Below are 121896 nucleotides of genomic sequence, written 5' to 3' on the forward strand. Positions count from 1 at the left end.
GTCTGGGAAACTGTAACACAATGTCTCAACAGTGGAGCAGCTCCCAGGAGAGCCAAGGAGGCCTTAACATCCTCCCCACCCCCACTGAGAGGGAGGGAACACAGCCACCAGGCCTTGCCCTCCCGACCCTTCCTTGGCTAGGAATCCCAGACTTGCTGCTCCAGCAGATTTCCAGGGATGGGAGGAATCGATGATGCTCAGAGCATTTACAGCCAGTGGGAAAAGCCGTCTGGGCCTCCCTGACACCAGAAATAAATGATTCTGCCAGCAGAAAACCACTCAGACGCAGCCAGAATGACCCGCTGGAGAGAGCGTTCACCTTGAGGAATGGCAGGTGCTGGCAACAGACACGGTCTGTGCAGTCTGGAGTCGTATCCCAGCCCCAAGGCCCCCACAGCCTGAACCACAGCCACCAACAGCTCTGCCAGGCAACCTCTCATCTTTAAAGCACATGAGGCAGGGATCTAGAAGCCCAGCCCTTTCCAACAAGCAGCTGTTTGAACAGATGTGGCTACAAGCAAAGGGGAAGTTTCATTTTCTTCTACAGAAAACCTGGTTTCTTCTTGACCCCACCTCCACCCCTCACCCCGCCAGCCTGCTGACAAGCTCTATAGCGGGAGAAGGCAGTGGGCACGAGTTCTCCAGCTCAGGAAATGCCCCACTGCCACATATCTGTTCATGTGTTTCTGAGAGTCCCTGGAGGGATCCCATGTGTGGTCACAAGGCGAGGCTGGTCACTCGTCTATGACAGTTGCAGGTGTGTTCCCCTTTGGTTAGGAAGCAGTGTTTACCTGACACTGCTGCCCATGACAAGTCCACTGAGCCCAACTCCAGGGCCACCCTCCCAAAGACAAAGCCTCTCACACGGGTTTACAAAATGAAGGAGATCATTTTGTAATCACAGAGCCAAAGGCTCCTTAGAGACCTGCTCCCTGCCTCGTGACTCAAAAACCAAAGCTCTCAAAGGAAATGAGAGATAGTTTATTCTGGAGCCATTTTGAGTGACAGATGTGGGAACACAGATTTAGGGTACTCCCGAATTCCATATTCCAGTGTGGAAGCAGTTTCATGAAGTTTTTTACAGAACCAAGAGAGTGATAAATCAAGGCAAGTTTAAAATACATTGGTGGGTGCACAAGAGAGGCGGGTACAGGGAGATGGGGGAACTTCTCTACAGGCTCGAGATGCTCTCGGACGACATTGGTGGCTCTTGGACCTATGGAAGCTAGTGGTCTGCTAAGTTAACAAATTCCTAAAGGTTTTACCTCTCAGTCACAAAATATCAGTTCTGACCCAGAGCTAAGAAAGGAAGGAATGAAGGAAGGGAGGGAGGGAGGGAGGGAGGGAGGAAGGAAGGAAGGAAGGAAGGAAGGAAGGAAGGAAGGAAGGAAGGAAGGAAGGAAGGAAGCTCAGGAGGGCTGGAACTAGCTCTAGAGGAGACAATTCGCTTCTGGACCTACAGGTTCCAATCACGCCACAGTGCTGCAATTCCCGTCAGCCAATCAGTCTCTGCAGAAAGCTTTCTTCCAGTTTTCACTCACAAGGGAAGAGACTTTCACAGTAGCAACCATCTGTATTAGTTCACTGGTTGTTACAGTAATGACATACCTAAGTCTGGGTACTTTATGAAGAAAAGAGGTTTATTCAGCCACAGTTCTGGCATCACGTGGCTTTTTCTGTAAGGGGACTTTCCTGTAAGGAATGTCCTGTTTTCAGGAAAAGTCAGTCTGGTGGGGGATCTTTCTTCACAATTCAGCTTGCTTATGGGGTGCTTAACATAAGTGACTCCATTTTGGGCTAGTCTGGTCTGGCAATACCCCACCACCGCAGGGGTTTAGTTCCAAAAGGGAAAGTCCAAAAGAGGGGAGCCAGGAAGGAGGGGGGTCATCGAGGGCAGTGATAGCAGGACCCACACAAACACAGCAGGAAGAAAATAACCAGGCTGTGGACTTGAGGGTATTTGTGTGTGAAGATGGACACTGGATGGTAGCAGCAGACCAGGATGTCTTAGGACCTGAGGGGCAGCCATCTCTAATTCAGAGGGGAAGGCACGCAGGGTTCTGTTCACCAGCTCCACACTCCCTTCGTGCCTGCAGACGTGGATGAAGAAGGTGCCTGCCTCTGTGCGTCTGTGTGCCTGCAGCCCTGAAGTCACGAACGCTGACAAATCACTGCAGCGGCTTCGGCTGACAACCCGCTTCTCTTTGCATCCACCACAGAGAAAGATGTCTGACACCTTTCTCCATATAACTAGAGGAAAGAGATTAGAGACGAGTGTGTATGCATAAGTGTGTGTGTGTGTGTGTGTTCGAATCCGTATTATTTTAAAATCTGACTGCAGCTGAGGTGGTTGTTCTCAGAGGATGGCAGAATCCTCTGAGGAAGAGAAACTGCTCTTTTGTTTGGGAAAACACCTTAATGGATCTTTTAATTATGCAAAGAGAAGCCCCAGGGCTGCTCCAGGCTGGAGGAGGAGAAATCAGAAAGCTAAATTGCACTGCTTAATACACACAGGAAATTTTGGAGCTATCCCAGGAGGTAACCTTGGAAAGGGGGGGCGGGGCTCTACCAAGGAAAACAGCCAGAGACCCAAGAAAAATGATTGCTAATGAGGAGAACAGGCTTCCTTCCCCCTCCCAGTGCCTTCTGCTGAGGGACAGCTTGGGTTTTCCCACTGCATGTGGGAGTCACTTTCCCCAGGGCTCCCCCTAGGGGGCTAGAACGCCAAGTTAGAAGTATGACAACTTGCAACTAGTCCACTGCCTCGGTCTGTGAATTTTTATTATAACACAGTCAACAAGCACTCTGTGGGCTCCTCCCAGCTCTGTGGACATGACAAATGGCCACGGAGGAGATTCAGGACCAAGGAGTTCACTCTGCTCGGTTTGCAAGGTTACCTCCTCTCCCATCTTGGCACCCAAATCATCAGTAAAATCTGCATCATTTGCTATAACTTGTGGGGTCCTAGCTGTCTGTCGGGAGATGGGACCAAATGCCAGTGTGCATGCAAGAGATCACACTTAGTAACCTCCGGGCTCCACCTAAAACTAAGTGTGTTCTTTATCTTAGGCTATGCCCTTCTTGTGTGTGTATGTGTGGGTGTGTGCTATTTTGAATTGGGGGTGTGTGTACAAGTGCTGCCTTCAGAGTCCAGAAGCTTCAGATCCCATAGAGCTAGAGCTGGAGGCTGTGAGCCACCTGTTGTGGACGCTGGGAACCAGACTTTGGTCACCTGCAGAAACACATCTCTCCTGCTCTGTGCCTTTCTTTTATAAAAAGGTTCCCCCCTCCCCCGCTTTGTGTTCTTAACTGACAAAAATAGAAATGCTCAACCTATAGTCACCTTCCTTCACATTAGAAACATTTTTAACAGGTTTTTGACAATATAAGTCTGACAGCAAGCCACTCCCCTGAAGGCCAGGGCAGTCAAGAGCATAGGGTGTTTTTTTGCAGGGACTCTGCCTGTCACCAAGTTCCCTGTGGTTCACATCAGCATGTGTGACTGAATAACAAAGTGGTTCTGAACATGCCCACAGCCATGTTAGCATTTTATTTTGTTTTTTTTTAAGATTTATTTATTTATTATGTATACAACGTTCTGTCTCCATGTATGCCCGCACACCAGAAGAGGGCACCAGATCTCATTACAGATGGTTGTGAGCCACCATGTGGTTGCTGGGAATTGAACTTAGGACCTTTGGAAGAGCAGCCAGTGTTCTTAAGTACTGAGCCATCTCTCCAGTCCCCATGTTAGCATTCTAAAGGAGCCTCGTGAAGACCACCAGGCTCCTTTCCAGATATTCCTACCCCTCTCAGTCTACACCCCAACCGTTTGGTTTTCAGACCTAATCCCTTCGCATAGGATTCTTTTCATTTTTTTCTTTGCATGCTTGGTCCAATTTTCCAGGCTGTTGAGCTCTTTGTGGGTTTAATTCTGCTATCCATGATCCTGGCTATTTTTCCTATCTTGATGACATGCAAGACTAAGGCCCTGTGACAGCTATGTCCTCCTAATGGCTTCTCTCAATCCTCAACCTGCGTACAATAAGTCCCCAGTCTCAGCCAAGACCTGCACAAGGTAAAGGGAAGACGAAACTGCAGAGGGGTCTCCTGTTGTTAAGGAGCTCACAGTCTGAGAAAAGAGACCCACAGCAACCCAAGGTGTGATATAGCTGCACTGTTCCTGAAAGCAATGGGGAGCACGGGGCAGCAGGAGGGGGCTCATCTGGGAAACCTGGGCAGGAACTGGAGCCGAAACCATGGAAGAACATGATTTGCTGACTCACTCCTAGACTCACGCTTAACTCACTTCCTTAAACAGCCCAGGACCACCTGCCCAGGGATCGGAGCTACCCACAGTGGGCCGGGCCCTCCCATGTCAATAAATAATTAAAGTGGTCTCCACAGACAAGCCCCCAGGACAGTCTGGCCTAGGTAATTTCTCAGAGGACTCTGGATGACTTCAGACTGAAAACAAAGCTGGCTAGGACAGGCATGGATGCTGGATTTGATTCTATGAGAATGGAGCATTCTAGACCTGTAGGTAGCTCTCACGTCATTCCACAAAGAGAACCAGTAGAGAAAACGCTGAGAGACAGCTTTCCAAAGCCCTTGGATTTAGGCATTCCTGAAACCACACCAGAACTGAATATCTGCTTGCACAAACCTGTAAGTTTCCTTGGTGGCCCACAATTCCCTGCTTGGGGACATACAGTGCAGGGGAGCGAGCAGGCTCAGAGAGAGAAGGAGGAGGGGAGGAGAGGGCAGTGATGCATCCAGTTTGGGGTATGCTTAATGTGAGGTGCCCACAAGACCTGCAACAAAACATCAGACATCAACAGTCTTGCCTGGATCTCTTCGATGAACCGAAGACTACTGGTGTAGACACAGAATCAGACAAGACTGTCTAAGGGAAGTGAAAGCTAAGTTGAGAAACAAGAATGATAGGAAGGAGGCGGCCACCAAAAACAGAAAGGGAGAGTGCTTTAGAAGGACATTAGGTACACAAAGATATCAATGCCTAGAAGGCCGGCCCTTGCTCTGATATTCTGGCTACTCTTTTGAAGCCAAAAAGGAGAAGGGACCCCACTCCTGTGTGTATCTCTTATGAATCTCCAGAAAGCTATACAAAGAAGCAGCCATGGGGTGGGGGGCACAACACATTTTCTTGTTAACTTTGAACATCACAAGTGAAAAGCAGAAGTCTCTTAGCCCCAGATGGTCCTGAGGGAAGATAAGGCACTCTCTACAACGACCCCTAAACAAACAAAACCGTAGTTAGGATTATTAAATGAACAGATCAGAATTCCATAGAGAAAATATTTATTCAAGCAAACCCTCCTCGATTCAATAGCTCTTTCAATTAATTTTTTTCTAAAATTTTGAATTTGCACTGACTAATCCGCTGTATTTAGAAGGATTTGTAAACCACTTGCCAAGCAGTTAAAAATGTGTGAAATGTCTTTGCCAGCAAGACCTAAGGGACCTGTGCAAGAACATACAAAGAGAGACCGTAATGAGGTGTCCAAACCAACTACCCTGCCACAACGGGACACCATTTTCTCAGCCACTGGTTCGTCAACCACTGGTGTGAGTGTACGCTATGAGCCAGCCCTCGCTTCGGGGAATCGACCAGTTATCACGGCAGTTTCTGAAACACATGTGGGGCGCTGCTCAACTATTGTCCCGCAGACAATCCCTCTGAGGCAGCTTAGGGATTCTAGGAGCTGATAAGAACCACACAATGAAATGAGCTCTGATACCCTGAACAGCAGTATCAGGGCTGCACCCCTCGGAGCACGGAAGTCGGAGTTACTGTAAGGGTGCTTTGAGGCGCTCTACACCTGGGGAAGCCTCTGACGTAGAAGGAAAGGTAAAGCTCTAACCTACTATGCAGAAAAAAGCTCCTATTCTCCTCCCTTCTGCATCTAAAACCCCTACACTACCATCCTTGCATGTGTGAGCTGAGGCTGCTTCCCGGCTTCAAAGAGCTGGCAACCTCCCCGCGACATGTCTGTTTCCACAGGATGGGCCTGGAGGTTGCTGGCTCTGAGAACCGAGCCGAGTTCTTCGGACTGTTCTTGCCTCAGAGAAAGTTACCACTCTCCGTGGAGGAAGTTGGGAAGCCATATCAAATGCGATCGGGCCCTCACAGAAACCATGCTAGCAGTGAACAGTGAATCCTTACAAAAAGAGAAGAAAGAAAGAAAGAGAGAGAGAGAGAGAGAGAGAGAGAGAGAGAGAGAGAGAGAGAGAGAGAAAGAAGGAAAGAAAGGAGAGAGGGGAGGGAGGGAGGGAGGGAGGGAGGGAGGGAGGGAGGGAGGGGAGGGACGGAAGGAGGAAGGGAGGAAGGAAGGAAGGAAAGAAAGAAAGAAAGAAAGAAACGAAACGAAGAAAGAAAGAAAGAAAGAAAGAAAGAAAGAAAGAAAGAAAGAAAGAAAGAAAGAAAGAAAGAAAGAAAGAAAGACACCCTTCTGTCTTGGAACTGAAATCTAAGTCTATGGTTGACTCCCCTACAAACACACACTTTTAATCAACCAGCCAACCAACCAGCCCAGGGCCTATACCCCCATTCGCCTTCCTTTTACCAATCCTCAGCTAATCTCCCCCACTTTTAATCACACCAGGACTAGGTTGGGAGAGCTGTAGCCCCTAGGAAAGAGAGAGGGAAGACAGGGGTCTGAACACTGGTGGGAGTGGCTAAGTTTGTGCTCTTCCAGTAGAGGGCAGCAATGAGCAATAAACAAGACTTTCAAGTCTTATCTCAGGAACACTGAGGAGGAAAACCTTCCTTCCATTCACATTTGTGACTGTCCAGCGCCAGGAAGAACATTTTATACGGGAAGATGTTTACCAGCAGAATCCACCCACTTGGGGTCTCACATACTTGCTTGAAACATCCAACACGTAACCGACTGTACTTTTCCAAGATGGTAACAGCTTTATCATTGGCCTTTTGGCAACTTGACTTTGCCGCCCTCTCCACAGATGTGGAATTTACTTTCCTCTTGTGCCCTAGTAGTCCAGGTTTTATCACCAGAACACAGCAGTCACCGTGTCAGTTCCAGGCAGGACCCCCAACTACCCAGGTACCCTCCCTCTGCTTTCACCCTCACATTGTTCACTCTTAGGGTTCTCTCTCCAAACCCTGCCATTGAACTGACTGTATTCAGAATCCTGGATGCTGTAGCACTGGGGACCTTGATCCTAGAGAGACTGTTCTTTCCATGGCTACCTGATGCCTAGGGGTAGAAAATGATGCCCCGGTGCACATGCCTTTGATTAACCAACCAGGCTATCCAGGGCACACACTACCCGCAGCCACTTCCATTAGCAAGCTCACACACACACACACACACACACACACACTTAAATTAAATTATTAATTAATTAAATTAAAACACCTAAATTAAAGCAGGCCAGGCCAGGTTCTGGAAACCTAGATACATCTTATATACAACCCGAAATCCCTCCAAATTATTCAAATAATCCAGTTGTAAACATACTCAGTATACCTACCCTGCTTCACACAGTTCTTCCCAGGAAAGGGTCCTGCTCTCCTGTCTCCCTGTCTCCACCTGCCTTGATGCTTCCCACCACGACCCTGCACAATGAATTCTCCTTCTACAGCAAGTTCCACACCTGTGCATCCTACCACATCTGATTATAATCAATCCTGGCTGCTTCAGAACAGCTAGCAAACTAAGTAAGAAGCCCTAACTGCGGGAAGCAGATGCACGAAAGCATGGCAGTCAGCAGCTCCCCGCCCCCCAACAGCTTGTGTCGGGTCCAGCGATGGGAAAGAAACTCTTGGATATCCTTGCAGATATCCAGGGCCAATAACGGCAGCTCAATGCGATTATACTAGAGAGTGCTAAATTAGACTGAGGAGTTCTAAACTGATCACAGTCGACCACAGAAGCATGAATTTCTATGTGAACCTTTATGGCCTGGGAGCAGGCACACAGCAGATGAATGACCAAAGCGAGCACGATGGTGCTTCACTGTCGCGTGCGCTCCCATAAGAAAAGGTCGCCACAAATTGTCCTGTGGTACCCCAAATGCAGTGTAAAGTCCAAAGCATGGGCGGCATCAGGGACCATGTTAGAAATACAAGATTTGGCAGCTAGAGGACAGTGTGGTCAGCAGTGCGCTTGCAGTGTGAGCAGAAGAGCGTGAGTTCAATCCGCAACAGCCGCAGTTGAATTTAGTGGTGCGCGCTTGTGATCCCCGCACTGGGGAGGTAGAGTCGGGTGGATTCCTGGGGCTCACAGTTCAGCCAGCCTAATTAGCAGTCTCCAAATCCATGACAGGTGCTGTCTAACATGATAGGGAGCTGAAGAGTTGGTTCAGCAGTTAAGAGCCCTTGTTGCTCTTCCAGTGACCGTGTGTTTGTGCCCCAGTACCCACAAGGTGGCTCACAAACATTTGCAACTCAAGTTCCAAGGGGTCTAACACCCTCTTCTGGCAAACATGGACACCAGGCACGCACACAGTGCATAGACATACACACAGGCAGAATTCCTGTCTTAGTTCTTTATTGCTGCACAGAAACACTATAACCAAGAAAACACAGACACACAGACACACACAGACACACACACACACACACACACACACACACACACGGCAGGGAAAGAACTGTTGGTTCATTTGGCTGGCTTACATTTCCAGATCATAGTCCATCATTGGAAGAAGTCAGAACAGGAACTCAAACAGGGTAAGACTCTGGAGGGAGGCAGGAGCTGATGCAGAGGTCATGGAGGAAGATGACCTCTTCCTCCTTACTTACTGCTTACTGTCTTCCTTACCCTGGCTTGCTCAGTCCGCTTTCTTATAAAACCTAGGACAAGCAGCCCAAGGATGGCACCACCTACCATGGCCTGGGCCCTCCCCCATTGATCACTAATTGAGAAAATGCCTTACAGCTGGATCTCATGAGGCTCCTTCACATCTGATGACTCTAGATTTTGTTAAGGTGACACACAAAACCAGCCAGTGCAATACCCATATATAAAATAAAAATAAATAAACAAAAACCCTTTTTAACTAAAAATCCTAAGATGGGGGCTGGCATGATGGCCCTGGGTGTGAACTGCTTGCTTTTGAGATTGATCCCTGGAACCCATGAAAAGATGGAAGAGAGGAATTATTCCAAAGAATTGTCCTCTGACTGTCCATACAGTGTGACACACATATTCACACACACTTGTCTCTCACACACAAAATAATAAATAAATACAACCAAGGTGAATGGTTTCTGAGGAACACACACTTGAACTCACCACTGGCCTTCACGTGCATGCACAGACGTGTATGCACAACTCTAAACACGCATACACGAACCTGCACACACGTGAACACACACACGCACTCACACATACACATAAGGCCCAGACCTCATCATACTAGGTGAGAGTCTTCATTTGAATGAGAGCCCCTAAAGAACATTAGCACACGACAGGATAAGAAGCACTGGCAAAGCGAGCCTGGCCACATCTGCCCAAGTGTCCTTGGCTTCTGTCCTGGATGATGAGTTCATCCCCCAGCCTCTGTGTGTATGCCTCTTTTCTGAGCTGCTTGTGTGTTATGGAGACACATCTAGGAATTGACTTACATTCATTGCCGTGACCAGCACAGTATCTAGCTGGGGAGCCTGTTCATTGGTGTGGAGCTGGAGCAAGCCCGAAGATGTGATGTTCACCAGAGCATCAGGATCCATCTGAGACTTAGACTTCCTCTAAAACTCCCCGACTTGGTCTCCTCTCTTCTTCAGCCTGCTCCTCAGTTCCTTCCCGTGTCTCTTGGGGGCACTTTCTTGGCAAGTCATTTACATAGGAACCCTCCTAAGACATGCAGGGTGCATCTAAAAGAAATAAAGGGAAATTCTCTACTGACACTTGTAGCTAAGCCAGATGACCTAAATTCAATCCCTGGGACTCACATGGTGGAGGGAGGAACCCAATCCCTGCAAGCTGTCCTCTGATCTCTGTATGTATGTGTGTTTATACACACACACACACACACACACACACACATATGCTGTGGTATACATACACCCACACACTCACGACAGATAAATGTAATTTTTTAAAAAAAAAACTTCTTGAAGCCATGCATTCCTGTAATGTGAGCATTGAGGGGAAAAGAACAGAATGATCACTGGGGCATGCTGGCCAGCAGCCTAGGTGGAAAGACTTCAAGTTCCGGGTTCATTAAGAGACTGTCTCAAGAGAATAAGATGGAAAATTACAAAGGAAGACACCTGATGCACACATATGTAAAACACAAGTGTGTGTGCTCATATACACACATACACACATTTTTTTAAAGGTGGAAGTATAAATAAATCTACAGTTGCCATGTACATTGCAAAATATATCCATGAGGAGGAATGATAAAAGCATCTCTCCCTCTCTCTCTCTCTCTCTCTCTCTCTCTCTCACACACACACACACACACACACACACACACACACACACAAATGCCATGGGTGACCAAAAAAAAATTATGTAGGTGGTTTTAGGGACGTCTATGTGGGTAGAACCCTGGCCAGGTAAGAATGGTGAGAAAGCCCAAGGCATTCTGAGAACCCATCCCTCTTCCCTGTCCACTGACCTTACGGAGGTGGCGGCTCCTTTTTAGCTATGCGTGGCTTTCTGCAGCCAACTGCCCGTTTGGAGCTGACTGTGGACTTTCTGACCAGATCTAGATAAACTGGCCAAACTCAACCGTCTGCTGCTCCCTGGGGCACACAGAGTCATTTTCCCAGTCCCCTCACACAGACGACAACGGGACAGGTCAGCCCTAGACTCCAGGTCAGCCGTCAAGAGTGAGGATGATCAGCAGCGTCACTCTTCACTTTGGGAAAACATCTGCCCTCTGCAGATGACCAGAAAGGTGGCCTCCTCCAGCAGCTTGAGACCCAAGAAGCCTCATAAGCTGCCCTGCCACATCTCTGGGAATTCCTCGCAGAAGCAAGAAAAGTCCCATCCAGGGACCAGAGCAGTGTTCCCATGTGTATGGCCTGTGCCAGTCAGTTCCCACACTGTTCCCAGTTCTTTGGAAGTGGAGGAGGTACGACAGGGTCTTGCTGGATAGCCCAGGTTGACCTTAAACTCATTGTATAGCTCAGGTTGCCCTGAAACCGGATCCTCCTGCCCGCTTCAACTTTCTGAGTTTTGGGATTACAGGTGTGTGACACCCTACCCACTCCACTGGCAGCCTTCAGTGAGGACATACAGAAACTGAGATAATTGTTTCTCTACTTTTCCTTCTTGAGTCTGGTTTGGGGCTGAGGAGGCAGCTCTATGGGTAAGCGATGCTCATACTTGTACGTGAGGATCTGAGTTCAAGTTCCCATACCAAAAAATACAGGTGTAGCCACATATACCTATAGGCCCAGTGCTGCTAAGGGCAGAGACAGGAGGACTGCTGAGGTTTTATGTCTGCCAACATAGCTCCAATTTCAGTAAGAGACTCTGTTTTCAGAGACTAAGGTAGACATTGACAGACCCAGATACCCAGTGTCCTCTGGCCTTCACATAGAAACTGCCCACATCTACAACCTCCCATACACACGCATATTAGGAGTTTATATTTTGTATGATTTTAAGTTTATAAAAAAACATTTAAGTTTATATAAAAGACATTACAATGCATGCAGATGAAAGCATACATAGAGTGAGATTGGTGGAAGGAGCAACCCTGGCTGGGAGCACCATCCTCCAGGCACCTTTGGGCTCACAAACTCACCAACACTTCCTTAGTGTTTGAATAAAGGTTCCACTGCACAGATGCAAATGATTGCGTCATTGGCCACTGCAAACCAACTAACAGTCTTCAAGCCCCTCTCCACTCCCCAGGGAACCATCCCTCTAACCCAGCGGTTCTCAGCCTTCTGATGCTGCGACCCTTTACTACAGTTCCTCATGTTGTGGTGATCCCCAACTATAAAATTATTTTCGTTGCTACTTCATAATTATACTTTTGCTACTGTAATGAATCGTGATGTAAATGTCTGATATGCAGGACATCTGTTATGCAACCCCTGTGAAAGGGTCACTCAACCCTCACAAAGGGGTTGCAACCCACAGGTTGAGAAGTGCTGCTCTATCCTACCTCAGAGTTTCTGGTGACCAGCCCCCACATTGAAGCAACCAGCTATGCTCAATATACTGCATACAAAGAAAAAAAATACTACCAGTTTGGAGAATCTGAGGATTTTAGTGTTAAGTATTTTCTTTCTTAGATGAACCTCTCTGCCAGTGCAAATAATCCCAATCAAACCAAATCAGATGGAATTAAAAGACGCCCATGTTTAATAGATGACCTTACTCCCGGTTGGCCCCGGGAAAACATGGAAAGGGGAAGACCACACAAAATTCAGAGACCACATGTTCATTCTCTGGGTGGCAGTTTAAATAGCCTGTGGGAGTGGTCTTGGCCCTCCCTGGGGAGGGATCACCATTTGGCGGGCTTTCTCAGAGGTGGAGTTTGGACTGAGGCAACTCCTGAGGGGGGAGCTTTTGTCAGGAGCTAGGGTGAAGCTTCCGACCAAACATTCCAGACTTTTTGGATAAAGGGGTATTAGGGAGCTGAGGTGATGCTTTCAACCAAACATTTTAGACTCCTTGGGTAAAGGGGCACCAGCTCAAGTCTGGCTGCTTCCTGTGGGCATGGGGCCATGTGGGAGAGGGGAAAGCTGGGAGTTGGTGGGCTCACGCTCTGTGAGAGGTGTAACTGGAGCAGCATCTGGTTTACTGTCATCCTGGAGACCTCAGGCAGCTGTTTCTTGAGGGAAATGAGAAGGCAGGTGGCTAGAAGAAAAAATATATTGTTATTATTGGCCCTATGAATGGGGTTAGTCATGGGAAGAGTCATTAACTGCCAGAAAGAATAGGACAGAGAAGTGTCCTGGTTGTACAGATGAGGCTCAGGTGTATAAGTGGGACACAGTAGCAAATAAAACCAGATTTTAGATGGCAGGTGTCTTTGATCCAGGAGAGTTGGTATCAATGGTAAAGTTCCAGGGGCTGGTGCAGGTGGTGGCATTGTCTGGAGAGTGCTTTGTAAGTTGGTCTTGGCCCAGACAGCAGGAGTGACCTGTAAAATATGCTTGAAAATGAGTGGAGTTAAAATAGACTTTGGAGACTGTTAGTTTTTACCAGTCCTGATTTTTGATACAGCAGCAGAACTTTTTCCCAGGAACCTATAGGTATCTGTAAAACAACTGGAACAGATTTACAACTTGGTGTCATAGCAAAAGGCTATGGTTAAAAGGTATGCCCATTTTAGAAGACAATTAAAGAGAATTGGAAATATTGAACCTCTGAAGATACATCTGAAACCTGTTAGCCCTGGACTATGAAGCCTGTTAAAGAGGCACACCTGTCTGTATTTTAGCAGGAAACTTAACAGAGTAAGAGCTACTAGTACCTCAAGTCATCAAATGCCATTAGGCAGATCTAAGGGGGATAAATGAGCAGAAATGAGACCGTTTCTTTTAGCTATGCAGGGAATCCCGAGTCTCTCCTTAGTCCTTGGAGAACACCAGCCTAGAAGCAGTGCTTGCTGTTAGTTACTAAGTACAAGAGGCCTGAAGATTTTCCAGTAGAGGGAAGATTTAGTCTATCTGTCTTGGCAGGATGAGAAGATCGATTCCCTGGGTGATATCTAGGAAGCTGAAGAGGTAGAAGGCAGCTTTTTGCTGTGCGGGTGGCTTTGCCAAACCCAAAGGCAAGCCTCAGGGTGGAAGGTCTTTAGTAATCACAAATCTTCTTGGAGGAGCAATAGGATGATGCAGGAGCTGGCATGACTCTGTGTTCGAGGCTCTTTTGTTAAATGCCATACTCTCAGATCTGTAAAGGCACTTGAGAATTAGGTATCATTACCTGTTAGTTAAATTTAGACATATATTTTACCCAGTAGTTACAATTTGCCAATGCTAGTAAATGTAAGAAGATTATAAGTCAAAGAATAATAGCATATGTCAGTACTCCTCTTACCCAAGATGGTGGTGGGGTCAAAACGGAGGTTACCCACCTGTCTGTATTTTCCAGAACTGTTGTAATCTGGAGTTATAAGTTTTACAGATCTTTAAACACACACACATACACATATAGAACTAAAACAAGAATACTGTGAAATCAAACATACATACTCACAGAGACATAAAGCAAGCATACTGTGGCCACATTATTTTAACGAACAGAAGAATAAAACTCTTTTTAGGAAACTGTGTCAGTTGACCAACTTAGGAAACCTGATGCAAAAAATTAAATAAAATAAAACAAATCCTGATGCAAGCAAGCGGCAGAAGCCTGGGAAGCACAGATGCGGTCCCATTGAGGACCGGATTATCAGATGCTGCAAGAAGTAACTAAGAAGGACACCTGTAGAGCTTTAGAGCGAAAGGACCGGAAGGTGGATCTGGATCTGGATCTGGATCCATTGTAGAGAACCAACAGTGAGAGACAGAGAGCTAGAGAAGTGGGGGGGGGGGGCGGGGGGAATGGGAGCGGGGCGGGGGTGGGAGCGTACATCTAGAAACCACGGGCATTTGGAGCCTTGTTTGTTTTTACATTAGATCTTAGTCCCAATTTAAAAGAATTTTTGTAAAAGGCAGCCCACGGGCGGTTGAGGATCTGGCTTCAAATTGCAAGAGCCTGTTTAGAAGTCTACGGCAAATCCTGAGACTCAAGTCTGTCACAGTGCAGCCACTGGGACAACTCTTGAGTCAAAAGCAGGGAGACTTATGAAAAACAAGTGGCAGACGTCTCTGTCCCCTCATCCCACCTCAGCGAGGCCTGGTTTGCCGCTTGAATCAGGCATCTGGTACGAACGTGACTCCCACAGAAAAGCCCAAAAATCGACAAAAATAAACGCGAATGGGTCCCAAGAACATGCATGAAGGGCGTTTTCCAACATGTGGCCCTGGGCCAGTGGGAAAACAGCCCCCCCCCCCGCCCGTGGAACCTCCAAATGTTAAGCATTTTCTTTCTTAGATGAACCTCTCCACTGGCTCAAATAATCCCAGTCAAACCAAATCAGATCGAATTAAGACAGCCATGTTTAATAGATGACCTTACTCCTGGGTGGCCCCCGGGAAAACATGGAGAGGGGAAGACCACACAAAACCCAGAGACCACATGTTCATTCTCTGGAGAGGGGCAGTTTAAGTAGCCTGTCTGAGTGGTCTTGACCTTCCCTGGGGAGGGGTTGCCATTTGGCGGGCTTTCTCGGAGGTGGAGTTTGGACCAAGGCAACTCCCAGGGGAGAGAACTTATGCCAGAAACTGGGGCGAAGCGTCCAACCAAACATTTAGGAGTCTTTTGCCAGAACACCGCAAAACCAAATAAATACTTCACAGTATTTCAGAACCCTTACATCAGAAGGCTGTACAATCCAAAAGGTACAAGAACACGGCTAGAATCCCACTTGGTATTAATAACCAGTCCAGTCCATCATGTATGAATATGCCTCCCAGGCAAGGTCACTGAGAGCCATAGTCTTCTCTTTGATCTTATCAGCCCCCAAAGGCAGGGTTGGTCTCCACAGACGCATCACTTCTCTCCCTCAGACACCTGGTGGAACTGAGCTAAGCGACAACGTCCTTGCTGGCTCTCAGCCCCTTTACAGATTAATGTGGTATTGTGTTTCCACTCATAATCCCCATATTGACTCCTTTACACGGAGCGACTGTGCTTCCTTCTCCTCGGCTGTCTCCTAATGTCTACCTTTAGAAGTGACGCTCAGTGTTAGGTTTGAAGAAAGATGGGTGGTTTGATGTGAGAGTTGAGTTACCCTGGAAGGTTGTGAACACTGCAGACATCACAGCAGAAAGGAACACACATTCAGAGAAAGACCTCTTGGTTTCTGAGTGAGGGGGAGAATCCACACCATGAAGCAGCAAGGATGGTTAATAAGTAGCCCACAGACTGCAGAGTCACAGCAGCTTGCTTCTAGGGACCATCTCCCAGCAGGTGTGAGGGTAGAGTGCTGCAGGGGGTGTGGCTTGATTTGTTTAAAGCAGCAGTATCTGAAAGGTCTGAGGTCAGCCTTCAGCCCACCATGCTTGCCTGCAGTACCCAGTACCCAGGAGTCCATTCCCATTAGGAGAGGACAAGGTAACACAGCACAGAACTGTGGCCCGGTTTCATTACAAAACAGTATACCCACATTAATGGTTACCTGAAGTCTGCCTGATGGAGGAGAGAAGGAATGACCCCACCTCTGAGGGCCCTGGAAATTCCTAAACCAAGCAACAGTTCCCTCCTTGGAAATTATTCTTGCTTCCAGCACATCAAGCTGTGACACCCAATCCTGTGACTGTCACTGGAATTCTAAGGTCTGACTTTAGGGAGTTCCCCAAAACCAGGTCCAACCATTTTCCCCAGAAAGCAAATGGAAAGATAGTAGTGAAACGGGAAAGAAATCTACTCAGTAGTGTAGGACCCAGCCATGGTAGTAAGCTTAATAGGAACAGACCATCCAAAGGAAGTTCTTAAAGTTAAACCATTATCACCTGCCAGTGTAGGGTTTAGCCATGCTAAGCTTAATGGAAGCCAGAGTCTCAGTAGTTTACCCTGAAGCAATACCTGGTTGCAGGAAGGACCACAGACTGAGATTACCCAGGCACCACCCAGAAACGGACCATCCAAAGGAAATACCTAACGTTCCAACTATTGTAGATCCAACCTTTGTAGAAAGGATCACCTGCCAGCACACACTCACCAGGACACCCCTAAACAAATGTCAGTCAATCAGGGGTACCCCTAGACAAATGTCAGCCAATCAGGGGTCCTGAACCTTAGAAATGCCTCACCCCCATCTTTACTACTATAAAAACCCAACTCTAACAGAGCTCGGGGCTCTCTGATCACTCCAGTATGTTGGACACACGGAGAGTCCGAGTTTGCAAACTTGGGTAGAATAAAGGCTCTTTGCTTTTACATATGGGACTTGGTGTCCTTCTTGATTTTTTGAAGTACTTCGCAGATCTAGTTATAACAAGTAGAACCATGCTGGAAAGACAAGGGGGCTTGAAAGACCCCCGGAGTTGGGAGATTCTCACTCAAGTTTCGGGATAACACGACCCCCCCAAGTACACACAAGAGACCATCCTTGCTGTAATCACATGAGGTTTATTGACAGGAACCAGCACGCTGGGGCCGAGACTCATATCCCACGCAGGGGTAGAGGAGTTCGACCCCAAATAGCTGGAAGAAGGGGTATTTAAGGGAAGAAACCACAACACAAAGGGGGTAGGGAGGGCGTCATTGGAAGATTCCGAATATAGCAGCTGTAATCACAAGGGGGTAACTCCCCGTTTCTCAAGATTGTTCTTCAAGATTATAATCTAACTTTGTGGTCAGCCAGTTCCTGGAACAAAGTCACTGAACCAGCCAACCTAGATTTTTGGCTCTACTCTTCCTGCTAGGGGAGGGGGTCTGAATTTATCCTGGTCTTTCAGGCTAAATGCCCTCAGCCCTGGCTTTGACCCCCAGAACAGTATCGGGAAAGAACTGGAGCAAAGAAGTGAGGTGTGTGCACAGTCAAGAAATCTTGGGTCGGGAGGTGGTGGTACTGCACACCTTTAATCCCGGCACTCAGAAGGCAGAGGCAGGTCGAGCTCTGAATTCGAGGCCAGCCTGGTCTAAAAACGAGTTCCAGGACAGACAGGGTTACACAGAGAACACCTCTGTCTCAAAAAGAGAAAAAACAAACCAAAAAAAAAAAAAACCAACAAAAAAAAAGGTGATAGAAAAAGAAAAAGATAAAGGGCTAAATAAATGTTTGTTTAAAAAAAAAGAAATCTCAGTCAAACTGGGATGTGCTCTACCGTTTCAGTCTGAGTCTGTGAGTTCCTGTGGATTTCTACAAATTGTGTGTGTGTGTGTGTGTGTGTGTGTGTGTGTGTGTGTGTGGTGTGTGTGTGTTTGTGTGTGTTCTGGTGTATATGGGGAACACACATTTGGAGGCAAGAAGACAACCTTTGCTGTCATTCCTCAGGCACTGTCCAACTTGACTTCTGAGATCCAGTCTCTCATTGCCTGGAACTCACTAAGTAAAGCTGACGGCCAGGGAACCCCAGGGATCTGCTTGCCTCCAGCTTCTCAGCTCTAGGATTATAAGCAGGACCAGACTCAGCCCCTCAGGCTTGCAAACACTTTACTGACTGAACTATCACCCAGCCCAAGATGTTTTACAGTTTGAAGGACAGTTCAGTTCCCCGCTTAGGTGCAGCCCCTTTGAGGGAGGTCTTCCTGCAGATGCCTGTGTCTAAAAGCTTGTTGCCTTCAATCATAGTGAGCTAGGATTACTAGATTTACACGAACATTCTTTTATAAGAAGATTTCTTGTAGGGGCTGGAGAGATGGCTTAGAGGTTTAGAGCACTGGCTGCTTTTCCAGAGAAACTGGGTTCAATTTCCAGCACCCTCATGGTGGCTCACAACTGTCTGAAACTCCAGTTCCAGGGCATCTGACACCTTTACACTAATGCACATAAAATAAATTTAAAGAAATTACTTTTAAAAAAGATTATTTTTTAGCTATGTGTATGTGCATTTGTCTACAGGTGCTCTTGGAGGCCAGAAGGGAGCTTCGTGTCTGGGGTTGGAGTTACAGGCAGCTATAAGCCACCCAAAATGGGTTCTGGGAATCAAACTCAGGTCCCCTGCAAGAGCAGTAGGAGCCCTTAACCCCTGAGCCATCTTCCAGTCCCCACACCAACACTCTTTAAATGATTGACACATCTATGCTCGGAGTTGAGCAGAAATCTGGACAAAAGTTTAAGATGACAAAGGAGACACGCATGGGGCATCTTCAGGCCCAAACAGAGAGTTAGCACTTTTTTTGTTTTTGTTTTTGTTTTTTGCTTTTTAAGCAAAGATGGCCTCTAAGCCTTGTTACATGACTATTAGATCCGGTAGGAAGGAAATTTGAAGTGATATGAGAGAGAAATAAAAAAGTACCATCATTTGTAAAGATTTCTTTTTTTTTCTTGTTCTTTCTTTTTTCTTCTTTTTTTTTCTTTTCTAGTGCCTTTAAAAAAAAACAAACAAACAAACAAAACCCAGAAGAATGGCTCTACTAGATTGGGAAATTAAAACCAAGTCTTACAGAACGTAAAGTTCAAGAAGCCTCACTTGAGAAGGGCTCACATGTCACAAATACACAGCATCTGTGTTTAACACCAGCGTCTTAACAGACAACACCTAAAACGTCAGCTCTGGTGACAACATTGTTCAGGCCCCAGGGAAGCATGACTCTGCAAACTTTTGCCCTGTGTCCCCCGGTGCAGAAGACAGCTGCATCTGGATGTCATGGAGGTTCCTGCCACCCCTCTGCCAGCACCAGAGACAGAAACCACTTCAGATGTCAGGAAGCATTTGAATGGCAGAAGCACTTAGGTAAGAAAACGGCAAATTAATTAGCCTGTCAAATCCTTTCGCTCCGATTGCAGGCCTGCAGTGGTTTCTCACATAGGGCAGGCAATCCCGTTTCCCTCTAGGGCCACACACCCATCCCACGTGGCTCTTTGTGCTCCGGCTCTCGGTGCAGAAGGGACTCCCACACAGTGTGGTATTGGCAGCTGCTCATGCTGGCCAAGGAGTGTGTCAGCCACAGCACCACTTCAGCTCACCTTCGGATTTGCTTCTCACGAGGCCAGCCCTTCTTATTGCTACTCGGTTCTCCACATTATCCAATATACAACTGTGATTAAGAAGGCAGAAATTTCTACCGTGAAATTAAACAATGTGTAATGCTTTTTATAGTGGAGATGCTTTGTTTGAAGACCTTTACTGTATGTCTGTACGTGCCATGTGAGTACAGGTGCCTACGGAGGCCAGAAGAAGGCATCAGATCCCCTGGGGTTAGAGTTACAAGCAGTTTGTAACTCTGGAAAAGTTGGACCCTCTGGAAAAGCAAGGAACACTCTTAGCTCCCGAGCCATCTTTCTAGCCCCTCGGTGAGTTTTTTTTTTCCCTAAACAATGCCACTAAAATATTTAAATAAGTTAAGTAAAACTTAAAATTCAAGTCCCAAATTTAAAAATTATTTTACAATTTATCATTCTCTATGTCAAGAAAACTAATAAGAAAGGTTGGAGGTTCAGCCAGCACAAGAACTCCAATACATCAAATCAAACCAAATCAAAATTCCCATCGTTTTATTAAATAAGATGCTCTTGGGTGGCCGAGCACATAGCAGGGAGACAGAAAAGCAGAGAGCCCATGCAAGACTAGAACCATGTGTTTCTCCTCTGGGAGCCCACTTAAATACCCTGTGGGAGTGGGTGGAGTCAGGACCTGGCATGCTGGGATTTGGAGTCCAGACCAAGGCCTGGGGCCTAGGATGGATGCCAGGGACTGGGGGCTATGCTCGAGACTTAACAGTCTAGATCAAAAATAATTTTTAAAAATCTCAGAATTATGGTGACTCAGAAGAGATGGACAAACTTCACATCTCTGTCAAGAGAATATAAATGATGTGAAAATCTTGATTGTAACAACATAATTAGTAATTTTACAATAAGGAAAGCAGGAAAGCTAAATTCAATAAAAAACATATGTTACAGAGTGTGTCGTTGTTGCTGCTGTTAATTCAGCCTAGGACACACTAGGCAAGCACTCTATCAGTGAACTATATCCCAGCCACTACATGTATAACTACATGTATCTTGTGGTGCCACATGCCTGTAATTCTAGCAATTAGGAGGCAAAGGCCAGAAGATTGCAAACCCAATGCCATCCTCAGCCATTCTTGGGCTACAAGGAACAGCTTATCTCAGTGGAAGAGTATATTCTTAGAATGCAGAAGGACCCGGCTCAATCCCTAGAACCACAGAAATAAGAAAGAAATAAAAGATCTAATTTTTCATCCTATGAACATGTATTTTTCGGTGTCGGAGAACAGAACCTTTTAATGTAGTTTATCAACTTGTTCTACAATTTCCAGCGTTTCTACATGTGTCATGTTGTCCTCTGCGGCAGAAGCCCTGGAGGGCTTCCTTCCTAACAGAAGAGAGACGGAGATTTTTGGAAATCACTGTTTGCTGTTGATTCTATGTCTCATCATAAAGATGCAGGCCTGCCTTTGCCTGGGAAAGCCAGTCTAGGTGGGACAGCAGATGCCCACAGCAGCCACCTTTGGAACCTCTTTGATTGCTCTTCTTTCTGATCATGGAGCAACAGAACCTGAGTCCCACAGAGAGGGTTCTACCCTAGAAAACCACTCCTCTGTGCCCTGTTCTGGTGGCAATGTTGTGGCTAAATCAAGCATGGGAGGCTCCTACCCGCTGTCCACATCTGCCCCAGGGAAAGAGGGCTCTTGTGGGCTAAGAAGATGCAAGAACCCCAAGCCTTTTGCCTTGAACTCTACAGGAGAGCCCGCCGCCTTTCCCACTTCTCTGCTGGCCTTTGTTTTGTCTCCACTGTGTGCATACACAGGGGCACAGGCGTGCACAGACACACCAACAACCTGGACTACGACACCTCCACTCATAGGTCCTTAGGTGCTTTTGTTTCCCAGGAATGGAATTGCTAGGTCAAAGGGCATATGTATTTTTAATTTTGATGGATTTTTCCAGATTGAGTTCCAAAAATGCTATAATAATTTACATCTCCACCAGCAATGACTGGGAGTGGGGGTTTCCCCCTCAATGTGTAATCGCCGTAGAAGCTCTTTTTAATTTTGTCAGCCTGAAGGGTGTAAATGAGTATCTTTTATTACTTTAATTTGCATTCCCCTGCATTCTAATGAACGTGAGCATCTTTCCATACAGTTTGATTTTTTTCCCCCTCTGAACAACCAATTCGTTGCCTGTTTTCTCCTTTGGATTTTTGTCTTTTTTCTTTAATCAGTTTATAAGAGCTCTTTGCATATTGTAGTGATTAACCTTTGTCTATCATCTGCATTGCAAATACATTTTCCAAATCTGTTTGTCTTTTGACTTTGCTTACAACATCTTGCCACAAAATGCATTAAAAATGCATACTTAAGGGCAAAAATATCTATCTTTTAGATAGAGGCTTCCAAACTTGGTTTGAGAAAATCCTCCAAGATTTAGAACGTAGCAGCCCGAGGTGGCTCGGTCTGAAAAAAAGTTGCTCTGTGAGTTCATATCCTCAGCACCCAGGTCATAAAAACTGGGTGTGGTGGCAGCTGTCTGGAACTTCAGCAGAGAAGGATCGATGAAGTCCATCGGCCTGCCAACCTAGCCAGTGTTCAGTCACAAAAAAAATAAAAATAAAAAAATAAATAAATAACAATTGAGAAGGATAGTCAGCGTTGACCCCTAGCCTCCAAACACATATACACACACCTTCATACACACATGCTCACACTCACGTGGCCATGTATTAATACCACACAGTCACACAAAAAGCTTATATGTATTGCCAAAATTTTATTGAATTATAACATACCTATGAGATATGTGTTCTCTTGCAGATAGGTGAACTCTTAAGAGGTAGGCACATTCAATATAATAGGACCTAGATCAAGAAAGAGAATCTCACATTCCCTCCCTCCAAGCCTCAGGGACAACCAAGGTAGAGGCAAGAGAAAAGACTGTAAGAGCCAGAGGTCAGGGATGATTACTGCTAAATAGTGTCTTCTGCACCTGACAGAGCCATTGCACACATAAACCCAGAGCAGGCCTGAATGCTGCTACAGGAACGCACAAGATGAAGTCAGTGGGCACTCCAACAAGAAGAGGGAAGGGGACGAGGCAGCTCCACGCTAGCTGAGGAACTATCAGCAATGTCCACAGGCAGGAAAGAGGATATCAGTTTCCTTTAGCAGAGTGGCCATGGTAGGTTGGCCATGCTCCAGTGGAATACACCTGCTCTCAGGCGCATGCAGACAGCACTGACTGGAATCAGTGGGTTACAAAAAAGAAAAAGAACACATGAAGTTGGGAGATGCATGTGGGGGGCGGGTCTGAGAGGAGTTAGAGTTGGGGATATGATCTCAATAGATCATATTCATATTTGAAATTACTAAGAATGGTTTTTGAAAGAGACTCTGGCCAACACCCAGCCCTCCTCCTATCCCCTCCAGCACTTCCCACCCCAATAAATCTACATCCATGTGCACGCCATAGCTTACGACTGAACTTTAGCTAAACACCCTTGCGTGCTCACTTCCTGCTAGCTGTTTAAATCACCATCATGACTGAGATTCCTATTCTGTAAACTTAACACACTTTCTCTGTTTTAGGTTGAGAAACATTTGTGTTGCTTCCTGTTTGGGGCTTTTTCCCGACAGTGCTGCTCTGAGCTTTCTCCTGCAGTCTTTAGAGGACACAGTTGCACTTCTGCCGAGGATTGGCTTAAGGCTCTACTTTCTGGGTGGTGGGGACTACGCCTGTTCCGTTTCCTTAGATCCCGCCAGTCATCCAGCTTGGCTGTGCCACTGGTGCCCCCACCATTGTCCCATAAATGCCTGAACACCTGACACCACCTGACCTTTTCATTTAGCCATTCTGGGAGATGCTGGTGTTGTGTGGTAGTTTGTCTTGCAAGATCTCTAATAATTTTTGCATTTTCAGCTCTTAATCCATCTGGAATGTTCTTTTCATCTATCGTAAGATAAAAGTCTACTCTGGATCGCTTCCAGACGGAGAACCAGATATGCCAGATGAAATGATGTAGTTTGTATCCAGACATGGCTTGTGGTCTAGGGAAGTGTTTTCTTTTGTGGGATGTGCATGTGAAAGTCAGAGGCCAATGCCAGGTGTCTCCCTCAACTGCTGTTCACCTTTCTTTTTGAGACAGGCTCTCACTATGTGGCCCTGGTTGGCTTAGAACTCACTATCTGGACAAGGCCAGCCTCAAACTCACAGAGATCTCCCGCCCCTGCCTCCTGACTGCTGGGATCAAAAGCATGTTCACCAGGTCTGATCTGTTCACCTTATTGTATTTGCTTACTTAATGATGTATTGGCACAGAGTATCTCACTGAACTTGGAGCTCACAGATTTTGTTAGGGATCCCACTGTCATTGCCTTTCGTTGCTAGGACTACAGGCATACACCACTGTGCCTGACTTTTGGCTGGAGGTACTAGGGATCTGAACTCAGGCTCCCATGTGTGCATGGCTGCTGCTTCACTGACAGACCCATCTCCACAGCACCCCTAAGGGGGCGTTTTCGGTAAGAACACTTGGACAGAGAGCAATGCGTGACAAAGCGAAGGTACGGCTACAATTTACCAGCACACCGCAACTAAGTGTCACATGAGGACAGGTTGGGACAGACCTTGCCTTTTCCACAGTCCTGCCCAGGCCTGAAGCGACCCTCAAATGGGTACAGCAGAGGAATGAATTCCCTCTGCTTCTGATGTATGATGCTCCCTGATGCTCCGTGAGATTGTCACTTCGAAAAGTGTGATCCTCAAAGTGTCACTTGTAGGAGAGAGAGCACCTATGCTGAGTACTCAGTTATGAAGGTCCATTGTTTATTATGTCATTTGATCCTCACATGGTCCCTGAGGTGGAAGGACACAGTTCATCTGCAGTCAAAATCATGAGACCAGGAAAAATCAAGACCCTCAGACACACAGCCAGTAAGGGGCTCAGGTGAAACTAAAACACACGTCTGTCTAGTCTGTCTCGCTCCAGCGTCCCTGCTCTTTCTCCAAATAAACTGTCCGTGGACAATGACCCAAACGTCCAGTCAGCCACTTTGCCGTGTGGACTGGAGTGGAGATCCACGATCATTATTATATCAGCCCCACACAACGGACCTAATGGTGCCTGTTTCCTCTTCCCTGGTTATACAGAGTGCTTGACTGGGAATCTGAGTCACTATTCCAGGCAGCAACGACCCTTTTAGCTGAAAGAAAGCAGAGTGAGGCCAAGGTGGCTGCTTTAGGTCCAGGAACAAGTAGACCAGGCTGAAAAGGGAGCGGCTCCCTGGGAGGGGCGGGGTCATGAGCGACATCAAAGATTTAGCGGGGCTCTATGCTCCACGTTTCCCTATGCAGTGCTCCTAGTTACAGAAGGTCCAGGCATGGGCCTTGCTCCAGTAGGGAGCGATCTCTGCATCTTGTGATAAGCTTTCTTAGATCCTGCTCCTTCGTGTAAGTGGGTCTGCTCCTCACAGCAGGGAGACCGGAACACACTAGCACTGAGACACAGACTCGCTGGGGTAGCACGTGACTCGTCGGTGACAAAAAAAGTGGAGAAAACTCACCCACTAATGCAGCCTGACTCCCAGAGTCTGTGACTCCCAGAGTCTGTGGCGCCCAGGGTCCACCAACCACACCACGAGAGCGCTTCTGCAGAGAGCGCTCACCAAGGCAATTTCTCGCTAAAAGACTGCTTCAGTTGCTGGAAAGAATTGCAGAAGGGCGTGCTGAAATTACAAGGTACCATTTCTCTTGTTTGTTTGTTTGTTTGTTTGTTTGTTTGTTTGTTTGTTTTTTCTGATACCACCCAATGCAGGACACTTTTCAGAAAATAAAGTATTTCAACTTATGGGGAAGGCAGTGCAACAGTGTATGCCGAAGCATTACATGGAGCTACCCTTAAGCCCAGGAACTCCACTGCCAAAAAGCACACACACATGCACACGCATACAGACACACATGCACACACAAACACACACGCACACACACAGACACACACACACAGACATACATGCACACACACACGAACACATGCACACACAGACACATACACACATAAACATAGATACACCGCACACACAGACACATGTGCACACACAGACACACACACACACACACACACACACACACACACTGGTTAAACTAGGCATGGTGATATGCATCTGTAATTCCAGCACCCAGGAGGATAAGGCACAGTGATTATAAGTTGCAATAATGAGACCCTGACTCAAAAAATCGAAAACAGAGACAGGGCTATAGCTCAGTTGGCAGAGTGACTGCCTAGCATACATGAAGCCCCTCGGTTCCACGCCCAGCACCAGGTAAAACCAGGTATGGTGGTGCATGTCTGTAACCCCAGAACTCCAGAGGTAAAGACAGAAGGGTCATAAATTTAAGGTCATCTTCTACTACACAGAGGGTTCAAGGTCAGCCTGGGCTACTTAAGACCTTGTCTCAGAATTTTAAAAAATTAGGAGCTATAGAGAAGAATTAGTGGTTACGAATACTTACTGCTCTTCTAGATGACCCGGGTTAAGTGTCCAGCTCATAACTTCCCAACTGCTGTAACTACAATTCTAGGGATTGAACACCTTCTTCTGGTTTCTGTGGGTTCCTTCATTCACATAGATACTACACAGAACTCATGAAGGTTCACACACACACACACACACACACATACACACACACATACATATATATGTAGATAGATATATAATAAAATCTAAAACAATAGTTTAATATTATGATGATGATGGTGGTGATGATGATGATGGAAGTTTGGATCTAGAGAGGTGACTTAGGAGCACTGGCTGCTTTGCAGAGGACCCAGGTTCAGTTCCCAGCATTCTGTTCTTTGCAAATATGTATTGTTCTCATTGGTTGATAAATAAAGCTGCTTTGGCCTATGGCAAGGCAGGATAGAGCCAAGCAGGAAATCCAAGCAGAGATACAGGAGAAGAAGGGGGGTGGAGTATTGGAGACCCTAGCCAGCCGCTAAGGAAATGAGACATGGAGAAAACAAGATAATGCCACGGCCATGTGGCACTATATAGATGAATAGAAATGGGTTAATTTAAATGTAAGAGCTAGCTACTAATAATTCTGAGCCATCAGATAAACATTTATAATTAATTTAAGCCTCTGAGTGGTTATTCAGTACCTGGTGGGAGAAAGAGAAACCTCTATTTACACAAAACTGCCTGTAACTCCGGCTCCAGGGAATATGCCGTCCTCTTTTGACATCCTTGGGTATATGCACATATGTGACACACATAAAGACAAGCAGGTGCACACATACACACATAAATAAAGATTTTTATTATTATAAACAATTAAGGAAATTCATTGTAGCATTTGTTTATAATACCATAAAAGTAGAAGCATTAAAAATATCTATTAATAGAATTCTATCAAACTAAAACATTACATCTTAGTTTTGGTTTGAACATAAGATATCCCCCCACAGACTCCTGTGTTGAACACTTGGTCCCCAACTGCTGGTGATCGTTTGGGAGTTCTGGAATCTGCCTGGAGGAAGCAGGTCACTGGGAGCTGCCCTGTTTTAAATGCTGTACTCACCCCACCGACTGGCTATTCACCATAAGATTTCGTCCTCCACACCATTGCAATGCCATTTCTGTCCAAATGTACGGGGCTGAGACATCATGACCTGAGTGAGCCCTCTGAAACCAGGAGCCAAATTAGGCCTTTCCCATTTTATTTATGTCAAAGGATTTCAGGCACAATTGCCCAGAAGTGAGTAGCAAGGCATGGGATAGTATTAAACATTTAAGATACTGAGGCAACGCTGGAGGTATCGTTGGTGGTAGAGTGTAAGTACAAGGCCCTCTCTTCATTCCCTCGTGCTAGAAACAAAATGAAATAATAAAAACAAAAGGTAGCCCTCTATGTTCTGATATGGAAAACATCTATAATACAGTCTTTAGTTGAAAAAAATAAATACACAAAAAACATTGTTTCTGCTCTAGTTATGCTTTTTGTTTTGTTTTTTGTTTTTTTGTTTTTCAAGGCAGGGTTTCTCTGTAGCTTTGGAGCCTGTCCCAGAACTAGCTGTTGTAGACCAGGCTGGCCTTGAACTCACAGAGATCTGCCCGCTTCTGCCTCTCAAGTGCTGGGATTAAAGGCATGCGCCACACCCGCCCGGCTATAGTTATGTTCTTAAATGTATATGTTAAGTTGGGGAAGTGACACAGTGGGTAAAAGTGCTTGTTGCTCGTGTGAGGATGACCTGAATCTGAATCCCCAGCACTCATGCAGGTATGGTTGCGCTTGTCTCTGTAAGCCCGGTACTGTGGGGGATGGGACAGGAGAATTGTTGGGGTTTGCTGGCTGCCCGCCTAGCTCCAGGTTCAGGAAAGACCCTGTCTTGAGGGAATAAGGTGGAGAGTGGACGAGCAGGCACCCGACATCCCCCTCTGGCCTCCATTCAGGCAAGCACACATGCAGGCATCAGTGCACACACACATACCACACATCTTCCCTGTGCACGTTTGCAGAGGCACGTAAAGCAATCGTAAGTCACATCAGAAGCTGCTAGATACGAAGAGTAAGAACAAGCAGGACTTGAAGGCAGGCTACATTTTTACTTAAATGTCGTTTGCCTGACTTCCTACGCTGATATGTAATTAATGGTAACAAATCATTTCGATGTTGAGATATTTTTAAATATATAAGGGCTTCCTGTGAGAGTTCACTTGGAAAATGAATCCCACTGCTATTATGCTGTTTTGGAAACTTTTATGCATGCCAAACCTGTTGTCTAAGCAGCCAGCAGAAGTTTGGACAGACTTTTGAAACAGGGATTAAGAAGCAGTCTATAGAATGCTGGACTAGTGTGCACTTCCAGGTGACCTGACTGCATATAGATATTTCCATTTTTCTTTCCCCTTGACTCTAACTGGTGGAAAACTGAAAATAATACAATTCATTCTTGGCCAAGGCAACACCAACAAATATTGTGCAGTGAAGAAGGAAACGACCTCAGCCCACACCTGTCCACCTGTGGAAGAAGCTAGTTTTGTATCAGTTATGAAATTCATTTCATAATCTAAGTGACTGACCATTTGTGAACTTAGTCTTCCTACTGTCTTCTGCCCATGTTAGTGGTCCTCTCATGAGTTACTAACATCTTAGACATGGGCTCTTAATTTATATTCGTGTAAGATGCATGTTTTCAGCCAAGCAATAGTGGTACACACCTTTAATCCCAGCACTCAGGAGGCAGAGGCAGGTGGATCTCTGTGAGTTTGAGGCCAGCTTAGACTACAGACTGAGTCCTAGGACAGTCAGGGCTACACAGAGAAACCTGTCTTGAAAAAAACAACAACAACAAAAAAAATTCATGTTTTTTTTTCTCCTTAAAAAATTCTTTGGGGGGTCTAGGGGGATAATTTGGTTGCTAAAGTGACTGCCAAAGAAGCATGAGTTCGAATCCCGACACCCAAGCATAAGCCAGTGGCAGCAGCAGTGTCTATAATTACAGCACGGGGAGGACAGACATTGGTGAACCCTTGGTGCTCACTGGTCAGCCAGCCTAGCTGAATAGGTGGGCCCCGGGTTCAGTGAGAAACCTCGTGGCAAAAAATAAAAGTGAGACCTGGTTGGTGGCACAGAAACTCAGCAGTGGGTAGGCAGAGGCAGGTGGATCTTTGTGGCCAGCCTATCCATTGAGTTTCAGGTTAGCTAGGGCTATACAGTAAGACACCATTTCACATACATACATACATACACACGCACACACACAAATACATAAATAAAGTGGAGCATTATCCAGCAAGATGCTCAGCATCCATCTCTGGTCTCCATACACAAAGACCAATTAATTCATGCACCTGTATGTACATGTGCACACATACACACCCAACACACAAACATACAGCTCAGGGGTGGGAGGGCGGAGGAGGAGTTAGCTCAGTTGGTGCGGTGTTTGCCTTCTAAATAGGAGAACTTGGAATCCATCCCCAGAAATCACATAAAAATGCTGGGCATGGTGGCACACTTAAGATCCCGCACTAGGAGGCAGAGACAGGAGGATCCCTAAGCTCAGCTATCTGTCTACCCCAAATGTTGGTCTTTAGGCCAGTGAGAGACCTGGTCTCAAAGGAGGTAGAGTGCACTCCTAAGGATGACACCCAAGGTTGCCCTCCTGCCTCCACATGCCCACCCCACTCCCCCCCCTCCGTGGAGTTTTCAGACCAGGAGAAGACGTCACGTGGGGTGCACATGCACACACACATACACGCAAGAACGGGCCCCTACCGACAGGAGGCATAGTTTCCTACCAAGATTGACTCCCCTTCCCCTCATGGGGAACACAGGCACCTTGCCAGCTCCTTGCCTGCCCTGGGTTCACTCATTCTCTCTCTTTTCCCTGAAGGTTTGGGATGGAGCAACGCTCCTCTCGGGCCCTCCCCTGTGCTAAGATAGAAGCGGCTCTCTCATTTATATTCAATGACCAGAGACCCGAGTGGTGTGTGTGTTTTTTTTTATTCTATCCTGTGTGTGTGCGCGTGTGTGTTTCCTCTGTCAAAGAGAATGAAAGGAACAGAACTGAAGATAGGCCCAGAGTGGCTCGCCCAGCGCAATGGCTCCGGCGATGTGCTCGCAGCGCCCCCTGCTGGCGATAAAGCGCGCTCCGCGAGCCGGCCACCCCGGGGAACCGCCCGCTTGTGTGAAGCTCGGAGGGGCTTGGAGGGACTCGTCTCAGTCGATTACTGCTGCTGCTGCTGGGCTCCTTCCTGCAGCCCAGGTTCGGTTTTTTGCACAGGGAGGCACCTCATCCGTGCAACTTCATGGCTGCAGGATCCCATAACCACTGAGGAAACGGCCGCCCAAAGAGTCAAACCAATACATCACTATGAGACATTAAGAACTTCCCTCACCCAGACTCATTTCCCGCCCATGTTCCTGCTCCCTTTGTTGTCCTACAAAGTTCTGGTGTGGCTGTGTAGCACCCTGCACGCCCGATTTTCCTGATCTGGAAACTCTACAGAGCAGAAAGATAGAGGTGTGAGGTGGGTTTGCCTTTACCTACTTCCAAAAGAGGAGTGATTACTTCATTCAGAAAAATTTGACGACAGTGTAAGGTGCAGCCTTGGGACTAGCAAATCCTTCTGTGTGACTCTAAGGAGACAATAAAGAAACACAACAAGGCAAGCGGATCTTTGTGAGTTCAAGGTCAGTCTGATCTACATAAATTCCAGAATAGCAAGGCCTATGTAAAGAGACCCTGTTTCAAAAAAGAAAAAAGAAACTCAGCAAGGATTTTGCTCTAGGAATGTTTAGACATGGTCTACAACAGCCCCATACTTGTGTACAGTCTAACCCTCTACTAGGACTTTAAATAAATAACATCATACACCAATAAGAAAAATCTCGATGAATAAAATGCATTAGTGATCTATCAAAATGCTCACTCTGTGACTAGGTGAAAAGGTCACAATGTACCATATATAATAAAATTGGGCTGCAGATATAACTTAATGGTAGAACACTTGCCTAGCATGTACCAGGCCCTGGGTTGATCCCAAGTGCCCAAAAAAGTAGGAAATAAAAGTCCATTTCTGTGAAAATGCATGTGTGTGTGCACATTAAAATAATTTTATTCATTGATTAAATAAGTTTTTAAAAACTCTTCAAAACATGAACTAAAAAGACTGAATACTAGCATTAGGCAGTGATTTAAAACTTTCTTTGTAAACTGGGCATAGTGGCAGGCATCTTTAACCCAAGCATGGGGAAGGCAGAGGCAGGCAGAACTCAGTGAATCCTAGGCCAGCCAAAGAGACGCAGTGAGACTGTGTCTCAGAAATAAAATTAAATAATTTCTTTCTACTCTTCTGCATTTCTAAGCAATACGTGTGTGTGTGTGTGTGTGTGTGTGTGTGTGTGTGTGTGTGTGATGTTGTGGGTTTGCTTTTAAGCAGAAAAACTCCATAGTTCTCTTCCCTACCCCAAGAAGCCTAATGAGTAGGGTCAGAAAGTAAAGAATAGGAACGAGCGAGGTATTGCCTTTTCCCAGTTCCCAGGATAGCCACAAAAATAGCCACCAAAAGATGTTCCTAATAATTGTGACAATAAGTTTTTCAGTGTTGATGCTAACAGGGTTTGTAGCATGACCAGACTGTGTCATAGATTAAAACACACTTGAAAAACAAAACCTGGTGGTACAGACTTGGGATCTCAGCTGTCCCAGAGGCTGAAACATTATTGAAAGTTCAAGGCCTGACTGAGAAACTCAGGGAGACCCTGAGTCGAGACCCTGTCTCAAAATAAAAAATAATAATAGGGTGACTGACTAGCATAGGCAAGGCCTTAGGTTCGGATCGTACCTAGAACTGAGAGAGCAAGCAGGGGGTGGGGGTGGGGTAGGGAATGGGGGGCCGTCTGAGGGTGAAAGTGCAATATGTCTCTACTCATGTTGTAACTGGTTGAGTAATGGACACGTGTGCCGAGTCATTGTTGCTAAAAGTTTGCACACTTGCAGTAAGATGTGGTTTCTCTCTTGTTCTAGCTCCATGCAAATCCGAGCACACCAGCTTTTAGTAAAGTGGCAGCAGAATCTCTCCACATCACCCAGGTTGGCAGCTCTGGGCTATTTAAAGAGGTAAAGCCATCGTACTAATGGAGTCTGTGATGACAAATCAAACTATCACACTGGAGCAGGTCCCCCAGATTCTCCCAGGCGTAGAGACAGTACTGAAACTGTCAGTCTCCTGCCTTCTAAGACTCAGCAAAGAGGAACTTGGTAAAAAGAAAGCAACAGAATCTGTTTTTAATAGCATTTCTCCAAAACACACAGCTCACTTTTTGAGGTTTTAGTCTTGTATCTCTGCCTCTCTGTCTCTCTCTCTCTGAGACAGGATCTCACTATGTAACCCAGGCTGGCCTAGAACTCACTATACAGCCCAGACTCACAGAAACGCATGCCTCTGCCTCCAAAGTCCTGGGATTAAAGGCCTGTACCACCACGTTTGATTTGTAGCTTGTTAACATAACTTTGACTAAATATAGGTAGTATTTGTTTTGAGAATACCATGATTTTGTTAGCCTATTTTCCCAGTGAACTATCATCCACGTTTTATAGTTTAAGTTAATCTTGATTGTTTAGAACAGTAGATAGTGCCCATAACTAAAAGAAATCAAAAAGCCATTGTATTGCAATTTCAACATTGGGACTGAATCACTTAATTAACCTTACTTGTAATAGACTTCAAGGAACTGGAAGTTCCCTTCAAAGGAAGATATAGAAGTAGATTGGGCTGAGCGGTGATGGCTCATGCCTTTAATTCCAGCACACAGGAGGCAGAGGCAGGCAGATCTCTGTGAGTTCTAGGTTAGCCTGGTCTACAGAACTGGTTCTAGAACAGCTAGGGTTGTTACACAGAAAGACCTGTCTCAAAAAAAGAAAAAAGAAAAGAAAAGAAAAGAAAAGAAAAGAAAAAAAGGAAGGAAGGAAGGAAGGAAGGAAGGAAGGAAGGAAGGAAGGAAGGAAGAAAGGAAGAAAGAAAGAAAAGTAGATTGGCTGCAGGATTAATTGACTGAGAGTGAGGTGGGGAGTAAACATTAATGGAAATTTGGCAAACTGCTTGCTTGTTCCTTCTGGATGTTGGGAAGAAACAACAAGAGAATGTGCAGGTCAGGCCCAGCCACTGCTGCCAAGCCCTGTGAACTCCTTCCCCCAAGGACTGGCCACTGAGATCAGCTACTCCTGGCTCAAGCACTATATAGCCTGTCTGTCTGTGTTACAGATAAGAACCATTGCCACAGAAGGAGGTGACCACAGTCAGCTTTGGTCTACTCTGACTCTTCATACTTTAACAACAAAGTATGGAGCGAGGCAGTGGTGGCATGTATCTTTAATCCCAGCAATCGGGAGGCGGAGGCAGATGGGTTTCTGTGAGTTCAAGGCCAGACTGGCCTACAGAGTGAGTAGACACGGAGAAACCCTGTCTCAAAACAACAACAAAAACAACACAAAGTACGGGGTGTCAGAAGACTTAAACCACAGCATCCTCTCCAATTGCCTTACCCTAAATTGTGCAGTTTGGAGCAAATACTTTCCTTTAGCAGCCAAGTTTCTCATCCACATAATGGAGAAAATAATGTGATTGCTGGGATAGTCTTTTCTTTAAAACACAGTGTTATGATAAATAAAGCTTGCCTGAAGATCAGTGCAAAGCAGCCAGACTAGTATAGCAGGCTATATAGCAGCCATATAGGCCAGGTAGTGGCGGCACACACCTTTAATCCCAGCAGTTACACTAGTTAGCCATAGAGGCTGGATGGTAGTGGTGCATGCCTTTGCCCTTAATCCCAGCACTAGAGAAATATAAAATGGGAGGAGACAGCTCTTACTCTCAGTCTCAGTCTGAGGATTCGTGGAGGCAGGATGGTCCATTTTCGGCCTGAGGTAGAGGTAGGAGCCAGTATCACCATTTTCAGTCTGAGGTACAGGTAGGAGTCAGGGGCTGGCTGCTTTGCTTTTATGATCTTCAGGTTGAACCCTAATATTTGTCTCTGGGTTTTTATTATTCACGCAACAACACATTTTATTACGTTCATGTATTTGCTCATTTATTTGTTATGTGCCACATCGTGTGTGTGAATGTCAGAGGACAACTTTTGAGTCTGTTTCTCCTTCTGTCATATAGGTCCTGGGACTCAAAACCAGGCTGTCAGGCTTGGCAGCCTTTGAAGGCCCCTGTAGAGGATTCTGAATTTGATTGTCCAGCAACTACTTGTTGACTTTCAGGCACTAATGCAGTCACTGGCTGGAGTACGCATGCTCCCTGCTCTCATAGAATTCATAGTCTAACTAATGCAGCCACTGGCTGGAGTACACATGCTCCCTGCTCTTGTGGAATTCATGTTTTAATAGGTTGAGGCTATAATAAACAAAAAATGAACAAACGGGAAGACATCAGATTTCGGTAATGCTAGACAGAAAACGAAGTCAGAGTGGTGACAGCCCTAAGTTATGGCGTTCTGCTGCCCTGACAGAGAAGACCTGTTGGAACATAGTTATTTAAGAAGAGGTATGAAGGCTAGATCAGGGCAGTCAGGCATGCAAACATCAAGACACAGATGAGAGTTAGAGCAAAGACCTGTGGGACGGGTATCAGATAGCTTCTCACTTTGTAAAAAAAACAAACAAAAGCCGGGGCAGTGGTGGTGCTGCCTTTAATCCCAGAACTCAGGAGGCAGAAGCAGGCCAATCTCTGAGGCCAGCCTGGTCTTCAGAGTGAGTTCCAAAACAGTCAGGATTACACAGAGAGAAACCTTGTTTCAGAAAAAAAAAATTTTTTTTTCAAACTTTAGTGGTGTAATAGTAGCAACCGTTTATTTAATCTATAGTATGTAAACCAGTAATTTGATCTGGGTTCCGCTGGGTTGTTCTTCTGGTCTCAGATGGTCTTAATTCTTGGTACTGGCTAGCACCAATCAGCTGGTAGCTTTGCTTTTCTTAGGATTGGCTGTCTGTGAGCTGGGGAGATGGGAATCCCTAGGCCGTGTGTCTTTCACAGCTAGTGTGGGCTTGACTATGTGTTAACAAAGAGTTTCAAAAGAGTGGAAACATGTTGGTGAAGGCTCTGGCTCAGAAGTGGAGCATCACTTCTGCCGTAGCCTAGACCGGGGAACAGGGGAGATCATACTGCTCAATGAGGGGACTGGAAGAGACGTGGACATGGGAGAAAGACCCTGATTCCTGTAACATAGTATAGGCAAGGATTAACAAAGAACAGAATAAAGTGCCGATGTAGCCACAGCAGTTACTAAGGAGAAAATGACCCAAAGTGGTTTTTCTCCATTCCCAAATCAGAAAATTCAAAAGTTGAAATTTTGGGGCTAGAGAAACGGCTCATGTGGGTACACAGGCTTGCTGTGCAGGCATGAGGAACTGAATGTGGATCTCAGCACCCATATAAAAAGCAGGACTTGGTTGCAAGCACCTAGAATCTCAGAGCTATAGAGGATGGAGACCGAAGGATTGCTAAGGCTTGCTGGTCACAAGTCTAGTTCCAGCTTCAGTGGAAGACTTTGTCTCAAGGGACTAAAGTGACAGACAGCAAGACATTTAATATTTTTCCCTGGCTTCCATGCACATTCATACTCCTGTGTCCATCTACACACATGTATACACGTAACACATGCACACACATGTACATGCACAAAAGTCAAATTTGATATAAGGTCTTAAAAAAAATCATTAAGGTTAAATGAGGACATTGGGAATGACCCTCATCAGTACGACTAGCAAGAAAATGCCAGGTAAGATAGTGGAGAAGAACCCTGAAACTCAAGGAAAGTAAACAGCGAAGACAATATACAGTGAGCTGTTTGCAAGAGACAAGGTCTGTAAGCAAACCCAGTAAGCCAGGAGAGATTTCTATAGGGAAGCAGGCAAGAAAGCAAGGATCACAGCCCAGCTGGAAGCCCCTTTCCAACTAGCAAAACTTCAGTTAGAGTGGTAAGTACTTAAGATACAAGGTAAGTACTGTTCCTCACATTCAGAGATCTACAGGACCACAGGAGGCTAGAACAGACTCTATGGGTCCACGAGAACCACCAGGAAAGGTCCTAAGGCTTCCCTTCCCCCACATGTTCCCCCAAGGAAAATGGAGCCCTCACAGACCAGTGGTTCTCACTGGCCCCTCCGCTCATCCAGCCGTAACTACTACATGGAAACTGCTATCGTTGAAGGGATTTGAGAATTTCACAGTCTAACTCAACACGGCTGCACCAGCAGTCAACCCAGAAGTATCCTTTTTCTTTATTTCCTATTATCTCGTTTCCACTCTTGCATGTGTGCTGTGTGATGGTTTAGTGTTTGTATAGAGCTCGGTGAGGTTTCAAGGATGCTGTGAATGTTTCTCAACTCAGCTTAGAGTACCTGTAATACCTCTGCCTTTTCCTCTCTATGTAATCTTTACCCCTTCCTCTTTTTATTTCCCCTCTTCCTTTATTCTTCTTATTCTTTTTTTTTTTTTAACTCAGTAGGGTCCACCAGTCTTTGCCTCCCAAGTGTTGGGATTAAAGGTGTGTGCCACCATGCCTGGCTTACTTCTTTTTAAAACAAATTTTGTGTAAAATTATGTGTATGTTCATGGGAGTGGAGGGGTGTGTGTGTGTGTGTGTGTGTGTGTGTGTGTGTGTGTGTGTGTAGGTAGGTACTCTGGGAGGCCAAAGGTATAGGATCTCCTTGAAGGTGGATTTATAGGCAGTTACAAGCCATTCAACATGGGTATTGAGAACCAAATTCAGACTGTATGCTGAAGGAGAAGAAAAGCCAACAGAGTCAGGCTAACTTTAGATTGCTTTCCAAATCATTGTATTACAGAAACGTAAACCACATCCCTGCAATATCTGCTGTCTGGTTGCCAGCAGGCCTGGCTTCCACACCTTCAGAGGACAGCCCAAACAGGAGCGTTCGTGAGCTTAAAGGGCTTTGGCTGGGCTGTAGAGATGGTTCAGAGGTTAAGAGCACTGGCTGCTCTTCCAGAGGTCCTGAGTTCAATTCCCAGCAACCACATGGTGGCTCACAACCATCTGTAATGAGATCTAGTGCCCTCTTCTGGCCTGCAGGCAAACATGGAGGCAGAAATGTTATATACATAATAAATAAATAAATCTTTAAAAAAATAAATAAAAAAAAATAAAGGGCTTTGGCGGGCAGTCTGACAGTAAAGTTCCAACAGCTTGAGATGTCAAGGGAAAACTGTGGAAGTCCAGGTTTCATCGTATTTCATTGGTCCTATGAAGGCCCTGGACTCCTAGTAGACAGAAACCCCAACAACTCCAGTCTTCTGCTTTCCCAGGCTCAGCACTTCCCCCAGTCCAGGGGAAAAAGCAGAAGTCCTGGACCAGTGCCTCAGGACCTACCTCCCAAGATGAGACGACGCCACTCCCAGTCTATGCAAGGAATCTTGTCACCATCAAGGAACATTCATGACCTTCTCAAGGCTCGTTGCTGCCATTTTGGTCATGCCCCTGCCTCAGTCCACCTCCTGAGCCCCTCTAGGGTTCTATTAATGCAGGACAGGGAGGAGGGCACCTGTTGCCTCTGACACAGACTTTTTCTTTAGGGTCTTGAGATCCTTTCTTCCCTCTCTAGTCTCTATGGAGTTTTTCCTATAACCTTTAAAGTTCAGTTCTGACCAAGGCTGGCAGTGTTCCTGGCATCAACAGACACCTGATAGGAAGTAGTTTCCAGAAAGCAACTTGGATGAAGCCCCAGAGGCCCTGATTTGTGGAAAAGGTGATTAGCCCAGCCAACATGGGGACTTTTGGTCCCTGTGTTTCTTCTCCAAGGTGGGAGCAAACTTGTTCTCAAAACCCTGCAGATCATGAGGATGATATGGATTCGTGTTCTCATAGGCTCTGCTATTTTCTGTTTAAATCCTAGGTGTGCTTTATGGCCTTCCAGGTTAGGGTCTTGGATGGAACACCTGGGGCCTGGGCTGTTCTCTGAATTTTTCTGGAATGCAATTGCTCTTTTTCCCCCTCGCATTTTAAAGCCCTAGGAGAGAGAAGCCACAGCAAAGGCCTTGTCTGGAAGTAATTTGGGTTGGGGGAGGAGTAGTCACGAGGCTCTCTCAGCCCTCTCTCTCTCTCTCTCTCTCTCTCTCTCTCTCTCTCCCCTCTCTCTCTCTCTCTGCTCAGCTCAGGCAATGGAGCTTTGTCTACCCACTCGGGACTGTTTTGTATAATTGTCCCCAGAAATCTAACTTCTGGAAAAACAGCTGGCTAGCAAAGCATTCCAGATGCCAAACAGATAATCTGAAATGACTTTTGTTCATTAAGGAAGTATTTCAAGAGGGCCTGTAGTTTCCCAAGTGGGAGAGGGAATCAGGGCTGCTGTGACTGTCTGTGGCCAGAAGTTCCACCAGTCTCCATGAACTGTTGCTGGTGTCTGTCCTTCACCTCGTGGAGCTCCAGATCCTTATTCTGCAGTCGGAATGGAGGTCAACTCTCATCTCCCTGTCTTCTCCAACAGAAAGCCACATTGACCCAATCCAGAAGAGGTCCGGATCTCCCCGCCCCCCTCCCCCCCACAAAGAACTGCCAGATGGGATCTAACTTGCTGACACAGCCCACAGTGGCACCCACACCGCATCTGGACTTTTACATGAGAAATAAACTTAGATTTTGCTCCAGTTCTTGCTATTTAACCTCTGAGACTAACCAACAAAAGTTTCTACTAGCCAGGAAAGAAGCAGAAGAGTCAGGTGGAAAGTGCTGGAAACTCAGCAGAATTCCAAGGGAACTCCACGTTGTTGGGGAGTCTTCCCCTAGTCCTCCCTGCCTGTGTGCTTAGTTCACAGTTAGCTTCTTCTGCTCCTCCCAAAGCTGATCTTGGGAACTTATGGGTTCTATCCAATCTTCAACCACATAACTTTGCCAATTCACCACCCAAACCAATTAATCGTAAACACCTGGTAAACAGAGACTAAAAATGCAATTTATTTGATAAAGAGCTTGTCTAGAAGGCGTAAGACCTTGGGTTCTTCCTGAGTACTAGGCACAGTGATATACACCTGTAATCCTAGCGCAATCCAGAGGTGGAGGCAGGGGTCAGAAGTCCAAAATCATCCTTGACAACAGAGTGAGTTGGAGGCCAGTCTGTGCTGCACGAGACCTTATTTAATAAACACAAAAGTGAATAAACAAGCAAACAAACCAGTAAACAGTCTCTGGCCAGTTAATGGATATACTGTTCTGGAAATAGATGATGGCAGCAGGGAAACTTGACAACTGAGGGCCACTACAGAGACAGTTTCTCTGGAACAGGTTGACATAAGTAACTCTAGGAAAAATAGTGTTCATGGAATCACACAACTCTCATAAGCCTCTTGGTTTGTCTTTCCCAAAGCATCCCAAATCTCTTCTTGTGTGAAGGTCTCCTTTGAAAAGGACTGAAGGTCAGCTGGGGAGGGGGGAGGGGGAGGAGAATGAAGACTTATGTCCAAGATCACAGCTAGGGAAATACATTTCCATTAGCAACTCCAAACGTCATGACAGAGAAGAAAATTGGTCAGGAGCTAGCAGAACTGGAAACCAAAATAGAAACAACCCAGAGTAGAAGATGAGAATGAGCGGGGCAACAAGCCTGGCTTCCCTGACTCTTAACCTGCCTTTCCACACAAAAGTGCCACACCGAGAAAGACAGGACTGGGTTTACAGAGTGTCGCCGAGAAATAAACCAGGAGCTCTGAAAGCGAGTCTGTAGTCCCTCCATACAGTACATAAGATCATATGCCTTTGTAGATTATTCTGAGGTTATTAAAAGGAACAGCACCCCTGTTAGGGGTCTGAGTGTTGAATTTGATCTCTAGATTGAACAAGATCTCTAGGGGCTCGCTTCAGTCTCAGCTTGTGTCACCGGGAAACCGACTAACTCTTACACAATCGAAAGGATTGCCTGCTTCGTTTTCTGCCTGTCTCATTTTACTAGGGAAGCAAACGGATTCCCCTCTACTCTACTTCGGGCTACAGGTGAGCTCCGGGAAGACGTGCGGGGATTATTAGGGCAACACTCCTGTCTTTGTTCATTCAGGGTCGGGACCGCACAACAGCGCCGCCCAGCTTCAGGATGTGAATCTACAGACTCCCCAACGCTCGCGCCGTTGTCGCTCCGCCCATCGCCCCGCCCAGAGTTCAGCCATAGCTCCGCCCATAGCTGGAGCTCCCGTTCTCCAGTAGCCCCGCCCGCCCATGGGGGGAGGAGCCTGTGGCGCGCGGGTGTGACGCCAACGCGTGTCTACGTCATCACGCGCCCAGCTGGGAGGAGGCGCGAGCCGAGAACGGAGCCTGTCGCCACTAGCGCGGCGGTGTGCTCACATGGCTCTGTGGCGCGGCTCTGCGTGCGCTGGCTTCCTGGCGCTGGCCGTGGGCTGCGTATTCCTGCTGGAGCCGGAGCTGCCGGGCTCGGCGCTGCGCTCTCTCTGGAGCTCGCTGCGGCTGGGGCCCGCGCCCGCGCCCCAGGGATCTCTGTCCCCCGAGGGCCGGCTGGCGGCCGCCTGGGATGCCCTCATCGTGCAGCCCGCCCGGCGCTGGCGCCGCGTGGCTGTGGGGTGAGTGCCTGCGGGGCCTGCGGCTCTGGGCCTCCCCGGGAAGTGTGCGCGCTCCGGGGTCTGCCCGGGACGCGTTGGTGTCCGCGTTGCCCTCTTGGCAAAGTGTCGGACGTGTGAGATGAGCCTTTCGTCATCGCTTCAGGGACACTCAGCACAATTTCCCCCCTCGGCTGGTCCTGCTCTTCTCTTTTCCATGTAAAACCAGCCAGCCCTAATAGCCTCTTAGACATCTAACCCAGCCTGTCACCTGTATTTTTTTGAGGTTACTCCATTGTCCTGACTTTCACCCCTTCACGGCCAACTGTTCTCTGGCGGTCACAGATTCCTATCGTAGCGCTCTTCCTATTCTAAACTTGAAGCCGAATGAGTTCTGTATCTAGCTATTTACGTCATCTCGTCCGAAGACCACTGTACTACAGCTGCTCATTTTCAAATTCAGCAGTTTTTTTGGTTAAGGTTTCATTGTCTACTCTCTGCGCCTTTCACGTTTAGCACGCCCTCCTTAGAACTACTTTCTTCCCCATACGGAGTGACAGTCCGAATTTTTAAGGTTCTCCCAAATCACAGTACCTCCTTTCTTTGTAAAACTCACAGAAATGTAATTTTTTTTTAAACACTAACCTTAGTCCCTCTCCCAGTTCGTCTTGGTTTTCTTGTCAGGTCAAGGGTGGCCTCCAACACCAAGTTTATTATCTTTTGGGGAGGGGGGAGGTACGCTTTTCTTTAGGTTGGATTTGTTGAGTTTTTGCTTCCTTTTGAACTAAGGTCTCCTTGGCTGGTCTGGAACTTACATAGATGAGGAATGGGCCTCAAACTTAGTTGTGCCTGTTCCAGCCTCCTGTACTGGTGTTACATGCCCCAGAGGCCTGTACAAAAACAACTAGTCTCTCCTGTTTTGTGCCATTGTTGTGGCTAAGTGGAGTAAAGTAGAGCAAAGGTAACCTGCATCAATGAAATAATCACGTTATTTAACCAATATTATGTTAGCTTTTGAAAGTACTCATATGTTAATTAGTTTTATATCCAAACAGTTTGTCTTTACTGTGTATTTCCTACCTCTTTCCAAATTCATACTCTCTTCGCCTACCCTTTTATCGGATTCTTTTTTCTTCTTCTACGTGTATGGGTGTTTTTGTCAGCATGTTTGACCGTGCAGTGCCTGCCAAAGCCTCTGATCCCCTGGGACTAGAATTATGAACAGTTGTGAGCTGCCACATGGGTGCTGGGACTCGAACCTGGGTCTTCTGCAAGAGGACCCTGCTATTAACCATTGAACCATCTCTCTAGCTTTCTTTATCAGAGTCTTACTTTAAGATTTAAAAATTTTAAAATGTATGTGGGTGGGAGTGCAGGTCCCCTTGGAGTCCAGAAAAGAGTGCTGGATGCCCTGGAGCTGAGTTACCCCAACTGGTGCTAGGAATTAAACTCTGTCCTCTGGAAGAGCAGCCTGTGTTCTTAACTGCTGAACCTTCTCCAACCCTCCTTATCTGATTTTGTTTTTTCTTTCTTTTCTTTTTTTGTTTTGTTTTTATTTTTTAATTATCTTTAATTTATTTTTCAAGACAGAGTTTTTCTGTGTATCCCAGGCTGTCCTGGAACTCACTCTTTGGACTAGGCTGGCTCAAACTCAGAGATTTGCCTTCTGCCTCCTGAGTGTGAGTGCTGGGATTAAAGACCTTTGCTATCTCGCCTGGTCTTATATTATTTTTTGTTTTGTTCTTTTAAGACAGGGTTTCTCTTTGTAATGGCCCTGGTTATCCTGGAATTCTCTTTGTAGACCAGGCTGGCCTCAAATTCAAAGAGATCCACCTACCCCTCTGCCTCCCAAGTGCTGGAATTGAAGGCATGCTCCACCAAACCCAGCTCTCTTGTCAGATTCTTCATCGTTTTTTGTTTGAGCTGTGTCGGGTAAGTGCTGTGTTCTGAGTGTACATATGGAGGAGGCCAAGTTTCTGCTGCATTTGTTGAAAGCAGATAAATTCATTATTGTACTACTTGGGCTGCTAATAATAATTGAATAATTGCTTAAGATAATAGAAGCTTTCTGGTGACTCTGGAGACTGATAGTCCTAAATCAAGGTTCCAGAGTGGTTTCTAGGGAAGCTGATTTCTGGGGATGCCAGTTACCTTGCAACTGGCTAGCTTCTTGTGTTCTCACATGACTTTTACTGCGGAGTCCAGAGTGATGTCTCTTCCTCTTATATGAAAACCATTCTTGTTGGATTAGGAGCTACTTCTGCCACCCATTTAACCTTAATTGCTTCCCATGATGCCCAAAGTCCAAATACAGTTACACTAGGGACTGGGTTTGTCTTAGTTACTTCTTTACTGCCATAACAAAACACCACAACGAAAACAACTTATAAAAGAGTTTATCGGTGCCTTCAGTTTCAGAGGATGAATCCATAGCCATCTTGACAGGGAACATGGCAGCAGGCAGGCTGTTAAAGGAATGGCCAGCTTTACCCGAAGTAATTGCATGGAAACTGTATTCTTTTAAACACTGCCTGGTCCATTACCTCCAGCCTCTTATTGGCTAACTCTCACATATTGATTCAACCCATTTTTAATAATCTGTATCTCACCACGAGGTCATGGCTTACCGGGAAAGATTCAGCATGTCTGACCTGGTAGCTTCATGGCGGGCAGCTCTCTGCTTCTGCTTCTTTCTCCCAGCATTCTGTTCTGTCTACTCTGCCTATCTAAGCTGCTGTCCTATCAAAGGCCGAGGCAGTTTCTTTATTAACCAATGAAAATAACACATAGACAGATGACCCTCCTCCATCAGCAAGCAAGCATGACACTGGAGTAGTAGCCGAAAGTTTATATCTTTATTCACAAGTAGGAGGCAGAGAGAGAACTAACTGAGAAGGGCATGGGCTTTTGGAATCCCACCCCTGGTGATGCACCTGTTCCAACACGGCCACACCTCCTAATCTTTCCCAAACAGTTCTTAATCAAACCACCATAGGGGTTCTACATAGGAATTTGAGGTGATGTAGGGGTTACCATTGTCCATAACAGTTGTGAAAGGTGCTGTGTTTGGCTCCTGATAAAAGTAAGGCAGTCCAGCTATTCCAAAGAATTGCCAATTCCTCCTAGGATGGGACAGTAAAAAATGCTCCAAGGAGATGGCATTCCATTTTCTATTGTTACATAGTAATGAATCACCTCAAAACTTACTTAAAATTGCCATATTTCATGACCTTTTATTATTCTAAGGCATGATTGGGTTCAACTGAGCACTTCTATCATTTGGGGTCTTCTACAGTTATAGTAGGATGATAACTGGGACTAGATTTGTCATTAAGATTGATCAAGGCTGGAATGTCCACTGAGGTTTTCCACCTACAGGAGGCATCTTTTGGCTGTTCGGATTCTCAGAACAGGGAGACTAGGCTAGGAGAATGTCCAAAGAGAATCAGGCAGATGGTTTAATGTCTCATGGTTTAACTATAGGATCAGATTTCCCAGAGTTTGGTCTACCTGGATTTAAGGGGAGGGGACATGGGTTACTCCTTGGTGGGAGGAATATCAAAATTACATTGTAACAAAACCATATGGATGGCACATCTTTTTGAGATCATGGTAGAAAATATATTCCATAGTAACTTGTGTGATAGATCTAGAGGGAAAAAGATTTCTTCAGATCAAGGCAAGGGAACAGATACATCTAAGCAAGGACTGAGTGTGGGAAAGTTAACAACTTGGCAAAAGTTCATAGCGAAGAAACTAGACGGCATCATTTGCAGTGGTGAACGCCTGTAATTGCAGCCGTGGGAGCTGAGGTGGGAAGAGGGTGTGTTTGGGGCTATCCTGGACTACAGGAGCAGGACTTGAGAATGAGAATACTGAGAAGGGAATTGTGGAGTTGGTGATGGAGAAGAGCAATAAAGCCTTATCAACAGGCGAGTGCCGCTAAAGTTCCTTGTTGAAAATATCTGATGGGAATGGAAAAGACAGATTTTTGAGCAGCTGTTTTAAGGTGTTCTAACTGCTCAGCACCTTTTTGTGGCCAGCACAAACCCACTAGCAACATTATTTATTACCCAGAGGTGTTTAATGTAAAGGTGGGGCATGGGGTGGGGGAGCAAATGTACTAAAATCTCATTTTGGAGTGAGGGTGGGTTGTAGTTTGACACGTGGATTCACTTCTCACTCAAAGCACACGGTTTAGTGTGATCCGTAAGGCAGGTTGTCTGGAAACCCTGATACTGGTATGGAGGCCATTGTAGGGCTCTGGTGAAGGGAGGAAAGAACCCAAACCATACTGGAGGGTGAGATTGGAGATGCTGGATAGTAGGGTGGATGGGCAGTTAAAGAAAGCAGGCCTCTATACCAGGTATAGCAACTTTATGAAGCAGGTGGATCTAAGTGTTCAGTCATCACAGATGACAAGCTGTCTTAGAAATACTGGTTTTCTGAGGTCACACACACACACACAGAGCCATCAGGTACTGGAAGTACAGTGTAAGACTGGTCTTTCCCACTTCTGCTTCCGTATTCAGGCCCCACTGTTACCAGAATAAGAGACAGAAAGAAAGGAGTCGGTGGTGAAGAAAGTTAAACTGGGCTGCAGAGGATTTGTGGGATTTCAGATGAAGCGGCTTCTGAGAATGAGGCTGAAGTTAGGAGTTTGCTGAGGACCGGGACTGCTTACTTTTGAGATGCCAGTGCTTAAATGAAGCCACCTTGACTTTCTAGAAATGTGACTCCTCCTTGCTTCTGAAGTGGACCTGGGTATCTATTGCTTGTGGGATAAAAAGCCCTCAACCTCACATTCACTCGAGTCTTTCTTTGCCCTGAGCTTTGCTCCCTCTAAATTCTCTACTCTAGATGAACACTCATGCTATAGACCTGTCCTCATAGCTTTGCTTACCTGTGCCTCCCCCCAGCCCCCCCGCAAGGAATTCAGTATAGAGGAATCTGAGTTTGAATTAAAGCTGCTCCAGTCTGTGGCTGTTGGAATGTTAGTTGATCTCTACTATAGCTCTTCTCAGCTGGAGCCATGACGACTGATAACTGAGCTCACAGCCCTTGTTGACTTGGTGTTCCTTACCTGAAGATGCCCATCTTGACTTCGGTGCCTCACGAGACCCCTTCCAGGGCATAGCACCCCCAGTCCTTGATTCTCTTCAGCCAGGTATCTCGTGACTATGATTAGTTCTCTGAGTATCCAAGGCAGAGAATGTTAAAGCTAGAAGAAACTTTAGGAAACATTTTACCAAGGACGCATGAAGGGAAGTGATAGGAAACACTATCCTTTAAGAGACGCTTCAGCTTAGGAAGAACTCTGCTCCTGCCCCTGAGTCTCTGCTCATAGACCAGGAAGCTAGGCTTCCAGTTCCTTCTCTGATCCCCTTCTTAGATAGGCATTTGGTATCTTTGTCCTGTTTGTTCCCTAATTGTTGATTTTGTTTTCTCCATATCACACAACCATTTATATGTTTTGAAATTCTGCCCTCCTGTCAAGTGAGCACAATTTGTTAGTTTCTTTATCTTAATTTCCTCTCCACAGTGTGCCTGACAATGTGCCTGTTGATGTTGAAGAATGTTGTTAGGTTCAGGGGAAGAGTTTAACTGGTGACAGGGTGTGACAGGTACATAGAGTAATTAGTTTGGCATCTGCATGTAAGTAAATGGTCAGTTACATTTTTCTGTTATTTTTAGGGATTTTTGTTTGTTTGTTTTTGCTGAGGGTTTTACACTGTAGACTTATCTAGACTGTCCTGGAATTCACAGTAATCCTGTCTCAGCCTCCTAAATCCTGGACTTAAAGGCATAAGCCAATATACCTGGTCCTTTATTTTCTCTGAAATAAGGTCTTACTAAATTGATGAGGCTTTATAATTTCATACAACCAACCAGGTGATGCTGTACTGGTTTCTCACCAGCCCTTTGAAGTACATGGACCACTTCTGTGAACTCATGTCAAGTACTGAGCTGCAACAAGGTTACAGGCCTACCTAAGTCTTCCAAGCCATGCTCAGTTCTAAGATGCAGCTTCAGCTCGGAGTATATGGTAGTTAGTGTAGTCTGCCCAATGTCCTATCTTTCTTTGGAGGAAAGTGTCTGTCAACTGCCTTTTGACAAGGTTTTGTTTTTGCACCTTAAAACATACATTAATTTATTAAATCTTTACTGTAAGTTAACTTGTATTGTTGCCATTTTATAGGCAAGGAAATAGATTCAGAAATTGGGACTTGCATCCAGAGCTCTGCCAGCATCTTTGCATTAATGCATTTTTGTGCCCATGATAATTGTTCTGAGTGCTCAGTACCTGTATTCTCAGTTTGTAGCTGAAAATAAAAGTTTTCCTGACTCTGAAAAAGAGTTCCAATATGTATGTCCAGGTAAAATCATTCTTTAGATATATGATGTTTGCTTTATTGTCCTGGTGTCAAACCCACACCAGCTGTCTGCTGTGTGGATGCAGTTCTGCAGAGCAGGCCTCTGTAGGTAAATGCAGAGTTGCCGCCCCTTGCTTCAGCTTCCTTTCATCTCTTTCCTTCCAGAGTCAATGCCTGTGTGGATGTGGTGATCTCTGGTGTGAAGCTTTTGCAGGCGCTTGGTCTCAGTCCTGGGAGTGGAAGAGATCATGCTGTTCTGCACTCAAGAAGTGATCTGGAAGAAGCCTTTGTGTACTTCATGGGGAAGGGAGCCGCTGCTGAGCGCTTCTTCAGTGATAAGGAAACCTTCCATGACATCGCCCAGACTGCATCCAAGTTCCCCGGAGCCCAGGTTTGCCCCAATTACCAGTGCTACAAACTTTGTTAAGGGAGGGGGATAGCCCTTTTTAAAAACAAAACAAAACAGGGTTCTTAGAAGCAGCTTTCTCAGCTAGGCAGTAGTGTTGCACACCTTTAATATCAGCACTAGTGAGGCCGAGGCAGGTGGATCTCCGAGTTCAAGGCCAGCCTGGTCTACAGAGGGAGTTCCAGGACAGCCTCCAAAGCTACAGAGAAACCCTGTCTCCAAAAACCAAAAAACAAAAACAACAAAAAAGGCAGCTCTCTCTTTCTCTTTCAGTGTACACCAAGATCCAGTTCTTTGGGTTGGCCCTTTTTGTAAAATTTTGTGTGTGTATGTCATTAATCCTACTATTTCTTTTACTCGGATTTCTGTTCTGGGTCATACAGAACACCCTCCCCCCTTTTTTGTTACTAGACTAAAGGTTAGAAGTATGTATGCCTAGTCCTAGTTTAGGTTATAATTTATTTTTTTCCATTTTTTGTGTGTGTTTCTATATTTTATTTTTTTAATAAATGTATTTATTTATTTTACATCCCAGCCACAGTTTCCCTCCCTTCTTTCCTCCCAGTCCCTCTCCCCTCAGGTTATAATTTTTTATATATAGTTTGCAGTAATCTTAATATGTCTGAGTCTTTGCTAAGAAGGAAGGAAAAAAAGATAAACCCACACAGAGCTCTATCTAAATCCTTTTGGGAAGGGGGTTGGGAGTGTCTTCACCTTTATTTCGTTTGTTCAGACCAGGGTGTTTCAAGAGGGTGGAGGCTAATGCTCTATGAGAAGGGCTGTCCTATGTGGTAGGTAATTGTCAGCAGCCTCCCACTTCGGACTGCTGAGTGCAAAGCTCTGCTCTCCACTGTGATGGCCAAACTATCTCAGACACTCTCCTGTGTTTCCTGTGGGAAAAAGGCGGTGGCAGAATCACACTGTTTGAAATCAGCTGGTCTAGACTGTAGTTCTCAGGCTGAAGTATGTGTTGGAATCCCTGAGGGGTGGTGGGATAGGAACTCTTAAAAGAAATTGGCACTGTTATTCTGAATTCCTGTTCAGTCTATGGAAACCTAGAGTTTTCTTTTCTAGTAAGTTTCTTGGTTAACACTATTTGGTTAAAGACCTTGTTTTGAGAACCACTTGTTTATAGAGCAAAGCACATCAGACATAGGAACTCGTAGGAACTTCAGTATCTTTCAGCTCACCTGTAATTATCAATAAAACCTGGGAACCCGCATGGTAGAAGCACTGTATGGTAGAAGAGTCAGTTCTAGAGTTGGAGACACAGCCTTGGCTCTTCCTATCTCACCAACATGCCTGTCCTCTACGTACCCTGGGGATGAGTTTTGGTTCTGATTTCTCTCATCCCAGTACCACTAGGTCCTGGTAATTCTTCCTCCTTATATAGGGACTTCACTTTATCCAAAAGAAAGGTCTTACATAAGTATGAACCTGAATTCTGACTAGGGAAGTTTTTTGTTTTGTTTTGTTCTGTTTTTATAGATTTATTTTTATTATGTATACAGCATTCTGCTTGTATTCTGCCTTCAGGCCAGAAGAGGGCACCAGATCTCATTACGAATGGCTGTGAGCCACCATATATAATTGCTGGGAACTGAACTCAGGACCTTTGAAAGAGCAGCCAGTGCCCTTAATTGTTAAGCCAGTTCTCCAGCCCTGCTAGGGAAGTCAATACATTTTTAATTGGTACCAATCACAGGCAAACCTTGGTGACCATTTTGATTTTGATGCCTTTGAGATTTAAATTCCTTTGTCTTTTGAAGTGGCCATCTTGAGCATTAGAAATGAGCGAGGCATTAGCCAGCTAAGTCTGTAAAGGAGACAGTTGTCTAGTCCACCTTGTCAGCTAAGCTCAGTGGCAGAAGTCCTCTCTCGGAAGAGATTCTTAGTTGTAGTGGGGTAAGTCTCCTGTTCAGTAGTCTTTATGATCCTGATATTTAAGCCAGTTTGCTTTATGTGCTCTTCTGCTTTGATGGAGGGGACAGGAATCCTACAGGAATCAAAGTCTGCTTTTTGATGGTCCAAATTATTTCTAAACTTTATAAAAATGTCTTGCTTACCTTCTACTGATGCTTCAGTTTTGTGCCTTTTCAAATTACCATCAGCTGTAAGGCTGATGGCCTGATAGCCAACAGATAAACCATCCTGTGGAAGCTCTGCCTGTTGTAGCTATCTTGAAATTTCCCTAACATTTCTTAGTGAATTCTTCTATCCATTTTAGTTAAGTAAAACATTAAATCTGACATGTAGACCAAATTTGAGCTATTCATCACAGAAAATTTTAAATTTTTATCTCTGTCCTGCCCAAACACAGATTTATTGACCTAAAGCACAGGGTGAGAGTAGTGGCCAGCATCTAGAGTAAGTTGTTTAATCTCTTCCTCTGCATGGGCTAAGGACAGAAAAGATGGAGTGTTGCTCAGGGAGAACTTCTCAGACTTCTTAACCGAACTGGCTGTTATTTGAGTTTCCAAGGCATCCAAATCCATGCTTAGCAACATGGAGTACCAGTTGGAATTGTCTGCTTTCTAGAAGAGAGAGAATAGGAGTTGTCCTGTGTGAGGGACTTTACCTGGGAGAGTTTACTACCAGGGTGGCCATTGTATTTCCTAATGTCAGTGTGCTTCTTCCACCCTCTCTCCAAACTTAGCAACAGACACTTACTTAGCCCGTATCCTAAGAAGGTGATCCCTAACCTGAAGGAGCGAGTTGTGTTCCAGATGTTTACCACCTAAGAGCTGGAAGCTGTATTAAAGACTATTCAAGTTAGGTGGTGAGAGATCCCTAGTCCTATCTAGGGAGGACCATTTTGGAGACTGAGATGTCAGTGGGGAAAGGGGAGCAGAGACAGTGTCATATGTTGTTGGAAAGGATTCAGGACCATACCTAATATAGAAGGGCAGGGTGTCCTAGCCAAAGGCCCAGGGACCGAGAGGAAGGCTGACTTGGAGAACTACCTTTCACTGCTGCAAGATAGGGGTGGAAGAGAAATCATGAGCTGAAAACAAGAAAGTCTCTGTACACCCGCTGTACAGTGTCAATGTCAACGTTCCTCAGTGGTGCTGCTTCTAGTCTCCTGTGTCTGTTTCCCACAGTATCCCCTCAGTCCTTTCTTACACTTCCCTCTTTGCTGGCATTTTCTCCTTCAGAGCTTTCCTTGTAGTAAATCTCATGTGGATTTGACACTGGGAAACAGGCAGCACAGCTACATACTTTACTGTCTATTCCTAAAGTGGGTAACGTATAGAATACAAAGAGAGGATGTGATTAATTATTCATAATGCATATCTCTCCTTGGTGGGGTAATTTGTAAACTGAAAATTCTGGGAGCAAAGTTTGTACTTTATGCAGCTACACTTACCATAGAAACTGAAATTTAAGCTGTGTTGTTGGAGAAACTAGTGTGCAGCACAAATTCTTATTGCTCTTACTAATAAAGACCCAGAGCCAGATATTGGGGTAAATGCTGGAAGATGAGAGAAACAAAGGAGCAAGCCACAGCCAACTCTTATCTGTTGTCTCCTGTCTCCTCCCGCCTTATATTCCCCTCTCCACCCAGCCATATCACTTCCTGTCTGTCTATACAGACCTCCAGGCCTTTATGGTTAACTAGTGGCTAACTCTGCGCTCTGTACTTCAGGCAAGCTTTATTTGTTAGAGCACAAACAAAATATTACCACACTAGTGTTACTTAATTAAATGATCATAACTGGAATTTGTGCATGCATATTGGAACCAAGCAAAGCAAAGCTTACCTGTATTATGGACATTGAATTAAATAAAATACAAGATATTTTTAAAGGTACATTTTAAACTAGGTGTGTTGGTTCATGCCTGTAATCTCAGCACTTTGGAGCTTGATATAGGAGGATTGCTGTGAGCTCAAAGTACCCTAAGCTACCTAGCAAGACACTGTGTCATTCACTTCTCCACCCCACATTCCCCACACAGAAAGTTACATTGTAGAGCCCAGTGTGATGCTGTGAACTCCTAGTCCCAGCACTCAAGAAGCAGAGGAAAAAAATAAACGAATTAAATGACAAAAATCAAAACTGCCCAGCTACATCTTAGGACTAAGGATGCAGCTGAAAGCACTCACAGGCCCTAGGCTCCAACACTGAGAGAAGGATATGCTCAGGTATTGAGTGATATTTAGGAGCCTGACATAGTCGTATGCTCCATTAAGGAATCACAGTCTGTAGGATAAGGTACAGTCATACCCTTTGTGTTTTCTATTCTGCTTTAACTGCCTGGAAGCTCAGGGCCAGTTTGATCTAATTCAAACAACCATACTGATTTTCATATTCTCTCCATCTTTCCTTATTACTCCTTGTCTGTTTTGTTTTGTTTGCTTTGAGATAAGGTCTCTCTATGTAGCTCTGACTGGCCTGGAGCTTGCTTTGTAGATGAGGATGACTTTGAACTCACAGAGTTAAGCCAGCTTCTGCCTCCAGAGTGCTTGAATTAAAGGCATGGGCCACCATGATGCCTGGCTTTGTTTCTGTTTTATTAACCTCATTTGTAACCTTTGTTGTCAAGTCACTTCCAAGCTTGGTGCAGCTAGCCTGGTGGTAGATACATGTGATCCTAGCCCATGGAAAGTGGACAGAAGGATCAGAAGTTCAGGACTAGCCTCAGCTACAGAGGGAACTTGAAGCTAGTCTGAGCTACATGAAACTCTGTCTCAAAAAAAACAGGAAAAAAGAAAAATCAAAATATATTAGTAGGGGCCAGGGTGATATCTCAGTGGTTAAGAGCCCTGACTCCTCTTGCAGAGGACCAGAATACAGTTGCCAGCACCACATGGAGGCTCATACTTCCAGGGGATCCAGTATCCTCTTCTGACCTCTTAAAGTATCGCAAACATGTGGTACACAGACACAGACACAGGCAAGATACCCATAAACACAAAATAAAGACAATTCTAAAAAAAAAGTTAAAATTGCTGGGGTAGAAATGGCTTTGTTTTTAACCTTAGACATGACTAAGCTTGGGCTATGCACTTGTTTGAGTGCTGATAACCTTGAACTGTCTTACAGCACTATGTGGGAGGAAATGCAGCTTTAATTGGACAGAGGTTTGCTGCCAATGCAGACTTAAAGGTAAGTCACATTTCCAAATTAAACGTGTCTTTTTAAAATTTGTTTGTTTTTATTTTATGTGCATTAGTGTTTTACCTGCATGTGTGTCTGTGTAAGGGTATCAGATCTTGGAGTTACAGACAGGTGTGAACTGCCATGTGAGTGCTGGGAACTGAACCCAGGTCCCCTGGAAGAACAGTCAGTGCTCTTAACCGCTGAGCCATCTCTCTAGCCCTAGTGTCTTTCAACTGGTGTTTCCTCAGTGTTAAGAGCAAGAGTGAGTCTTGGTTACTTAATTCAGTCTGTGGGTCTGCCTGAGCATCTGGCGAGAAAGCAGTGTTGTGTTGGGGATGAGTGTAGTAACTAATGATGTTTGGGTACTTACCGTTTGTAGATCGATTCTTCTGCAGTCATTAAAGGATAGCTAATACTGCTGTTGATGGGACTGTTCTTGTTTTCTACATAAGGAAATGGGAGGCCTAGAGGCATTCACACTAATACATGTGGATGCTCAGATGCTCTCTAGATAGCCTGACCTAAGAACCCATGTTCTGATGAACATGTAATGGCTAAAAGCACCTGGATTCGGGAGTCAGGCTAAGTAGGAGATTAATACAAGTGATAAGAGAAAATGGAGTTGTTTGTGTTGGTGAACCTGGATCCAAAGTGCAAAAACATGGGAGCTGTCAGGTGTAGTGACTCCAGAGACAGAAGCAAGTACGTAGAGGTGTATATTCAATTCTTAAATTTTTTGATGTAAGTAGAGTTAAATGACCCCTATAGCCAGGTGTAGTGGTACACATATGTAATCCCAGAAAAATCACAAGTTCTGGGCCAGGTTGGAGTACATAACAAAACTCTGCCTCAAAAGCAATCTCCCAAATAAATAAATATTAATTATTTGCTCGTGATATATGTAAAGTAAAATCTGAGTAAGTAGTGGGGTAGATGTAAAGGGGAAAGCCAGCATGGAGGTAGTTGCCTTTGCACTGTAAAACAGAGTTTGGATTAGAGCTTTCAAAAGAGAAAAAAATATATATCCAAAACCAAAATGGTAAGCAGAGATTTAACAAAGATGATTTCAGTATAATAGCAATAGCCGCCAACTGTCCTCCCAATTCCACTCAGTGCAAAAGAAAACTGCTTACTCAGATGCTGTTTTCATATGGACTCTCCTGAGGCTACTGTTCTCTCTGTCTCTGGAGAAGCTAGCCTAGGACTGCAAGACATTATAATAAACAAACCTGGCCTTGAGAGAAGAAAAAACATGGCACTTGTTCTTACTGCAGTCTCATGGTTTTATGATTCTTAGAATTAAGAAGTCCTGGGAGGCCCAAGGTTACCTAAGCTAGAGAATGGAAGGGCTACAATGTAAACACTACACTCCAGACTGACTATCTTCCTCTACTGCTCTCTCAGAAATTCAGTTTAACTTGTCCAAATGCATCCCAATATGGACCAGATAGTACCTGAGAAATAGCAGAAATTAAGAACTAGGTTTTCAGCTGAGTGGTGGTGGCACACATCTTTAATCCCAGTATTTGGGAGGCTGAGGCAAGAGGAGCTAAGTGATGTCAAGGCCATCCTGTCTACAAAGCTGTAGCACAAATAATATAAACCAAGAGATAGATGCTACGTTCAAGCTGAAGATAAGGAAAACAAAGCAGCCAAGCCAAGGAAATAATATTAACTGAGTAAGCAGGAAGTGTGAGCAGATGATTTCCAAAATACATGAGAAATGATAGAAACAGCTGGCTGCCTGGACAGTCACCTAAAATTCCTCTGCAATGTTGGGGCATCCATTTTCAGCCTAGAGGCCTAGAATGTTTGACAGACTTTTCTGTGAAGAGGATTTTTGAAGGACTGTCTTGCCCTGTCTTGACAAGGTTAGTGTCACTATCTTTTGTGTCCTGCTTGTCTAATTAGGATAGCATACTGTCAACAGTCTTGCCCAGCAGCTTACTTTTGCCTCAAAGAAAATAAACTCCATATGGATATTGTTCAATGCCCATTATCTACTATGAAGTAGATTGTTGCTACCAGGAGCAGACATGTCTTATTGAGGGGAAAAAAAAAAAAAAGAACCTATGTTATTAAAACATCTTAAATACCATATTCAGTAGATCTCTGAAATATTTGAAGATGACCTGTCTATTTAAAATATATCTCTATTAGACCTTGAGAACATACCTAATATGACTACAAGTTTAATTGTACTAGGTGACTGATTACTAACCTGCATTTCCTTATTATCCTAAACAGTTGGTAATAATAACTTTGAAGAACTAGAAATGTGGATTACATTATTAAATGAGCTGTATAGGTACAATACCTGAACAAGATTAGAAATATATGTACAGTATGTTTTAACAAAATTAATCTCAAATTTGTATCAATATGTAAAATTTGTATAATATACAATAATAATATACAAAAATCCAATCCAAAATATTTGAAACTAGTAGTAGTTTTTTAAAAGTAGATTCAATTATCTAACTTTATTTTATCATATCTATATTTTCCCTTTTTTCTTTTCGGAGTAGATTCAGTGATCTATCCTTTTGTGCTATCATATCTATATTTCCCTTTTTTATATTCAAAACAGGAACTCCGAATCTCCTTTGTTCAGCTTTCCTTCTGACTGTTTCCAATCACAAATTGTAACCAACCCCTGCCAACAATGACAAATATCTATAACCCGTTGAAGGACCAAAACTCATCCACCCCCACCTCTTGGGGATGTGGATGTCATAGTCTTAAATTTACTTCCTGCTGTCTGAGGACAGTGGTATCATTAGGGGATCCTGAAGAGAAAAATTTGGGATACTTGTCAAGTCCTTGGAAGAGGTAGCTTTATCATTTTTGTCCATTCTCTGCATAATGGGAAAGTGCAGGGCTTGTCTCAAGTCCTGGCTAGAGAAGTCTGTGAGGCTGGATCATCTCAGCTAGCCACCTCAAAATTGTCCTGAACAGTTTGTAGTCCAAAGTCGATCTTTAGATAGTGTTTTTCAACTTAGTGGTGTTATCATAGTCCTGGAGGAATTGTTGTTGTGGGGCCCCACCCTCCTTTTGGAGACTTCAGAGGTCACTGTTAAGCATGGTTATGACTCACTGCAGAAAACTAATAGAGACTCAAACCCAAAATAATGTACCAGAAGGTAGATTAAGTCTTTTTCTAGAATTAGGTAGTATTCTATATAACCACTAACATCATAATATATGTTATAATACATATATATCATATATATGATATATAAATGAATGGTATATTAATATGTATATGAATTATATATAAATCTTGTAAATTTTGAGGTAATATTTATATCTTAAGAAAAACTGTTAAAGAGTCAAAAATAAAACCAGAAGATTATGAGATTAGTGGCAATAAAATAGTCTTTAAATTTTTGTTTTTCTTCTGTCCCATATCAGGTGGCTCAGAGATTTTGGATTTTACTTTCATAAGCATACTTGGGTTTAGAGAAGAAGAGAGCCACACTCCAACTCCAAATACAGCTTTAATTTTTAATTGGACTGGGACTTCAAAAAGACCATTTGCATTATATGTCTGGAGAGAATAGCAGAAATAAGCATTTGGGAAGATTTATGAAATTTCATCCTGTTGGAAAAGTGATATACCAACAGGCCAATCCCAATCTGCTCTTGGTGTTTTTTGTTTGTTTGTTTGTTTGTTTTTGATTTGTCCTTTTTCTTCAGATGTCTCATTTGTCCACTGGTCTTCAGATTCCTTAGCTGGATTCCTTCACTCTCCTGAAAAGACAAAAACAAAACCCTTCCCCAACCCTAATTTTGGGAGGATTCTCTTTTGACATGTCATATCTGATAAAATGAAAAGCATTTGTTAGTTTTATAGGTTAGTTTAGATTAAACAGCCATGTTGTTTGATGAACTATCATCATCTCTTCTAATTAAGAGGTGTCTCTTGTTCAAATTGAACCTTTATTAATTTTGATGGTATCCATAGTTTTCTTTCTCCCTTCCGCCAATGTAACTCGTGTCCTAGTTTCCATTCTGAGGTCAGTACATCTTTAAAGTATACCAGCTGATTTTAACTCCATAGTTTTTTCTACTATTCAGTGTCTCTCTCCACAGCTGTTGTTTCTTTCTCATTAGCAATTCAAAAACTCAAAGTTAATAAAGCATTATGCAATCTATTTCTGGGGGTCTTTCATCCCTTTCTGTTTATTTAACATATCCTTTGGAGTTCAGTTTGATCTTTCAATAACTGCCTGGCCTGTATAGTTGTATGGTATATCTTTAATATGTTTTATATTATAATAAGCAAATGACAGTTTTATTTTCTTAGAGACATATGCTGGAGCATTTTCTGTCTTTATTTGTACAGGAATACCCATGATGGCCGTAGCTTCTAGAAAATGGTGTGATTACTGAATCAGCCTTTTTTGAACTCAACTTTGATTCATTTTACTTACATTTTCTGATTTGTAACCTGCCTTACCTGATTTATTTGCGTCAGTTTAGAATGTAGGGTCTCCAGATATTGATTTTTCCTATATAATGCAAAGAAGGATCCAGTTGGTTCTCTTTTTGAGTTGAATTCTCTTGTTTTTGAAATATTTGTTGGAATAATCTCTCCCAAAAAATTACTACAAGATCTTTCCTAGGGTTCACTTTCTTCCTATAATTTATCAGTTTCATCATTAGTGAATGGTACTACAATTTCTGCTGGGTCTGTTCTGTTAATTGATGAAGTCTCAATTTTCCATTTAGAATTAACTTAGAGACCTTTTCTATATAAGTTTTTAATTTTTACTTGGTTTATGTGGCAAAAGATTCATTCTCAGATAATATCTTCCCTCTGTGTTAAAATTTCTGTAGGTGAACGTTTGGAGGGTAATATGACCAGAGTACAGTTAAGATTCAGATCCACATGATCCACATGTGCCTTCTGTAATTTCTCTTTCACCAAAGCCAATTCTCTCTCGGCCTGAGCTGATGATTTCCTGGGACTGCTTACATCTTATCACCACCTTAGGTTTTGTTTAAACTACTCAGTTCATCAGGCTTTATCCCATTAGTGGGCTGTGGTTTGGAAAAGTCTCCTAGCAATCTTGGAAAATTTTAAGAGTCTGCAAATCGATTTCTCCTAATTTGCTCCTTTTGGGGTCTAATTTTTTTTGTAAACCTATTTTATAACCAAAGCAATTGATAAAATATCCTTTTTGTATTTTTTTCAGAAGCAATTTGTAATCCCTAGTAAAGCAAAATTTTCTTTACTTCCTCATTCTTTCTAAAGTATCTGCATTTGATTAAACTAATAAGATGTCATCCATATCATGGTAAACTATTGATTGAGGAAATTTCTTACATATTATTTCCAATGACTGACATATAATTGGCATAGGATGGCCTATTTAACAGTCCTGTGGGAGAACTTTCCATTGATATCTCTTATCAGGCTGAGAATTATTGTAAATAGGCACTGTGAAGGCAAACTTTTCTCTGTCTTTTTCTTGTAAAGGTGTAGTGAAGAAACCAGTCTTTTAAATCAGTAACTATAAGACACCATCCTTTAGGCAATAGAAAAGGCAAAGGAATTCCAGACTGTAGAGAGCCCATTGGCCGAATCACCTTATTAACAACTCTTAAAACTGTTACCATTCTCCATTTTCCAGATTTCTTTTTAATAACAAATATAGAATTTCAAGGGCTGGTTGATTTTTCAATATGCTGAGAGCATTTAGTTGCTGCTGTACCAGCTGTTTTAAAGCCTGCAGTTTCTCTATTGTTAAAGGCCACTGCACAACCCATACAGTTTTGTCTGTTGACCATTTTAAAAGTAGGACTGTTGGTGCCTTTGGAAATTCAGCAGCTGTTGTACCCTGTTCTTGTACAACTTGAGTGGTCAGTGACCATTTTTTATAATAACTTCTAATATTTTTTCCAGATATGTAGGTTAATTTATGGTTTGTTTCTAAGATTGGGAGAATATTAATCTGAGTATTCCATGTAACAAATCATGTCCCCACAAGTTCCTTGCTATGTTAGTCGCATATGGCCTTAATTTTCTTTCCTGTCCTTCTGGCTCTATACATTCTACCTATGTCACGCTCTGTTTTACCTGAGATAAAGTTCTGATCCCTAAAAGATGAACATTTACTTCCTGAAGAGGCCAATTTGGATAGCAAGATTCTGGTGAGATTATTGTTACATCCACACCTGTGTTTATCATACCTTCAATGACAACATCATTTATTCATATTTTTAATTTTGATCTTTGTTCATTTATATGTTTGCGAAAATACTCGTTCTGTTGTTTCCTTAATTTTTTGTTCTCACTTTTATAGCTGTTCTATTATCCAGAGCAGTATAGTTTCTTACAATAGGCATTATGTTCTTTATTTGCTCTGGGAAGGAGTTTTCCTCTATGATGACAGGAAATGACTGAACCAGATTTGGCATAGGGGCCTGTGAGAGGCCCCTCAAGAAGTTTCCCTGTGGCAAAGAGTTACTTTGTATATCTCTTGGCTGATCTACATTCAGTGCCTGCCTTTGCCACACCTTCTGCATAATCTAGAAGGGAGGGGCATTCTGCTTGGATTATGCTTAGAAAAAACATTGTTTCTAGGAATGTCCTGTTTATAATCTCTTTTGAGGTGACTTTGTTTGCATCAATTATAATACTTGACATTTTTTTTATTTTTTTAATTTTTTTTTATGATTTATTTATCTTTATTTTATGTACATTGGTGTGAAGGTGTCAGATCCTTTGGAACTGGATTTTCAGACAGTTGTGAGCTGCCATGTGGGTGCTGGGAAATTGAACCCAGGTCCTCTGGAAGAGCAGTCAGTGCTCTTAACTGCTGAGCCATTTCTCCAGCCCCCATTTTGATATTTTCTCAAACCTCTGGAAATCACTTCTCCCAGCCAAGCATCATCATGGTCATGAGATTCAATATTGATTATATCTCAGATCCATTCCTCCAAAGGTTCTGACCTTGCCTTTAAAGGCCTAATTATTCTTTTGCATTGAGAATTAGCATACTCAAAAGCCAGAGATTCAATTATCACTTGTCTAGCTTCTGGATATGGTACCATTCTATTACTGCTGAAGTCAATCTTTATAAGAAATCTGTGACGGTTTCCTTTGGACCCTGTATAACTTTAGTAAATGAGTCAATTTTTTTTCTGCTTCTCCAGTTCTATCCCAACATTCAAAGCTGCTACATGGCAGAAAGCCAGGGTGTGGTCAATATATAAAGATTGCCTTTCTATAGTAGCATAATCCCCTTCTCAAGAAGTTAGTTGATCTTGGGAGATTTCCATACCTCTAGCTTTGCTCCATTGTTTAATAGTCTTAGCCTCATCTCTGAACCAAATACTCCATTGTAATTGTGAACCAGGCTCTAAAACAGCTTTAGCCAAGTCTATCCAGTCTTTTGAGATAATTCTATTACAGAGTGACTGCAAGTTTAATATTTGCTTTGTAAAAGGTGAATACATACCATATGATGCTATCACTTCCTTGAATCTCTTTAAATCTAACTTTGACACAGGAGCCCTTTTAGCTCTTCAGACTCTATCATTTGGCAATTCCTATAAGATTACTGAATATATTAACGTTGGTTGTTTGAAAAACTTAGGCTGTTCCTCTCTAACTTTATAATGCAATGCTGAAATTGGTTGTCATTTAAATTCCTCTGGATCTGAATATCTCTATGATCTGTTTTATTTAGTTTTTCTAAAGACTGTATGTTGGCAGTCAAACTAAACAACATTTTAAGAGATAAACCAAGAATTATCAAAACAACAACAAGGATTATCAAAGTGATAATTAACAGTATGTCAATCCTGGTTATGCTGATTATCCCTTCATTTAGTAGTTCCATTTTTAAATCATGCATTATATGATCATGCAGAGACCTAACTTTTTCTATTGTAATTGTGTTTCCCATTTTTTAACATGGGAAAAACTCTCCCTTTGAACTAATTTCTCCCTTAAAGAATTCTCAATTTTCGTAGCAAATCTGCCACCAATGATGATGAAGATATGAGGCTGATTGCTGCTGTGTAGAACAATAAAAACCTGACTGGATTTCAAGGCAGCTACCTAGTTTGGCAGCAGCTTAATAAGGGGTTTCCGGGAAAGCCCACCAGGAGAGAGGAAAGCAAAACCTAGCCTGTAGGGTAGTGACTCTGGCCATGTGTAGCTCTGGTCCAGCCACCAGCAAATGACTTTTTTTTATAAATTTGTACCCCAAAAGTTGGGTGCCAGACATAGCACAAATAATAAAAGCCCAGAGACAGATATTGGGTTCAAGGTGAAGATCAGAAAAGCAAAGCAGCCAAGCCACTAGAGAGTTCTACCAAGGCTCTACCAAGGCTCAGACAAACAAAGGCATGGTCTCGTCCTCAGTGTGACTGCCGACTGCAATGCTCTCCACCAACCTTAGACTGCAGTGAGCTCTTGTCTCCTCCTGCCTTATATAACTCTCTCTGCCCAGCCATACCACCCCTGTCTCCACCTCCCTAGTGCTGGGATTCAAGGCGTGTGACTCCCTAGTGCCTGGAGCACCTTTGTGTGAGTCTCTTTCTCTTTTTAGACAGATTGAATCTCATGTAGTCCAGGGTGCCTTGAGTCCTGGGATTATAGGTGTGTGCCACCATTCCCTGATCTCTAGGGCTTAATTGTGCACTCAGATCTTCAGACAAGCTTTATTTATTAAAACACATAAAATATCACTGGACTGGAAAGATGACTCAGAGGTTTTGAACACTGACTGCTCTTCCAGAGGTCCTGAGTTTAATTCCCAGCAACTACATGGTGGCTCACAGCCATCTGTAATGAGATCTGGTGCCCTCTTCTGACCAGCAAGCATACAGACAGATAGAATACCATACATAATAAATAAATAAATCTTTGGGAAAAAAAAATCACTATGCAAAGAGAGTTCCAGGGCAGCCATGATTGTTACACAGAGAAACCCTGTCTCGAAAAACCAAAAAAGGAACTAGGTTTTCCAGAAGTGCTAATAAGAGCTATCCCATACATAGTTCTTACCATAGCCCAGACACAGTTGGAAGTGCTACTCACATATACACACACTCACTCCTGTAATCCTCACCAGTGCCTGTAAGAAAGTCCTCTTTTTACTTTCCCCCTTGGAGATAGGAGAGTGAGGTACGCAGAAGTAAGAACATCTCGTTGCCTAGTGTTAAGTAGACCAGCTTCAGAATTGTCCTCCGTTTCTTAGAAGTAGACCTGGGGAGTCTAGTTAAGGCCAGTTTAGTGCATCAGTGAAAGCGAAGTCAGATGTCAGAAGAGAAACCGTGCCTTTAAAAAGACATGTGTGCATACATATGTGCATGTCCAGCCAGAACTCTTGACCACTGAGCCATCCAGGGCATCCCCCCTTTTAAATATTGACTTGTCCTTTCTTAAATATTGATATTCCTTTTTATTTATTTATTTTTGAGCCTTAGTTTCTCTGTAGCTCTGGCTTTTCCTGGAACTTGGGTAGAACAGTCTAGCTTTGAACTCAGAGATCTACCTGCCTCTACCCACCAAGTACTGGGATTAAAGGCATGTGCTACCATGCCTAGCTATCTTTTTTTTTTCTTTTTTCTTTTTTTAATATGTTGCTGGGCCTTGTGCATGCCAGAGAAGCACCATACTACCAAGCTACACCCCTAGCCTCATTTTTCAATATTAAAACACCTTTGCATCCCTGGGGGAAACTGTTTGTGATGCATTACTCTTTTGTAAGTTCTTGAGTTCTGTTTACTAAACTTTTGTTTAAAATGTTTATGTCAGTTTCCATGGAGAGATAGTGATTTGTATTTTTCTTATGTCTGGTTTTGCTATGAGAATAATAATGGCATTGCATAGTAGAATAAGTTGAGATTATTTCTTCTGCCTCCAGTTTTATTTTGTTTTGCTTTTATTCTGTAAGGGGCAAGGTGCTGGGGGAGGGGTGCATGTACGCCCTGTGCGAGTGAAGGCCTTCTGACCTTCACTCCTGGAGGTCAGAAGATAAGTCCTCCAAGTTGGATCTCTCCCTCCATTATATGGGTTCTGGGGATTAAATCGGCTGTCAATCTTGGAAACAAGTCCCACCCCCCCTTTTTTTAAACTTTATTTAACTTTATTTCATGCATATTGGTATAATGATGTCAGATTCTCTTGAACTGGATTTACAGACAGCTGTGAGCTGCCATGTGGGTGCTGGGAATTGAACCCAGGTCCTCTGGAGGAGCAGTCAGTGCTCTTAACCACTGAGCCATCTCACCAGCCCCCCTCTTATTTTGAGACAGGGTTTCTCTGTAGCTTTGGAGCCTGTCCTGGAACTAGCTCATATAGACCAGGCTGGCCTCAAACTCACAGAGATCCACCTGCCTCTGCCTCCTGAGTGCACCACCACCGCTCAGCCAACATCTTTTTTTTTTTAAATGTGTATGGGTGCTTTGCTTGCTCATATGTCTGTACATCACATATGTCCAGCGCCTGTGGAAGCCAGAAGGGCTTCTCCCATATGAAATTGAAGTTGCAAGTGGTTGACAGCTGTCATGTAGGTGCTAGGTATTGGACCTAGTTCCTCTGAAAGAGCAGCCAGTGCTCTTAACCATCATGCCATTTCTCCAATCCTACACTGAATATCTTTATCACAGTTATGTAAACCTTTCCCAGGAAGACAAACAAATGTCTTTTCACCCCAAATAGGGCACCACCAGCAGACCAAAGTAAGGCATACACTCAAATCTAGCTTGCAGAACCAGTGAGTTTAATTAGTGTTGCTTTTAAAAGTGTGAGTGAGGTATTATTTATAGGAACATGGAGCTGATACACCACTGAGGAAATGCACGGGTATGTGTGCATATACACGTGTACACAAACACACACACACCATCTCTCTCCTAGTAAACTGCCTCTTGGAGAGGGGGAGAACAGAACCTTGTGAGTTTGTGGCCTAATTAACCTCTCTTCCCCAGTAAAAGCTTTTAATAAACTTAATGTTTGATAGGTGATCACAACTGCTGTTCAAGAGGACAATGACAGTGTCATCCCCAGAAAACAGAATGTCACAATTTATTACAGCCATGTGTTATTAGAAACAATTAAAAAAAGAATGACAGGTTGCTGGAAAGGAGCCGACACAAGATCACCTTCCAAAGACCTTCATAGGGGATGGGCCAGTGGAGAGCAGCTGTTTTAGGAGAGCTAGCTGTTAAACATAACATGATGAGGGGCAGGAGAGGAGGCCGGAAGAACCTTCAGATCTCTCCACAATGGGGATCTCTGACTCACAGCTTCTGGGGAGTGGCTGGAGTTCCAGACTGTGACTTACTCCAGCCTAGAAACCAGGCACTAGGTAAGACCACAACCTTTTTTATAGTTACAGGAGCAGGAACTAGATTTTAGTAAGTACTTCTTTTTTAAAAAATAGGTTTTTTTTTTTACTTTTATTTGTTTATATATGTAGATATATAGAAATTTGTTTTTTTTTATATATATGGTGATAAGGTCTCACTGTGTACTGCTGGCTGACCTGGAACTCATTATGTAGACCAGGCTGGCCTTGAACTCAAGAAGTTGACCTGCTGCTCTTTCTGCCTCTGGAATGCTGAGATTGAAGGCATGTAGCACCATGCCCAGTTTCTGTATTTTAATGTATTCATTTGTTTATGTGTGGATGTGCATGTGCCACAGCATACACATGGATACTTATGGAAGCCAGGGGACAGACCATGGAAGTCAGTACTCTCCTTCAACCATATAGCTCCAGGGATCAGGCTCAGGCCATTGAGCTTGGTGGCAAGTGCTTTTACCTACTGAGCCATCTCAGGATCTGTTGTTATTGCTGTACCTGTTTAACATGTGTTATAAATCTTCCGGCTGTGTTGTTTGTGTCTTTAATCTTTATATTTCAAGCAGCATGACTCTAGAGTTAGCATTTCTGTTTCTCTTCATTCCTGTTCTTGAGCCATAGTTCTACCTCCTCTTGTTGTTATTCTGCCTAAAGGACTTCCTTTTATTAATAACATTTCCTTTGATAGGGGTATGCTAGTAAATCATAGATTCTTTCAGATTTTGAACATCTGGAAGCCCTTTCATGGTAAGATGTGTTTGTAGGGCTCAACAGGTTTGTTCATGCATCATACGGATCACTGTACTTGGCCTAATGTCCAAGTGCTTTGAAACTGTATTTTTGACCTGTTTTTTGTTGTTTTAGGAATGTGGCTCTTACTGTCTCAGAATTAAAAGTCCAGGTTAGAATTAGGGGAAGGAAATAAAGTGGTAGGACCAAAAATTTTCAAAACTGACAAGAGGCTCGTGTCAAAGTTGAGAGCAGGAGGGAGGTGTACTTTACCCAGAAGCCCAAGAGTCTGTGTACAAAACAGTTTACAAATAAGGAGCTCATTTGCTAATGAAGATGATTTTGAAGTATGTGAGCAGGGTGCATCAATCTGAACCAAAGTTAGGGATTCTAGGGTCCGTCCCTCCTGCCCCCAAATCCTCTTCATGTTTTGAGTCTGTTAGGCTGACCTTGAGGGGCGTAAGAGAAACTGTACACTGGACTGTGGCTCGGCTCAGGGGCCGAGGAAGGAAGGGGCCTCTAGAGGTAACAGCCAGGGGATCTCAGGTCTAGGGTGAAGAAAGGGGTTTGGAAAAGTTGCAGCACATGCCCCCTAAGCTTGAAAGACTGTGGCCATGTAACAGTTAAGGCTAATGAGAGTGTGCAGTCTCACAGGTTAAGTCACTGGGCATTACAATCTGGTGAAAGGAAGTAGCCCTCTTTTCCTATACTATGTAAAAATTCCAGACAAGTATTTATTATCTGGCAGCTTTGTGCAAACACCTCCATGTCTATCTGCCCACACAGAATACAAGGAGTTTAAACAAGACTTTGTAGGAGCTTCACACAGTAATGCATGCTTGCCGTTCCAGTTACCCAGGAAGCTAAGGCAGGCAGAGGGTGAGTTTGAGGCCAGCCTGTGCTACTTAGCTAGCCAGTATCATCTCTGGAAAAGAAAGAAACACACCCACTCCACCCTGAGAATATAGGGGGTGTGTATGTATAAACTGTGTTAAAACAAAAATCTACTTTCTCAGTTTTGGAGGCTCAAAGGTCCAAAACGAAGATCTCATGGAGGTGTAAAGGGCCCTTTTGCTGCTTGTAGATGGCCAACTGTGTTCCAGTGTAGCCTTGAGTGGGGGTGTACAGATCGTTTTCTCTGAGTTCCGTCTGATTAAGACCTTATTTAATCTTCATTCTCATAAGGCTCTAACAGTATCACCTTGGGGTTAGGCCTTCAGTGTTCGGACTTGAGGAAGACATGTTCATTCTGTAACTGAGTGTGGGCCACAAAAGTTGTATAGATACCGAATAACAATGACTTTGTCATTCCCATTTCTAGGCACATTATGATCATACTCTTCAAATCCTAAGCCTTGGCAATGAAGAGTCCTGTGCTACAAACCTCCAAAGCAGGAGCTTTTGAAATTCAGTTGGATTCTGATACCTTGCTAAATGAATAGAATTGACTCAAACACACCTTCCTAGTTACTGTTTGGATTCTGCAGGAGACTGACTTGATGTTGCTTCTTCTCTCTAGGTTCTTCTTTGTGGTCCAATTGGTCCAAAGTTGCATGAACTTCTTGATGACAATGTGTTTGTTCCACCAGAGTCACTGCAGGAAGTGGATGAGTTCCACCTCATTCTAGAGTACCTAGCAGGTGAGGAAGGCAGGGGTGTGGGTGGTGGAGCATATGAGTGCTGATGGGAAGATGGGGAGAGGACTGTGTGGTGGAGGGTGTGACTGTGCCAGAAGTCCTTGTCATAGTAGGCTCCTGAACCAATGATTTCCCGGCCCATTGTCTTAAGGCGCTGCCATTAGCAGTTGTCTCCATGGAGTATAACAGTATTGAAGACAGTGCTCCCTCCCATCTGCAGACTGCACTGGTATGAACCTAGAGAAAGAGGCTGCAGGAGAGATCTGTCTTGATTAAAAGTAAGAATGTGTTCAGCACATGCTTATAATAAAATTTTTCTTTATTACCGGGAGCTAAGAAGGGCAGCAAATGTTTGCTCATTTCTCTTGGATTCTGCCATGAACTTTTCAGGCCCAGCCCTTCCAGGCTGCTTGAGATTGGTACCAGGCCTCTGGCAAGCTTTCATGGGAGCATGTCATTCTTTTCCTGGAGGTGAAATGCAGTGTTATTTAAGTTTCTTCCTGTTACATAATATTCCAGGATTATAAGTCCAAACTAAACCCATACCAGTGAATTTTATGTTAGAAGAACGAAGGTCTGATTCCTCAACAAATCTTTAATACCTGGACACAATTAATTTTGTGTGTTTCCTGTTGTATCTTTTCCTGTGCTGAAGAACTCTATTTTCTGACTGGGCATCCACACAGACTGATGGGTGTCCTAGAGCAGTACTTAGTGGTCTTCAGTGAGTCACTTCTAAGTCAAACAGGGACCCTCATCTAAAGTAAGAAACTGTCATGTGTGGTACAAATATATGCTTCTTGAAAAGTACCCCTTTCTCAAAGTACACAGAAGGGATTGACTGTTTCCAGTCCTCTGACATACACTAGAAACAGCCGGGGACTCATGGAGGGCAGGTCTAAACTTAGAAGCAGAATATTTTAATAGGAAATTGACATTTAATAATACCCAGGCTTTGAGTTGCTGAGTTCAGTTTCCCCAAATGGGACATAAATGTATCTTTTTACCACTAAATGTGGTGGCAAAGATGAACCTGGAAGTGGGTTTTAAGCCTTGTGAGCTGCTTTTGGACCACTGCCTAGAAGGTTCTGGATCGCTAAGGTGTGTGCCAGGGCCCTGCTTCTGCCACTTCCATAGGCACCCAGAGAAAATGCCTGGGCATTTTGCAGTTAATTTCTCACGGTGACTTGGGAGTGGAAATGGTGCTGTGTCAGAGCTCTGACTCTTTTGGTAGGGAGCCCACTCAGCTCTCTCAAAAAGAATCTCTGTCCTTGGCTTGATAACCCTCCTAGTTTTGTTTCGGATACCTAGGTTTTTTGTTTTTTGTTTTCTTGGACAAAGCAGTGGCCTTCTGTTACCTTCATGTGAAGCTGCACTGCCATAGGTTCCAGGTAGAGTCCGATGGCAGCAGCCCTTGGTAATCTTAACAGAAGCAGTTCGTGGCTTTTCTGTAGCCTGGATTGATGAATTCTAAGAATATTTTTCAGTTTTCTTTTTCTTTTTCTTTTTTTCTTCTCTCTGTCCTATCAGAGCACCTCAGAGAAGCTCACTTTCAGGCTTAGTCTGGAAATTAAGTGAGTCACTGCAGAGATTCACTGAGTTGATACATTGAGAGAAGAGATTGCTTGCAGAAACTAATAGAGTTTGGTGAGGAGAGGAGCCTTAGCTGCACCCGTATCGGGCCACTCCCTCAGTCCTATGTCTGTGGAAACACAGCATTCTCCATTCTCTCCTGTCCTGCCTGGGAAAGGCCTGTTTACTTTTGCCTGGTCATTCCCTGAAGAACTCAGTGGCCTTTTCCCCAGGCTAAGAGGGTCAGTACTTCCTAGCAGTGTCCTATGGAGAATAGGTTGTTTTAACCATTGTGTAGTCTTGATTGCAGTACTTCTGAGTACTAGATTTTTTTTTTTTGTCCTTGTGGTCATTTAGGTCATCTGTCTGCTTTCTGATTCCCTTGTTCTTTGCTAATTCATTCTCATGGCTGTGTGGCAGATGCATTGTGAGGCAGTGGGGATGTGATGAGGGAAACATAGCCTGCCCTCAGCGCAGGGGCTGTAGGCGATGGATACCTGAACAGGTCAGTGCAGAACTGTGCCAGGTCCTACAGTGGGGCGGGCACACTAGTGGCCCTGCCAAGAAAGTAGGAGAAGGACCCATTTAGGGAAGAAGTAGTATTTTAACTTGCCACTGAATAGTCACTACTCCAAAGCCACTCTGCACAGAAATGGCTGGAACACCTAGATAGTCTTAGACCACAAGCCCAGAAACCTCCAGTGGGCAGCAGCAAAAGGTGCAATCAGCTAGACTCAGGCTTTCAGCATATTTAGCTTCCAACTGTGAAAAGTGCTCAGGGTATGGCCCTTGAGAGGGCAGCATGGCCCATCTGTTGGGTGTGCAGGCTTACTATGTATACTGATATGTTCTGTGTGCTCATGTGGGGCAGTCACGTGCTCTGTAGTCATGACCTGTGCTGGAGTTCAGCAGAGCTTTTTTGGAACTAAAGGGGAGCTGGTGACCTTAAAAGGCACAGGGCTCATCCTATTTCTGTTTCTTTATTAGATTTGGGTTTAGGTTTCGATTTGTGTTTTTATCTACTGCAGTCTGGTCCTGGATATAGCACCCTGCAGACCTTACACTGCTCTAGGGTCTGCTCAGAGCCGAGGCTCCTGTGAGGCCCCTGCTGTGCCCTGCAGCTGGGAAACTGAAAGCCTCTTCCTTTTCTCCCATGTGTTGACTGGGATTTTCTAGGGGAGGAGTGGGGCCCGTTTAAAGCTCCCCATGCCAACCGGTTCATCTTCTCTCACGACCTCTCCAACGGGGCCATGAATATGCTGGAGGTGTTTGTGTCTAGCCTGGAGGAGTTCCAGCCTGACCTGGTGGTCCTCTCTGGATTGCACATGATGGAGGGACAAAGCAAGGAGCTCCAGAGGAAGAGGCTCTTGGAGGTAATGGCTCTGTTACAGACCTATAGGTCTCAGCTGGTGTTTTCTGTCAGGCTCCTGCCACTGAGCCTCTAGCTGATGCTGGCTTGTCTTAGGCTCTGCTCCGTCAAAGTAGTAGGAGGAGAAAGGCAATTGAAGACATCTTGCCTGCGCCTCTACACGCTGTGCTTAACTGAGTGTGGCTACAAGCTGCAGGGTTTGTAGCTATGTCCTGTGTTTTCTGTACCATCTCACTTCACACCGGCTATGCTGTGCTTCCTGCAGGTTTGTATACATTGGGGCCAACAGCTCAGATTAGGTCCCAGGAATAGGAGACATGAACATACGGGTGCAGTTCTGTGTCCTCTGATTCTAAAGCCCTGGTTGCTCCCTACAGAGTAGAGTTTTTCTATTGGGGAAAAGCAACATTATTCACAGAGGAGGTGGGAACCCACACTACAGTTCATGAGAACACAAAGGGTGTTTCGAGTACATCCAGGCTACTCAGGACATAATCTTGCCCTCCCTCCTGCCTGACTTCTATCCTAATGGCACTGCTGTCCTCCTCTCTGCAGGTTGTGACCTCCATTTCTGACATCCCCACTGGTATTCCAATTCATCTAGAGCTGGCCAGTATGACCAACAGGGAGCTCATGAGCAGCATTGTGCATCAGGTAACCACATGGGCCATTCATTCGCTGCCTCTGGCTCTGGGGCCTCAAAGGGAAGTTCCTTTCTCCCGTGAAATCAGATGTTTGGGCTCTGACAGGTTTACTAACTGACATAAGTAAGTTGTGTCACTAAGATATAAGTATGGATGAGCCAGAATGGATCAAGGACTGTTGGGATAATATTTCCTACTGGGTTAGGACTGTGGCAGAATAACCGATGACCTGAGACATGTTTCTTCCTTTGGAGAGAGGATGTTGAAATGAAGAGTGTTGGGGGATTTTGTTTTTTTGTTTTGCAAATTTCAGAGGCAAAGCTGAAAGCCCAAGTCAGCTCCTTTCAGTTCAACACAAACTTTAGGTAAACATAACTCCCTAGTGCTAGGTATCTTGGGTTACCTCCCTTTAGACAGCAGGGATGATTTGGATAAGTCCCACTGAGCCAGGGCTAAACATAGACATTTCACACCTGGGCTGGCATGTCAGCTTAGCTATTCATTAGCTTTATGAGCTTAGGTGTTATATGAACTTACACCAGATAGTGTGAAAAGATCTAGGGTGACATCTGCTTCCACCCCATACCTGCTCAGCAATCTCATCAGTTTCATTTATAACTCCAGTCTTATTTTATGCATTGGTAAGAAAACACAGAAGTTTAACAGGCAGGATGCCTGCTGACACCCATGAGCTCTCAGTGGTGAGAGTATCTGATCTATGTGCAGAGGCAAAGGCACAGGGAAGAGCCTCCACAGCACGTCTTCTGCTCTTTCTACAGTGACATATAGCGAGTCTAGGTCTGGAGGGTATTGAGGCAACTCTATACAGTTTCCCAAGTAGTCATAAAATGGAAACAGATTTAATTCGTGAAACTGGTTTCAGAGAAGAAAAATGGTCCCTACCTGACATTTCATCATTGACTGTGTCCTAATACTAATACACCAGGAGCTAGGTTGTGTCCACCAAAAAGAGACCTGTCATTATTTTTGTTAGCAGGTCTTTCCCGCAGTGACTTCTCTTGGGCTGAATGAACAGGAGCTGTTGTTTCTCAGCCAGTCAGCATCTGGACCTCATGCTTCTCTCTCCTCCTGGGACGGTGTTCCTGATGTGGGCATGGTCAGTGACATTCTCTTCTGGATCTTGAAGGAACATGGGAGGAGTAAAACCAGATCCTCAGATCTCACCAGGATCCATTTCCACACGCTGGTCTACCACATCCTGGCAACTGTGGATGGACACTGGGCCAACCAACTTGCAGCTGTGGCTGCAGGAGCTCGTGTGGCTGGGACACAAGCCTGCGCCACTGAAACCATAGATGCCAGCCGAGTATCTCTAAGAGCACCTCAAGAGTTCATGACATCCCATTCAGAGTCCGGCTCCAGAATTGTATTAAACCCAAATAAGCCAGTGGTGGAGTGGCACAGGGAGGGAATAACCTTCCATTTCACACCTGTGTTGGTGTGTAAAGATCCCATTCGAACTGTGGGTCTTGGTGATGCCATTTCAGCTGAAGGCCTCTTCTATTCAGAAGCACACCCTGATTAGGAAAACTGTAGGCAGTTTGCGTGAGGAATGAAAACCACCCATCTTAAGAATTCCAGGAATAATATAGCTTGGAAAATAGGCTGTGGGTGTCAGAACAGTTCCTAGACCTAATTGGAAGACAGCCAAAGAAATCACAGAAGATTAAACTGTACAGATACATTCCAGCCTGTTGGCAATTGCATAAAAACACTTCAGGTTTAATTGAAACTTAGTCATGTACTAATAAGATTTTTGTTTTTTATGTTGTGTTACAAAGGTTAGAGCCTCCATTCCTGAGTCCCCAGTTGATGTACCACCAGGTGTTACATGACATTTAACTCTGAAGAGTTCATCCAGCCACAGAGAGCACTTTTCTCCTTGCCCACTAGAGAAGGGCAGTCCCTCCCCACAAGCCTAATTGCTCATAAAGCCTGGCAAAGGCAGTCATGACAGCTTACGTTCCTGGGCAGAATCAAGCTGTCCGTTCAGTGTTACAGTGACAATATTTGATGTGCATTCCTTCTCAGCCTCCTGCTCAGACATAGGTCAGAGCCACAAGAAAGGATAAAACTGTCCTGTGCTTTATGATCGCAGACTGGAGATGCTTGGCAAGGCCTGAGCCACCTCATCAATCTAAACTTGCTTGGAAGGACCATGCTTTCCTGCCCCAGCTCCATAGACTGGGGCTGGCTGGACTCAGCCAGCCCCATTGCTCAGCCCTGGAAGAGCTCTCTACAGCAGAACCCTGGTACTTCTTGTTCCTCCTGAGCCTTGAAGAGATCTGCTTTACAACTGGAATGTGCTTCTGTGTAGAACACATGTGTTTCGTGTTTGCTTTGACACAGCCATTAAAGAGTTTGACTTCATAAGAGCCCCAAGATCATGAATAAATGTGTCATGTTGTATATTTTTTTAACAAATCAAGATTTCTGTGTGCTTTTAAAAATATTAAAAGAATTTACATTTCAGGGATCCTGAGTCTAATCGATTTTGTTATCATCTCACTATGGACAGATATAGTGACTTGCATGGCACTTGGCTGCTGAGGCCTTTGTTCTTTGTTCCTGCCAGTGGGTTAGATAGTCCCCGGGCTGAGCCCTAGCAGTAGGCTTGTCAGGATCAAAGTCTCAGAAGCTTCTGCTGTGGAGCTACCTTCAAGATAAGTGGAAGCATAGCCATGTCAAAGAGCCAAAAACTTCCTAGTTCAAAGTGCAAGATGTGTGTGGCACAGGACAGGAGCCATTCATGCCAGCCCTGCAGCTGCTCCTGGGATCACAAACTACCCTCTCTGCTCTGGGTAAGCAGGAAAGTCTTGCTCTTTTTTAGAGAAAACTGAAGTCTACACAATTATGACTCTTGAAATTGAAAGCAAACATCTAAAGGTATTCGTGGCTGTTGCTTAATCCTCCGCCTCCAAGGAAGCTCAGTTAAAATTAGTTTTCTGGGAGGCAGAAACAAACAGATCTTTGAGTTTGAGGCCAGCCTGATCTACACAGTTAGACCCTGTCTCAAAAAACAAAACAAAACAAAACAAAAATTTCTACGCCTTTTCTTTTTAGTCACCTAAGTGCTGAGATTCAGGTGAGCACCACCAGTGCTTCAGCATTTCAGGAAGCTGAAGTGAGAGGAGATAACTTTTTTAAGGCCAAGACTTTGTAAACTCTCATGTGTTCTTTTCTTTGGTCTTTATTTGTTCAGCTTCTGCCCTAAGTATAGTCTCAAACACCTCTCTGGGTGTTGCTGGTAATACCAGTAAAGACTATAGTGACAGGTGTAGTGAGCGCCACCTAAGCCACTGGCATGTTTGCTGCCCCCTGAGAATTAGCAGGGCCAGCTTTGGCACCACACTCCAGCCCCAGCCCCTCCAAGTGTTTGTCACAGATGGGCCTTGGGCATTAATGGTTGCTAGATCCAGGAGGCTGGAGAGTGCCTACTGCAGTCAGGAAGACCCAGTCTGAACTGATCTGAATCCCAGCACCTACACTGTCAAACACAAAATAAATTATTTGTCTAAAATTGATAGGTCAATTTTTGATGAGAGTAAAATGTACCAGAATGTATGTTAGAAGGTTTTAACTGTATTGTATAGAATGAATGCCCACAGACTTGACAGGGCATACACCTGTCTGCAGAATGCATTTCTGTGAAGGAGGCTAAGCCATAAAAGCAAGACTAGAATCTGTTGCCTGGGATGAATGTGCAGAGGTGGGTGGAACTCAACAGGTGGGACTGTGCTCCTCAACCCCAGACTCAGGTTTCCACACAGGGTTTATAAGGAGACAAAGGATTTGACCATCCCCTAGCCAGTAATAGAGGCCACCTAGAAACTACACACCCTGGTACGCTCCCTTGAAACTGATTTAACCTGGGAAAAGCTGCAGCCTGCAATACCACTAGAAAATTAGATGGCAGTCAAAGGCAGGTAACCCTTATCATCACATTGAGTCTGCATTTTATTCTCTTACTGAGGGGCTTAAGGCAGGGGTACACATCAGTAGGCATAATCCAAATTCATGAAGGATATTTGAGTTGGCGATTGTTACTTGATAATGCTGTCTAACAGATTCCCTTGGCTTAGCCTCACTTAGCTGTAAAATGGGGCTATCGTGGTACCTTCCTCTCAGGGTTGTTTATAGAGGAGACAGATGCACTCTGCATTAATTTAACACAGTATATAGTGCATAATTTTAATAATCACTTCTCACTAAGCTGAACAGGCAACCTCTGGGTCTAAGACCATTTTAAGTCATTTGAAAGCTGTTGTGGGGCAGGAAACCCTGACTGCTCTGGGGGATGGAGAGGGAGGGGGAGAGGGAGTGGGGGGAGTGGGAGGTTGGTGGGAGGAGGGGCTGAAATGGAAACTTTTATAATTTAATAATAAAAAAATAAAAAAAAAGAAAGCTGTTGTGATACAGCTTTTTCTTGTTTTTTTGTGTGTTTTAGGTTAAAAATTTATGTGATGAAGCGGCACAGTTTATCACTTGGTAAGTCTCAGCAAATGTATTTCCATCACCGGCTAAATCCTCCATGTTTCCTCCAAGTCATCCCATCCCTAACACTGACCCCTAGTCAACTATTCTTTCCCTTCACTGCCTAGTCCATATAAAGCTGCTTATTGAATATAGAGAGCCATGCTGGGCGGTGGTGGCACACACCTTTAATCCTAGCACTTGGGAGGCAGACACAGGAGGGTCTCTGTGAGTTCAAGGCCAGCCTGGTCTATAAAATCTAGATCCAGGACAGGCTCCAAAGCTACAGAGAAACCCTCTTGAAAAATAAAACCAAAAAAAGAAAGAAAAAAAAAAAAAGAGTCACGCATGTTTCATACAGCTCCATATTTTATGGCTGTAAGTGCCTACAAGCTTCCACTTTGAGGTAAAGAATCTCTCACCAACAAGAGCTTGAATAGGTTCTTTTCAGACAAGAAACTGTAGCACCAGAATTGCCAGGCTAGACTACTCTACATTTCTGCTGATAAGTTCTGATTCTGTCTTGTTTTTGCTAACAGTGGGAGTTTTCAGCGTTCAGCTGGAGCCATTCTGGTGGGTAATGACTGCTTTTTCTATTTCCCACATGACAAACGCTAGGCGCTAGTGCTCATTGGCCACTCCTATACTTTCCTTTGTAAAGTTGCACAACACTTTGTCCTAATTGGATGTTGGATTAGTGTGATGTTTGCTTTTCTTATTATTGAGCTGTACGATTTCTTCATGTTTTCAGGTCTGATAAGGTCCTTTTAGGTCTGTTTTCTCCAGGCTTCAGCCTAATGTTAATGTCCTAACAGTTGTCTTCCCTGGAAAAAATGACACATAATCCATGCAGTCTCAGGTGGGGGTTTCTTGGCGCTTTATAACTTCAGTGTTTACAGTTAGATCTGTAATGGAGTTTGACTTAATTCCTATGCATAGTGTTAATCTGAGGACAGATTTTTTATTTTATGTGTGTGGGTGGGGATAACATGGTTTTGAAACATTGCTCACATTGTGGAATGACAAGATATTCAGATCATCATTGGGATCATGCAGCTTGTATTTCAAACTGGTTTTCACTTAGCATTATGCACTAACCATAAATTTTCTCAGCTTGATTCAGCTCCATTTTGTACTCTTCCTTTTGTCTGGCTCTACTGAAATTTATTCACCCACTTACTTGTAGATATCTTGATTTGCTTCCAGGTTTGGGCAGCTGTGTGGGGGATTGTGATTAGTTCCAATTCATTTCAGCAAATACGTTAAGTGTGACTCATGGATTATATGTTTAGTTTGTTTAGTCTTTAAAGAATCTGCCAAATTTAGCTCCAAGGTACCTATGCTGAAGCCTTGCTAGCACTTATGTCAATGTTTTGGGTTTCAGTCTTTCTAAAGGCTCAAAGCCATAGCTGTATCTGTGATTATCATTTTGGTCTTATTTTCCTAAGTCTGTTAAAACTGCTGTGAGCTCCCTTCATAGAGTAACTTTTTATTCTTTTCAGGATGAATGAGAAACTGAATGCAGACACCCAGAAGAATGGACATGTGCAGCCTGTTACCTAAGGAAGCCTAAATCCAAGCACTATGGAAAGCATTGCCTGGAAGAAAGGTGCCGTATTGCCCCTGAGGAGTGGGGAAATGAGCAGGCCTCTTAGTTTCTACCAACTTCACCTGAAGAGAACAGCACTGTGCCCCTGTCTGTCCTCAGACACTAAGACTTTAGCCAGGGATGGTGGCACACACCTGTTAGCCACAGCATTTGAAGATAGAGACAGGAAGATCAGGTGTAGAGGTTATTCTCTCAGCTATATAGTAAGTTTGAGGCTAGCCTGGGCTACATGAGACCCTGTCTTAAAAATATTTTAAAGTCCTTTCAGAGTAAAGAATTCAGAAAAATCTTAGATTTTTTTTTCCCTCTGCTTTTTATAAAATGAGTAGTTTAATCTCTACATGGGCTTCTGTTGCCGGGCTTGTTTTCCTTTTTCTGTTTTTGCCTTCATCCTAAAAAGACTTTCTAAGCCCATGCTCTTCAGCTAGCACAAAAATCCAGATTCCCCTAGCTCAGTGGTTCTCAACCTCCTAACACTTTAATAGTTCCTCATGTTGTGCTGACCCCAACCATAAAATGATTTTGTTGCTATTTGACAACTATTTTGCTAGTATTATGAATCATAATGTGCACTATCAGATATGCAGGATATCTGATATGCGGCCCTTGTTTGACACTAAAAGGGGATGCAAACTACAGGTTGAGAACCATTTCTCTAGCAGAACTTTTAAACAGACTCTTTCTCAAGTCAGGTAATTTAGGTGTCTAGAAGGTATCATTGGGTTACCTCAAAGACAGACCAACTTATAACCAGACTTGAAAAGTCCTTGATCCTAGTCATCCATATTCCTAGTCCAGAATGAATATTTATCTACCTACTTATATAGCCTCTTCTCATTTGCCACCTACAACCAGACCCTCCTTTCTATGGATTTAGCGCTTGGCTTTCTTTCATGTTCTTTCTTTCTTTCTTTCTTTCTTTCTTTCTTTCTTTCTTTCTTTCTTTCTTTCTTTCTTTCCTTCCTTCCTTCCTTCCTTCCTTCCTTCCTTCCTTCCTTCTTTCTTTTTTTTTCTCTCCTCTCCCTCTAAGCCTATACCCTTATTATTTCTCACCAACACCTTTTAGTTTTAGTCAATCAATTTAGTCTATACTACCCTTCATGCTGATGTAGAGGTGAGTTTTCTTGATTACTTCATGACAAATCTGCTACTTGGGCAAAGGAATTATCATGCATGCCATCGGAGATGAGAAAACTGAAGAGGGCCTCTGTTCAGTACTGTCAAATCAGACCTAGCCATAATATCAAAAACTCTACACTCTGGCTTGACAGCGTGTCAGTTTTCTAGCTGCCAGTTATAGTGAAAACTTGGACTGCCTCCAGGGGCCAACCTTTGAGGTTGCTGTGAGGCTACACTATAGCTAAGACCAACTTGGCTCTGAGATGGTTATAGTTTCAAACCAGGCCTGGAAATAGGTAAACAAACAAACAAAGAAAAAAAGACAGTGATCACAGGTTTTTGGGTTTTTTTTGTTTTTTTAAAAAGCTTTTAATGAGACCTCTTTGTGGTCCATAATCTTTACAAAGGCCACTAATGGGCCAGGAGAGCATCTGTCAGCATTTATCATTGATTGTCTCGGTTAAAATTCTTTGGCTAAGAGCTCTGTTCTTTTTTCAGCTGTACTAGGGATCAAACTCAGGGCCTTGGCAAACTGAGCAGGAGCTCTAACAACTGAACTGTTCTCCAGTCACCTACCCACACCCTTTTCTTTAAATCCTTGGTGCCGATTCCAGACCAGCCTTGACTCCTACTACTTATACTGTCATGATCTGGCTCCAGAGTCTAACCTCTTTCACTCTTTAAAAAATGAAAATAGGGACTTGTTTTAAATTCTCTGAGCCAATCTAGCTAGGATACATTCCAGACTGGGTCTCAACTTAATCTAAGGGGGGCGGGGGAGAGCCCTATTTAACTAGGTTCTTAATCCAAGGTTTGTGTTTACAGTGGGGACTGGTATGTTTCCACAATCCAGTGAGAATGGGGCTACATCACCACAGGCTACTGAAGAGGTCCGTTTCCCTTTATAAACATAAAAGTCCTTCATCGAGTGATGATCTTTGATCATTTGCCTTGCTGACTCTTGGAGCTATACACGCAGAGCCTCAAGCCTATCTAGCATGTCTTCTCCCTTGTGCCTAGATGATGGGGCCAGCCAAGAGCTGCATGGGCCTTATAGGCTCCTCCTGATCATCACACCGCACCCAGGGTTCTGTTTGAATTCTGCAGTGCTCACCCAGAGAACAGAGCAGGCTTCCACCTGCCTGGGCCTATGACCGACCACCTTCTATATGGTCTCACCAAAGAGACCCCCTACTCCAGGGTTATCCTGTTTTTCTTGTGTCTTTTGCTATTTTTCTTTCTTTTGTTCGGATGCTTCTGTTGGACTTGCCTCCACAGTGGGCTCTGGCTCTGGCTCCAATGGAAGTGATGGTGGTTTTGTGAGCTGGGTTCCTCCTACAGCACCTTGCAAAGAAACAAAACTTGAATTCTTAGTTACTCCATTTCATAAGAAATCATTTAAGAGGGACCTCTATTGTCTGAGACTATCAAGACTGTAGTGCATCCTGCAGCTAGGAGGGATGCCCATAACTGAAGGAACAAAACATTAAGCTTGTGAAAATTAAAGCAAAAATATACAACAGCAAGCAGCATTTCTAAATCTAAAAACTGACTACGCAGCTAAGCCTGCCTGTATTGTTATCTGCCTAACAGCTTTCCCTTCAGAAACAAATGCTGGTTTCCACTCTGGGCTTTTCCCCGTTGGCTAGTACTAAATTGTCCATGAGTTTGCAGTGTGCAAGCCTTACTCAAAAGCTGGGATCTCTGCTAATAGAAGTAGCTTTTCTCCACTAAGTCTTCACAGAGCTCCGTGTGGCCTCCTACCTGAAGGGAGCTTCCTGTATGCAGCTGCTGAAGACATCGCCTGTCCTAGCGCTTGATTGGAACCCAGAGGCTGCTGGAGAGCAGATTTGTTGGCTGAATTGGTCCGGTGCTTTGACTTAGGATCTTTGACTGGCTTGGTCCAGACCAGTGACTCTCCAACCTGGAGGGCAGCTCCCAACTTCTGAGCCATCTCTACCATCTTGTGCCCACATGGGAAGAAAAAAAAAACAATTGACAAGATCAGCAGAGCCAAGCTGCCTGCTGGTACTAGCAGTTGAAGGAGGAAGTACTTATAATAAGGAAATCACTTTCAAGTGCTGGGATTACAAGTGTTTTCATGCTTGGGCTACGAAATCATTCTTTAATAGAGAATAGAAGTTGCTTACTGGATACCAAGGGGACTCCTTACAGGATCTCAAGATGCAATAATTCAAGTTTGATGCTTCACTGGCCAAACTGCCTGTTCCTGATAAACTATATTAGTGAGAACATAACTCAGTAAACTGAACTATTTTGTTACTTTCTTCTAGCAATATTTGTCTAAGACTGTAAATTGTCTAAAACTGGTAAGTTCATGCTGCAAAGAACAAGAAGCCAAAAGAAATAAGAGCTTATGATACCTTTCATCTGCTAACAGTTTGCTTAATAACAGACATGATGATACCATGATAATGATAATTACTAATAAGAGACATACCTCAGAGTCAAATTCCAGAGGACTGTTGTCCTTAAGAAAGTTGACCTTCTTCTCCATCTCCTGGTACTGGGCCAGGGCACCCTTTTTCTCACCCTGATTATACAGCAGCACAGCATAGTTCAGGTTTACTAAGGGGTTACACCTGTGGCAGAGAGACAGGGACTCGGACTAAGGCTCTGTTATAATTAGTCATTTGAAAATCCTTCTCATTATATGAAATCCAAACAAAACTAGGGTTGTCCCCATTATACAGCAAAGTGCTGTTAAGACTGGCCCACAAGCCAGTGTCAAGGAACTAACTGCCCAAGCAGCAAAGCAGAATAAGGATCGAGACTGGCACCAGCAAAGCCTCCCAGGGAAGGGCTGAACAAGAAATCCCAGACCTGGTGTGTAGCAAATGCTGATGGAATAAACTTCCCCCAGGAATCTCATTTATTTTTGATTAAGATGAGCCCAGAGTCCCAGCTGCTAATTGTTTAGTTCACAGCTTATCAGCAACTCTTATCAGTCAAAGAGTTGTGCTAACTCTTTGACTTGCTTTGGATTCCTGATTACAGCGATCAGAAATGGAAGTTGTTTTCTCAGGCTTTTAATTCTTGCCAAGCTCTACTTGCTTAAGAACCACAACCTCCTAAGTTTATGCCACATAGTGACTAAGCTGACTCCAGCATTAGTCTTATGGCACACTTTGCAGAACACTCCCTGGCCCTTCCCCATAGGACAGAATGCTCACTTATCCAGGCGGGCAGCTTCTGCATAAGCTCTCTTGGCATTTTCTGTATCTTCCAGATTGGTCAGAGCCACTGCCACAGAGAAAATCAGGAGAGCTCATCTTAGTAAAAATAATACTTTAGACCACTCATCCTTCAGATTAGTGCCTCACCTCAGCATGCGTCCTACTTCTGCCACTGCTTTTCAGGCATTGCCTTGTTCAAGCCCAAACCAAGATTTCCATTTGTCCCCACCTGCCTCCAGCCTCTCGCTGACTTACAAATACACTGACCACATCACTGTCCTGCCTAAGAGTCCTCATCTTATAGATGATGTTCTCCACAATGATTTCTAAAACTTTTAGTGAGCCACAGAACATTCACTTTTTTTTTAATCCAAAACCAGGATTTCCTGAGAGCCTAATATATAAACCTAAAAATAGCTATTCTGAAAGTACTGGCAACTCCACCTCCCCAGCAGCCAAACAGGCAATTATGAGAACAAGGAATACAGAAGGACCCTGCGTCATTCCACAGACCCACACTATGTGGCCATTCAAGCCTAGTTAGTCCTTTGGACCGTGTGAGGTTGGCTCTACTTTTTCAAGTTAGAACTGATGCTTCTGCCCTGATGAGGCACTCTTATCTTACAGTAAGGCTCTGAGCCTCTCCTGAAACTTGAACTAGCTTTGTATTCTAGTGTTCTCCAAACAACCATGTAGTTGTTTTTGACCTTTCTCTCAAATTGAAAACACCACAGGAATGACTAAAATACACACCAGAAAATACTCGCCAGAAGAAATATTTCATTAGTTTTTTAAAATGATTTTTGTTGTGTTTGTGACAGTGTCAGGGTCTCACTAATGTAGCTCAGGCTGGATTCAAATTCATCATCTTCCTACCTCTACCTCAAAAGCTCGGATTATAGACACCTCTGCCCACCTTAATTTTAATTTATTTTGTATGGTAGAAATAAATGGAAGTTGGAACTAGAATAATAGTCTAATTTGACCTGAACTACCAAACATCAGTTATATTAACAAAAGTACTAGTGGGATCAATGGGTCAGCTCAGTGAGTGAGATGCTTGCTGCCTAATGACCTGAGTTGGATCCCTAGAACCCATATGACGTGACAAAAAGAGACAAACATCTCCCCCAAGTTATCCTCTGACCTCCATATATACACTGTGATATAAATGCTTCTGAAAAGGGACAAATGATTTAGTAACCATGATAAACTCCAAGGGTTTATGATTTATTATATTTAGCCATATAATCTTCACATTGATCCTGAGTATATACAATTAGTAGTGGAGGCAGAACTCCACCTTACACCCAGGTTCTTAGTTATTGAACGCAAATCAATTAGGTTCAGTATATATGAGTATATAAGGGCTGTTAGTACAGCTCAGTGGTAGAGTGTTTACCTAGCTACATGCAAGGCCTAAGGTTCAGTCTCCAGCACAAACAAACAAACAAGAAAAAACACCAATAGGAAAAAGAAAAAAACATGTTAATAAGAGGGGAACTAGGGGGGGGGGTCTGGAAAGATGGCTCAATGGTTAAGAGCACTGGCTGCTCTTGCAGAGAACCCCGAATTTGGTTCACGTACCCACATTGTGAGATGGCTCACAACTCTCTGTAACTCTAGTTCCAAAGAACCCAATGCTTTTTTTCTGGGCTCACATGTGCATAAACTAACACACAGACATACACATATGTACATAATTAAAAATAAATTTTTAATCCTTTTATAAAAAGCTAGGTATAGTGGTACACGCTTTTAACCCCAGCACTCTAGAAGCAGAGGCATGCACATTTCTGAGTTGGAGACCACGGTATGTTTCAGCCCAGCAAGGATCACATAGTCAGGCCCTGTCTCAAAAAAAAAAAAAAAATAAAAATAAAAATAAAAAAAAAAAAAGCTATGGATGTGGATGATCTCAACTTAACCTGTTTAGACTCTTGAGTTCAGATCCCTCAGTTGAAAACAACCAGATACTTGGCCACCTTTTCTTTTAAACTTCTTCAAACTGTGAGGCAGTAATTCTGATTCCTGCCTCAAAGGAATGTCTATGTTAGGGCATTTAGCTACTGACTATGATCTTAATTAACTTTACCATCATTATAACTCACAAGAAGGGGTTTCTATATAGATGTCCCTTACCAGCCAAGAGCATGTAGAGTTCCCCCAACTTTGGCTGGAAGTTGATAGCTGCACTGAGAAAATGGAATGCTGATGCATACTGCTGCATAGTCAAATGGACAAGGCCCAGATTGTACAGAATCTTCCAATCGAAGGGTGCCAAGTAATTAGCTCGTTTTAGGCAGCTGATAGCCTGCAGAAACAGGGGCATTCAACCCAGGGTAAGACAAGTTCAGCAGACTAAATAGCTACATGGATGAGTATAAACTGTAGAGAACACTCACTGCCACATACTTCTTCTTGCCAAAGAAACACATTCCAATATTATTCCAAAGTGGAGGACTTTCTGGAATAGCACAAGCTACAACTCTGTATTTGGTGAGGGCAACATCAAAGTCCCCATGGGTCTGCATCATGCTGCCTGCTGCCAAGATGGCCTGAAAAATACAGTGCATGTAAAGTTAGTAATTCAGTCATCCAAGAAGTCCAAGGCCATGAGACAGTCTCTGCGTGTATATAGTAAGCCCATCAGCACAGACATGAACAAGAAACTTCTAAGTATGAATATATCCAAACTACTAAGACAAGTGCTCCTAAGAAATGTCTTTGGAGCCAGGTAGTGGTGGCGCACACCTTTAATCCCAGCTCTCGGGAGGCAGAGGCAGGCAGATCTCTGTAAATTCGAGGCCAGCCGTCTATCGAGTGAGTTGCAGGACAGACGCCAAAAGCTACACAAAGAAACCCTGTTTGGGAACCCCCCCCCCCAAAAAAAAAAGAATGAAAGAAAAAGAAATGTTTTGGGAATTCCACAGCATGAAAAACATATACTGTCATTGGCTCTATCTAGCTCCATTTGTTTCTTTCTAGCTAGGGAAATCAGTATTCTGGTAACTATTGCCTTTCATCTTTATACACTAACTGCTCCAGACAACTCACATACACCTGTATATGGCTACTTAATACTCAGCTCTTTCTGGCTCAGGATGCAAAGCGAAATGGCTTTAGTTTTTTGGGGGTTTTCTTTTGTTTGTTTTTGGTTTTTTAAGACATGGTTTCTCTGTGTAACAGCTCTGCTGTCCTGGAACTCAACCAGGTTGGTCCCAAACTCACAGACATCAATCTGCTTCTGCTTCCCAAGTGCTAGGATTAAAGGTGTGTTCCACCATGCCTGGCTTGGCTTTAGTTTTTATCAGTCCAACCCTATCATTTCTTTAAGGAAGGGTGTCAAGATGGGAGCCCACAGAGCCAAGCTACCGACTTCCTAAATGATGACCGAGCTAACAGCCCAACCTAGTTACATCTTCCTCGGTAATGTTCATTCACTTGATTTTCTTTCTCACCCCCAGGTCAATCTGGAAATTATAATTTCAAATCCATTAGGATCGAGACATTCTTCTTCGATAGTTGTTGTGGAAATGAACTCTAACATCACTCGGTCTTTGCAGCAGTTTGTTACCACAATGTGCTTCTTCTGATGTCGAGCATCAACATTTTACCATAGTTTCAGTAAGAACTAACTTTTTTTTTTTAAAGATTTACTTATTTATTATGTATACAGAGTTCTGCCCACATGTATGCCTGCATACCAAAAGAGGGCACCAGATCTCATTACAGATGGTTGTGAGCCACCATGTGGTTGCTGGGAATTGAACTCAGGACCTCTGGAAGAGAAGCCAGTGCTCTTAACCCTTGAATTAAGAACTAACTTTTAAAAGTAAGAATTGTATATAAAAGGTGTTTTCAGGTACAGGGATGTACCTCAGTGGTAGATTACTTGCCTAGAACACACAAAGCTCTGGTTTTGTACCCCAGCACCAACATCCAGATACACACAAATTTAACTTCTTGGGTATTTAAAATGAGAAACCCATCTTCTGTTCCCTAGGCTCTGATCATCTCTAGAGATCATGGGACCATGCTTGTAGGCTCTGTAGTTCCACAGCCTGCAATACCTTGTAGTTGGCAGGGTCATAAGTCAGTGCATTCCCAAGATGTTCAAATGCCTTCTGGTAAACACCGAGCTTGAAAGAAAGCAAACCAAAGAATTTACCTCAGGGGGTGATGTGACGTTCAGGAGTCTAGCCAACTGTACCCTGAATGGAAACATGCAGTCATTTGTGAGTTTTCTTGACCCTGCCCACCCCCAAAATCATAATAATAATTAATAATAAAAATAAAGTGGGTATACCAAATAAAACACACATCTCCATATTTGTGAGATTTTCTTATTTTTTCTTCTGATAAGGTTAAAGTACCTTTTGCTTAAAAAAAAATTTTCAGAAACACTCATTCTGATCCATATTAATGCCTCCTGACTGGGACTGTGATAGTTAGCTTCATGTCCCTTTGGGCCTGCTTGCAAGCCAAAGCCCTGCAGATCCAAAGCTAAACTCTTGGTTGTTCTTAAAGCAGTAGTTATAAAAGCTACTTTAGAGACACACAGGCTGAGCAGGGACCTGTCAGGTAGGCAGGGTAAGACAGCTCAGAGACCTGGGGCTCGGGGACTCAAGTGGACAGAAGTGGCAGACTTAATAGCCCCATCCACATTTAGGAATCTGAAAGGAAGGGGAGGTTTTTCTTGTTCCTCTCTCCTGCAGGAACTTGGCTAGCCAGATGAACCAGCAGGAACAATCTTGGCCTCAAAGTCCCACAAAACGGTAAAGTATGTCAGATTCTCCTTCCCCACATCAATAAGATGATAGCCCCCAACCACACAGCTGTCTCGTGTGTGTGTGTGTGTGTGTGTGTGTGTGTGTGTGTGTGTGTGTGTACGTGTGTGTACATACTTTCCCTATTGCTGAAGAATTGCATTATAGGTGGGCGGTGGTGGTGCACACCTTTAATCCCAACACTCGAGAGGCAGAGGCAGGCAATCTCTGAGTTTGAGAACAGCCTGGTCTACAAAGTGAGTTCCAGAACAGCTAGGACAGGCTTTAAAGCTACAGAGAAACCTTGTCTCAGAAAAACAAAAATATTGCTACTGTACTAGATTGAAATAGAATTATAACTTGAGAGCCAATGTCAGTTCTTCTAGCAATGAGAATGTAAAACAAACCAAGGTTTATGTATGCATTATGACTGTTAGTAAAATGTGCCACATAGAGAAATGAAAGAGACCATCACAGCTACAAACCCTGAAGCATTTCTAACACCAGTGTGTGAAAAAACAGTTTTCATTACCTGTAAGTAGAGTAATCCTAAAGTTGTAAGAAGGTCTGTATTTTCTGGCGAGAACCTATAACAGAGAGATGCTCACAAGGAAACCATGGCTATGCGATACAGACTTGTACAGCCATCTGCCCCACTGCCAACACCCAGGACCCTTTATTAAACCCCTTTCTTTCCCAAGTAAATTTCTGAGGGCAGTTTGGCAATTTCCTTCAAAAGCAAAACATCTCAATCCTGGCAACAGAGAAGACCTGCTCAGCAGAATGAAATGGGACTTAGACTCCAGACTCCTTTCCAAAGCTTCTAGCTAGCTAGCTAGCTAGCTATTTGGTTTTTCGAGACAGGGTTTCTCTGTAGCTTTGGAGCCTGTCCTGGAACTAGCTCTTGTAGACCAGGCTGGCCACAAACTCACAGAGATCCACCTGCCTCTGTATCCCAAGTGCTGGGATTAAAGGCGTGTGTCAGCACTGCCCAGCTAGAGTTTTTCTTTTGGACAAACAGCAACCTTAAAAAAGAACTGCGATGAATGACACATCACACTGAAAAGAATTAAGCGTAAGCCAAGTCAGTCAGGACACAATATGCTAGTCCTTCTGTTGAGAAGTCTCTCTGCCCCTTTCCCTATGCTTACAGTCAGCCTACTTCCTATGTCATTTAGGACTCCAAGGCCCCTGACACTGTGCTCTCTAAACTAACTTGCCAAACTAATCAAGGAGCTGGAGAGATGGCTCAGAGGTTAAGAGCACTGACTGCTCTTCCAGAGGTCCTGAGTTCAATTCCCAGCAACCACATGGCGGCTCACAACCATCTGTAATGAGATCTTGGTGCCCTCTTCTGGCCAGCAAGCATACAGACAGACAGAATACCATACATAATAAATAAATAAATCTAAAAAAGAAAGAAAGAAAGAAAGAAAGAAAGAAAGAAAGAAAGAAAGAAAGAAAGAAAGAAAGAAGGAAAGCACATACCAGCCCTTGGAAAGACTTAGACACTGGTCTCTCTCACTGATCCTTGTCTTTGTCAAAAAGCCAGGGTTGAGACCATCTATATATCATATCATCAGTGTCAACGGCTAACGCAACAAAGAGCAAGGAGCTGTCTCATCCTTGGAAGGAAGGAGGATGCTTGTTCCCTGTAGGAAGTACAGAACCTGCAGAGCTAAACCCAACCCATGCTGGAGCTGGCAAACTTTCTCAGTGAAACTGAGAATCTGCCTCTCACTTTTTGTAAAGTATATACATTTAAGTATACATTTTGATCATGTCCCTTCCCAAACCACATATGTAACTTGTGCTTCCTACTCTTCTGATTCCATCAGTAGTACCTATCCCCCGTCTAAGAACAGTCTTCTCCAAAGCTTTGGGTCTTGAACATACCTTCTCAAATACTCAACTGTCTAGTTTTGTCCTCTGGAAAGCCAATGACTCAAATCTTTTGAGTGGTCACTTTCACTACCCTCACTGGGGTTCACGTGCACTAACTCAAAATGCTACCTTGTATAGGATAAGGGTCAGGAACAGGCCTACTTTCAAGCATTACAGGAGCCTTTGACTTGTTCTATGGCTCCTTCCAACCTGTCCACATAAGCCTGACATTTTGATGATAGAAATTGCTATAGTGCTGGGCAGTGGTGGTGCATGTCTTTAATCCCAGCACTCAGGAGGGAGAGGCAGATGGATCTCTGAGTTCAAATCAGCCTGCTCTACAGAGGGAGTTTCAGGATAGCTAGGGCTACACAGTGGAACCCTGTCTCAAAAAAACAAAAACAAAAACAAACAAAAAAAGTAAGAAAGGGGGCTGGAGAGATGGCTCGGAGGTTAAGAGCACTGATTGTTCTTCCAGAGGTCCTGAGTTCAATTCCCAGCAACCACATGGTGGCTCACAACCATCTGTAATGAGATCTGGTGCCCTCTTCTGGTGAGTAGGCACACATGCAGATAGAACACTGTATACATAATAAAAAAAAAATTTAAAAAAAAAGTAAGAAAGAAATTGCTGTAGCTTACCAAACACAAGAGATTTTTCTGTCACAAAATGTGGTTAAATAAAATGCAGAAAGCAGTACTATGATTGACACGGCCAGGAAGTTCATCCTGTGGGCAACAACGCTAAAAAGTGACCAGTACACTGCACCAGTTCCAAACGTTAGTCCAGGAGTCACACATATTCTATTCTGTGATCAAACAAGACACCTGAGCATTTGACTACAGCTGTCCTATTTAAAAGAAACAAGTCAGTTGCAAAGGTAGGTGGATCTCTGTAAGTCTCAGGCCAACCTCGTCTACAGTGCAAGTTCAAGGCAGTCAGGGCTACATACTGAGATCCCATCTCAAAATAAATAAACAAAACAAGGCAATAACACACAGAAAAGACAAGATTTCATGTGTCCCCAGAGAGGGAACTTGGGACAGTGGCATGAGAAATTCAGTTATCCATTATCAACAGGTTAGACTACCCAATGATACATTTTAAACAAACAGCAACAACAAAACCCATGATATTAGGACTGGAATGCAGCGAATGCAGCCCAGTTGTAGCACTTGTGTTTGATTAAGCATGGGCAAAATTCTATCCTCAGCATAAAAAAACAGAATATCAGACTAAGAAAGCCAGATGTCTATTACTGCGCTAAGAGATTTCTGTTCCTAATATGATCTCTAGGAACATAGGATCTGCTATAAAGTATTAAAACTAGACAATCACACTGCCAGCTGACCTCATATTCTTGTTGAGTGCATGCCAGCCCACTTCCCCTGCAGCTGTGTGTTCCTACCTAATTTCAAAAAGTGTACAATTTTAGGGTTATGTAAAACTAGAGATGCTTACTCCATATTTAGCTTCCAGTATCATCTTCCTTCAATATGGCCTGGAACACACGTTATAATTAGTTACTCAGCTTTAAACATGCAGGTGAAAAAAAAAAAAAAAATCTAAGGAACCTAAATCCCAAGTTGGCCTGTGAAGCAGCTAGCCTCGAGTAGACACTGTTACAAAAGAAAGAAATCATCTATTCTCCAAAGAGTTTACATATCTGTTCCATTGCTTTTCTCATTGCTTCCAGAAGGTGTGCCCAACCTGTGCCCCTGGGCTGCATGCATTCCATAATAGCTATGAATGTGTCCCAACAAAAATAGCAGACTTACAGAAAACTAAGATTTTTTCGTGTGTGTATAATTTTTTTGTTATTCAATTGTGCAGTTCTTGAGGGTGAACTTTGTAGGTGATAATTTTGTGTTGCAATATTAAAAGGGTGGACATGCTGGTTAGAATCTAAGAGAAAGAGTCACTTACTCCACTGCTTTCTTGTAGATCTCAATGGCTTTGTCCAAGTCTCCCTCCAGTAAGTGGATCTTCCCCAGCATTATGTAAGTCAGATCATGCTTGTTAAGCTGGAGGGCACTGTGCAATTGGTCTTGTGCCTAATTAAAGGTTAATGGAGTAAATATAACCAAGTCAATAACATTGGAGGACAGTGGTTTTCTGTGGTGAATGTGAAGGCAGGCCTTTGGTGTTCTTATGTGGGAATAACTTGTCTCAGAAAATAGCTTTTGCCACCTAAACCCAAGCATAGCCTAGCTGGTCTTGCTGAGTTCATACAAGATAATCAAGTTTTGAATGTTTTTTGTTTGACATTTACACCTATGACTTCAACTTCATAACCCCAAAGGGACATCATAGTGCAGTATGGAATACCACAGCAAATTCGATTCCACCTACACTCCTGACTACCTGCACAACATTCTCCAGCTAGGCCTTGTTTTCCTCGATAATATGAAAACAAATGAATACAAAAGTTGTTCTTATTTATTCATTCAACAAGTACTCATTGAGTGCCTGTCTAGATGCTAACCAGGGTTAGCAAGAAAATAATGCTATGGCTGTGCCTGCCTTGTGGAGGCCCTGGGTTCAGTCTCCAACACCACACAACAAAGAACAAACATAAAATAACTTTTTGCTTGGAGAAGCCTACATCTTAGTAGGCTGAATAAAACTTTTGCTCATTCACTGATTAATGAGGGCTTCTATAAATGCCACTTGTTGTGTCTGTTTAGCCTATTAGGCTTTATAATAAATCTAAATATAACTCTCCATCTCAGTATAGGTCCAAAGACTAATCCTCCCTCTCCCCTGACTTAGCTATACTATGAACAGGAATGTACCTGATAAAAATATTCTCGGAAGAGAAAATTTAATCAGCTGTACAAAACTATAGATTCACCAAGAAAATTTATGTATCCCACTGAATATATATTTTATTATATGTCTTACAAAAAATAATTCTTACACTCTAATTGCTAATAATGCATATATCTTTTTCATATCCCTGAAAGATAGACTAGGTTTTACTGTGATCTTGCAAACCCTTGTTAAATGGGTATTAATAAGAGTCAGTCTTGGTGGCAGTAAAAAAAAAAGAACAAAGCCTCATACACCAGGTTACGAAGCAAACTACCTAATCACCACCACTACCCTACAGAACTCTCAAAAATTCATCTGTTCCTCAGTTAAGACATGCATCTAGGGCTGAAGAGATGGCTCACCAGTTAAGAATATTGCCTGATCTTTCAGGTGACCTGGGGTTCAAGTCCCAGCACCCAATTGATGGCTCAGAATCACATGTTAACTACAGTTCCAGAGGATCTAAAGTCCTAGGCTCCAAAGGAACCAGGCACACACATAGTACTCAGACATACATTCAGGCAAAACAACCATAGCCATAATAAAATTTAAAAATTCAGTTTTAATTAAAGAAAAAAACAGGTATCTATTCCCTAATTTGAGAGCCAAGGTCAGCTTAACATGCTTTGTCTTATGTCAAAGTCTTAGAACACAGATTTGTTCAGAGTAAAATATAAATTCATATCAGAAGAAAATCTTATCATGAATCAAAATTTAATCCACTTAAAATTCATTTTCATTGACCTTAAAAGAAAAAAAAAATCAAGGCCAGGCATGATAGTGCATCTTTAATCCTGGCATTCGGGAGGCAGAGGCAGAAAGATCTCTGAGTTTGAGCCCAGCCTGGTCTACAGAGTGAGTTCCAGGACAGCCAGGGCTACATAGAGAAACCTTGTCTCAAAAAACAAAAACAAAACAAAAAGTAAAAATTGGTTGTTGTCAAAGCATAAAATGGTTCTTATGGTCATGACGATGCCTCAAGGTGCGCACATGTTTCTTTGAAACAGTGTCTCACTAGCCTTAGACTGGTCTCAAACTCAGACTCTTCTGAAATTAGTCTCTCAACTGGTGAAATTTCAGGAGTGTGCCACAATGGCCTGAGAAGGTTCACTTTTTGATTTGTTTCTATGTTAGAACATTTAATGGGAGGTAGAGAGAAGGCAACTGGACCAGCACTGATAGTCTAGAATCCACCCCCCAACCCACTTTTTGGTTTTTCAAGACAGGGTTTCTCTGTAGCTTTGGAGCCTGTCCTGGAGCTCTTGTAGACCAGGCTGGCCTCGAACTCACAGAGATCCACCTGCCTCTGCCTCCCGAGTGCTGGGATTAAAGGCGTGTGCCACCACCGCCTGCCCCTGCTCCTTTTAAAATCAAAAGTAGTAAAAAATAGGCTGGAGAGATGGCTCGGTGGTTAAGAGCACTGTCTGCTCTTTCATGGATTCAGGTTCAATTCTTAGCACCCATATGACAGCTCACAACTGTCTGTAACTCCAGTTCCAAGGGATCTGACACCCTTACAACAGACATACATGCAGACAAAACACTATTATACATAAAATAAAAATAAATCATAAAAAGTAGGAAAAACGAGTAATTTTTCAATTAATTGACAAGTATTAACATGGCAATAACTATAAAAAGCAATTTTTACTCCTCAAGGAAAAATTTACTCTACTGCAGACACAATGGACAGTGGCTCTTCTGTGACAAATGAACCACAGTGAATTCCAGTCAATCACCATCACCATTTTTATGAATTACCTTGTTGAACTCCTTTAGGTAAGTATAGCACACTCCCAGGTTATGGCAGATCTCCTGAACAAAAGAAAGGAAGGTAGTTAGGTGTTAGGCTACAGTTAGCAATAGAGCACAGCCATCTAAAGACTGTAGTTGAAGGTTTTGTGTTCATAAATACACATGATTCTACAAAAAAATTTTCCTAAATGTATTTTTTTAATTAAAATTATAAAATGTATGTTTGGAGTGATGGCTCAGCAATTAGGAGCACTGGTTGTTCTTGCAGAGGACCTGAGTTTGAGCACCCACATAGCAGCTCCAGTTCCAGGGAGTTACATGCCCTCTTCTGGCATCCAAGAACCAGGCATATATGTGGTGCACAGACATACATGAGACAAAAAAAACACCCAGACACAAATAATTTTCAAAAAATTGTAAGATGCAAAGGAGCAGACAGAATCTTCCCAGATCTATGGCTGATTTGATGAAACCTATAGCATAGGTCAGTGGGGCAAATCCATTCTTTTCCTTTGTAAATTACACTTTATCAGCATACAGACTTCCTATGGCTCTTCTATACTAGAACTAAAACTACAGAGTTATGTATCTGTAAGTGTAAAAAGATGCAATACTGTATAAATACATGTAATAACTATATACTAAATAGTCCTTTACAAAAAAAAAAAGTCTGCCAACCTCTAACCTGCAGAAAAGAAAGATGAATCAAAAATCCACAGTGACCACCTTGGCTGCTGACAATTTCTAATTCTAGTTCACTCTAAGACTGGTCTGTCTTCTGACCTAAGTGTTGTGAAATCTCTGGAATTCCTTTGTAATAAATCTGACTTTAGTAGCTGTAGAAAAGAAACCAGGAGTATGAAAAGTGTTCCTGGGGGGAGCTGGAGAGATGGCTCAGTGGTTTAAGGGTACTGACTGTTCTTCCAGAGGACCCGGGTTCAGTTTCCAGCACCCACATGGCAGCTCACAACTGTCTGAAGATCCAGTTGCAGGGGATCTGACACCTTCACACCAATGCACATAGAATAAAGTTAAATAAACCATAAAAATATTTAAAAAAAAGAAAAGAAAAGTGTTCCTGGAAGGCAGCAAGGGCCCAGGGCCCTATAAGTGGTAGGGACACAACTCGGTTTCAGGAACACAGACCACAGGGCTCAGAGACAACTAGTTTAATATGTTCTACATCTCCTAGAACAACAAAACAATCAGTAGTAGATGACCTATTATACAGTAGACTTGATGCCAGATGTTTTCATATATATTGTTTTAATTTTCCAAGAAATCTACAATATCAATATAGTTTTTTTTTTGTTTTGTTTTGTTTTTTTTTTTTTTTTTTAGTTTTATAGGAGATGGAAGCTCGGAGAAGTTAGTTTCCTAACACAGAAAGTGACAACATTAGGATTTTTCCTTCTTTCTTTAGTTTATAACCAGGAACTCCACCGACTCATGAGCCTGACAACCATCCAATCCTTATCCTATCTATTACTATTATTATATAACCAAGAACCAGATAGTGTAACATTTCACTCACAAGTATTTCAGTATGTTTCTCAAATGAAAAGGTCTTTTTTTTTTCTTTTTCTTTTCGTTTTTTTCAAGACAGGGACGACATGGTCTTTAAAAAAAAACTTCAGGGGGCTGGAGAGATGGCTCAGAGGTTAAGAGCATTGCCTGCTCTTCCAAAGGTCCTGAGTTCAATTCCCAGCAACCACACGGTGGCTCACAACCATCTGTAATGGGGTCTGGTGCCCTCTTCTGGTCTGCAGACATACACACAGACAGAATATTGTATACATAATAAATAAATAAATATTTAACAACAACAAAAAAAAAACTTCAGGGCTGAAGAGATGACTCAACAGTTAAAAGCACTTGCAACTCTTCCACAGACTTGGGTTCAGTTCCCAGCACCCACATGATTGCTCACAGCTATATATAACTCCACTTCAAGGAGATGCAATGTCCTCTTCTGGCCTTGCAAATACTTCCCACATTGCACATATGCAGCCAAAGCACCAACACACAAAAGAAAAATAAGTAAATTTTTTAAAAAAGTTGTTTTAAACCTACCTGAAAAACAAAAACAAAACCAGTATCTGTCTCATAAAGGTCTCACATTTTAAAATTATTTCTCTTAAACTACAATTGAAATAATGTCTACATTACCAATCACTGTGCCTTCAGCTCAAGCCTGTCTCCAAAACTTGTACATATTCCATTTCTTCATGCTATAGAAGTACATGAACAGACAAGAGAAACACCACCTTTCTTGTCATTAATGCTCTGCATACTAATTGACCCCTAACCTTGTGAATCACTGCTGTAGGTGATATTGGAGAAGATAGCATCAATATTCCTCAAACAACTAACAGCACAGGAAATGTGGAAAGAAAAGCAGAATCCTATCTCTTTGAGAAAAGGACAGCAGTATCCAGGAACATCCTGCCAAGGCAGTAGACACTGCAAAAAGATCTCAGGTATAGTTAGCAATCACACACTGCAGGCTGCAATCTACTTCTGTTCTTCCACTACCTCGCTATGTGCCCTTTGCCATGCCATTCCATCTCCAAAGCCTCAGATTTCTCTCTTGACATTAGTGGAAATTCTCCCTACTTAACAGTTGATTCTGAAGTCAAGACAATTGCATGCAGGATTATTATCCCCTTGTTAGAACCGGATTGTGGAATATCATGATGAGTACAAGAAAGTAGAGCTAAAAGATTTCCTACAGACATTTATCAGGATCACATAGATGGTATCTGGCTGTTCGCTGTCCCAGGTGAGCTCTTTCAGCTCCACAGAGCAGCAGATGGGCTTCATCTCCCCTTTGCCCAGCACTCCTGACTCATCTTCCACCTTTTTTTTCTGCTCTTCCTGAATTCCATTCTCAACTCACTGCCAAAGGACTATCTCAGCCAGTTTCATAGTTTCAGTTACTAACTTTATGTTCCTGACTCTAAAATGTTCATATATAACCTAGAACATCATTTATATCCAAATATACATTGGACATACAATAACAGAAAACAAAAGGTACATTAAAAGCCAGAGTTGCTGTATCTGATAGAAAGTGACAATTAGTGTAGAGACAGGGCTGACACACTCAGACACGAGACACACTCTTGTTTTCCTTTTCTAGGGCGTCTCCCATTTACTAATAGGGAATCCTATTCCAGTTGAGTTCCAGTTCAAAAGGTATGTTCTAGCCTTCCTTTCAGAGGCTGTGGCTGAATCACAGGCTCTATCAGGGCTTGCTCTTTCTAGCTTCTTTGAGCTCCTTATCTAAGAATTAATATTTCTGAGCTGCAGCAGTCATCAGTTAACTAACTATGAGTAAGTCTCAGCCCTGAAATTCTACGACTACCAAATGAAAGTTAAAACCAGTGACATGGGTTTTCATAGGTGAGAAAAACCTTAATTTGTAAAGAGAATGCTTAGTCTGATTTTGTGCTGTACTTACATATAATTCCAAATTTATATAAATAGATGATGGAAATAAAGGGATAGGGAAAGTGACTATGGTCAAGCTATGAAAATATCACAATAAAATCCATTGCTTTGTACAATTAATACACACTAATAAGAAAAAGAAGACATTGGAAGGAAAGTACTCAAAGGGCCACTTAAAGTTGTCATGACCCAAAGAAAGGCAAAAGAAATAGCTGACTGATTGCCAAGCAGATAGGGAAAATATGAAATGTGCAATGAGACATCTATTGCTGATGCTTTCAAATTTCAAAGGTAAAGCAACTCAACTCCTAAAGTTCTTGGAAATCAGATGGGATAATCATACCAAGAATCAGAGCAGTGAAAAACTATCAACAACACTAACAGCTGGAAACTATACAAAGATGCCTGCACAGTTATGTCGAAATGTCATGCTAAAAACAGAATCAAGAAGACAATTTGATCATCTAAGAATTCTAGACAAGGGGGGCTGGAGAGATGGCTCAGAGGTTAAGAGCATTGCCTGCTCTTCCAGAGGTCCTAAGTTCAATTCCCAGCAACCACATGGTGGCTCACAACCATCTGTAATGAGGTCTGGTGCCCTCTTCTGGTCTGCAGGCATACACACAGACAGAATATTGTATACATAATTAATAAATAAATAAATAAATAAAAGAAAATCTTTAAAAAAAAAAAGAATTCTAGACAAGGGCCCAGTACTATGGAGGCAGAAGGAAGGTAGACCTCTCTGAGTTTGAGGCCAGCTTGCTCTACATAATGAATCTGAGGCGAATCAGGGCTATACACATAATTGGACCCTGTCTCCAGAGAAAAAGCTACTTGATAGATGGAACCATTAACATGCTAAGAAAGAAATGATGCTTCTTACCCAATCTTTCTGATTAAGTTTAGCTGCTTCATTATATACTTCAATGGCGGCTTTATGTTTTCCCAGGAGAAATCTGTAAAAGTACATTTTCTAAAATTATTCAAATTTCATTATTTTTGGTTTGTTTTGAGGCAGGTTCTCATGTAATTCAGGGTAGCCTCCAATTCACTGTGTAACCAAGGATGGCCTTAAACATCTGATCCTCATGTCTCCACTTTCAAGTACTAGGATTACAGGTGTATACTGCCATACCCAGATAACCTAAACTCCTCTAAGATTCACTCTACAAGTTCCCATTTTACACATATTCCATTGAGCTAAAACTTGTTAAATTTGAGCTGGTTGTGTGGGAAAAGTAAGGGACGGTGCTGTGTCCCAAGAGCAGAAGCTTCAGAGATAAGGCTTGCATTGGCAGTTGTTCTAAAGCCTTAGTCTCATACACACCAATGTTGGTGGCACTCTTCTGTAACTAGTTCCTGTAGCACAAATAATAAAAAACCAGATACTGGGGTTCAACCTGATGATCGAAAAAACAAAGGAGTCAGCCACTGGCTCTTACCTCTACCTCAGACCAAAAATGGGCAAGATCCTGTTCTCCACGAATCCTGAAGATTAAACAGCCCACACTCCACACTTCCTTGAGTTCCTGTCTCTTCCCCCTTATATTTCTCTCTCTGCCCAGACCTATCACTCCTGTCTTCACCTTGCTAGTGCTAGGAATAAAGGCGTGTGAGCCCAAGTGCTGGGATCACCTTTATGTGAGCTCTGTTTCTCTTTTAGATACATTCAGTCTTATATGATGGCCTTGAACTAACAGAGGTCTGTCAGCCTTTCAGAGTCCTGGGATTAAAGGTGTGCACTACTACTCCCTGGTCTGTATGGCTGACTAGTATGGCTGCTTTGCCCTCTGATCTTCAGGCAAGCTTTATTTATTAAAACACAAATAATATACTACTATATTTCCCCTTTTTTGTCTAAAAAAAGGCTATAACTAATATAAGAAAAACTATATACAATAAATACAATAACTACAGGTAATAATTACAATATATACAAGTAATAAATACATCAACAACATCTAGTTTATTTGCATTTGACAAATTCAGAGAAAATATTCTATATTTATGCTATCTTGGTGAGTCCAAAGACTTGTACCTAATTTACTTTCTATCACAGCTTGCTTTCTATGTCTGGTAAACAAAGAAAACTATATCTAATCTTCAACTCCTTCAGAGACACAAGAAGGAAATAATATTAACTGAGTAAGCAGAAAGTACAAGCAAGCGACTTCCAAAAACAATGAGAAATAGCAGGAACAGCTGGCTGCCTGGACAGTCATCTACAATTCCTCTGTGATATTGGAGCATCCATCTTCAGCCTACAGGCCCAGCACTTCCAACAGACTTCTCTGTGAAGCAGGATATTCTGAAGGGCTGTCTCTCTTTGTCTTGACAATATTTGGCACTCACTTTTCTTTTGTGTCGTGCTTGTCCAATTAGGACAGCATACTGTTAGCAGTTGAGGCAAGGGCACTTTCTTGCCCAGTGGCTTACTTTTGCCACAAAGAAAATAAACTCTATGTGGAGTTTCTTCACTGTCTATCATTTTCTCTGAAGTAGATTCATGCTGCCAGCAGGCATGTTTCATTGTCATAAAAAAAAAGAATCTATGTTATTAAAACATCTTAAATACCATATTCTCTAGATCTCTGAAGTGTCTTAAGATGACCTGTCTATCTAAAATATATGTTTGTTTGACCTTGAAAACATATCTAATATGACTACAGTTTGATTATAATAGGTGATTAACTACTAACCTGCATGTCCTTATTATCCTAAACAGTTAGTAATAATAATTTTCAAGGACTAGAAATTTGCACTGCATTGTTAAATGAGTTGTATAGGTACAATACCTTGAACAACAGTAGAAATGTATGTTCTAACAAAATTAATCTCAAATTTGTATCAGTAAAAAAATTATATACAATATATAAAAGTCCAATCCAATGTAAAATATTTAAAACTAGTAGTTGCTTTTTAAAAGCCGACTTAATAATCTAACTTTTTATCTTATCACATCTATATCCTCCCTTTTTTCTTTTCAGAGTAGATTCAATAATCTACCCTTTTATTGTATCTTATGTATCCCCTTTTTTTCTTTTCATATAGGTGTTTCATTATTAAATTTACTTTCTGCTATCTGGGATGACTGTATCTTTAGGGGATCATGAAGAGAAAAATTTGGAATACTTATCAAGTCCTGGGAGAGGTAGCTCTATCATTTATTGTCCATTCTCTGTGTATTGGGAAAGTGCAGGGCTTGTCTCAAGTCCTGGCTAGAGTAGTCTGTGAGGCTGGATCATCTCAGCTAGCCACCTCAAAATTGTTCTGAACAGTTTGTAGTCCAAAATCGATCTTTAGATAGTGTTTTTCAACTTAGTGGTGTTATCATAGTCCTGGAGGAATTGTTGTTGTGGGGCCCCATCCTCCTTTCGGAAACTTCAAAGGTCGCTCATGGTTCACTGAAGAAAACTGATAGAGACTCAAACCCAAAATCATGTACAGGAAGGTAGATAAAACCTTTTTTCTAGAATTAGTTAGTACTCTATATGATCATTAATATCATGACAAAAAGTTTAATATATATTAATATATATTACATATTATACAATATATTATATATTATAATATATTAAATTATATTTATATATTTTATGAATATGTAATTTATATATTTATGTAATATATAATTTATATTTTTATATATTATATGTTATATATTATAATATATTAAATATATATATATCTTACAAAACTTATACCTTAAGAAAAGCTGATAAAGAGTCAAAATAAAACCAAAGGATTTTGAGATTTATGTCTATAAAACAGTCCCTAAATTTTTGTTTTTCTTCTGTCCCATATCAGGTGGCTCTTCTGTCATGAGACAGAGATTTTTAATTTTACTTTAACAAGCGTGCTTGGGTTTAGAGAAGGAGAGAGCCACACTCCAAGTCCAAAGCCAGTTTTAATCTTTAATTGGACTGGGACTACAAAAAGACCATTTGCATTATATGTCTGTAGAGAACAGCAGAAACAAACATTTGGGAAGATTTAAGAAATGTTATCCTATTGGAAATGTGATATGCCAATAAGTCAATTTACTCTTTTACTTGGGAATTTTTTCCTAGGTGATTTGTCCTTTTTCTTCAGATGTCCCATCTGTTCAGTGGTCTTCTGATTCCTTAGTTGCATACCTTTATTCTCCTAAAAAACAGAAACAAAACCCTTCCCCAATCCTAATTTTGAGGAGATTGTCTTTTGGCAAGTTATATCTGATCAAATGATTGGAGGTGTGTTATGAATATGGTATGATTCCTGTTCCTCATTGTATTTTGTAACAGAATAAATAATGAAGTCAATTCTGTATCATCTGGTATAAGTTCAGTGGTTTCAACATGCAAAACAACTCTTTCTTCGTATTGTGAATTAGTACCTATGTTGAGAGGTTCTTTAAAATCCCTAGTACCATAAGAAGAGCATATAATTGACTTTTTGGCAGAATCATAAGGGTTTTGATCTACTTTATTTAAATTTTCTGATTTGTAACCTGCCTTTGCTGATTTATTTGCATCACTATAGAATATAGGGGTTCCAGTTATTGGTGTGTCCCGTACAATGCAAGGAAAGATCGAGTTAGTTCTCTTTATAAGTTGAATGGCTGCTTTGCTCTCTGATCTTTAGGCAAGGTTCATTTATTAAAACACAAATAATATACCACTATAACTTCCTATAGCATTCTATAAAAATAAACAAAAAAGTCAAATGATATGCCATTAAGCACAAGCTGCCATTATTTATCAACATCATCCAATAAGGGCATGTCTTTCCCTCCTGAATCAAAGTTTCTTTCCTTGATCATGAGTTTGAAGGAAAAAAAATGACTTTTATGTAAAAATGATGCAAGTCTGAATGGCAGTGTAGGGAGGAACATAGAGGTGGCACTGCATAGAACACTGGACTATTCTGAAAAAGTTTATGAAGACTTCAGAAGTGTTTTCATTTAGGAATTTGGAGGTCATTCACTCAAAATACCACAAGCTTATTATATGTCAAATACTCCACTAAATAACAGAACAGGCTGTGAGTTGCTTATATGACTACAGAAGAGTTATGGTATAAACACATTATGACAAACAGTGTTTTCATTCAACAAAAATACCTGAGTTCCTTAATATTAGCTGACTTCCAGATTAATCCATGGTCTCCAAAATGAAGCCCATTCTACCATTCAGTATTCACTGGCCTCCCACCTCACAGGCATCTGGCTGCCAGCAACAGGCTCTCCCTAGAATGCATTTCAGGAGAAAGCCTTTTTATTTTTCTAATTTTTTTTTTCAGACAGGGTTTCTTTGTTCTGGAACTTACTCTGGCCTCGAACTCAGAGATCTACCTGTCTCTATCTCCGCAGTGCTCGGATAAAAGGTGTGTACCACCACTGCCTAGCCCAGGAGAAATCATTTTATGTGGTTCTCTGTGATTGCTCCAATACTCACAAAGATCTGGCCACCTGTTTGAGATTATCAGCACACTGAGGGCTGAGAACAGCACACGTCTGAAAGAGTTCTAGGGATTCTTGGATATTTCCTTCCAGGCGGAAAATCAGTGCTGCCAAGCAAAAGAAAATACAGAAAATAAACCATATTCTTGGACAAAGAGGATGGCATCAGATAAACTGGAGGAGGAGGAAAAATTCCACATTAGAGAAAGGGTTGAATAACTTTGAAGCCAGTCACTTATCACCAAATGAGCAGAAGCGAGTAAAGTGTCAGTAAGGTAAACCTGTAATAAGCTAACTTCCACCTGCCCTCTGCTCCCAGTATCCTACCCAGACTCCCAGCATCTTACCCAGATAACTGGTCTTTTTGCATATCACAGAAATTCTTCATAATATTTTGGCTGGGTGGTGGTGGCACACGTACCCAAGCACTTGGGAGGCAAAGGCAAGCAGATCTCTGAGTTTGAGTTTGAGGCCAGCCTGATCTACAGAGTGAGGTCCAGGACAGCCAGGACTGTTATATAGACAAACCTTGTCTCAGAAAACAAAAAACAAAACAAACAAAACAAACAAACAAAAAAAACCTTTGAAGGGATGGAGGTGGCTCAATTTGTTAAGTGTATTTGTTACTCTTGCAGAAGACTAGAGTTCAATTCAATTCCCAGTATCCACATGGTGGCTCACAACCATCTGTAATTCCAGTTCCAGGAAATCCACTGCTCTCTACTGGCCTCCACAGGCATCAGGCATGAAAATGATACAGACATACACGTAGGCAAAACTGTCAAACATGTAAAATAATAATTTTAACATATATTTAAAAATAAAAAACATTCAGGCTGGAGAGATGGCTAGGGGTAATAGCATTGGCTGTTCTTCCAGAGATCTTGAGTTCAATTCTCAGCAATCACATGGTGGCTCACAACCATTCCTAATGAGATCTGATACCCTCTTCTGGCCTACAGGTGTGCATGCAGGCAGAACACTGTATACATAATAAATAAATAAATCTTAAAAATATATTCACCTGGTGTCATGCTCTAGCCCCAGGTGCATGTGCAACACACACACAGAATTGTGTTCAAATTTCAAAGGATAGTGACTAAGACTTTTGTGAGACAGTAGCTGAATTTAAGTATTCCCTAAGTTATTTGGTTGTTTTATTTCCCAAGAACCTAGACTAAATATATTTTTTAGTAAGGAAAGAAACAGTGTGTCTTACCTTGGACATAGATTGCATATTCACATAATCCCTGAGTCTCCTGAAGCTGTTCTTTAATCACAGCCTAAAAGAGAAGAACACTTGAGTAGTGATTAAATGTTGCCAAGAAAACAGTAGAAATAGGCAAGGGCATAGATGAGATACCTAGGATACTAATAATGACTAGTCAGGTAGTTCCTTCAAGATTTTTGTTTTTCTTACCATCACTTATTTTAGAATGAGGCTAGCAATCTGAACCCTCATTTAGAATACTTTTAGGAATGAAAAGACAGCTCAGCAGTAAGGGAACTTGTTGCTCTTCCAAAGGACTGGGGTTCGATTACCAGCACCTAAAAGGCAACTCATGACTGTCTGTAACTCCAGTACCTGATGCCAAAATTCTGGCCTCCTCCAGCACTGCTTGCATGCAGTGCACAGACATACATGTAGGCAAACATCCACACACACATATATTTAAAAATTTTTAAGTTTTCTGTTTTTGCATTATTTAAAAAAGGAGCCATGAATTGTGGCACATGCCTACAATCCCAGAACTCAGGAGGTGGAGACAAAGATCAAGAAATCATCCCCTACTAACTATCAAATTTGAGACTAACCTGGGCTACATGAAACCCTGTTTCAAACAAAACCAACGAAAAGATGACAAATATGACGACCACAGTGACCCTAAAGTCTACACTACTGTCTTGGGCTGGCGTGGAGGCAAACACACTTTTAATCCCAGCACTCAGGAGGCAGAGGCAGGTGAATCTCTGTGAGTTCGAGGACAGCCTGGTCTACTGAGGAAGCTCCCGGTTAGCCAGGGATACAAAGTGAGACCATATCTTTTAAAAAAATTTAATTAAGCTACTATCTGGTTCATGACAGAGAGAATTTCTCAACCCCTTTTTCAAATCTAATTAGTTAAGCTAGGAAAACATGAGAAAACTTCTAAGTACCCTTGCAGACACTAGGGATTCTCTGATCAGCAAATCACATGAACTCTAAACTGTGATGGGCTCGGCTCAGGTGCTTTAGAAGCTCAAAAGACAGCATCTGATTCCAACTCAGAGAATTAAGGAAGGCTTTCTAAAGTGAAGTTTCAAACTGTGTGTTGGCAAGGAGTGGAAGAAAAGCTGAAGCAAAAGAGAGGGTCAGAAAGAGAAGGACTGAAAATGTCATACTAAAGGGTTTGAGCATATGGGGAAAATTGTGATAGCTTTAAGCAGGTAGGAACCTGGTCCTATTTGCTATACAGAAACACACTAAAAAAGAGAAAAGATTAAAGTCAAGGTTGATAAACTATTATTTAAAATAATGAAGTTTAAAGCAGGAAGGTAGGGGGTGCAAATTCAAGACATTCACTGCCATGCTGTGCTGTGGACACTGCTGGCCCAGTCTGCCTCTCATCCCTTCCATTGCTGCAGTCCCTCACCTTGCATGCTTCATAATCCTTCCGGATATAGTGGAGATGAATCAGCCAGTTCTGTTTCTCCACAATAGGAAACTCTGGAGCTGGAAAGTATATTTTGACATAACAAACAATATAATCAGTGTTAGATCTTCTCCCTTAGCATGTCATGTCTAAACTAACCATAAGTAATTATGATACCATATTAAATTCTTCATGGAATATGTAAATATCTTGTTTTCTGAATTATATTTATTTTGTGCCTCTCCATGTGTGGGTACACATGTTCCACAGCTGTATATATACTTCTGTATAAACAGAAGTCAGTGGACAATATTGAAGAAGTTGGTTCTCTCCTTCCACCATGTGGGTCCTATGGATTGAATCTGGACTATCAGGGTGGTAGCAGGTCCCTTAACTCACTGATCTATTTTGTTGACCCTTGGACTAATTCTTGGTTGATATACAGTCCTCTTCTAGGCCTGTGGTCAACTGACCCATGGGTCTGACTCTAGAGAAAGGGTAAAATACATACCGGACTGACAATCACAGCACATACTAACTAGCCCTACTAACTAACTCAATCATTTGGTTATTAAATGAGGTAACACAGAATGATTTTCATATCCAGAAATGGAATAAAAATACTAATAATTTTATCAGATACTTGCATAATTACAACTGAATTTCATAAATCTCAACTACTCAGAAGGCTGTGAAAGAAGTATTTTCAGTTCAAGACCAGCTTGAATGAATTTAAAGATAAATAGGGCATGGATTTTTCCCTCAGGAAATTAACAAAAGAAAAAAAGTTTTTAAATAAAATTAAATGGCACACTTATTAAACATATGCATAAAATTAGTGAAGTTCTGATTTGTACAAGAATTGAATGCTTATTACACAAATAAAAATTAGTGTACACTGACATATTAACCAAAGAACATTTAAGTACACTACAGGTCACTAATAAATCTAACTGAATAAAATAAAAACTAGATATTGTGTAAGGGCTGAACCATTTCCTAACATGCTTTACAAAGCTCTGCTATATATATATATATATGTATATATATATATATATAATAGAATCAATAAGACAAAGAAACAGGTACATATATACACACACACACACACACACACACACACACAAAGAAATTACAGACCTTTTTTTGGTCTGGGTTTTTGAGATTCAGGAACCTGAGTTTTCTGAAATGAAAGAAGTTATCTGTGTTAAAGCAGCCCATGTATTGCTAATTAAAAGCACATTCATTTAACAAGAATGATCAGTAACTCACCAGCCATGTAATCAATCCATTAAACGAAGAGATGTATAAAAAGAGGCATTATGATTATGACTTAAATTACCACATTATTCTTTGGCTATCCAACTTGCTCATAATGCATAATACATATTATATATGCATTTATAACTTACCAAAATTACAATGTATAAAATATACTCATATTAATACACTAAACTGTTAGATACCTCATAAAGTATATTTAATGTTCTACTTCTCTGAAGCCAAACCAGAAAATGTTTTTATATTGTGTGTGTCTGTGTACTCATGTGCACGTGCAGAGGGTCATCCTTCAAGAGTCTTTTATTCCATTCACCAATGTGAGTTCCAAGGACCTAGCTCTTGTCAAGCTTGACAAGAGCTAGCCATTTTATCCACTAAGCCATCTCACCAGTCCATGATCTCTGTTTGATAAAAGGTAGACAGCTCAGTCAGTAAAGGACCTTTAACACAAGTATGAAGACCCACATTCTAGTGCTCAGTAGCCGAGTAAAAGCTGAGTGCAGAGGCATGTGTGCTGGGAAACAGAATCAAATAGACCCTCGGAGTTCACTGGCCAGCCAACCTAGCCAAATCAGTAACTCCAAGTGCAGTGAGAGACTCCGTCTTAAAAGATAAGATGGAGAGCAATAGAGGAAGATGCTGGACATGACAACAGTGTACTGACCCTGTAACTTATTAGAAAATCTTTAAATGGATTTTCCTTATATCAGATCCCTAATTTTATACATTATACACCATGATATGTGATGGAGGAGGGTTATCTGTCTATTGTGTTATTTTCATTGGTCAATAAAGAGACTGCCTTGGCCCCTTGATAGGACAGAAAATTAGGTAGGCGGAGTAAACAGAACAGAATGCTGGGAAGAGGGTAATGAGGCAGACGCCATGGAGCCAGCCACCAGGTTAGACATGCTGAACTTTTCCGGTAAGCCATTACCTCATGGTGCTACCACGAGATTATTAGAAATGGGTTAATATCAAGATATGAGAGTTAGTCAGTAACTAACTCTCTAGAGATAATGGGCCAGGCAGTGTTTAAATGAATATAACTTGTGTGTTATTATTTCTGGGGCTAAGCTAGCTGTGCGGGAGCCGGGCAGGATGAAAGGCAGGCCTGCCCGCAGCCCCTCACTACAGATATGGGCCAGTTGTGGTAGCATACACCGTTAATCTCAGTACTTAGGAAGGCAGAGCCAGGAGGATCTCAGAGTTAGAGACTACCAATCTACCTAGGACAGCCAGGGCCATATAGTGATAACCTGTCTCAAAATAAAAACAAGAACAACAAAAAGATTTATATGCCTTAATATAGGGAGGAAAATACTGGCTGTAATTTTTTAGAAATAAGAGAAACTTTTAAAAATTTTGTTTATTTTATGTGTATGAATGTTTTGCCTGCATGTTTGTGTACTGTGTCTGTGTTTGGTGCCCACAGAGGTCAGAAGAGGCATTGGATCCCCTGTAATTAGTCATTGATGCTTGTGAGCCACCACGTGGGTGCGGAGAATGGAACCTTGGTCCTCTGCAAAAACAAAAAACAATCTTAACCACTGAGCCATCTCTACACAAAACAAAAAAGTTTGAAAAGGTATAGTGTAGGCTGGCCTAAAACTCATGATTCTCCTATTTCTGCATCTTCAGTCTATACTACTAGTTGCATTTCCATAACTGTCAAAAGAAACTCCACACTCAGATATATCATGAGGAAAGGCTGACCAAGCCAAGCATGGTGATGCACGCTTATAATCCCATCACTTAGAAGGCTGAGAAGGAATGATCTTCAGTTTGGGGCTAACCACAGATACATAGGCAAACCCTGTTTCAAAAAACAAAACAACAGAACTGGAGACAACGGCTCAGCTATTAAGAGCACTGACTATTTTTACAGAGGACCCAGGTTCAAGTTCCAGTACCCACGTGGTGGCTCACAACAGTCTGTAGCTCCAGTTCCAGGGAATCCAATGTCTCTTTTGGCCTCTGTGGGCATCAGGCACACAGGTGGTATACTCACACATATTCAGGTAAAACCCCCATACATGTAATCTTTTGTTAAAAAAAAAAGAACTAAAACCATAAAAGCAACAACATAAAAAAGTAAGGCAAGGGCAATGAAAAACAGTATACTAAGTAATTCCCACTGAAATCCTGCCCTAGCTCAACAAATTCTAAAGGATTAGGGTGTCATGCAGTGACACAGTACATAGCTAGCATGGATGAGATCCAGGTTTAATTCTCAGTTCCACTAATAATAATAATAATAATAATAAAAGGCAAATGTGGAAGACTCAGAATTTCAGTTTATAGACTCTTATGCTTTTAAAGAAATTACATTAGGAAATGAAAAAAACAATCACAGAATGAAAGAGGAAGTGAAATGAGCAAATGAACTGGTAAAAGCATGTGAGTATTCTCAGCAACTTGTTACACAAAGAAAAAATATAGCTTGTAGTATAGCTTGTAGTATGTACAAGGCAGAAGTACAAAATTAAAAACAATAGAATAAATAGGCAGATAGCAATGGATATTAAAGTATCTGATGATTCCTGCAGCATGCAGAAATTAAGTCTGCATCCTAAATGTCTTCAATACTCACAAAAGGAAGATGCTATGTGGCTACTTCCTCCTGGAGGAAGGAGGGAGTCTTACTAGACTCAAATAGTTGAAAAAACTTACTGTTCTCATGAAGCTCAAGATTTACACACACAAGATCATCAAAGTAGTAAATAACAGATGGGGAGACAGTCGGGTCAGACCTAGTGAAGCTGTGCAGGAATGCAGGCTTGGGAAGTCATCACCAATGCTAGGGTGGGTTTTTCTGCGATGCAACTGCCTTTAGGTCACCTTTGTTACCATAAGTAACCCCACACAAACTTTCTGGTTCACCAACTAGTCGGAGAATCATTTCTTTGGCTTGTTTTAAGTAACCTACCTTTAGGGAGTACAAATATTTGTTCATATCGCCCAAGAAAAGTTGCACAACATAACTGGTACCCAAACGGACCAAGAGAACCAAAGAGGAGTAGGGAGGAGTGGTTGCATGGTCCCTATGATGAGGGTGAGGAGACATGTTAACTGAGGCTGATCTGTCATAGAGTAGAACAGAGCTAATCCTGACATGGCTATCTTTCCCTAGATGGAATGGCATAGTATGTCTCGTTACTATACTGGCAGTTACACGTGTCCTGCAATGGGTGATAAGACATGTGATCAAAGCCACACCGTCTAAGACTGAAGTGTCCTTAGGGAGGGATCCCAGTATACAGTATATAATATGGGGTGGCAAGCTTCCTTAATAAAGGGTGACCACCATGTACATTTGAGGATGTTTCCAACCCACTGATGTACTTAGAGAATACACTGCAGTCTCTGAAAATAGAGCATATGGGATGAGATCTTAAACAGGGTGTAGCAGCTATTGTACAGACTTTAGTGTGGGCAAGAAGACATGCAACTGAGGCTCAGCTGTCTGCCCCAAAGAACTTGCCTATGTAAACAAAAAACAGGGCTGTCCTCTACATCAGCCTCTGATCTAGCAGGAAAGGGGTAGGGTAAGATGGAGATGTTACCTTGCCATGTCTTACAGCTGACAGGAAACAAGGGAAAGAATACAAGTCAGATCTGAAGCGCTCTGTCTAGGATCCAAGAACCTGGAACCCATGGGAAGAACTGGAGTGTAGAAGAGGAACACAGAAGTGAGAAGATGCCCCTCAAGTCTGACCTTCAAGATAGAGGAAGGGGAAAGTCCATGATTCAGTGTGCAATCAGAGGCCTGAATCATGGCCCTGAATAGGAAACTATGTTAAGTAGGGAATATTCTGCCATCTGAACTCTTGGACTGGGGGAAGACTTTTAAACAGGAAATGAAAGAGTTTCTCATAGCCAGAGATTACAGACATGGAGGTGAAGCGATCAGTCCAAGTGCCATGCAAGCAGAAAAACTTAGTAAAATAACTACCCATTCTCCCTTGAGCCAAAGGCTGCAGAACATAAGGCAATACAAGGGAAATAAAGCCTCTGAGGACTGGCTCACATGAGTCATTAGGGACACTTGCTATTACAGGCTGAGGCTCCTGGAAGACAATAGAGGGACAGACATTACTGAGGGATTAGGCATGAGAAAAGCAGGCTTTGATGTCCAGTCTACTAGGTCCAAAAGCACTACAAGATGGCTCAGAAAGTCTAACAACTTGAGTTCAACCCCCAGGATCCACATGGTAGAAGGAGGTCCTCTGACCTCTGCATGTGTACTACTGTGTACACACACACACACACACACACACAGACAAATATAAAAAAGTTTTAAAGAAAGAAGGACTAGGGAGATGACTCAGTAGGTAACAGCTTTTGCCTCACAAACCTGACAACCTGAGCCAATCACTGGAACCCACAAGCCTGTAAAGCATCTTAAAAGGTACTTATTTCAGCGGGTACTCAAGACCGGCATGGGGCTTTTGTGGTTTTATTGAATCCCATGGTTGGATAAGATCTTTATGAAGTAGGAGAAGCCCTGGAAGATGTACTTTAATAGGCATATACATAAATTTAGTTTGTAAGATACTAAAGCATTCAAATAGGGATGAGAGAAAAAACAGAGAATGGGTTCTGTTCAGAACATTTTAAGGCAAAAGTGGCAAGACTTGTGTTGACAGAGTTATTAGTGAAAAAATTAATAACAAAAACAAAAAAATGTGGTGCCAATGAACTTTTAAAGCCCAAGCAAAAATTCACAGAATGCATCAATGACTTAAGAAAAAAAAAGTAGAACTAAAAAAATATTAAGTTTGTTTCAGAGGTGGACTGAGTATGTGGTGTCCATTTCTTCCCTGCTAGAAACTAGACTGCAGGTGGAGCTGGTTCATTCAGGCCAGGATCCTTTCAACAGTCTAATAATGGAAAAGTAAGTGCCACAGTGCTGACCCAGAGCCTGCCAGAATCAGAGGCAGCTCCAACAGTAGTACAGCAGGCAAAACTTTAGCCCTGCTTCCCCTTGGGCATGAGTCAAGCTAACCAGCACTCAGCTCCAGCCAAGGTCATCAGAGGTGGGAAGGTGTACATCAGCACCCAAGATGCTCATAAAAATGACTGTGGATTATAGAAGACTAGCCACCCACGCAACTGTTGTATCCAATATTGCTCTTTGAGCAAAAAAAAAAAATCGATACAAGTGATGAGATCTTTACATGCTATATAGAACCTTACTAACATTTCATTTTTAGCATCTCCTTAGCCACTCAAGACCATCTGGTACTTACTTGCAGCAGACAGCAATGGGCTTTTAGGGATTCTACCCACCCTCTATAAAAAGTTTTCATTAGTGCTGCGAGATGCCTCATAAAGAAAATGCTTGCCCTGAAAGTGTGAAAACTGGAATACAGATCCCCAGAACCCACACAGAAGCTAGGTAGGCATGGCAGGCAGAAACAAGATCCTCCAAGAAAGCTGGCTAGCTAGACTAGCTGTTTGGTACAATCTAGGTTCAAATAAGAGACCCTGTCTCAGGGCTGGAGAGATGGCTCAGTGGTTAAGGGCGAGTGCTTCCAAAGGTCCTGAGTTCAATTCCCAGCACCCACATGGTGGCTCACAACCATCTGTAATGAGATCTGGTGCCCTCTTCTGGCCTGCAGGCATACATGCAGAATAATACTGTATACATAATAAATAAATAAACCTTAAAAAGAGAGAGAGAGAGAGACCGTGTCTCAATAAATAGAAATAAAGAGCAACAGGGAAAGATACCTGGATATCATACCTTTGGGCCTTTACATGCATCATGTGCACACTAACCCATTACAGACATAAGCCCATACATATGTAAATATACATACAGAGAACATGCACACAAATATCTGCAAAAGAAAAGCTTTTGTTATATAGTATTAGGCATTGAGAGTCTTGCAGATTTCAAAAAGCATCTGGAAAGACATAACAATAGCAGTTAGGGAACCTGAATAAAAGCATGCACGGGTGGGAAAGGGCACTCATGAGACATTAAGGTTGTTGGGTAAAAATTCTAGTATAAGGGGTAGGCTACCTCCCAGGAGTTACTGGCTAAGGAGGCCCCCGAGACCTCCAAAACAATACAGGCTACTGCTCCTACTTTTGGAGACAAGCCAGAACTAGACAGGGAGAATTCCACTGCTTAAAACACCACACACTTGAGTTGAAGGACATGGAGATATTAGGGTGGGGTTGAGCTGGGAGCTCCAGCATTGCTGGCTGGCTTTCCAAATCTCAAGCAATATGCAGGCTGGTGGGGGTATGGGATGACTATTGCTCACAGTTCTGCTCTGCTGTGGACCTGCAAACTCCACCATCAACATGCCAGGCAAGATGTACCCACTAGGGTAACCAATTATTTTCTGACTGGATTCAAGACTGGCATCACTGGAGGAAACATCTGGCTGGTACTATGAGCTAAGACAATGACTGGCTGTGGAGGTTATAGATTCTAGTGGGGAAGCAACTGTTCTCATCTTATACAAGTGTGACATGCCTGTTAAACTGCCTTCCAGACATTTGCTCTTAGGCCCACAGATTACTGTCGCTGTTGTCTTTGTGTTGGTCATGGAGAGTGTCATAACCTTGCCAAGCTTCTAAGAATAAATGACTGCTGCTCTGGCATAGTGGCCTAGTAGCCCAAAGGCCCAATGTTCAAACCAAAAATGGAGGAAAATCAGTAGCACACCTTCAACATAACTGAGAGAATGTAAGAGCCAGCAGAAGCGTGTGGTGCTGAGTAGTTATTTCTGCAAACTGCACACTTCCTCCTGACGGAGGAGCTAAAGAAACATACAAGGAAACTTTTCAGGAAGCTCAGCAGGTCCTAGCATCCCAAGGACCCTCTCCAAGGAGGAGATACTCTGGTAGAGTGAACTACAGGTTGTGCAGCAGCTCCAGGTACATGACTTCCAACACTTAAAATGAGAGGAACAGAAGGACAAGAAAAGCAGGAGAAAAGTGAAATTCTCCAAGCCAAAGAAAAAAAATCAAAAAGGATCTTTAAAAATACTAAGCAAATCACAATGGCATGTCTCTGTAGTTTCAGCTACTCATGAGGTTGAGAAAAGTGGATCACTTAAGTTAAAGCGTTTGAGGCCAATCTAAGAACACAGCAAGAACTTGTCCCCAAACAAAAATATCTAGGGCTAATGCGATGGCTCAGTGGGTAAAGGCGCATGCTGTCAAGGCTACCAATCTGAGTCCAAATGTAGGCCCCATATGGTAGAGGAAGAACTGACTCCTGGGAGTAGAGAGATGGCTCAGAGGGTTAAGAACACTGCCTGTTCTTCCAGAGGTCCAGAGTTCAATTCTCAGCAACCCCTTGGTGGTTTACAACCATCTACAATGAGATCTGATGCCTTCTTCTGACATGCAGGGATGCATGCAGATAGAACACTGTATACATAATAAATAACTAAATCTTAAAAAAAAAAACTGACTCCCTTAGGTTGTCCTCTGATCTTCACACATGTGCTGTGCTATGTGCACACAAATGCACATACATTAAACAACTAGATGCATGTTGTTTTACAAATATAAAATTAAAATGTTAAGGCAAAGAAAAAGGATAGGAAAAGATATGTCAAGAAAATACAAAAAAAGGAAACCAAAGTATCAATATTAACATACTAGATAAAATGAACCTCAGAGGAAACATTCAAGAAGATTGGTTAGAGTGGACTAAAGACTAAAGCAGAAAGGCAAAGTTTTAAAGACTATAGAAAGAATTAAACAGTATGTAAACTAGTACAGAAAAGAGCTCATATTCAACTACGTTCCAATTAACTTCTGTTTTACAAAGGAATTGTGAGATACATAGACACACATACACAGATAAATCTTTGGTTACTGGCCTATAACTCTCATAACCCTTGTTACTTCCTAAATGGTTAGGGTCCTACTGAAACATTATTAAAGGTTGCAAAGCATGTCTCCTCCCAGTGCCCCCATTCTGCCTTCCCTCCCTACTCCCTTTCCCCAGCCCTCTTCTGATCTGTTCTCTTCCTAAGACATGCCATAGGTACGAGAATTTCTCTTCTCTAAGACAGGTCATAAAAACCTGAATCTCCCTTGGCCTTGGTACTGCTGATCAATAAAGAGATTCTTTACCCAATCTGATATATTATCAATACCTCCCCCATTCCAGATCATATTCTAGGAATGCTGCACAGAAGCCAAGAAGACTCTGACTAGACCATCACTGCTGGGTTTCCCCACTCAGCCTATTAGCAATCATCCTTTTTTTTTAAAAAAAAAAAAAGATTTATTTATTTTATATTTGTGAGTGTTTTGCTTGCATGTATGTCTGTGTGACACATACACGCCTGGTGCCCCCAGAAGTAGGAAGAGGAAGTTGGATATCCTGGAACTGGAGTTATGGATGGCTTTGATCACCATATGAATGCTGGGAATTGAACCTGGATCCTCTTTAAGAACAAGTGCTCTTAACCATCAAGCCATCTCTTCAACCCAGCAATCATTCTTACACAGTGAAGTAGCCATAAAAATCCCAAAGGACAAATTTTAGAGTTTCTGCAGAGATAACACATGGAAGTTCACAGGTGAAAAGCTGGAGAAGACATGGCTGGAAACTCTGAGTTCCTTCTCCCATACCTTGTCCTATATATCTTTTCAGCAGAATCCTTTATAATAAACCAATCAATAAGCATCTTTAATTAAATTGCCAGCTGCTCAGAAGCAAACCAACAAGCTGCAGCTCAACTGGCACGGGAAGGGAACAATCCTAGAGGCTGAGCTCTGGATGCGTGGTACTGTCGAACAGAATTCAGTTTAAGAGGACATCCAGCTGCTATCTGCTGCTGCTGCAGAACTGCTCCCTTGTTTGGTGTGAGAGGAAAACCCCACACATACATCTGGTATAGGAAGCAACCTATCATATTGTGTGTATAAGAGAAGAAACTGGGTCTAAGGCTCATTTTCTCCTCAGAAATGAACAAAAAATTAAGGGGATGTATTTGTATTACAAAATCACCATATAACGAAAGATTAGCAGCAGAAACTAAATACAAAATAATCAGGAAAACAGAAAAGCACAAAAATAAGCAATACAAAGAATCATTACACCTCAGGAAGGGACTGCCAATGATTTTCTACCCAATAATCAGGACAATGAAAAGTAATATAACAGTAAAGCATAATTTCATATTTACCGTAACTGCAAAATTTTAAAGATCTGTTGGCAGAAGCATAAGTATGATAAACACCTTAAGTTTCCCATAAACTATTAAGTTTAAGATGTACACATGCAACGACCCAGCAATTAACTTGCAGGTATATCCTAGAACAACTGCTAACCATGGCAGCACTGCCAAGGCTAGGACTATGGTGGGGAAAGTGTGGGTTTTTAGTTTTGTTTTTGATAACTGTTTTGTCTGTTGTAGTTCCAGTTTTTGTCTTGGTGTACTCTGGCTCACATGTGCTAGATAAGTACCACACCAGGACATTACACCTCTAGGTCCTCTCTTCCAAATAGACAGCATCTACCTACAGATCTACGCATGTTTTCCTTTGTCACTAAACAAACACCACCATGTGGGTACTGGGAACCCAACCTGGATCTTTTTCAAGAGGATTCTCAAGCAATTGCTCTAACCACTGAACTAACTTTCTAGCCTCTAGAGAGTTTTTAAAGATCACTTTTAAAATGAACAGATAATCCCAGCATTTGGGAAGCAGAGACAGGAGTATCTCTGTGAGTCTGAGGCCAGCCTGATCTACATTATCTAACTCCAGGCCAACCAAAGCTACAGAATGAGACCCCATCTCAAAAAACAGCAACAAAAACACCCTCCTGAAATTCTAGTTTCCATGCACTGAAAATAACTGCTACAAAAAAAGAGAAAACTTCTAGCAGTAAACGTAATAATGAAAATAAGTAACTGAAGGATCAAGCATAAAAGTCGTTTCAAAACTAAAGCCATTCTCTTTCAATACAATTAAACCTAAACATACAGCACAATGTCTGCCATCAAAGAAATTAAGTTCAAGGTCTTTTACACACTTAACTTCTGCAGCAATAATATACATGCTAAGTGATCTAAGCATTACACATGAGAGGCAGAGTCAGACAGATCTCAGGCAGTTGAAGGCTGTAGGACCAGTGTCCAGGCTATACAACAAGTCCCAGGCCAGCTGGGGCCACATGCTAAGTTAGACTCTTTCTCAAAAACAGTAAAAAGTTATGGTACAGCAGTATTGTGGAATTATATTGCTCTTCATCTCTCATATTTAGGATTGTGTACATTATACATTTCTCTTATGGTTGTAATAGGTCTATAGACCTTAGTAGGCCCTGAGGTCTTAGCATAACTGACTCCATAATGGAAGTACCATTCAAGCCATAAAACTCAACACACAGACAGCACTACCTGTCAAAATGAAAACAAAGACCTAATTCGTCGAAGTCCATAGTTCTGGGAAAGTCTCTAAATGTACTAAGCTTCCTTTCTGACTTCTGTAGTTCTGCTTACATCTCACTGTTCTTGTTGACTGAAGTATGTTAACCAGAGTATGGCTTTTGTGCTTAAATGCTCACCCTAAGAAAGGCTTGGTGCTACAATGGAATCTTGAACACCTAGTGTAGTTGCCGGCCAACCAGCTAATAAAGACTTTCTATTGGCTTAAATCCATGTCCCAGGGTCTTCTCTGGTGGATACCCATGACAATAGTGCCAATATCTTAAACCTAATAACACTAATCATGCTATTTTAATTTTTAGCTTATGCACTGAGTTTCCTTCTCTGTATTGAGTTTTCTGAGTAAAGACTGCTGTGATTACTCTGCAAATAAAAGAGCAAACAGCAGAGGGTTCTACCTGAGACAACACTACATTATAAAACTGTCAACCAGAGGCAGCTAATTTAGTCTATATTTTCCAAGGTGTTTTTCAAAAGACAATATAAAAAAAACTACAATAATTCTATTAGTGCAGGAGTGCAGGGCAAAGTTTGAAACCCAATAGTAAAGTAAGGGAGAAGGTTTTATATTTGGGATTTCTCAGAAATTTAATTCAATTATGAACATATGCCTTTAAAAAACAAAAACCAACCCCCCCAAAAAAAACCTACCGCCAAAAAACTAAAAATAGAATAATCAGTCCTTGCCCAGTGGCCCAGAGGTACATATTTATATTACCAGCACCTTGGTGCTGAGACAAAGGAATGGCAGCTTGATGCTAGCCTGGGATATGCGAGAAGACCCTATCTCAAAACAACAGAACATCCCTACGATCCAGCCAGCCTACGACTGAGGACAGATCTAAAGAAAACACAATCGTTGCAGCACTGTTCATAGTATGAAAGTAGAGAATCAGTGGAGGGACCCAACAACGGATACAAACAAATGGGTAAATATATCACTAAGTCAGAAAAAAAGCAGTGTGGGGAAAGTTAAGCCAAGTAAACTATGTCAAGCAGATAAAGCCAAGGCACGTTCTTGCTCCTCTGTGGAAGCTTAAAAAAGTTGATTTCATGAAAAATAGGGTAGAACAAGAGGTTAGCAAAGTAGCAGAACAAGAAGTTGGGAAAGGGAAAAGATGGAGTGGGAGAAAGTTCAGTAATAGGAACCAAATGCTGACAGACAGGAGGAACAAAATGCTTATGTCCAGGAGCACAGCGGGATGGCTACTGTTCACAATTTATATGCTATAAAGAACTAGGGGGGAAAGGAGTTTAAAGGTTCCAAACCCGCAAAGACAAAATACTAAAATAGAAATGCTAATTACACTGATTTGACCATTAGACACGGTACGCATGAACTGACGTATCATCATACTGTACCTCATAAACGTACAATTATTATAAGTCAATTAAAAAATTCAGCTGGGAGTGATGACGTACTTCTGTAATCCCTGCACTAGGGGGATTAAGGCTGTAGGATCGCGGCAAATCCGGAAAGCAGCCTGGACTAACTAGCAAATACTCTGTACGTACAAAACCCGCACAAACAAGCAAGGACATGAGAGATGTACAGGGATGCAAAAAGCCAACTACTACTGGGTCAGCCTGAATTCATGTAGGCTGTTCTGTGAAATTAACCAACGCTTAATTCAAACAGCTGAGTTCTGAAACAACTGATTTCCAAAACATAACCATAAGGGGAAACAAGGGCCAGTCGCAGTGAGTGGGCAGGAGCGCTGAGAGCTTACGGCCTCCGTCCTTTCAAATTTCGAATCCACAGTTATCAAAAACTGTCTAGCGAAGGTGCGTACGCCCTTTCCCGGAAAAACAAAAAACCTAGAGAGCAGGAAAAAAAGCCATCGCCAGTAAAAAACGCTCTCTTCTGCCCGAGCGGAGGAGCAGTCCCGATACAGACCAAGCGCTGCAGAGCCTGGCATTCGCCCAGCCTGGCGGGGGAGCGCGACCTGGCCGCGCCGCATCCCCACGGTCGCACCGAGGCGCTCGGCGTTCGCCTTGCCCGACCTCGGCTCCCCGCCCGGCCTCACCGCCCAGCCGGGCCCCGCCCTGAGACGGTCACGGTACAGCAGAACCTCAGCGCTTACCATCCTAAATTTCTCCTCAGCCATCTTGGCTCCGCCCACCGCTGCGCGACCGGAAGCCAACCGTTTCCCGGACAGCCAGCAGAGCCGGAAGTCGTAGCCCGGGGAAGGAAGGAGGAAACCGAGACAGGAAGTAGGTGGTTAGGTTGGTAAACTCCTGGCGTCTCCACAGAGTGGCATGACCACGGATGGCATAGCTCGGAAGGAAAAGGTGAGGGAACTCGCAGCCGGAGGTCAGACATGATCTCTGCATTGGTCTGGATGACTTTAGAGTGTAGCATATCAGTCAGATATTAGATAGCGAAGCGAAGTTTATGAAGAAAACAGTTCACTCAATAAATACAAGTAGCTCTTAAACATACGAAAATAAAACTACCAGGAAGAGAAATAATGCAAGGGTATGTTTCCAAGAGATTTGATCTACCTCACGTTGACATCAAAATTTGTTACCGACATATTTGTGAGGAAAATATGCCTTCTTCACCAGTGGAAACAAATTGGTCAAGCTCTCAACAGCAGTTTAGCAACTAAAAAAAAAAAATTAAAAATACACATAACCTTTAACCCAATTGTTTCAATTATAGGAATTTATTCTATGCGCATAGACATGAAACATGGCTTTACATACAAAGGTATCCAATGCGTCATTGTTTGGAGTAAACCAAAGCTTGAGAAACAACCTAAATACCCAACAGTAGAAATTAAATAAATTATAAGAAGTTCATATTATGTGGCATATGAAAAGAGGCAACTATTTACATGGTAAGAATTGCCAAGGTACACTAATAGATAATGACAGCGTGCAAAAATGCATATAGTATTTATGTTAATAAAGAGAAAGCAAAAATAAAGAATATTATGTACACAGTTATTTATTAGAAAATATTTTTGGAAGGATATTCAGATACTAAAAGTGGTTACCTCTAGGGAAGAGAACAGGGTAGCAGAGATGCAAAGAACAGAGGTAGACTTTTTACAACTTTAATTTTACACTATATGCACGTATTATCTATGCCAGTAATAAAGATAAAATTAACAAAATGTATCAAATAGCATTCAGGTTGTGAGAACTGCTAACAAAGAAATGTAGAACAATAGGAGAAAATAACCAGGGGCTTCAACCTAGACTAGCAAGGCAAGCTTCTCCTAGGTTGATATTTTAAATTACATCTAAAGAATAAGGCATTATTAGCTGGAGGAAACAGGCTGAGGAAGCATGCAGACCAGGGAAGAATTCTAAGGCAGAGAAAGAAATTGTGCCAAGACCCTGAGGATGGAAAAAGCTTGGCTAGTTTGCAGCACAAAGAAGGACAGTACCGCTGGAAAAGAAAAAAAATTGAGGAAGTGTTGGTTCCCATGGTTGAGGAGGTTTTACAGTCAAGTAGGGTAGACCCACCAAGGCCATTAGACCCGCCAAGGCCATGTGAGGGAATCTATTATAAAGGGTAGTGGGAAGGCACTAGTTTTGAGTAAGGAATGGCTTGATAAGAATGAACAGTTAAAGAGTTCTTGTTAACTACTGAGTGGAGAATTAATTAAGAATGCCAAGAATTAGTAGGGTGTAGTGGCAAGCATTTAATCCCAGCACTTTGGGAGGTAAAGGCAAGTGGATCTTTATGAGTTTGAGGCCAGCCTGGTCTATAGTAGGGAGTTCCAGAATAGCCAAGGCAAAATAGTGAGACCCTGTTTCAAAAAAGAATAATGTCAAGAATTGATCATCTAAGAGAGATTAGTTTCCTTGGGAAAAAGAGATGGTACTAAAGAATAGAAAGCAGGTGCTTAGTGGCACACACTTGTGACCCTGGCACTGGAGAGGCTGCAGAAAGACCAGAAATTCATGAACAGCCTTAATAACAGTGAGCTCCAGGTCAGCCTGGCTATATGAAACGCTGTCTCAAAAAATAGTAGTAAGCAAATAAAAATAAAAGAGGAGGAAAAACAGGCCTGGCAATCTTAGCCCTGAGAAGGCTGAAAACCAGAGGACTGCCATGAATCTACCACTACCAGGCTACTGTGGGCTACATGTGAGTTCCAAGCTAGGCGTGGCTATATGGTAAGACCTTTTCTCCAAAACAAACAGGCTAGTCACAGTGGCATAGCATTTAGGAGGCAGAGGCAGGAGGATCACCCAAGATAGGCCAGTCTAGTCTATATAAGACATTAAAAAAATGTAGGAAATAGCTAGAGTAAATCTATGATCATAAAATTAATGTTGGTGAATGAGGGAAAGAGATGCATGTTAAAGAAATACTGCCAGGTTTCTAACCGCAAAAACAAATTATGTACAGCCAAGACTATATTTAGAAACCCTGTCTTGAAAAACAAAAACAAAAAGCCAAAGCAAATTGGGTGAATTGTTCAGCCGGTTACTAAGATGGAGAGCCTTAAGGATGTTAGTAGAAAGTTAATGATCTTGTTCTCAATATATAAACCTCCTTCGAAGAGACCCTGTGAGGATAATACTCTTTAGTATGCAGAAGCCTTTATTATATGTTTTACATGTATTTATCATGAGGAGGAGTGCATATACTATGGCACATATGTAGTGGTCAGAGAACAATTCTTGGAAGTCAGTTCTCTCCTTCCACTGTCAGTCCTGAGGATGGAATTCAGGTCATTGGGCTTGGCAGCAAGCATTGTTACCCACTGGCCCATGTTACCCATGTCTCTGTGACCCCAGACCTTAGGAAGAAGGTAGAACCCCCCACCCTTTTTATTTCAAGGGCTACCATTTTCATTTTTAAAAAGGGCATTCGTTTCTCAAATTGTTTGCATCAAACTTAGGTAATTAGAATATCCTCAAAGAAAACTCCTAGGAATTCCTTAAAGCATGTTTAGTGTCTCACCAGCACATCTTCATTTCCCTTGGCAAACTCCCATCAGTGTGGCTTTGCTCATCAGAATGTTCAAATTATGTAGCTGTGGGATGAATTCTAAACAATCGCTATTCCTTCATTTGTTTAATAGTGGCAAGAGAGGTATTAAGCATCATAACGTCCATCTCTCCAGTGTAAGTCTAAAAAGCTCTATTTGGAGTATTTAATTTCTGGACTTTAAGGTCCTCAGCCAACTTTGTTCTGAAGCCACCTGCTGGGCATCTCTCTAGCATCTCAGGCTTCCCAGAACCCACACCATTAACAGCCAACATTGTGGGGAAATGCCCCTTTAAAAGCACACTAAGTACTAAGTATTCATATTTTTCAAAATCTTTCATGGAATATTGCCTCTTCATGATAGTACAAATGACTGTAGTCAGTGGAGATGTAGCCGAAGCACACACAGTGCTTTGCTTATAAGACAAAAATACTAGACACATCCAAATGTCCATCATCAAGGACAGTTTAAGTGAATCAAAGCGAGATGCTACTGTAAGATGTACTATCTAGCTTGTAAAAATTCCTGGAGATGTAAAAGAAATAAGCAGCTTTAGGTTATATAGGAGAAAAGTGAAGAAAAATATGGTATGCTTCCATTTGTGGATTAAAAATAAAAATTACCAGACTGGGCAGTGGTGGTGCACACCTTTAATCCCAGCACTTGGGAAGCAGAAGCAGGTGGCTTTCAGTGAGTTTGAGGCCAGCCTGGTCTACAGAGTGAGTTCTCGCTAGTGAGTTCTAGCGAGAACTGTTTCACAGAAAAAAAAAAATTACTGGGCCCGGAGACGTGGCTCATCAGTTAAGAGCACTCATGGCTCTTTCAGAGGGCTGGAATTCAGTTCCCAGCACCCACATCAGGCAACTGTCAACTGCCTGTAACTCAGTTACATGGGATCTGACACCCATTCTGACTTCTGTAATGCACATATACAGTTCTTCATATACAAACACATAAAATAAAAATAAATCCTTTAAAAACAAAAAGACACTAGAGACATGGCTTAGTGGTTAAGAGCATTGTTTTTGTTTTGACATATATAGTTTGTTGAGACAGGGTTTCTTTGGTAGCCTTGACTATCCTGGAACTCACTCTGTAGACCAGGCTGGCCTCAAACTCACTGAGATCCACCTGCCTCTGCCTCCCATGTACTGGGATTAAAGGGCTGTGCCACCATCGCTCAGCCCATAACACTTGTTCTTGCAAAGGACCCAGGGTTGGTTCCTAGCACCCACATGGTGGTTCACAATTGTTCATAATTCTGGTTCCAGGGATCCTCTTCTGATCACCATAAAGCACCAGGCACATATGTGGTGCAAGAACGTTAAGTACAAGCAAAACACTCATAACACATAAAATATATAAATCTCAAAAAAACAATTTTAGGGTGGGAGATTTGGCTCAGTAGTTAAGAGAACTTGTTCTTGCAAAGGACCCAGGTAGAATTCTCAGAACCCATATGGAGTCTCACCACTTCCTTGGACATGCATGTGGTGCACAAGCATACATGTAAGCAAAGCACTCATACACAAAATAATTATTTTAAAAATTCTTTTTAAAAAGAAGTAGGACAAACTGTGCAGTGGTGTGGCACATGCCTTTAATCCTAGCACTCAGGAGGCAGAGACAGACAGGTGGATCTCTGCGTTTAAGGCCAGTCTGATCAACAGAATGAGTTCCAGGACAGCCAAAGATACACAGAGAAACCCTGTCTTGAAAAAAAAGAAAAAAAAGGACATATTGGCAGTAAATGGTTACTGAACAAATATAACAGAAAACTAGATACAAAATAAATGAAGAGAAATGAAAATCCTATCAGATAACTTTAATAGATTAGCATCAGAAAACCAGAGAACTTAAAAACAGTCAAGTGAAAAGCATATACGTTGAAAGTGAGAGGTGGGGGAGTCATCTGAAATCTAGAGGAAAATAGCAGACCCATCTACATACAGCAGTAATCTCAAGAAACAAACTAAATATGAGAAATATGTGAGTTATCCAAATTTAATAAAAGACATCAACACTGATCTGAAAACCATAATCTCTATACACAAGAAACTGGGCTAGAGGTAATGGGTCAGCAGTAGAGTGGTCACTGCTCTTGCAGAGGACCCAAGTCAGTTCATAGCACCCATGCCAGGCAGTTTACAGCCACTTTTAACTGTAGCACGAGGGATCTGATGC

General features: G+C 42.7%; 2 protein-coding genes across 13 annotated transcripts; one reads left to right on the forward strand and one right to left on the reverse strand.

Moving 5' to 3' along the window:
* Positions 1-40440: 40440 nt before the first annotated feature.
* Positions 40441-79479, forward strand: Adpgk (ADP dependent glucokinase). Of its 4 annotated transcripts, XR_015001731.2 has the most exons (10): positions 40441-40730; positions 47246-47471; positions 52532-52594; positions 66167-66287; positions 69033-69229; positions 69781-69879; positions 74338-74378; positions 74903-74936; positions 75866-75972; positions 78827-79479. XR_015001731.2 is itself a non-coding variant. In XM_085689156.2 (9 exons), the coding sequence occupies exons 1-9, from the start codon at positions 40498-40500 to the stop codon at positions 75872-75874; spliced, it is 1023 nt and encodes a 340-aa protein (XP_085545282.1). In that variant the 5' UTR covers positions 40441-40497; the 3' UTR covers positions 75875-76312. The 4 variants fall into 4 exon arrangements, 3 of the variants coding, with proteins under 3 accessions (XP_085545282.1, XP_085545280.1, XP_085545281.1); XM_085689156.2 differs by lacking the exon at positions 78827-79479 and having other exon boundaries at positions 75866-76312; XM_085689154.2 differs by lacking the exons at positions 74338-74378; positions 74903-74936; positions 75866-75972; positions 78827-79479 and adding an exon at positions 70864-72366 and having other exon boundaries at positions 40445-40730.
* Bbs4 (Bardet-Biedl syndrome 4) lies at positions 77428-116956 on the reverse strand. 9 transcript variants are annotated; one of them, XM_048423915.3, is made up of 16 exons: positions 116842-116956; positions 104181-104223; positions 103041-103120; positions 101627-101690; positions 100403-100514; positions 95851-95923; positions 91518-91571; positions 88869-88996; positions 85590-85644; positions 84362-84430; positions 82694-82846; positions 82431-82602; positions 80286-80355; positions 79553-79694; positions 78856-79054; positions 77428-78435 (listed from the first exon to the last, which is right to left on the reverse strand). In XM_048423915.3, the coding sequence occupies exons 1-16, from the start codon at positions 116863-116865 to the stop codon at positions 78320-78322; spliced, it is 1554 nt and encodes a 517-aa protein (XP_048279872.3). In that variant the 5' UTR covers positions 116866-116956; the 3' UTR covers positions 77428-78319. The 9 variants fall into 9 exon arrangements, with proteins under 9 accessions (XP_048279872.3, XP_048279873.3, XP_048279876.2 ...); XM_048423916.3 differs by lacking the exons at positions 84362-84430; positions 85590-85644 and adding an exon at positions 84460-84502; XM_048423919.3 differs by lacking the exon at positions 78856-79054.
* Positions 116957-121896: the final 4940 nt, after the last annotated feature.

The sequence above is a fragment of the Myodes glareolus genome, chromosome 4 (genome assembly GCF_982192425.1).
Source record: "Myodes glareolus chromosome 4, mMyoGla1.1, whole genome shotgun sequence".
In the NCBI taxonomy this organism is placed as follows: Eukaryota; Metazoa; Chordata; class Mammalia; order Rodentia; family Cricetidae; genus Myodes; species Myodes glareolus.

Bases quoted from the DNA above. Each gene is read 5' to 3' on its own strand.
- Adpgk (XM_085689154.2), top strand. From the start codon at position 40,498: ATGGCTCTGTGGCGCGGCTCTGCGTGCGCTGGCTTCCTGGCGCTGGCC. The intron at 69,230-69,780 runs GTAATGGCTCTG...TCCTCTCTGCAG, and splicing joins AGAGGAAGAGGCTCTTGGAG to GTTGTGACCTCCATTTCTGA. The intron at 69,880-70,863 runs GTAACCACATGG...TATTTTTGTTAG, and splicing joins TGAGCAGCATTGTGCATCAG to CAGGTCTTTCCCGCAGTGAC.
- Bbs4 (XM_048423915.3), bottom strand. From the start codon at position 116,865: ATGGCTGAGGAGAAATTTAGGATG. The intron at 103,121-104,180 runs GTCTGTAATTTC...TATACTTTCCAG, and splicing joins AAAACCCAGACCAAAAAAAG to CTCCAGAGTTTCCTATTGTG. The intron at 100,515-101,626 runs GTAAGACACACT...TTTGCTTGGCAG, and splicing joins ATATGCAATCTATGTCCAAG to CACTGATTTTCCGCCTGGAA.